The sequence below is a fragment of the Tiliqua scincoides genome, chromosome 2 (genome assembly GCF_035046505.1).
Source record: "Tiliqua scincoides isolate rTilSci1 chromosome 2, rTilSci1.hap2, whole genome shotgun sequence".
Lineage (NCBI taxonomy): Eukaryota > Metazoa > Chordata > Lepidosauria > Squamata > Scincidae > Tiliqua > Tiliqua scincoides.
This window is the reverse complement of record NC_089822.1, coordinates 116,128,480-116,245,882: the sequence shown is the minus strand read 5'-3', so window position 1 is coordinate 116,245,882 and position 117,403 is coordinate 116,128,480. Positions and strand designations below refer to the sequence as shown.

The 117,403-nt window shown below is 46.6% G+C and overlaps 2 protein-coding genes and 1 pseudogene across 3 annotated transcripts; all 3 read right to left on the bottom strand.

The window, feature by feature from the left end:
- Window positions 1–3,694: 3,694 nt before the first annotated feature.
- Window positions 3,695–79,537, bottom strand: PLXNB3 (plexin B3). Of its 2 annotated transcripts, XM_066617886.1 has the most exons (35): window positions 79,461–79,537; window positions 72,995–73,064; window positions 69,168–70,265; window positions 68,869–69,048; window positions 56,055–56,180; window positions 53,870–53,970; window positions 53,641–53,773; window positions 52,549–52,705; window positions 48,664–48,772; window positions 48,064–48,175; window positions 47,805–47,933; window positions 46,675–46,885; window positions 45,919–46,091; window positions 41,212–41,363; window positions 40,018–40,123; window positions 39,599–39,729; window positions 39,306–39,482; window positions 37,597–37,798; window positions 37,249–37,488; window positions 36,092–36,253; window positions 35,015–35,163; window positions 34,797–34,897; window positions 33,880–34,097; window positions 32,284–32,462; window positions 30,886–30,952; window positions 28,188–28,509; window positions 27,404–27,507; window positions 26,908–26,995; window positions 25,707–25,876; window positions 22,628–22,788; window positions 22,334–22,481; window positions 15,850–15,914; window positions 11,982–12,057; window positions 5,095–5,169; window positions 3,695–3,963 (listed from the first exon to the last, which is right to left on the bottom strand). In XM_066617886.1, the coding sequence occupies exons 2-35, from the start codon at window positions 73,028–73,030 to the stop codon at window positions 3,859–3,861; spliced, it is 5,763 nt and encodes a 1,920-aa protein (XP_066473983.1). In that variant the 5' UTR covers window positions 73,031–73,064; window positions 79,461–79,537; the 3' UTR covers window positions 3,695–3,858. The 2 variants fall into 2 exon arrangements, with proteins under 2 accessions (XP_066473983.1, XP_066473984.1); XM_066617887.1 differs by lacking the exon at window positions 5,095–5,169.
- A 1,476-nt stretch (window positions 79,538–81,013) lies between these two features.
- On the bottom strand, window positions 81,014–81,130 carry LOC136643039 (5S ribosomal RNA; annotated as a pseudogene).
- Window positions 81,131–90,931: 9,801 nt separating this feature from the next.
- Window positions 90,932–112,444, bottom strand: ABCD1 (ATP binding cassette subfamily D member 1). Its single transcript, XM_066614499.1, has 10 exons — window positions 111,386–112,444; window positions 108,696–108,876; window positions 107,289–107,431; window positions 105,095–105,263; window positions 102,829–102,923; window positions 101,734–101,879; window positions 99,544–99,689; window positions 99,196–99,280; window positions 98,492–98,617; window positions 90,932–95,699 (listed from the first exon to the last, which is right to left on the bottom strand). Exons 1-10 carry the CDS (start codon window positions 112,328–112,330, stop codon window positions 95,495–95,497), a joined length of 2,241 nt encoding a protein of 746 aa, XP_066470596.1. The 5' UTR covers window positions 112,331–112,444; the 3' UTR covers window positions 90,932–95,494.
- Window positions 112,445–117,403: the final 4,959 nt, after the last annotated feature.

Genomic DNA, 117,403 nt, shown 5'->3' with positions numbered 1-117,403 from the left:
CTCCTGGAAGCCCCCAAACCAGTTGAGACTTAAGCAGACACCACTTGACCCTCACAACACAGAGATGGGCCTTGTTTGCTTTCAACCCTGGATTATACACCAACTGAACTGCACCTGCCTGCACATAGCACCTGAGAAGGACTGACATATGCCCCCTCTTGCTTTGTTTTCTCCTCCTTTCACAAACCGTTACTCTGTATGTCACCTTGCAGTCTGGGTTTGTGCTTCATAGCTGCACAAACTGCACAAATTACTGCACAAATTACTCCCAGCCAGAAGCAAGACTTCTAGTAACAACCACAGAGAACATCCACAGAGGACGCCCCTGGACCCAGAAGAGACCCTCTCCTGCTGTCAATGATCCATGCCCAGAGGCTGCCATCAGTGGAAGAAGGCTGGCCTGGCCCACCTGGCCATGTGCAAGGCTGGGCATGTTTTGCTCTCTAGGCTTGGACTTTGCTACCTGTGGACTCAAAATTCACCACTGTCTCACCCCTTGAAACAGACTTACATACCATGCCTGCATGCTCTGTATTTGTGATGACCAATATCTTCCCAACACATGTAACCATATTTTAGGATCTTATATTTGCTAATATGCTGTTTCCTTATCTATAAACTTGAAACACTCTCCAATTAAAAGTTAATGTGTACATTTGGGGAGCATATAAGCTGTCAATCATGGATGAATTCATGTTTGACATGAATTCAGCAAGGCTTTTCTTAGATACTTTGGATGGAGCCAGTGAGAGGAGCCACCACTGAGGCTCCTGATATAATTAATCATAAAGAAGCTGACTGAATGTATCTGAAAAAAATGGTTCAAGAGACTCTTGTTATTTCACTGGTATTGTATGTCAAAGTTAGGTGCTTATACCTACCAGTGGAAAGCTCTTACTTCTTAACTGAAGTTCCAAAAGAGCATGAAGAGATACCATACCATGCTGTTTTAAGTTTCTAGCACTCCTTTTGAGCCAAAAGGATGGGCTGTAACAAGCAGCTTAACCACAAAGACCACATAGCCTTTCATGACTTCTCAGCAATTCACAGCTGAACAGAATATATCTGCAGAAAGCTGACTGCCAAAATTTAAAGAGCAAGATAGTAGTGCTCTTTAGAGCTATGACCATAATATAAAGGTTGACAACTTGGAAGACCAAATCCTCCCCTCCCCATCAGCAGCTGTCTACAGTGGCCAAATGAGAGCTAGACAAGGTGTAGACAAAATGGTATCTGTGTTAACAGAATTGGCTATTTTGAAGGGAAAGGGACTGAGGTCATAAGTAAACCACCATTTTTCATTCTACTTTTCACAAACCATTGTGAAAATTGACCTAAATGAGAAAGCAAGCTGTAGGTCTAAGCATCTGTCTCTTTAAATCCTAACCCTCGTTCATGCAGCAGTTGAAGCCTTCTGCACCTCTTCCTCCCAAGAGAGGGAAGAACAGCAACTTGCTTCAAGTTCTTGACAACAAGAATAATTTGCTTTGAAAAAAAGGCAACTGCCATCTAGTTCTCACTGTGATAATAAAGCCCAGTCCCACCTCTACATAAGACTGGATAATGGCATGATCCTCCAAACAAACATACATTCCCTGCCCAAAGAAAATTAGGATGCTAGGAAGGTTAGACTAAGGGCCAAATCTTATCCAAGCTTCCAGCACATCGATGAGGCAGTCACAGAGGCCTCCTCAAGTTAAAGGAACATTTGTTCCTGCACCTTAGGGCTGCATGGGTGCTGGACAGTTGAATAGAATTGGGCCCTAAATCACTGACATGTTTTTATGTGTAGGCAGGTGTTCTGCCAAATCCCAATCCAGAGCCAATAAGTTACAGTCCACGGTCAGGTTCCAGGTAGGTCAGTCAAATCCTTCAGGGTATCCAAATCAAAGTCCAAAGCCAAAGTCTAGTCACAGTCCAATTCCAAGTTCCATAAGCCAAGTCAGTCTCCTCTCCTACCTCCACTCCTTCTATCACCCACCAAACCCTTTCTGCCTCAGGTGCTCCCTATATACCTGAGGATCTCCTTATGCTCTAGTCAGTGGCTGCAGCTGTGCAGCACACCTCCAGCTACCACCTGGGCTTTAATCCTGCATTTACTCAGAGCAAGGGGCACTGTGGACACCACACCCTATCTCCTCAATTCCAATACAGCAGGCGCCCAGACAAGATGTGACTGCTAACTGGCCCTGAAGGTCAAATGAAGTTCTTAAAGCCCAACTGAAGCAAACAAACAAACAAAACAAAAAACCCTACAACAGTGGTTCTCAGATTTTTGGGAAGATTTACTCCCTAAGTAAGTTTTTGTGGGGGAGCAGCCAGGGCAGCGGGGTGATCCCCAGGATGCAATGAGGAAGTGCTTTGCGCGGACTTAACATTCCAAGCTTCAGGGAGCCCTGCAGAGGGTTGTGCAGTGCTCCTTGCACCTCCTGGAGGCTGCAGAAGCTCTAAGTTAGTGAAAGTAAGTAAAAAGTACCCGCACTGCCCCCTTTAGCAATGTGATCCTGGGGATCGACTCACTGCCCTCTCCCCTTTCCCTGCCCCTTAACAGGACAGGGGAACCTTTAAACGAACTGGTGGGTCACGACCCACTAGTTTGAGAACCACTGCCCTAAAACTATCACTAGATAATGGTGTCTGTCACATCATATTTCAAAACAACAGGAAGGAAAAACAAGAATGTGAACTTTCTCCATTTGGGGAAAGATTATATATCTATATCTAGCTATCAATCAAATTCCTACTTAAGATTAATGTATCATTAATGGCTGCTACAAAACCACAGAAGCGGTACTGTTGGACTGAAGGATGACAACTGCAGTTGTCACATCACAGTGCCATGAGGCAATCCTCATGAACATGTGGCTGAAGCGAACAAAGAGGAAAATCCCTCATATGTAGGTCAAGCACAAATAATGAAGAGCCCAGAAATTTTTTTTGGAACCCTGAATACAAAGAAATAATTGGTAGCCAGTCTCTTTAACAGAAAAAAGGCACACTAGTCCTCTCACTGAAAAGGAGCAAAACAAAGTTTTGCTTTGCCTCTCACCTAAATGGAGCAAGACAAGAGGTGGGGGACGTGACAGATGTTTAAAATTATGAACAGTGTGATGCTTATTATTTCATTTTGTTTTCTTCACATTTTTATACCATCCTTACTCCAAAGAGCTCAAGGTGGTATACATAGTTCCTCCCCTCGAGGTACCATTTTTCTTGCTTTCCCTCCCTCTAGCTTCAATCCACCCTTTCCATTCCTCCCTACCATTTCTTTTAGCTTCTGTGAGTAAATCAAACAATTATTTTTTTTCTTAAAAGTTTTTTTTTAATTATCCAAAATCTCATTAAAATAAATACAATCCTGGAACAGAACACTCCCATATATACATACAATTGGAGATTTGAGAGTTAAAAAGACTAGTTAGAATCTGTTTGTGCAGAGAGTACTGGAAGGTGGGGTTACCACCCCAATATTAGTGCATTACCAGCCAGTAAATTGGGGGGGGGGAGGGAGAAGTCCACACATCCCAGATAGTCATAAGAGAGCTGCCATAACCCTCTCCCTCAAAGATGGGAGTTTATATCCCCCTCAGACAGTGAAAAAATAAATACAGTACATCCTTTTATTTACAAAGCCAGTGTATAGGACTGGGAGAATTCCCTTTGCAGCTATTTTAAAAAATGAGAGAGAGAGAGAGAGAGCACTGAGTGCATGAGAGCCCAGCAGCATCTATGTAGTTAAGGCACTGGGAGTGGTGATGTGTGTGCACCCACACAAATGTACAGCAGGCAACTTCCAGGTTGGCTCAACCTGGCCCCCTTGGTCACATGCTATCCGGGAAGACAGAGGATCCAGGCATGTCACAAGTCAGTCACTTTGTTCTCTATGAGAGCTGCAATCTGCTGCAGTCGATATGCCAGCTGCATCTTTTGGCCCAAGGGATCCTCTTCTAGTGCACTGATTATCTGCAAAAAGGCACACAAGATCAATGTGCTGTCTGTCCATCCCACTGGCATGAATAAGTACATGTTAGGCCTAGGTTAGCATGTGAAGCCTGAACCAAACTAAGACAGTGTAACAGAGAAGTTGCTAGCAGTTCCCAGCTGCAGGAATGTGAGTAAATAAACAAAAGGATTGTTGTCTCTGCTTTGCTGGCCAGGAAGGACAGATAACAAGAATTACAACCAATTGGAATGTTTAGCACCTTAGCAGACAGAGAGGGGCCTGATCAAGGGTGACTGAGTGCAGCTGTGGATCTCCAGTTGGGAGGGGTAAGAACTATCAGGGGTTAGTAACCAGGCCAACTTCGAGAAGGTTCTGTTCCTCAAGGGTTCTCATTGGACAGTCTAAATAAGTATGAAGTCACCTCAGTACTATTAGCCTAAGAAGTATAATAATGAGTACCCAGGGGGTGTGAGGGTCCTTCTTGAACAGAGTTTTGGGTGCAACATCCTGCACGCTTGTGAGCTCCATTGTCCATCATGGGCACCTAGCCTCATAGGTAGCCCTGGAGCTAAGAGATCTATAAGAGTAACTGACCCAGGTGAGAGATAGGGATTAATAGAGATAGCCAGCTAGCTTTATTATTTTATTGCTGATATGTTTCCTAGATGTTTATGCCTCTAGCATTTGCTGCCTTAGAGTGTGTAACCTTATGAACCTAATAAACTAGAATACCTTTTACTAAGTTGTTTCATTGCCTGTTGGGAACAAAGATTCAGAATCCTGCCTAGCTGTTCAGCAAGCTACCAAGTGCTCATTGAGGTCTAGTAACTTGAGGACTGAAGCTTTAATTGGAGAAAGAGCTCAGTGCCTGCAAGGGATAGGATTAAGCCTAGAGGGTCTCAGTGTCCCTGGACTGAGGCACTGGCACATACAGGGTGGTGGCAGTACTACTGAGCAGAGGGGCCTTGAGGGCTTTAGGGTTTGAAAACCAAGAACCCTGAGCACCCCAAACCCCCCTATGTTTACGACACCCACATACAAACCTTTCTCTAGCTCCCTCTATGGGCCTTTCCTCTCCATTTGGCCCATCTCTCTTCAGGGACTGGAAAAAATGGACATTTCTGTCCCATGCACCCCATCCTTCTCCATACCTGGTCATAGTACTTGTTAATGTAGTTGTAAAGTTCTTGCAGGGCAACCAGGCAATTTAGATCAGAGGAATATTTCTGCCAATGTGATAGAAAAAGAAATATTACATGTACAGCAAAAGTAAATCTGCTGCCCATTTTGCAGGTCGGGAAAGTGAGAGTAAGCACACAATACAATATACTCCTGCTAACTAGGCAAAACAGCACCTTTTAAGTGATGGCTCCCATATTTAGAAGGGGGAGAGCAACAGTCTCTATTTACTCCAAGGAAGTGCCCTCCTAGTGACTGTTTGCTGATGTCTTCCCTTGTGTTTCTTTGTAAACTGGGACAGGGATCCCATCTTTAAATTCCTTTGCTATGTAAATGGCTTTATAAAGTTTTTTTTCTTTCTCTGAAAAGCATTATACAGGTATAAACTAATTATCCACAGATTTTTCACCTGCAGTTTTATCACTAGGCGATGAGAAGGGCCCTTTAAATTAAGGGGGGAAAGTCATTTAACAATAGCCTCGCTAATGTGAGAGAGGCAGCCAGCTGACAATCCATCAATCATTCTCTCTCCAGGCACTTAGAACAGCTTCAAGGCAAGTGACCCCTCCCTTCCCCCTCAGCACTTGTAAGAAACATTGCACTGGTGAAGGGAGGGGGTCTCTGGCCTTTCTAAGCACCTGACTGATTGATGAATTGTTTGCCTAATGACTATCTTACATCACAAAGGTCAGTAAGGCTGTTTTTAAATCAATGAGCAAAAGGACATTGTTTTTTCAAAAGAATTTGTTTTAATGTGCTTTTTGCCATCAGTGTAAGTTCTGGGAATGGAACCTTGACTTAACCTGTATAAATATTCTGAATAATAGAGATCTGAGTGCAATAGTATCTAAAGTAAAAGCTAGGAAAGGAGCAGTAAAGCACCATCTGCAGAGATAAAACTGTGCCATTTACTCTAAAAGCATGGAAAAATAGAAACATGTCCACCTGGTGCCTGATTTCAGAGGGTATGTACCCCGTGAAGCTGAGGCATCACTAGGGTTTACATCACCTGATGCAAGAGCGTCACCCCCATAATGGACCTCCTCTTGTACCAGACCATACATAATATCATATGCAAAACATAAATGCAGTGGCATCACAAGGGTTGGTGTCATCCCCCATTAACTTTAATATATAACAATACAGGTCACCCAACAAATCGGTAACCAACAAAAAAACCAGTGGCCAACTTAATGACACTCACACAACTGAATAAGAGTTCTCTGATCCAGGAAAATGAGAGCTGACTCATACCAACACCTTATTGGTTCCCTGCTGTGTCATAACATCATCTCATTGGCTCTCAGGATAATCAGTCACACTGATCAGTTTTGAGTTGCAAAAATCCAGTTTTTGTTACATAAGGCAGTTGCGTTTTCCTTTTTTATTATTTGGCTATAACTTTTGATAGACTACAGATATTATAAAGCCGTTTGTTCCATTGTGTTCTACCTTACATTATTGAACAAATGATATACAACATGATATTATTGAAAATATCAAGATTTCACAATTTTGGGCAGTAGTGGTATCACCCACCTGAGTTTGTTACCAGGTGCGATCTGCACCCCCTTAAGCGATGTCACTGCTGTGAAGACCCCTGGAAGGGAATTCCTAAGCTAGTGTACCATTCCTGTGAAGGTCCAATTCTGGGTCATCACCTAAACTCCTCAGATGGGAGTCAGCTGAAGAACAGCCTCTCCAAACTATCTCAGTAAACTGATGGATTCATATGGGATCAAGCAATCTTCAGAAAACCTGGAAAATCTTATATGGCTTAGGACGAATGTAAAATTAGCACTTTCATGGTATCTAGAAATCAGTGCAGTTGTATTATAGCTAGTGAAATGTGTTCCAGGAGACCAGTGCAGCTTAACAGCGTATGCAGAACCAATTGAAGTTTCCAAATAATTTTCAAAGGTGTATATAGTATGGCTCACCAAAGTCTGAACCCAGATACAGAAAAAGAAGCTTGGTTCTCACAGAGGTGATAAACTATAACACTTCAAAGTATAGGCAGGGGTTCCTATGACTGACTGCTCATCCATCCCAATTAAAAAAACAAACAAAATCTCAGTGATACCTATGTACAAGTAGAACAGGCTAGGTCCTCCATTGCTGAAATTACTAGTTTAACCCTGCCTCAGAACAGTGTTCCTCAATTTCACTTTCTCTCACATAAGTGAATGGCACTTCATTCCTATGGGGAAAGTAAAAAAAGGTGCAAAAAAGAGCAACTTACAGCCCAATCCTATGCATGTCTACTCAGAAGTAAGTCCCATTAAAGTCAATGGGGTTTATTCCCAGGCAAGTGTGAATAGGATTCGGCTGTAAAATTATTACTGGGTTGGGGCACCTCCCTTATGAGGAAAAGCTATAGCGTTGGGGACTCTTCGGTCTAGAAAAAAGGCACCTGATGGGGGGCCTAATTGAGACATACAAAATTATGCAGGAGATGGATAGAGAAATGCTCTTTTCCCTCTCACATAACACCAGAACTGGGGGACATCCACTAAAATTGAGCATTGGGAGAGTTAGGACAGATGAAAGAAAATATTTCTTTACTCAGTGTGTAGTTAGTCTGTGGAACCCCTTGCCACAGGATGTGGTGATCGCATCTGGCCTGGATGCCTTTAAAAGGGGTTTGGACAAATTTCTGGAGGAAAAGTCCATCATGGGTTACAAGCCATGATATGTATGTGCAACCTCCTGATTTTAGAAGTGGGTTACCTCAGAATGCCAGGTGCAAGGGATGGCACAAGGATGCAGGTCTCTTGTTGTCTTGTTTGCTCCCTGGGGTATTTGATGGGCCCACTGTGAGATACAGGAAACTAGACTAGATGGGCCTATGACCTGACCCAGTAGGGCTGTTCTTATGTAAAGCACTGCCGTTGGAGATATTGTTGAGTGACCTACAGTCTACTGATGGGATCCCACAAATGGGAGCAATGTGTGTCTGTGCAGAGAAAGAAGCATTTGATAACTGAGATATTCTTGCAGTAGACAAGCCAATCCTCCAATCACACCTCATCTGTCTGCGATCACCATTTTGCTAGCTTGTCAATTCTGACATATGCTGTTGGTATGAAATGACAGATAATGGAATCAAAGCACTTCAAATGCTCTAAAATAGTGGTTCCCAAACTCCTACAGGGGAGCAACAATGGCAGCAATGGTGCCACAGAGATTGCATTGCTGCCGATGTCAAGGGACTTATTTCTTACCTTGGGGGCAGAGCTGGCCTCCTGCAGGGTCCTAGAGGCTTACAGCCCCCTCCAATGACCTCTGAAGCTTCTGTAAATAATCTTTATCTCTAATCAGCAGCTACTTCCATTTTTTCCACTCGAAAAACGTTGACAAAACGTTGACAACTCATTGAACGTTGACACTTCCTAACACTGCCCTACTTCCAGTTTGCCTGGTGGACTGTGACCCACCAGTTTTGGAACCACTGCTGTAAAACCTCTGCGGAAATGCTATGTGTAATTATTAATTTAGGTCAAGAGTCTCTAAATCTTTTGGCCAAAGGGCCGCACAAAATACCTGGCACAGTGTCGAGGGTCATAAAAAAATATATATATAAAATTCAAATAAATACATTAGAGATGGAACTTAGTTGAATGAATAAATGAATGGGCTCAAATGTCCAGGACTTCTCCAAGCATGAACACAGCCCAAGAAATAAAGCACACACTTAAATGGACCCCATTCCCCCACCCCACAAGCACAACTCTAGTTGTGTTTGGACAACTGGGCCAGAGGCTCTCAGGGGATCAGAGGCTGGCCGCGGGCCGGATAGAGGCTCGCCGTGGGCTGCATCTGGCCCCTGGGCCAGGGTTTGGAGACCCCTGATTTATGGGACCAATTTTCTGCAGGCTGAAGCACAACTGTGCTGACTCTGGGCTTTCATATGACCACTTGGGTGCATGCTTGCTGCAAGGAAAAACTGACTGGGGGCATTGGCCAGTGTTATGGTCTAGTAACTTTCAGACTAGACTTTTATATAGTATTGTACATGGAGCTATAGATTATCTGGAAATGTCAGTTGGCCCAAAATGCCATAACTAAGAACCCAATCCTGCCTAACTCCCCATGCAATGATGCCAGTGTGGTGTCCGCTGCATTCTGCGAGGGAGTTTTGGCCTCCACTCTTTGGGGCAAGCAAATATTTGTTTCCTTGCCCTGGGGAAGGCACCTATTGGCCCAGTGGGTCTACTCAGACCCATGCCAGCAATATTGCTTGCACAAGTCTGCAGGGACTCATGAAGGAGGATTGAGCTCAGGAAGAGGGTGAGGATTCAGCAAATGCTGCCACCAAACCTGTCCCCTCCCTGGTCCCAATCTGCCCTTCTCCCCACTCTTGTCAACCTCTTCCGCCTACCCCTGTCCCATTCCACCCCCTCCTCACCTCCCTCTCGCTCCCTGCATGGTCCTACCTGAGGTAGTGGACATCAAGTGTCTGTTGCCTCATGGTTTGGCTGCTTGCCACTTCCAGCAGTGGTCAGTCCACACACTCTGGTGTGCCGCTTTTCATGGCATCTGGAAAGTGCATTATGCCACCACAATGCTAATAACGCACCTTCAGGATTGGGCTGCAAGGTTGCAATCCCAAACACAATGCCCTGGAAGTAAATTCCATTGAATTCAAAAGACTTGAACTAACAGGTCCCTAATAACAGGGTCCAGCTATTGGGAACTTCTCAGCTGCAATGCCATGTCTGTGGAACACAGTGGCGTAGCTAGCAGGGGGTGGGTGGGGTGGACCACCCTAGGTGTCACTCTCGGGGTGGTGATACCACTTGTGACCAAAATAGCTAAAATCACTGTTGTTAGGAATAATACCATCATGTTATATACCATTCAATGCATAATTTACAGCAGAATGCAATGGAACTAACTGGAGTGAAATATCTCAATTCTATCAAAAGCTATGGCCAAAAAACTAGAAAATAAAAATACAACTATATAACAAAATGTAGATTTCCTAAATGAAAATGAACCAATGAGACTGATTGTTCGAAGAGCCAATGAGATGTTGTTATAACGCAGCATGGAACTAATAAGCTGTTAGTAGGGTGACAACCACTAGTGACCAAAATGGTGGTTTTTAAGAATAACCATCATGTTATATATTATTCGATGTGTAATTTAATGCAGAATGTAATGAAACAAATTGCATTGAAATATCTGTACTCTAACGAAAGATATAGCTAAATAACCAGAAAAAGATAAGGCAGCTGCCTTATGTAACAAAAGTACATTTTCTTAACTCAAAACTGACCAGTGAGTCTGAGTGTTCTGAGAGCTAAAAAGGTGTTATTATGACACAGTATAATATATTGTTAAGATGTTATTATGAGTCAGCTCCCATTTCCACGTATCAAAGCTAATACTTGAACTCCTATTCATTGTGTGAGTGTCATCAAGTTGGCCACTGTTTTTTATTAGTTGCTGATTGGTTGGATGAGCTCGGGACACTTCTGATGCAAAACAGTGAAAAGGCATAGTCTTCAGTTCTTCAAACAGATGAAAAGAGAAAATACTGTGATGAATCCATGGATGGATTTTGAAGTATGGGTTTTCATATAGAGGAGATGAGGGCTTATATTATTCATATTAATTACATACATTTAGCTAATATGAGGGGTACAATTTATGGAAATGTACTGCCAAGTGGTATGCAAGTGAAAAAAAGGTTGGGAACCACTGCAGGAAAACCATTAATCAAATCCTTCTTTAAGGTACTTGGTGTGTTAAGCCAGAGGTTCTACATACAACTTATAACAACACATAACTGGAAGTGTGCAATTCAATTCACAGCAGAGGGACAAGCAACAAGGAATGACTGTGAGCACATGCAGATACACATAATTGCAACCCTATTTACTCAGAAGTAGACCCATTGTAGACCTATTGCTAAAGTAATACTGGTGCACTGAACTGTAGCCTGGGACTTTGTTTCAAATGGAAATGAAGATTACATCCTAGACCTCTGTCAAGCAAAATGGAATGAGACTGCAGCAGCATTTCCAAAATGGAACAAGGCTTGCTTGATTTCAGTAGAAGCCTTTAACCCTTTTCTCAGAGGAGAATAAAAGGTTAACTTTGGCTGGAGCTTGCCAGGGTTGTTACTATGGAGATTAATAGCCCTCTAATTATCTCTGTATTGCTTCTCCAGTGCTGCCAGTTACTTGAAAAGTCCTGATCCCTGATTGACCTCCAAGATAAAGTGAGGTGATGATCTAAGCTTGATTAGCAGAGATTTCTCCTCCTATAGGCATATGTATGGCAAGTTGGTTCCTATTCTGCAGTGAACTAGTCATGTACACTCCCTTTAGGATTTGGCTTTCTGGACTTGCTTCCACTGCTTGCCAACATATGCTGAAAACTGAATCTTGGGTAGAGCAGGAGGCATGTAGTCTTCCAAAGCCCTTTCCACAAGCCCCCCTTCTCCAGGTTGTGTGAATAGGCCCATTTTGACTGGATTGGCACATGAGGAACTCATCTTGTAAATGAATCTAGTCTTGTCACAATCTGCCTTTGTTCAACCCCCTTTTGAATATTTTCCAAGCTGTGTTTCATCATGCACTTGACATGCTTGGCCTATGTAATTACACTGAAAAGGTCAATTCATTTGGGGATGTGTGTGTGTGTGTGTGAGAGAGAGAGAGAGAGAGAGAGAACAGTTTATAGTCCCTAGAAAATTGCAGCACTTTTATTATTAGTGCTGCCACTTTCCATGGTTTAAAATGATTGGTGTGAACTAGTCTTAAGTTGGGAAGTCAAGAGTAAAGTCCACTTGGGGGGGGTACAGTTCTGGAAATCATGACTGAGGAGACATTGGTAAAAGGTGCCTTACCCCTGAGAGTTCTGTCAAGGCAGAGTTCATCTCTTGGTAGCTGGCAGGAACTGTCTGTCGAATATCTGCATAATACCTACAGGGGGGAGGGAGAGGAATATTAGTGAGAAGCTGAGAAGGGGAAAAGGGGGCTATACAAGATAGCACGCAAGAGTACATGCTCAAGGTCACTTACCAGTGGCAATTCTGGCCTGTGTGCCACCTGGAACCAGAACTGCAGAATGCCACCCCCACCAATTTGAATGCCCCCCACTGGGGGCCTTTTGAGGCCTCTGGAAGGCCTTAAACGTCACTTCCGGTTTCTGCCCAAAACGGCCAGCCTCCACAAAAAGGTCAGCCTCAGTCCACAAAAGGCCTTCTAAAGGCTTTAAAACATCACTTCTGGTTTTCACCAAAAACCAAAGTGCATTTAAAAGCCCTCCAGAGACTTCGGAACAGCCATGGAGGCCGCACATGGCCTTCTCCAGTCCTCTGACGGCCTGGGGGGGGCAAGGAAGGTGGTACTACTCCTGCAAGTGTGGTGCCCTGGAACATTTGCCCACATTTAATCCCCTTTAGGCAAACCAGTGCTTTATAACCCTTCAGCCTCCCAACCACAGGGACAAACTGCAAATTACATCAATAGAGAAGACACACTTTTTCTTTACTAAATAGGAACCACTGGGATGTGTGGGTGTGCTTTAACTCTTGTTTCACTTACTGCCCAGAACTTCTCCCAGGGAGCTTAGGACTGGCTTGCAAAGAACTACGTGTTGCATGGAGCCTCACCGCAGGCATGCGAGAGCCCCCCCCTTTCAGAGCTGGGGCGGCAGGTGAGGCAAAACTGCCCATTGTTGTCTGTGGAAAAGCACTGTAGCTGCCCCGCCTGCTTACACCCAAGGAGGCTGTTCTTGCACCTGCTTTCTCAGGTGTAAGGAGAGCCTCCTTGGGTGTAAGCAGGTGGGGCAGCTGCAGTGCTTTTCCACGGACAATGACAGGCAGTTCTGCCTCACCTGCCGCCACTGCACTGCTTCAAAGCCATTCTGGTTGTCTAGTGATGAGGCACAATGCAACCCCTAGTGCTTTGCAAGCCAAGATGAGGCTCCCTGCAAAACCTAGTGCTTTGCACCCCCTCACAGAACCCGTAGGAGGCAGCCATGTGGTTGGAAAGCATGATCACTACTAACTGCCTCCTCCACCTCCCTGGGCTTCTCCAGCCAATCCAAGGGAAGAACCCCCCTGGACTCCTGCCCTACCTCATCCAAAGCAAAAAACCAGACCACCCATTCTTTGTCCACTGACCATCAGTTCCTTTAGAGATGGGTAAGAGTGCCTGCTCCTGCCTCTCGCCTTATGAGAAAGCAAAACATTAACCCTTCCTGCCTCCTGGCTGAAACTTCCCTGCTGCTTGCCAGGTCTGAATGATAGCTCCAGAAGGTGTTTCACGCCACAGAAAACTAAGCAAGGACACCCAGACACAGACAGACTCCAGTGCACGTACATGGAGAATGAGTGCCAAGTCAGGTGGCCTCAGGCCCAAGTCATCCGCGAAGGTAACTCAAGTCTCCACGAGTCAGCAAAAAATGCTGATTTTCACAACTCAGACTCACCTTACTCGAGTTCCCATCCCTACACATTCCTCTTTTGAAAAGTGCAGACCAGCTTAAAGTACTAATTAAAGAATCGTAAAAGGATTAAAAAAATACCCAGCTCTTTTATTTTTTGTTTCTTTCATGGAGCAATGTTTTTTCACTACTACTTCATTACCACAGGTGCAAACACTTTTGCATAGTTGTCTTTCAATCATGTGGTGAAAAGTGCCAAGGGCTCACACCAGAAATGTTAGTCTCTGTCTCAGGGAATCTTTTCTCCAGGTAGTTGTCGCTGGCTGTGATTATACAAAGATGAGGAAAAACATTCTTTTGGTGAGACTAATCTAATATGAACAAAGGGAGTAAGAGGAAGGAGGGCCCATCTCTTATTAACAGCAGCATACATGGCAGTAGGGGGAGGAAGAACTTCCTAGACTTTTCAAGTTCAGGTCGTTCCTTGTTGTACACTGGGGTTCCATTCTGGAAAGTGGATAAAAAAAACCAGTGGATACCAAATCAATGGAAAAATAGCTTTAAATATCCACTTCCAGGTTTCTTGCTCCATTATTGTCACCCCATAATGCATTGGTATAGACCAGGGGTGCCCAAACCCCGACCCTGGGGCCACTTGCGGCCCTCGAGGCCTCTCAATGCGGCCCTCAGGGAGCCCACAGTCTCCAATGAGACTCTGGCCCTCCGGAGATTTGTTGGAGCCCACACTGGCCCAACACAACTGCTCTCAGTGTGAGTGTGACTGTTTGACCTCTCGCGTGAGCTGTGGGATGAGGGCTCCTTCCACTGCTTCTTGTTTCACGTCTGTGATGCAGTAGCAGCAGCAAAGGAAAGGACAGCCTTGTCTTGTGCAAGGCCTTTTATAGGTCTTGAGCTATTGCAAGACCTTCATTCATTCATATAAGTTCATCTTTAATATATTCATTTATGTAAACTTATGAAAATTTATTCAATTTTTAAATGTAAATTAATTCTTTTTCCCCCCCGGCCCCCGACACAGTGTCAGAGAGATGATGTGGCCCTCCTGCCAAAAACTTTGGACACCCCTGATCAGGGGTGTCCAAACATTTTGGCAGGATGGCTACATCATCTCTCTGTGTGGGAGGCCGGGGGGGGGGAAGAATTAATTTACATTTAAAATTTGAATAAATTTACATAAATGAATTTATTAGAGATGGAACTTATATGAATGAATGAAGGTCTTGCAGTAGGCCTATAAAAGGCCTTGCACAAAGCAAGGCCAGCCTTTCCTTCACTGCCACTGCTGCATCACAGACATGAAACAGCAAGTAGTGGAGGGAGCTCTCGTCCCACAGCTCAGGTGAGAGGTCAAACAGTCGTCCTCATGCTGAGATCAGTTGCATCAGTTGTTGAGGCCAGCATGGGCTCCAGCAAGTCTCTGGAGGTCCAGAGATTCATTGGTGACTAGGGGCTCCCGGAGGGCCTGATTGGGAGCCCCCGAGGGCCACAAGTGGCCCCCTGGGCCAGAGCTTGGGCACCCCTGCCCCAATACATAACTTTATAGTATTATGTGAAAATAGCAAGATTTAAACTGTTTCGGCCAGAAGTAGTGTCACCCCCCCAGTGCATCACCCAGTGCAGCCCGCACCCCCTAGTGATGCCACTATGCCTAATAAATCTCAAATGCACATATCAGAACAAGCAAGCGACATAACATTTTCAACTATCTTGGGACCAAAGTAGATATACACCAGATTAATGACTGTTAAACACACATAGATGTGGTTGGGGCTTGTAAATGCCATAATTCCACAGGAATGCAAAAATGCTGCAGATCTTAATAAGCCAAAAAAGTTTCCTAAGTTTAAGTAACAAGAAGGAATTTTCTAGACCTTAAGGTCCCCCAAAATAAGCTAGCCTGATGAAGAGTTCTAGAGAACTTGATACACAATTGTACTGTAAAGTGTGTGGACATTACCTGAGACATCTGAGAAGTCTGGAGACAATTTGAATAAGATCTTCACGGGGATGGGGAGAAGAGGTTCTATGCTCTTCCCCGTGTGTGGCATAATTATGCAATATAAATCATACAAATTCCCCTAATTTGCATAATTAATGCAGTATACCAAATTAATTTTTATTTGTCATGGAAACATTTTTTTAGAAGTGTAGCATAGAGACAGTTTAGGTACAGTCTTGTGCTTGTACGGTCTTACGCTCACAACTTCCAGGTATCCTGGTTTTTGCCTCCCTACCTCTCTGCTTTCAGCAAAAACAGATTCTTCCCCTACCTACCACCTTTTGGGCTTTCTGCTCACACTTACTTCTCCACCATCTGCTTGTAGTGTGGAATTTCCCTGGCATAGAGCAGTTTGTTGACTGGTGAATCCTGAGGATGGAAAGAGAAAAAAAAAGAAGACACAAATTATGTCTACAGTATTTTCACACTTGGGTAGTTCTGGGGGACATTTACTTATTTTCACGCTGGCTGAAAATGGTTTGCAGAGATCACTGTGGCTCTTTCCAGTATAAGGAACTGGATTGAGTGTTGGACTTGGATGATACAGACGAGCCACAAAGCTCACTTGGTGATTTTGAACCAGTCTAATCTGCCTCACAGAATTGATTTAACAAAAAAGGAAAAAATGAGTATAACCACCATGTACACTGTCCAGAGATCTTTGGAGGAAGGGCAGGATACAAAGGTGAGAAGTAACTATTAAATGTATGAGTCCTCCTATCATAAAGATAACCACACATGCACTCTCAGGTTATAATTCATTTTTATCATCACAATAACTCTGAGGTAAGTTACACGAGTGAGTGGCCTGCTTCAGTACCATCTGTTCGTCATGTGAGAGGTAATTAGGTTTATGCAAAACAGAGTGTTGCGTTTTCTCCTATAGCAGTCCTAGAACTACATAACTCTTGTCCTGATAGTTCAGGCCCTGAGACTGCACTGCCACACCTTCCTGTTTAGGAAGGTTTCTGACATAATCCCAACTGCCATCAGCTGCAATCCTAACCACACTTTCCTGAGAGTAAGCCCCATTGAACAAAATAGGACTTAATTCTGAGTAGACCTGGTTAGAATTGTGCCTATCATTGTACAATGTTAAGTAGTTAAGTTTAAGCTTAAGAAGTTAAGCTGGATCTTGACTCTGTCCTTGAGCAGTCCTGGATTGCTCGGATTTGCACCTCATCAGGTGGCACAGATCTGAGTAGACCCATTGGAGTTACTGCAGCTTTCTCCGGGGTAAAGGGAAAGTTTGCCTTGGGCTAAGCCGCATACAGCCCCAAACTTGCACTGGATACAGCGCAGTCCCTTTGGCCTGCCTGTTCCAGTGCAAGTTTGGATTGTGCTGTAAAGCACTTATAAAAGCTGCTTTTATAATTTGAAAAATGGTAATGGATGCCTTAGTTTCCTTTAGGATATATATATATCCCAAGGGCAAGGTGGGGGAAAATGTAACATTTACTAGAGCAACAGCACTGAATGTGAGCCAAATTGGCCTGCTCTGAATGAAGAGCTCTCAATAGTTGATAGGATGTAATAAGAAAAAGTTGATAGGAAGCAGGGATGGGTAAGTCCAGCATGGCTTGACTCAAGTCGAGTCAGGAGTCTTCACCCCCCTGGGACTCAACTTGAAAATGAGTCCTAATGGGCAGACTTTCCTAGTCATCCAGAGCATTTTCACAACTCAAAAAGCAAGCAAGAATACCCAGACACAGATAGACTCAAGTCTGCATGCATGGGGACTGAGTGCTGAGTCAGTGTCCTCAGATTCGAGTCAATGCCCAAGTCACTGATGCAGGTGACTCGAGTCTGCTCGAGTCAGCAAAAAACCCATTTCTGCGACGGGCTCAAGTCACCTGACTTGAGTTCTCATCCCTGCGACGTAATGAGAAAACGTTTTCCTCTGAGCATATAACAAATGTGTTTGTAGAGTCATAGCCTATTCCCACATCTGGGATCAAGGCACATTCCCTATAATTCAGAGTACAAGACTTGCAGGGGGCCTTCAGCCCTGGCGCCTCTGGTTTTTGCAAGAGGGAGCTATTTGACTGACTTGTCATTAGACATCTAACAGACTTTTAAGCTTCTCCCCCACCCTTGCCAAACACATTCTTTAGCAGGCATTAAAGTGCTCCCAACAATTGTATTGTATGCCTAAGGCAGTTGGCTTGTTGCCAGAACAAATCTGTTGTAAGAACAAAAAGGAGAGAGGAGTAGACTTAACTAAGGCAGTAAACTTGTGTCTGGGTTATACCACTTCAGACTGGAAATGGGGGAATCACATGATGGAATGTTTCTCCATACAAAACATTCCCTGCATCCAGAAATGTAGCATGTCTGAGAGAAGAGCTCACCAAAGCCTTTTATCTGACATGATCATTTTCCATGTTCAAAAATTTTTTCATTCAGTTGTATGTGCTCCAGCCTGCAATCTAAAATTGTAAACCCCAGAAACAGGTTTACTACTTGCATGAAAACCTGGCAAGAATCAAGGTAAGGTAGGCTTTGCTCAGGGAAATGTGACTGACATTTCGTTAAAGTAAATTCATTAACTACAGAAGGCAGCAGGAGGACAACTCAAAGTTCTAATAAGTATAGAGTGGCTCTCCAACCTTGCAAGTACTCTCCCACTTGAATAGCTAAAGGCATTTTCACTTGGGACAGAAAAGAGAACACCCATTTGTCTGAAATGCAAGATTTGTCTAAACAAAGCAAAATTGTCCAGTAGCTGATTGGTCAAAGTTTCAGGATTCACAAATGGTACAAATGACAACTTCACACAACAAATGTAAACAATTTTCTGCCACAAGATGCGGCAACAGCCATTTGCTTTAAAAAGCTTTTTGAAAAGAAATACCAGATGCATTCAAAGAGGATAGACCTATCAACGACTACTGTATTAGCCATAATAGGTAAATGAAATGGACTGAGGCAGTGTACCTCTGAAGTATCAGATACTGTGCTCGAACAATAGGGAATGACTCATTTTCATGCTTTGTTTGTGAGATTCCCAGAGGCACATAACTGGCTGCTAGTCATGGAAATGGAATGCTGTTTTAGCTCAGACTAGGGTCTTTTCCAGCAAAGCAGATTCTTTAACATAATTAACAGAACAGAAAGCAGAAAAGAGCCTGTTTTAAATCCAGTGCACTTTCTAGTCATTTGTGTTTGCAGTCAAATTACAGGGACAGGATACATAAATGTAAATACCATTTGTGAATACTGTTTAAGGGTTAACACATCAGTTGGTCTCTAGATTGTGCAGATTTAGTGACTCCCTCTCTGGAAGAGGGGAGGGATGAGGAAAAGTATGTGTGTGGGGGGTGGTCTTTAGCGCTCATCACCCTAACAAAGTTACAGTTTCAAGAGTATCTCAGCTAGACACTGAGATTGGGATTGCCATTAGAATACAAAATGAGCTGCTGAGTAAGAGAGGTTGATCTAAACCCTAATTAAACATGAAAAACGGTATGTGAAAGATAGTATAAGCAAATGATCTCTTGGTCACGGGAACAAAAATGTGGGAGAACTACCAGACTTTGGGGATGATGCATAAGAAGAGGAAATAGCTGGCAGTCTGGTCTGACTAGTTCAACAGGTTGTCACACGAGACAGTGAGTGAGAAAGCTTTGCAGTACTGTACAGAACAGTGTTTATCAATGTTTGTTCCCCCACTATACTACTTCACATGGTCTACCACCAGAAGTAACTGGCATTGATGTCATTACCAGTTACTTCCAGATTGAGAGGCCAGACACAACGCAACAAACACTGGTAAGAGATTCAGGGCAGACAGAAGGGGTTTTTCAAACATGCGAAAAATGCACACTAGAGCTCTGCCTGCCAAGCTCAGCTTCCTACTGCTGCTTGCCAGTTGTTGCTGCTTGCCAGTGTACCACTGGACACCACCTCTAGTACCACCAGTGGTATGAGTGCCACTGGTTGAGAAACACTGGTATAGGGAACAGTAAAAGGTATTTTGTCCCCAACACTGCAGGGTATTTTTTAATTCTTTCCCATACTACTCTTAGACCTTTTGGGTTTTGCATGCAAGACAAAAGCAATTCCTTCAAAAGGGACTCTGCATATGCTGTGACTCAGATGGACCTATCTACCATTTGCATTAGACAAAAGCAACAGTCAAGTAGAAGAAAGGGCAACAAGCAGGATATCAACAAAAAGGTTGCACTTTTATTCCTTAAAAAGGACAACATTCTGAAGATGCCTGGAAGGATTCTTAATGCAAAGTATTGGTTAATGTCCAAAATATTTCAGGACCTGAGCCAGGCCTAAACCACGTATATCAATTTTTTTAAAGTGTCACTGACAAGTGTCACTCATGGTGCCTGTCCCCCACCCCCAAATCACCACAGCAATCTTCCACCTGTCCAGAGAAGGGTGAAGATGAGACTTTGAGATCAGACAGCTTGGGCCAAGGCTTTCTGTATTTCATGTAAGCATCCTTGGAATCTGTATTTCATGTAAGAATCAGATTTCATTAAAATAAGCTCCTTAGGGTTGCAAGCACAGATTTGAAAATGTGGGTAAGGCCCAGTAAAGTCCCAGAAGCCAGAGAGAAAGAAGGAGTGAGTAGAGGTGGATTTCCACTTTAAAGAAGTGGAATGCTCTCCATAGCTTCTTGCATATGCTCTTAAGGAGAGTGGCTCATGCTGGTAGAAGAAAATGGGGAGCCAGATTTAATTCTTGGGATGTCAGCTGCTGATGCTTTGAGGGCAAGTTATTTTCTGCATACTTTCCTGAACGTGAAACCATTTCTAAGCCACCATTTTTGAAAAACCTTCTACATCACAGCAGACAGAAAATTATATTTTAAATGTATGTACCTGAAAGAAGAAAATACATATATGTGGGAAATGAAATGTTTTGTAATACAGAATGTTAAGCAAAGTGTTGCAATGTAATTTAAAATGTCTGAGTGCTAATGATCTTGCAAACTTAATGGAAATAAAACTATTCCCACACAATTTTGTAAGTGCCTCAAAAATCAATCCTTTTGCACAAGTACTGAAACAGCAAGAGATGTCTTGGAAACAAGTTGATGATTTGAGGGATTAAAGATACACTGAACTTGGAAAGAGAGTGCTAAGCCTTAAGCAATGCTAAAACCATTATCCCCAGCAGGATGAGGAAGCATACTGGCTGTACTTGTGGAGCACAGCCCTTATATGTAAATCAAGTGTGAAGCAGAGGCAGGAAGTTCTCCCTTAGACTTGTGCCCCATGTCCCACCTCCTGCAAATCTGATTGGTGAAAGAGACATTATGCAGCAAAAACCTGCAGGTGCCTGGCCCCAGATCTTTTACCATCTGACCAAATATGCCAGTCTTGGCTTCCTCCTTGTGCTACCCCAAACAAGCACAACACTGTAAGTTAGGGGACCTGTTAATTATTCCCAATAGAATGAGACATGGTCACATTTGTGTTTGGCATCTAGGCTGGTCCCAGCCTTGATGAGGTAAGTTTCTTGACCTTTTGCCCAAGCTCCACCCCCTAAAACCATTTCCTCTGTACACCATAAATTGTCCCATCCTCTTTATTAGTTTCTCCACAACAAGTTGGTGGATGTATTTATTTTGATACCTGGGATACAACTGGTGCTTAAATCCTATCATCCCATCAATGGTCACAAAGTGTTTAGGTGTTGTATTTTTTGTGTGTGTGTGTGGCTTCATTCCTTCAGCAGTATGGATTGTTTCATTAATCTGCAACTCAAAACGATTTGCTTCACCTGACTCTGGTATGGGACACATTTCACTCCTGTTCTTTGTATGTGGCAATCTAATAACAGTGAGGGTTAAATGATGACAATGATCAAAGCTGGATTAAACCATTTTGGTGCCTCCAGCAAGAAATTTAAATGGAGCCCCCCTCTTTACCCTCAGGTAAAGGTTGTGCCCCCTTAATTAAAATGGGGCACAGTTCTCTAGAAACAATTTCCTGCACAAGCTTCATTGAAATGAATGGGAGCTGCACAAGATGACATTCCCAGAGGATGATGCAGGTCAAATCTGTTCATTTGTTCATCTCCTACCCTGCTTCCCTTAATTGTGCCCCAAACCAGTCAGGTCACCCTTGCCTCATAGGAGGGTTGCCTTTAGTGGCAGTGGTGAAGTTAATTAGCTAGTTAAATGCCTGGGGAATCCTGTTTTAGGGCAGAGGACAGTCGCCTGCCAACCATATGACTTTATCCTTAGCTGTAAACTTTTTGGCAAGTGTTTAAGGCAGCGGTTCTCAAACAGGGGTGTCATGATGCTCCAGTCTGAGAAGCTCTGTCTGGGGCTGGGGAAGGGAAAGGCAGCAGCACAATCCCCAGGTATTTTCACTTATCCAGTTTTCCAATTTTCACTTATCTGAGCAAGCTCCTGCCTCCTGGCCTTGTGGGGAGCCCTGCAGAAGCCTCTGCAGAGCCCCCCAAGCCTCTAAAAAAGTAAAAATAAAACCAATTGGAACCCACTTCCTATTTTCCGATCGCAAACAGGAAGTGGGTTCTAACTTTTATTTTATTTTTTAAACTTTTTTAGAGGCTTCAGGAACCTCTGCAGGGCTCCCTACACCCCCAGGAGGCAGGAGATGGTTCAGGTAAGTGAAAATCATCCCTGATCAGCCCCAGTAGCACGATTCTGAGGATCTTGCTGCTGCCTTTGCCCCGTCCCCACACACACTTACCTTGGTTCAGAAACAAGGAGTTTGAGAGACAAGGGTTTTTTCCTGTTTTGATCTAGGCCAAGTCCTTCAGAGACAGAGAAGGCATGAACATACATTCAGACCTACCCTGCCAACTTTGTGTTCAGCAGTTGTGCAGGCATCAATGAATGTCTGAGCAATGACACTCAGGTTGGCATCCACATTGTCTGAGACACGCACATCGAAAATGAATTGTGGGTTCTTGAGCGTGTTCACCCAGAAGCGTAGCAACAAACTGGAAAAAAAAGGACAGAAAAATTGAGTGAGGAAGGGCACTCATCCCAGCCTCCATCTGACAACTTTCAGTCTCCACCACTGACCAGTCCCAAACCTCAACTTCCCATGGGTGAGAGTGCCTCAGCCAACCTGTGCCCACCCCACCTGTTGGTTTTCCAGATGTGCAGTGTCTCTGGCTCATTGACCCCATGCCGTGCTGCTAGCTCATCCAACAGGTCAAAGAGATATTTGACAGCGATGGGTACTGGACGGTTCACACTCAGCACAGCTTGGAATGCATCATCCACAAACTTCTGCAGTGTCCCCTTTGGAAGATGAAAGGGAGAAAAAGGGGGGGAGTTTAGAGATCCACAAGCTCATAGGAACTGGAATCATCTGAGAAGCACCAGTTGACATAACAGGCTGGTCCTACTATAAATGTTATCACAGAAGCCCAAAGATGGCAACTGAATAATCCAAAGTTCTGCACTGTGAAGGACCATCCTGCCAAGGCCCCAGCTTAGACTGGAGAAGGTAAGGCAGTGGAAAGCGGAAAACAGGGAAGACAATGATAACAATGATTGTTAAGACAATGATAAGGCAAGATGGAGAAGTCATCTTTTTTTTTTTTCTCTTAGAAAAGGATACAAAGTTTGTTATATATCCCCCTTAAGTGAACACTGGCTAGAATCACTTAGAAACAGCTGGCATCTAGGAGTCTCGCCTTCTTCCAAATAATTTTAAGCCAACAGTTAGGCATGACAAACTGGGCTCTTATCTCCAGTGAAAACATTCCTTGCTCCATTCTCAGAGGATCTGCTAGTAGTCAGTTCTCTTTATATATGAATTCACTATCCGCGAGGGGCAGAATTGCCACCTATCTCTCGTTATCTGTGACTCTGCAAATACTGCAAATTATCTGCAAATACTTATCTGCAAATACTGTGCCAGTGCACTTGGGGTGAGGGGGGACGGGCTTGGCTACCTGAAGGCTGCTCAGGGGCTGGGGCAAACTCAGGGAAGGAGCCAAGAGACAGGTGAAGGAGGAGAGCAGGTGAAGTAACGCCCTCTCCTCTGCTGAAATCTGAGGCTTAGTTGTTGAGGGATAGCCAGTACAGAGAAACTGCCATCGCCACAACCTTCAACACATCAAGGTATATCCAGCACAGAGAAGGAAGCATCAGATGCTGGAGAAGTTGATGAGCCCTCACTATCACCCAGCCCCATAGAATTAAAGATTCAGATTCATAAAGTTCATATAATATATGGTAAAGAGGGTCTGGGTCCTGGTACCTAACCCCATTTTCTTCCACAGGCTCAATGATTCAGTATCCACTAATTCAGCATCCACTAGGTTTTCCAGGAACCTAACCCTAGTGGGTAAAGAGATCGACCCCATAAGAGTAGGAGGGGGCTTACCTGGCCTTCCCTGCTGCCAGTAGGGGGTCACTCCTGCACCACGGGTAGCTAGGCCCCAGGAGCTGGGAGCTGGCCCACCTCAGGAGCAGGAGCTGCAGGGAGTGGCATGGAGCCGGGAACCTGGCCCATCACAAGGCTCCCAGGCAGGAGAGCCTCGCCTTACTGCTCAAGTGGGCAGCTGGAGTAGCTTGGAAGAACGGCTACCTGCTGCAGTGTCTGGCCAGACTGCTGGCTGGGCTGGGATCTCGTGAGATCTCGGGCCAGAACTGAAACCGGAATGGGTGGGGCTGGCCACCTGGGCCACCGGCCTCGTAAGGGGCCTGGCAGCCATCAGGAGAGGTCGCTCCTCTCCTGGCAGCTGTAGCGTTGGGGAGGTGGCTGTGTGGAGCAACCGCTCTATCCTTCCCTCTCCTGTGCCCGACTTAAAAGGGGTCCCAGGGACCCCAGCCCTGGGGCTGGGGAACTGACCCTGGGGCACCCAGGGATCAGGACCCACCACGGTTTATTGTGGCACCAGGCCACCCCAGCAAGGCAGGGGCTTCCCCTTCCAGGAGTCATACCTCAGCAGTCTGCAGGTGATGCAGGAAGAGCAAGAATTGGGTGGGCCATCCCACTACCAGGACCCCCCAGGGACATAGCAGATCCCTCTACCAGGGGCAGGACTCTCTTGTCACAACCAGGGGCCACTCCTGACCAGTACTTCTGGACACCCGCTGAGGCCACTTGGGGCAAGGTCCTGGGGGAACGAACCAGCCTGTAATTCTGCCCAAAGACTGGGGGCGGCATTGTTCTATCTAAGGGGTACCTGTGACTTAATAGGGCTCCCATGAATGTGAAGAGCCTCACAAGATTAAACCAGTTGCATAAAACAAGCTTCTGGGCTCCTCATACTTCCGTTCACCAAACGCACCCCCCAGCGACCAGAACCTGCCCCGCCTCCCCTGTAGACCCCCAGTGGCAGAACCTGCGCCTGCCATGGATATCACAGGCATACACTGAGGAATACCCAGTATTGCTCTCAGAAACTTCTGCCTTCCACCGAGTCATTCTGTTAGTCCATCTAGGGCAGTGCAGAACACTGGCCAAGTATCTTGTGTGATTACTTCATGCAAAGTGAATTAATACCCAGAACACACCCAACACAGCCCTGGGATTGTCCACTGCAGAAGAATGTTGGTTGTGATGGGTTGTGTTGTGATGGTTGTGTTGGTTCCCTGGCTTTCAGAGAAGCTTGGTCATCACTACTGGTGTTTCCACTGAGAAACCTCTGATAAGCTTCCACAAAATCCCAGTTTGAAAGCCTAGAGCAGGGGTGCCCAAACCTGGCCCTGGGGCCACTTGCAGCCCTTGAGGATTCTCAATGCGGCCCTCAGAGAACCCCCAGTCTCCAATGAGCCTCTGGCCCTCTGGAGGTTTGTTGGAGCCTGCACTAGCCCGACGCAACTGCTCTCAGCATGAGGGCGACTGTTTGACCTCTCACGTGAGCTGTGGGATGAGAGCTCCCTCCACTGCTTGCTGTTTCATGTCTGTGATGCAGCAGTGGCAGCAAAGGAAAGGCCAGTTTTGCTTTGTGCAAGGCCTTCTATAGGCCTTGAGCCATTGCAAGATCTTCATGTAGTCTTTAAATTCATCTTTAATATATTCATTTATGTAAACTTATGTAAATTTATTCAGATTTTAAATGTAAATTAATTATTTTTCCCCCAGCCCCTGACACAGTGCCAGAGAGATGATGTGGCCCTCCTGCCAAAAACTTTGGACACCCCTGTTCTAGAGAATGAGCAAATCTGGGGACTCAATGGACTCAAATGTTCCTGTTCCTTACCTTCATGGAAAGCAAGCGGGTGAGGTAGATCTCAGGAATAGCCTTTGCACGCTCCCGCAAGCTGCTGCGCCGGTCTTGTTGCTGCTTTGTGGGCTCAGGTTCCTCAGAGGGCTTCACTAGGTGCCAGAGGCGCAGTCCCCCCTCCTCACCATCCTCTAACATTGGTGTATCTGCAAAGAACATGGTAACATCCATTAAAATGGAAGGTGGGCCAGTCTGCCCCTTAACTAGCAGTTAAGGGCAGTCATCTGTGCACACCTGATGCTTGCAATGACTGTGATTGGGGCATCAGTAGATAGCAGCAGCAGCAGCAGCAAACCAAGGTGTGAGGATAATGATGGTGCCTGAAGGAAAGAAGAAGCAGAGGCTCACAGGGCCAGTTGGTGGCTGGTGGAGCTGCTGTGCTTTGTAGTCTACCTACTGAGAAACGAAAGGTATTGGGCAATAGGGGAAGCCTATCTAAAGCTTCACAGGGCAAGAGCCTGGGAACTTGCATCAAAGGCCACAGGTATACTACAAAGCACAGAAATGGATTTACAGTGTTCCTACAGAAGTTATGCCTTCCTTTTGGAAAAGGAAACAAAAGAACCATTTCTATCTAGTCTCATAGCAGGAAAGAAAAAACCCCAACTGTGCAGATAGTTTCTGCAGAAGATTTGAAAAAAAAATTAGATTTTTCCTAACTAGCCACTTCATTTTGCAAAAGTAATTTCAGACACTGTCTCACTGTGGGGTCCACTTTCTGGCCCGGCCTACCGGTTGCTGACATTCCTAACTCCCACTGACAACCTCTGATAGGAACTATTCAACCAGCTCTTGTAACAGAATAAGAAGACAATCCTGCTGATTTTGAAGAAGACTCCAGGATGCAGGGAAAATGGGAGATTATCTAGTTCTTTGCTGGCCACAATATGTAGAACTGTTCAGCTGAATTCAGCTTTTTGGGAAGCCACGGGTCATGATGGAGTTGAATCCATCATATGATGAGTTTGATTCATTATTTGCTTTGCGTTATTCTGAAAGTTTATAAAACTATATTTTAAACAAACAACAAGCTTGGCAGCCCTGAGCTAGAGCATTGCCTCCATCACCAGCACTGCTTTGCCTCAAACAGGACAGGACACAAATGATGGAAGAAAGTGGGGGGGGGGGATGCTTCATTGCAGGAGACAGCAGTGGTTCAAGAACAAGACAGACTCACTTTCTCCAGTGAAGAAGTTCTGGCCTGTGCCTTGTGAGATGTCATTGTGAAGGCGGGGAATGAGACCAACTGTGGCACCATCTGGAACCTGAGGATCAGAGAAAGGAAAGGGAAGAAAGCAAACAAAACAAAGTTAAAAAAAAACAACAAGGAACTGAGGAATAATTTATGTGAGAGAATGAAAAACAGAAAAAAGATTCCTCCTACTGTGACATAACCAGGGAGGAGAAAGGGAACGATTCCCAGCTCCTCGTGCTATAATCTGGTAGTATCTCGGCAATGCCCAGCATGGAATTCCAGAATCACAGCCAAAATCTTCCTCAACCAGCTACCAGATAGCAAAACACAATCTTGCACCATCCTCTTTCTCTAACACCCACAAGTCTAGGCCACCTGAACCCACATCTTTCCCATTTCCTCTGAACCACAATTAGAACCCATGAGTCTAGGATCCTGATTTTCCCCTCATCTTAAATCCTCCCCCAATACCCCATACCTTGTAATGTTGCAGAGTGTTCAGCCTCTTCCATTGGTTCTGTGTGACGGATGTCAAATCCTCATCAGAAAGAGTCAGGTGGCCAGCAACACCTGAGCGCCACTCTGAGAATCATAGGAAGAATGGTACACAAGAGTCTCTTCTTTCCCCCTCTCCCTACTCCCCCAGAAGTCTTCACAGCAAACCTCAGCTGTACTTTGACAGAGACCTCTTTATGCTCCCTCTCCTCTCAGAAGGGCAACCCAATCCTGAGCTGCCCGGCGTGCGAGGCTCCCATGGCGCAAAATGGCACTGCGGCATCCAGTATGCACCAGGCAGTCTGCGGCAGCTCCTCAGGAAAGGGTAAGGAAATGACTCAATTCTGAGGCAGCTGTTGAGCTGGTGCAGAATCAAGGAGTCCCATGTCTGCCCGCATGGCCCAACATGGGGCTCAAGATCCAGTGGAGCTGAGCTCCGCCAGTCCCACCTTCTGTCAGCTTCTGCTTCCTCCCCCACCAGGCCTTCTCCCCACCCTTCCCCACTCCCTCCTCTCCAGAACCCATCCCCCCACCCCAGTCATCTCTCTGCCACCCAGTGGTCCAGGTGTGTGCAACGGGTCCAGCAAAGGAGCTGGGCTAGCTCCAGCACTGGGCCTGCAGTAAGGTTTGCAAACATGTCTCATGGCACATTTGCAACAGTAAGCTGGCACACCAGGCTCTGGATCGGGCCCTGAGTTAACTATCCTCAACATAATTTTTACCCCTCATCCAATGCAAGACCCATAGGTGTAGGGAAGACTCCTTACCTAAGTCGAGAGAGTGCACAGAGGGACGTTGAGAGAAAGGTACACCTTTGTAGACCTGGTCCAAGATCTTCTCCTTCACCTGGGTGATGGTGTCTGTGTCAAGGACACGGGCTGGGATGCGCTGGGTCTCTCCACCAGCACCTGGACCACCCCCACGCACCAGGACAGTCAGACTGAGAGGCCGATACTCCACATCTTCTCGCAGTAGCCGTCCATCATTCAAAGTCCGCTTGGCCTTGCCTGTCACAGAATCTACTGGGCCTTTGTCAACCTGGTATTTGATGGCTCGGAAGAGCATGTATAGGGGCTCACCAGCCACTTCCTTCAACCAAAAGGGGGGAGGGAAGAGAGAGAGAATGAATGAATGAATGAATGAATGAATGAAGGAAGGAAGGAAGGAAGGAAGGAAGGAAGGAAGGAAGGAAGCTTGGCTCTCTGAGTTGCAACAGTCTTCTCTCTGCTGCGCACCTAGCCTCACACCTGCACAAGGAGTGCAGTGGGATGGAGTCACTGACCAGGCATGGCAGGGATGAGCATGCAGCTCCAACAAGCTGGCTGGCTGGCAGGCATCAGGGATGGCCTGACCATGAAGTCACATAGGCAATGGAATGTGGACACCATGAATGAAGACAGAGTAGGAAGCAAATGCAATGCAGAGGAAACAATCCACTGGAAAATTGTCCTACATAAGCACTGAGTTCATTCTAGAAATGCCACGGAATGCATACAGTCATTGCATGCCTGCCTAGTGAACAACAGCACGCACTGTTTCAAGCAACAGCATGCACCGTTTCTAGCCTGCCTCTCTTGACTGAGCTGCCTGCCTGATGGGGTCTGTGGAGCTCCTCCTGGTGCTACCAGCCAGACCAGCCGCTATCTGGTGCCAGTAGCAGTGCTACCAGGAGTGCAGTGTGGTACCACCTCTGGGGGTCTGGCTTTGCTGGTGGCAGGCAAGGAAGCAAGTGCCCTCCCTTGTGCTGCTGCTGATTGTGGGTGTGGAGAAGAGGTTGTGGTGGGTGTAGCAACCCTCTGACACCTCTGGTCCACAGTATAGGTCAGGTGTCTTTCTGAGTGAGCGGCGCAACACATGCTGGCCAGAGTACATGCCAGCTCAAAGTACTTTGAGTTGCAAGGCCTCTGAACTGAGCTGTGTCATTCCTCACTGCACTGCCTGCATACTGCTTGCTTGACATTAGGAGGGTTCTCCCACGTCCAAGCAATTTTGCTGCTGTTATTGTGGGACGCTGGGTCGGACAGTGGGTACTTTGGCCCCCCAAAACACCCCTCTGTTCTTCTAGAAACATACCTGGAAAATAACTGTCAGTCGCTGTGTCTGAGAAGCATGTCTCATGAATTCATGCCCCCCATGATTCAGCCTGCCTGTGCTATAGCTAAGCTCACAGAGGCTTACCTATGGGCTTCCACCGGCCCATCCTGTGCCCTCCTGCCTCACCTGCAGAAATATCCAGGCTGTAAAATGTTTTTACTGTAAAAATCGGCATCTTGCTTCTGCTCAGTGAAATAGTCTGTCAGCTTGTCAAAAATGCTGGTTACTATAAATTTGTAAATCGGGCCGTACAGATTAAACAGTTCAGTCTCTTCTACAGTTTTTCTCTTGTCTAAGGAGAAAAAAACTCTCCTTGGACTTTCATTCTCTTTTTCAAAGGGTTTCCTAAAGCCTGTGTATTCAGACTAGGTTTTCCAAACAGACTTTTCCAATCCATACGCTCTTGTAAATACAAACGCAGTGCATTTGTGCAAATAGATTGTTGAGCTGGGATGCATCCTCACTCCTTCCCTGCCTTGCCTGTGAGGTGAAGGGGGGGTGGGTTTCATTACGGCTGGGCTGGGGTTGTGGCATGAGGGAAGGGAAGGGGTCGGTACATTCTGCACTGCTGCCTGACAGGTAGGATGGGCGGGGACAGTGGGCGAGTTTAAAGTGAACACCAAGACATGCATTAAGCCCAGTGCAGCCCTGTTTTCCTCTGCTGAGCTGCGGTGGGCTTTCTCTTGCTCGCTCGGTTCACACTGCCCCACACCCTCCTGTCTGGCCAAGCTGGGATGCATCCTCTCTCCATGCCATGCTGAAGTGAATGGGGGATTTCTTTCACTGCAGTTGGGGTGGGAAGGGAAGGGGTTGGCGCATTCCCCATTGCTACCTGACATTGGGATGGGTGGGAACAGCAGGAAAGTGCTCAAAGGGAACCCCAAAGCACCCACAGAGCCTGGCAGCAGCCCCATTTTCCTCTGCGGAGTCACAACAGGCTTTTTAAAGGGGGTGACTTGTGACTCGAGTCCTTTTGAATCATGAAAAGGCAACTCAGCAACTCGGAAAGTGCCCCCATTGTGACTTGTTTTCAAGTCAAGTTGCCTTGGGGGGGAGAGACTTGCGACTCAACTCAAGCCATTTGGATTTGCCCATCCCTGGTTATGGCCCCTTGTAATGAGAAAGGAGTGTGTATGGGTGTGTGTGTGCATGAGAGTCACTATTTAGATTTTCTGCCTTTAAGCACCAATACATCTTAGGCCAGCTCTGGTTGTCACAGCTGTGGGAACAGAATGCCCCACAGAGCCCCAACAAGTCACAGGACTACCAAAATCATGCTCTTTCCCATTCTCATCCTCTTCTCATCAACCACAGCCTCCAGCTCCTCTCTTAAGCTTGGAGTGCACAATCCAGACATGCCACATTGCTTACCCTGAGATAGGAATAAAGACAGATGGACATCCAATTGGTCAGTAGTTTTTCCACCATGGTTTCTGTCCTACAAAATAGAAGTGCAGCTAAGTAGAGTGGTTTCAGTGATATTCCACCCTTCCTCACATCAAGGCTTCTTACCAGAACATGCTTCTTCTCAAAATCCAATTTGGGGTCAGCTGCCCTCATCCAAATTGCACAGTATAAACAGCCCACAGAGCCCGATATGCCCTAAGCAGATTGCCTCTATACCTATGCAGAAGTCCCTTTTATAAAACAAATAATGGTTTTTTAAAAAGGCCTGAAAGATGTGCTTCTGATCATAAGAAGAGTGATTAAACTTTGTAAAGGGTACTAGCTTGTTTAAAAGCAATATCTCTCAGTAAGATTCCAAAATGTATTTTAGTAGAAAGTAAACAAATAAACTGAGCAGCAGCAACCAGCAACACTTTGAAAATTTATTACAGTATAATATTTTGCTATTTACCATATTCAAGTTTACGCTTTAATAACTTCTTGGGAAGGTAACAACTAAAACATTTTTAGCACTGCATCTTCTTGTTCTGACAACTAGCCACATGGATCAACTTTAGCCAGGCAAATAAATTCCTGCCAGTTAGCCCCTCTAACATAGATGCCTTCACCAACTATGCAGGCAACCATACTCTAGGACAGTGATTTTCAACCAGAGTGCCGCAACACATTGGTGTGCAGTGGTCTGCAGGTATGCTGCGGGAGTTTGGGTCCTTTATTAGCAGGGCCATTGGGGGATGTAAACGGTGGCATTGCTATGGGGGTGCAGGGGGTGCCGCCTGCCCCAGGTGATGCATATGAGGGGGGTGACACCACTAGTGACCAAAATAGCTAAAATCGTGGTTTGTAGGAATAATACCATCGTGTCATATACCATTTGATGCATAATTTACAGCAGAATGCAATGAAACAAATTGTGTTGAAATATCTGTTCCATCAACAGGTACAGCCAAAAAACCAGCGGGGGCGAGACAATGGCACATCACCATGCCCACCACCCAGGTTGTTGCCCCGCCCACTGCATGGGAGGAGGTCCATCATGGTGGTGATGCGCTAGTCTCCCACACCGGGTGACACAAATCCTAGTAATGCCACAGGATGCCACCTTCCACTGGCAGAGTGATGTCTTGTCAAACGTAAAAAAAATGGATGATGTGCCTCGACAATTTTAGTGCCATGTCAGAGTGCCATGAGATGAAAAGAATTGAAAATCACTGCTCCAGGAGAAGGCATAAATACCTACTGGATATTTTTTTTTAACCAGGAACCAGCTACTTTTTCCTCAGCTATTTATCAGGTACTCCTCAACACCATCACGTCGCTCCATTCATAAATGTCATGGCTCCCTTCAACCCCAAGACCTACCTGCGAAGCATGAGCTTGGGATTGCGGGCAACACACTGGGCAGCAAGGTCACTCAGCAGTGTCTGCATGATGTCTGTCAGGTACTCCAGACGTCCATGAAGTGCCAAGGAGAGAAGCGATGCCACGTGACATCGATCTCGCTGCGAGAAGGTCGACTGGGCCTCTAGTGTTCGGATTAACTGAGAGGGGCAGGAAAAAATGTAATCACCCCTCCAGTCAGAATTCCTGCCCTCCACCACAGTACATGTGATTCCACACCTTTACCAGAACTGGAAACAGAGCCCAGAGCAAGAGCAGACATGTTCAGTCATTCTTACTGCACATCAAAGCACACATATATCTAGGGGTGCCAGGTTGCAGACCAGAGGTGAACACTGCATCTTTACATTTCCTAATGCAACAGATTTTTACCTGCAGCTTCTCCTGCTTGTTTCCCCTCCCCAACCACTGGTTCCTTCGTACCTCCCCCTACCTCACCTAATACATGGCATGCCTGGAGTTGTGCTGTTACAGTAAACAGCAGGAGGAACTGGTGGGAGGAAAAATGAGCATCTTCTCCTACTGCATCTGGACAGGCAAAGCTACTGTGCTGGTCTCCAGGCTACAGCGTGACAACCAAACATGAATTTCTCCCAGTTTGCAGCTCCAAAACATTCCACCTACACAGGATACACTCCCATCCAGTGACATGACCACTGTGTCACTATGTTCTGGCAAATGCATCCTGGTATTTGACATTCGCATCCCTTCTTTTTGCTTTCCTGACATTTATGTCTCCAATGTATGTATATTTATTGGGACATTAATATATATATTAGATGTACAGGAAGCCCTCACTTGATGTTCAGGATAGGTTCTTGGAAACTGTGACTTTAACTGAAATGACATATAATGAAACAAGTTCTACCTTAGGGAGACTGATATATGTAAACAAAAATGTTTGGGACTGTCAGTCCCGCCATGACTCCGGAACCTTCCACTGTGGCTGTGGCCATGGCCATTCAGGGACATTGGCCAACGAGTGGAGCTTTGGCCACCACACTGCAGGGGCTTGTGACGCAACATCTCAGCAAACTGGCAGAGACGAACAGCGGCACGCTGCACCTCCCTAATGAGGCACTGAGCCCACCAAATGTGAGCAGCTCAGTCCAGGAGATGGGTAGTTGTGGTGTGTTGATGTTGAAGGAGGAAGGCATTGCAGAGGTAAGGCCTCCTTTTGGCCTGGCAGGACAACTGGAAGAATGCGTTCCAGTGGGCAGGGATCAAAATTTCTCATCAGCGTTAAAGCCAAACAACGTTAAGTGAGGACTTCCTCACTTTTTAAAATGCAAGGGTAGGGTTAGGGCTGGGATAAGAGACCGGATATACAACATAGGGTTTGTTGCCCAGTTATAGTAAAATGCAAATAACCAGGACAAAAAAAAAACCAGACATGAATGTCTCAGGACACCAATGACTGGGCTGCATTTGATCAGGACACAATTGTCCAGGATGCAAATACCCTAGTACCCTCCTGTCCCCCCCACCCCTCGCCCACACACAGAGGCATGGGATAGCCCAGCTACTTCTATGGCTTTTCTTCCCCAGAGTGCCTACCGTCAGCAGGAAGACTTTGCTGTTTAGGAGATTGGAGAGCTGCCCCAGCCCTTGCTCCACTGTGGCCCGGCGCCCCTCAGGCAGGTCAAGCCCACGCCTCAATGGTGCTCCCCCCTGACCAGGGAAGAAGACACGCTGGGCATAGGTATTGTAGTCCAGGAACGGGATCCCAGAGCCTTCCAGCTCTCCACTCAGGTCGGTCATTTCTGTCATTAAGTCTGAAGCAAGTGGGGGGGGGGCAGGAAGAGAAAGCATGGCAGAAAGGCATGAACACAATCCAGCCATCCCCTTTCATAGAAAAAATTCCTTCACTTTGATGGGAAATGGTGACATTTGGGTGATAGATTCTACACAAACATTCTTCCACAATTTTCCTCAAAAACATTTTTCCTGATATTCTGGAAGTTGCTCTCTTCATCAAGTACTCCTTTGACTGAGGGGAACTACTTTATTTCCTGGCTGTGTTCGTGTGGTATTAAACAGAAGCCTGATAGACAGGTATTCAACAGGTTAGGCTTTTCCCACCATGTACCTGCATGCCAGACAAATCCTCAACTGTTTGTCTGTGTCAGGCTGCTTTTTACAGGCAGAACAATGCCAGTTAGGGTACAATCCTAACGAGGTCTACTCAGAAGTAAGTCCTATTTTGTTCAATGGGCCCTACTCTCAGGAAAATGTGGTTAGGATTGCAGCCTTAGAGAGGTAACTGTGCTATTCTCACCTCTACCAGAACAATCTAATTCCACACACCCAGTCCCTTATGTTGTTAAGTTTTGAGTATTGAAAGATTCCAGTCTGACCATATCCACAATATAAGATCTTTCTGCCAATCTCTCAGACATGCTCCTTAACTCTCCTTCATCCCTCATGATGCCTCTCTGCCTCCCTTTCCTTCTTCCCGCTTTCCCAACTCATACCAGTAAATTCCTTGCGGCACTGATCCCCAACACTGATCTCCAGGTTCTCAAGTTGCACCAGCACTTTCTTGTAATCCCGAAGTGCTTGCTTGCTCTTCCGTCTGCCAGAATAGGAAAGAGATGAGCCGTTTTGCAGAAGCAATTTACAAGATGGAGGAAACAAAGTTGTTTCCCCCACTGTACACCATTCCCTCCCCTTGAAGTGGCATTTTGTTCACCTGTACATTAGGATGAGGAGCAGCACAACAAAAGCCAACACTGCTGCTCCCACCCCCAGCCCAATTTGGGCTTCAGGGGGAAAACGAGATGGTGGCTCTGTGTCATAGCGAACTCGACCAAGATCCAAGCGTAGGTTTCCCATTTGCACCTGCAAAGTGAGAATGACAGCACAAAAAACTGTTTCCAAACAGGTTGCTGCATTAGTGTGCTGCAGCAAGTCAAAAGAAGACATCTTAAAATGCTAACAAAGACTATAAGGGCATAAGCTTTTTATGGGCCAGAGCCCACTTCAATTACTGCAGGAAACAGTCCTTGAATTGGCCAGCTAAGATTACTTCAGAGGCTGAAAAACTGGAGGTTCCCAGCTATCATCCCAAACAACAAAAGCAATTGGCTGCCTGCCTGGAGTCCCAGCAGTAGAAAGTCAATGGAAGGGATGGGCTGTGGGTGGGGGATGGGAGGATTGAGGGGTGTAACTAGGTGGGGAGGAGGTAGGAGGGGTGGATCTGGTGGCAATGGCATATGCTGGATCCTATCACCACTGTTTCAAAGCTGCCCACCGCTGTCGAAGCTGCCTACCCTGAAGCTGCTCTGCCACTGAAATAGGTAGTATATGTCCAAGAAGAACCATAGGTGGCCCCAGGGCTTATGCAGAAGTAATATAAAAATAATTTTTACTTACCTCCCATTTGCCCTTGGGTCACCCCTCCAACTATCGGATGCAGCGCACACCTTTTTGGCTTGGCTACATTGTTACTGGTGGTGAGGATAGGATTGGGGCCTGAGAAACTTCAGGCACAGAGACAAGAACACAGCTTTGTACCTTGCTTCATTACAGATGTTTCTGTGACACCACAGGTCAGGCTGCAATGCAGTGCAGCCTGATAATAGGATTGGGCTCTTAGGTCCAAGAGTGTTAAAAGTGTTTTGCTCTGCTAAATCAGGGATGACATAAAGAGTCTTCAAAAACTTATCAGGGGTGGAGGGCAGTCTTTCAAGTGCATAAGAAGAAGGACAGATTGGTTCCTGCATATTGTATACATTTCCCTTCTCACCAATGCAAATCCTGAACTCACAATGAACTCTGGCAGTACAGAGGAAGCATTAAGTGGCTTGGGGGGCTGCGGAGGGGGCTCACAGTACAAGTGGGTAAGCGTAAGGGTCTGGACGGTGCAAGCGCCATTGCCAATGATGACCCTCACTTCACCTTTGCTGATGCCAAGGTTCAAGCCTTCACCCTACAAGAGTTCAGAAAGAGAAATGGAGTGAGCAGTGGTGCCTCCTGTATGTTCATACAAGCCTGTGCTAGGGAATAACACAGCCCCTTTATCCCTTTGCCTCTAGGTTGGACGCTGGTCCTCTGGTAGTTATCTCTGATATCAAGACCAGGCTACCTATAAAATCATAGCTAGGCAACTGTCCCTGCACCCACCCCAACCATGACACCCTCATACAAATTTTCATCCACCAGGAGGTTCTTCAAAAGCAGAATAAAATAATGTAATAATTGTATACGCAGATAGTTAAAGCTCGGCGTTACCCACACTTCTGATACACGGACACAAGTTTTTTCCCCAGATTAGTATTAGAGGCATATTTCACTCTTACACATATATTTTCTCAATCAGCTACCAAAATAAAAGGCAGTCATTCTTGCAACAGCAGGGAAGCTCAGTTAAAGTGTCTTCTGGCATCTCAACCTCTCTTTTGCCCTGTTAGTGACTGTTCAAGGATAGGACTGCATTAATACAGATGCTTCCGGGATTCCCCCTCACCTGTGAACTATTGCACAGGTTGTGTCAGGGAATTTCACTGCATCATTATTCCCCCACCATGGACTGATGTTAGCAACAAGGAGAAATTAATGTTACAGGGGGCTTCCCCACACTGAGGATGATAGAACAATGGATGCATCCAAAAGTTGGAGGTGAAAGACTCCTCTCATAGCAGACAAGTGTGTCCCAGCACAAAATACCAGTATTACAATGCATTTCAGTGCTTGCCAGTTCGAAATAATGTACTTTGAATAAATCCACAGAGAAAGTGTAGCAGAAATCTCCGATAAACTTCAAGGATACTAAAAGTTGAGCATGATATAGTGCAAATGTGAGTGGAACAAGTTCCATTCAGTACAATGGTGCTTCGAAGCAGGAAAAGATTATTGTATCCTAGGAAATCTCCTCTCTGTTCAATAGTTTTAACAAAATCCTGTATTTGCCTCCCCCATCCTCACCTCTATGTCCAAGATATTGCCAGGTTTAAGGCTGAAAGGTTGCCCAGTGGAATCCCGACCAGGCCAACGCAGATGAGGATTTGGTTTGTAGGAGAAATCTTGGCCCCCACTTGCATTGCTGAAGGAGACACGGAGCCCATCCAGCTCAAAAACAAGGTGACGGAAGCGGGCATTGGGTGGCACAGCAGGTGATGGGCAGAAAAGGAGAGTGGATGAGTTGGCACAGCAAGGTTCCCAACACTGTAAAGATATAAAAATGGGTGAGAGTTTGTAGGCAGGAAATGTGAAGAGAAGAGCTTCCTAAGTGCAGCCTGTAAGCCAAAATGTTCCCTCCCTTCCTGCGCTCACCTCCAACAAGTCTCCAACCTCGACACAAGGGCGTGGGGGAGCCAGGGTCAGGGGAGCATGGGGGCCCTGGAAGGAGTCACAGGCTCTTTTCTTCCGGCTTCCTCCACTGACCGCCTCCTCCTCCTGCTCCAGGATAGCTTTGATGAGCGGTTCTTGTACCACATCCAAATTTGTCCCCTCCACACGAATGATCCGTCCACCCCTGAGAAAACCCAGCAGTCACGTCACAATCTGTAACACTACCCTGACACAGACACTGTGCCATGAAACTCACAGCCGCATAACCTACAGATGCAGGACCCTCTTATCCTCCCCTGTGAAGTCCTCCACGGCCTCAGCACTCCTCATCTCTTTTCCCTCTTATCTCAGTCACACAAAGATCCCCCTTTCCTGTAAATGACTGCCTTTTCCCCTTTGTTACTCCCTATGCATGGAAAGGCCCTCCAAGAATACGTACATGGTGCCACTGATTTTTGTCCCTGCAAACTCCAGCTCAGAACTTATCAAAACCCACCTCTTTTGTGAAACCTTTAGCTGAACTTCTTAGTTCTCGTCCCCAAGTGACATTAGGTCTGCAATCCTATGCACACTGACCTGAGAGTAACACAATGAGACTTACTTATGAGTAGACATGCATTGGATTGGGCTGCCTTTGAAGTTAATGGGGCTGCTTCTGAGCAGACATAATAGGATTATGCTGTTAGTTGAATTTATAATTGTGTTTGTGCACATTCGTTCTCTTACTACTGCCTCACAGCCCAATCCTGAGCTGCCCGGAACACGGGGCTGCTGTGGCACTGACAATGGCTGCCGCAGCATACAATACACAACTAGGCAGCTGTCAGCAGCTCCTCAGGGGAAGAGAATTTTTGTCCCCTTTCCCCAGGTAAGGGAAACAGCCCTGCTATGGGGCTACTTGATTCTGTTGCAGTCCTTGGACTGGCGCAGAATCCTCTGGGTTGGGCTTGCGGCCGGACAATGAGGTTCTGAATGTGGAAGAGCAAAGCTCCACTGGTCCCGCCCTCTGCCTGCCCTCTGCCTTCCCTGCCACGCCTCCTCCCCACTCTTAGCCTGTCCTCCACCCACCTCCCCCTGCTCTGGAATGCCTCCTCACCCCACACCCCTACCTAACTCTCTGCTGCCAGGCGGTTCAGACGACTGCCAAGCAGCGGAGCACCAGCTATCCCCCGGCACTAGCCCAGCGGTGAGCCAGTATGCACTGCATAGGATTGGGCACTCAGTCTCTTTTCGTCCCGTTTAAATTCGTCTAAATTTTGACAAGACTGTAAGCTACTTAGGGCAGAATCTTCTTTTTTATATTGTACACTGATAACATTATGCTTAATGATAGCAATACTAAAAGCTGAAACACTGAGTTGATTAATTGGTGGCATTAGATCAGCCAAATGTGTTTTCTGATTGACTAAAAAGATCTTCCCAGTTAATCAGCCATCCAATTTTTAATTTAAAAAAAATTTATAAGAACTTTGGGTGGGGGAGCCTTACAAGAAGCTTTCCTTTTACACAGAAGGGAACGACTCTTTGCTGCAACACATACACACATACATAACGTGAAAACGTATGCTTTTTTTCCCCTTCAGAACAATTATTTTAACTCAAATGCACATTCACGTAAATTTGATTAATAAACTAATATATTGAATTGCATTACTTCCCTATTAATAATTCCCTCCCCTGTAGCCTTTTACCCATGGAAGCTGGTGGCTGGGGAAGCCCCAGTGAGCTGAGGATTAGGTGTATAATGGAAGCTCTTGTCCTGAAGTTGGCGCTGTGCCCCACTGTATTGGACCCAGACAAGTGCCTCCTGTGGCTTGGGGCTGGCAGTGGTGCGGCAAACAATGGCCTCTGGCTCTGCAGGCGCTTCACTGTGGTGTGGGAGAGGGAAAAATGTTAAAATAAGACTTGGGGTAGGACTGTTGAAAAAAGGAGGCATTGGGAAAATCAGAGCAAGGGAATATGAAAAAGGAATCGTGCCACTCACAGAATGCAGGGCAAGTCCCCCACATAGACAGCAATCTCAGTGCCTGTCAGAAGTTCCTTTCCAGTGATGGTGATTCGAGTGCCCCCAGCCATGGGGCCGAGGTGGGGATGCAGACTAAGAAGTATGGGGTCCTGAGGAAAGAAGCAACTATCAGGACTGTGGACAACACTTCTCCACAACACTCAATTTTGTTCATAACACCCAACTTGTACCTATCCCATCCACATTCTCTTCTCAGATAGCACTACTGTCAAGGAGAAAGTTTTGCAGCATTACACCACCACTGTAAGCAAACATGTCCCAGCTCTTCCAACTCTCAAGCCCAGTCTCTCATTAGACATACCCTCTATCCATTTTGACCTTGCAAAAAGGATGGTTGTACACATTCACTTGCACACCTCATGCAGTTAGACACTGACCTGGTAGGTAAAGTGGCTGGCAGAAACCCCTGGAGGATGGTCCCCTACAGTGACTTTAACAGGCCCAGATAAGCCTTGACGCCCAGGAGATGCATCACAGACAATCCTGTAAAGAACAGCAGAAAGTCTCTGGAATGGGGAAGCCTGCAGACATTCACAGCAAATATCCTTTTGGAGGGGGCAGGGAAGAAGAGGGCAACACAGCGCCTGCAAGCTCTTGTTGGAATTCCCAGAATGTCTATTTTTAAAAAATTTCCAGACCTGATGAGGGCCAACATAATTTGGAATTTGGGGTGAGCTCAAATGTGAAAAATGTGCTTCTAGAAAAGTATTAGACACACGAGAAAAATGCATCAAAATGTTCTTCAGCTGTTACAGATATTGTGTTTAACTTGAGCCCAAGGGATAAGAGTGTAGTTTCAACTCAGTCAGAGATTCACAGCCCAATCCTAACCAACTTTCTGGTGCGGATGCATAACACAGTGCCGAGATAAGGGAACAAACATACCCTTACCTTGAGGAGGCCTCTGTGACTGTCCCCCCCACTGCAAGATGCAGCCGTGTGCCTCACTGGCATGGCTGCAATGGTGCTGGAAGGTTAGTTAGGATTGGGCTGTCAATGCCCTAGGCCAGATTCTGTGTTGATCTCTATCTAAAAAATGAAGATTGCTAATGGCCTACCTCACAACTTCGATGTGAGGGGAAATGCTTTAAGAAAAGTAAGTGTTTAGAAGCCGCAGTTAATGATAACAATAATAGATTATAAGAAGAGCCCTGCTGGACCGGACCAAAGGACAATTCAGTGCAGCGTTCTGCTTCCCACAGAGGCTCACCAGCTGCCTCTGGAAAACCCACAATCAGAAGATGAAGGCATATAGCACATTTTCACATTGCTCTACTGATATTCAGAGGCACATTGCTCAAATATCAAGTAGTTTTTGGGAGATTGCTTTCACATTTAATGAACTCTGAATAAGATTGTGGTGCAATCAAAAAAGTCAATCATGTGTTCAGTTGCTTCAGTCTGGCAGCTGCCATGTAAATAAAATTGCTATGCTAATCAATATAATCAATATAAGTAAAAGAGCTGCAACCCTCTCATTTTTCACATAGCCCTGAATAACAATAGCTACTTCAGTTTCAGAGAGTTTGCCTTGTGTGGGGAGATCCATACTTATCCATCAAGCTACTTACTGAGTAGAGACCAAATACAGGGCCGGATTGGGGATGCATGGCAACCCAGCCACTGTCACAGTATCAGCCACATCCTCAAAGCGATGGCCCAGGTTGGACCCAATCACTGTGAGAGACACACCCCCTTCCACAGGCCCAGTGAGGGGATGGATCTGGAAAATAGAAAGATGGTATTATAGCTCCAAACTGGCACCAGATATTATTTAAAACAGCCATTTTCAACCACTGTGCCATGGCACACTGGTGTGCTGCGAGTGATCCACAGTTGTGCCACAGGAATTTGGGAGAAGGACATTTATTAGTAGGGCCAATGGGGGATTGTGAGCCCCCAGCCAGCAGTACAGTGTACTTTGTCAATTGTCAAAAACCTGATGTGTTGGGAGAGTTAGGACAGACAAAAGAAAATATTTCTTTACTCAGCGTGTGGTTGGTCTGTGGAACTTGTTGCCACAGGATGTGGTTATGGCGTCTGGCCTGGACACCTTTAAAAGGGGATTGAACAAGTTCCTGGAGGAAAAATCCATTACGGGTTACAAGCCATAATGTGTATGTGCAACCTCCTGATTTGAGAAATGGGCTATGTCAGATGCAAGGGAAGGCACCAGGATGCAGGTCTCTTGTTATCAGGTGTGCTCCCTGGGGCATTTGGTGGGGCTGCTGTGAGATAAAGGAAGCTGGTCTAGATGGGCCTATGGCCTGATCCAGTGGGGCTGTTTTTATGTTCTTGACAATTTTAGTGCCTTTTCAGTGTGCCATGAGATGAAAAAGGTTGAAAATCACTGATTTAAAACATTGTGGCACTCTAGAAACTACTACAGACACTCAAGCATAAGCTGATCTCACAGATAAGTCAAGAGCAGGTTCAGCGCCAAAATCATGGAATTTTCTGACCCTCAGATAAGTTCGGGGGGCGGGGGCGGGCGGGGGTTTAAAATTAGGGAGGTGTCTGAATATAAATTTGTCTGATTTTACCTGAGGCCAGATCCTGAAAATAATTCACCAGTAAGTGTTATCTACGAACGGTAGTCTCTCTAAGGGCGCAATTCTATCTTGCGCTGGAAGAGACAAGCCAAGAGGCCTGTGCTGTATCCAGCGTAGGATAGGTGCCCAAAGTGGCTCAGCCAGAGGTAAGGGAAACTCTTTCCCTTACCTCCAGGTAAGCCACTGCAGCCCCTATGGGTCTCCTTGAACTTGCACCAGCTCCTGAGGTGGCACAAGTCAGAGGAAAGCGGAGCATCTTGAAGCTGCTCTGCGCTTGCTAGGGCCTCCCGCTCCCCCGTCTGCCCCTGGGACTACCCTCCAACCGCCCTCCCCCACCCTAGAACACCTCCTTCCCACCTCCTCCCCACTCTCCCCTGCCTGCTGCATCGGCGGAGCTCGGCCAACACAACTTACCTGGAGGAAGCTGCCACGGAGACTGGATGCAGCCTCCATCCTCCAGCGCACCTCCATGCGCTGTTGCAGCTTCCTCCTGAAGAGACGCAAATGTGCTTAAGAACATAAGAACAGCCCCACTGGATCAGGCCATAGGCCCATCTAGTCCAGCTTCCTGTATCTCACAGCGGCCTACCAAATGCCCCAGGGAGCACACCAGATAACAAGAGACCTCATCCTGGTGCTCTCCCCTACATCTGGCATTCTGACTTAACCCATTCCTAAAATCAGGAGGTTGCGCATACACATCATGGCTTGTACCCCATAATGGATTTTTCCTCCAGAAACTCGTCCAATCCCCTTTTAAAGGCGTCTAGGCTAGACGCCAGCACCACATCCTGTGGCAAGGAATTCCACAGACCGACCACGCGCTGAGTAAAGAAATATTTTCTTTTGTCTGTCCTAACCCGCCCAACACTCAATTTTAGTGGATGTCCCCTGGTTCTGGTATTATGTGAGAGTGTAAAGAGCATCTCCCTATCCACTCTGTCCATCCCCTGCATAATTTTGTATGTCTCAATCATGTCCCCCCTCAAGCGTCTCTTTTCTAGGCTGAAGAGGCCCAAACGCCGTAGCCTTTCCTCATAAGGAAGGTGCCCCAGCCCCGTAATCATCTTAGTCGCTCTCTTTTGCACCTTTTCCATTTCCACTATGTCTTTTTTGAGATGCGGCGACCAGAACTGGACACAATACTCCAGGTGTGGCCTTACCATAGATTTGTACAACGGCATTATAATACTAACCGTTTTGTTCTCAATACCCTTCCTAATGATCCCAAGCATAGAATTGGCCTTCTTCACTGCCGCCGCACATTGGGTCGACACTTTCATCGACCTGTCCACCACCACCCCAAGATCTCTCTCCTGATCTGTCACAGACAGCTCAGAACCCATCAGCCTATATCTAAAGTTTTGATTTTTTGCCCCAATGTGCATGACTTTACACTTACTGACATTGAAGCGCATCTGCCATTTTGCTGCCCATTCTGCCAGTCTGGAGAGATCCTTCTGGAGCTCCTCACAATCACTTCTGGTCTTTACCACTCGGAAAAGTTTGGTGTCATCTGCAAACTTAGCCACTTCACTGCTCAACCCTGTCTCCAGGTCATTTATGAAGAGGTTGAAAAGCACCGGTCCCAGGACAGATCCTTGGAGCACACCGCTTTTCACCTCTCTCCATTGTGAAAATTGCCCATTGACACCCACTCTCTGCTTCCTGGCCTCCAACCAGTTCTCAATCCAGGAGAGGACCTGTCCTCTAATTCCCTGACTGTGGAGTTTTTTCAGTAGCCTTTGGTGAGGGACCGTGTCAAACGCCTTCTGAAAGTCCAGATATATAATGTCCATGGGTTCTCCCGCATCCACATGCCTGTTGACCTTTTCAAAGAATTCTATAAGGTTTGTGAGGCAAGACTTACCCTTACAGAAGCCATGCTGACTCTCCCTCAGCAAGGCCTGTTCGTCTATGTGTTTTGAGATCCTATCTTTGATGAGGCATTCCACCATCTTACCCGGTATAGATGTTAGGCTGACCGGCCTATAGTTTCCCGGGTCCCCCCTCTTTCCCTTTTTAAAAATAGGCGTGACATTTGCTATCCTCCAATCTTCTGGTACCGTGGCCGTTTTGAGGGACAAGTTGCATACCTTAGTCAAGAGATCTGCAACTTCATTCTTCAATTCCTTAATAACCCTTGGGTGTATGCCATCAGGGCCCGGTGACTTATTGATCTTTAATTTATCAATGAGGTCTGAAACATCTTCTCTTTTAACCTCTATCTGACTTAACTCCTCGGTTAGGAGGGGCCGTTCGGGCAGCGGTATCTGCCCGAGGTCTTCTGCCGTGAAGACAGATGCAAAGAACTCATTTAATTTCTCTGCCATCTCTAAGTCTCCTTTTATCTTTATGGCACGTTTGTGACCCTCCTAGTTAGGATTGCACTGTAATTTATTAAATATAGCGAAAGATTAAAAGATACATTTATATTCATTAACCTTTTAAATTCTGGACTTCACAGCCTTTCTGTAAACACTAACAGAGTATGTGCACTGTAAACAACATACCAGTAGAACTATTAATCAAATCCTTCCTTAAGGTGTCTGTTGTGTTGAGCATATATAACCAGTATATATAACTGGGAGTGTGCAATTCAATTCACGGTGGTGAGACAAGCATCAAGGACTGAGTGTGAGTAAGCACAGCTACACATAGTTGCAACTCGATTTACTCAGAAGTAGACCCATTGCTTTCCATGGGCGTTATTCTTAAGTAATAGTGTGCTGAATTGTAGCCTCAGACTTTGTTTCAGATAAAAATGAGAATTACATCCTGGTGTTTTAAAAACCAGACCTCTACCAAACATTTGCAAAATGGAACAATTCTGCAAATTCTGCAAAACAAAAAGGGTGCAATTAGGGTTGGGTGTGATTTTGCCAAAGGGAACAAGGCTTGCTTGATTTAAATGGAAGCTTTAAATGGAAGTGTTGAGCCCTGACTTACTTTTTTCTCAGGAGGACTGAAAAGCTAAATTTTGACTGCAGCTTGCAGCCTTGTTGCCCTGGAGACTAATTGCCCTTTAATTATTTTTGCATTGTCACTCTCCTCTGAGCTTCTCCTGGCTGCCTCAATGTGCCTCAACAGCCCTAACCCTCAAATGACCCACAGATAAGGTGAGGAGATGATTTACACTTGATTTATTGGCAGAAATTTCTTATCTTATAGATATCTAAGGTACCTAGATTACTGTGACAGCCTATTCCATCAGAAACATGGAAAACTGGGGAAAGGGTTGGTCTATTACATACACACATACGCGGAGCATGCGCACACACAGAGGCTGAAGGACACTGAAAGACAAGGACAACCATGCTTTTGTTGGAGGAGATAAAACTGAAATAGTCTTTGTTGTACCAGTTCAGAAGGCAGGTGGGGTTCATGTACCTGAACACTACTCCACATCAAAATATATAAAATCATCCCTGCACAGAAATCTAGATACCAGAGGAAAGGGCTTTAATATGACCTTCTCCCTGGCATGTCAGTTTTCTACAATGAGGGAACTTCTTTTTACGGCAGAGCATTTAGTCAAGTTAACTGTGACCTGGTGTCTGAAGGTGAGCAGTCCAGATAAGTTTGCCACCTCAGTGAGAAAGAGAGTCAAGCTAGTACAGGAAGGTCCCTACTCTGCTTCTTGGCTCGATACAAAAACCTGGAGAGCCCACAGGAGGCCCACCTTCCTGTTGTTGCACCAGCAGATCCAATCATGTGGATGCTCACCGAGTGGATGACTGGCGACGGACAAGAGAGGATGCCAGCTTTGGAGGGACACAGTTCTTCATAGAAGCAGCCAGGCACCTCTGCCAGCTGGCACCAGGCACAGCGCAAGTGCTGGGGGGCAGCTTTGCAGCGGCTGCAGTCAGAGCGGCCAGCAGAACAACTGTACAGAGTCACTAAAATGGAGGCAAGAAGATACAAAGTGAATGCTGGATTGCAGCTGCACGATGAATACTACCGTTTCTCTTCCAGACATAGCTCAGTCCTTCCCAGCGAAGGTAGGAACAAGAGAGCTGTGCCTCCAGCTAGAAAGGTCAGTGGTCCTGGCACTGTTGCAGCAATACCTTCCAGAAAGTGTGGGGAGCATATCAGATGGAGCATATCAAGGCACAGGCCTTGCTTGTGTATCCTGTGCTTCAAGAAAACACCAAAAAGAAGCTGAATTCTACACTATATAAATTACACAAATTAAAATACAGTAAGATATCTGCTCTTCATTGTATTGTTTTGCAGTGTTTATTATTTGATACAATTTATTTTAGTTTTGTCGGTCTCAGGATGAGGCCAGGAACTAATCTTATGCATGTCTATTCAGAAATATGCCCCACTCGATTCAGTAGGTCTTTCACCCAGGTATGTGTGTATAGGATTGCAGTCTAAGTACTGAAGTCTCACCCCCCCAGCACAGGGAATCTTGAATAGTACCCTCCCCCTACCACTTCCCCAGGCTTTGAATGCTTTTTGCCAGTCACCCCTTACCATGCAGGTCTCCACGGCTGTCAAGGTGCCGGTCATTCCCTATCATGATGTAGAGAGGAACACGAAGTTCTGGAGCAGGCTGTGTGTAGCTGTATGCTTGGGGCAGGCACTGCAAATGGTGGGAGGTTCCCCTCTCCCCTTCTTTCAGGGACACTGGCACAACAATCGGAATCCCTTCCACCTCCAGGACACAGGAGAGTACCACTGGGCCCTGGGGATGAGGAGAGGGTAAGACAGATCCCTGCTCATCTCACTTGCCAGCCGTGTCATTACATCTGCCTGCCTCCCACACCACAGTCTTCTCCCCACTCCAATCTGTTGGCCTCAACTCAAACAGATAGTGAGTTCCTGATTTTGGGGGGGGGGGTGGAAGGAGGGAAAAGCCATTACAAACGCTACTACCATTCACCACCTGCGTCCTGGACAGAGATTGCATCCCTTGTGTGTTATTTACACACTATTGGAGCTACACAATATACTAGTAGGAGTCACTCCTCCAGCATAAATGCATTATTTCTTCAAATCAGAGCATACAGTAAGTCCTCACTTAAAGTTGTTGATAGGCTCTTGGAAACTGCAACTTTAAGCAAAATGACTTAACCAATTTTACTGTAGGCTGATTGATATATGTAAACAAGAGTTATGTTCCTACAGCATATTTCGAGTCACAAAAACATCACCAAACTTCCAAAAAAGGACCCCAAACACTTCTAATATTGAACACTGAAATAAATGCGAGCTTTTCAGGCTGGCGAAAACCCACACAGACATGGGGAGAACGTGCAAACTCCATACAGACAGTGGCTCTGGTCAGGAAATTTTTTTTTCTCATCGACTTTATAACAAAACGACTTTAAACAGAATAACTTTAAGTGAGGGCTTGCTGTATTTAGAATGATCAGCTTAAACTAGTTTGGAGTCTGTTCAAGTTTTTCAGCTCCCAAAGAACTCTTGGAACTGATCTTCTATCTAGGACTATCCCTAATGTTTATAAGCACCCTTAAAACCCAGGGTTCTTACGGGGGAAGAAATGGTCATTTAACACATCCAGTGTTGTAAAGAAGACAAGCACCTGGCGCCTCAAGTGCAATATCTTCTCAAGCCCTAATTTCTCTCACACCCTCACTTACTGCCAACAAGTGCAGATTCCAGGCTACCAGGTCCAGAGGCTTTTTCACACCCACAGGAATCAAGTGGGTCTCTCTAATGTTCCCCACACTAGGACAAGCAGCTGGACCCCGGGGATCTTCCGTGGTTACCTAAAAGACAGGGAAGGGTTAAGTGCCACAGAATCTCTCTCTCTCTCTCTCTCTCTCTCTCTCTCTCTCTCCTTTCCCTGCTTTCATCTATTCTGGAAAGCCAGGTGGACACTACCACTGAGTACCTCACCTTCTGATTGTAGACAAGTCCTTCTCCATCTGGGCAGGGTCTTCCAGGGACACAACGGTGACTGGATGGGCACCAGTGACACATCCAGGGGCTGCTCACACATGTACCACATCTATGAGAGAAGGGGTGAAAGAAAAAAAGACCTTTAAAACAGGGCTGTGTGAATTCAGCGAAAATAGAAAAGAGGTGGAACATGATATAAACCTCACTATCTTGAAAATAATAGCTCTTATATATATATATATATATATATATATATATATATATATATATATTTAAAGCAAGTGTTTCTAGCTCTTAAGATAGCAAAACATTAGGCAAATTCTCTGAAGTCAGAGGGAACTCAGAAAGATTTTTAGTAGTGAATAAAATTAGCTATGTACAACAAGCAAATGTAGGTAGATGTGCTTCATTAGTATTTTACTGCAAACTGCAGAATTCAGGTTCTCATGATGCAGAATATCAGTCTCTATAGTGCAAAGTGAACACAGTTCTAGAAAAATTCCTTGCTAATCAAAACAATGCACTCCCCCCCATATTTTGCAGGTCTCTCAATTTCAATCCATTCCCATGACCCAACCCCACTCATCATCTGCTCACGGGGTAGTATCAGTGAGTTGGCTCACTGCGTTGCAGTCATAGAAGGAAAATCCCACGGAGGCCACCACCACATCCCGGAACATCAGGGCTAATGTCACAGTCACATGATCTGCAGAGGGGAAAGCACAGAGTAGTAGAAAAGAGAAAGTAGGGGACCCTTCCCAACATCCAAGGTGAATGAATCCTTCACACCCTTCTACCACCCAGCACATAGATACGGCCTCCATTTCTCCTATCACCTAGATCAGGGGTGCCTAAACCCCGGCCCATGGGAGACATGCAGCCCATGGCGAGCCTCCTCCATCTGGCCCCCAGGCAAGCCCTGTAACCCTCTGGAAGCAAAGAGAGCTCTACTCCCCTCACCTCCAGTAGGTGTTCTGAGGGCCAGGGAGGCTGCACACTGCCTCCCCATCCCTTGGAAAGTCTTCTAAGGGAGGCCTTAGAAGGTCACTTCCGATTTTGCATCAAAACCGAAAGAGACAGGTCTTCCACAGCCCTCTGGAGGCCTTATAAGGTGCAAAACTGGAAGTGGCCTTAGAAGATGTTCTGAGGGCTGGGAAGGCTGTGCACAGCCTCCCCGGCCCTCAGAACATCCTCTGGAGGCAAAGGGAGGAGAGTTCTCCTTGTCTCCAGAGGGTTAGAGGGCCCTGACAGTAAGGCCAGAGACTAGCCTGGGGTCAGAGGCTGCAGCAAGTGGAGCACAGCTCCTTTTGCCTCCAAAGGGTCAACGTGGAGAGACTGCAGGAGCTGGCTGCAGGAGGAGAGGTTGCACGAGAGCCTTTGGAGCCTTTCCAAGTAAGGAGATCTCCCCCTGCCCCAATTATTTTCAAGGTGCTTTTGGCTGGTTTTGCAAGAGATCTTTCTTTCCTCTCCCCCTCCCAAAAAAATTATTTTCAAAGTGCTTTGGGTTAGCTGGAAAATATTGGAAATTCTATTTCATCCCTCAGAAATATTTGCTTTTTTTTTTCTTCTCCATGTTTTTCCTTGCCTCTGATACAGTTATGTCTCAATCTCTGCTTTAAGTCGGGGGGGGGGGCGGCAGGAAGATTATGGCCATCAGATCCATGGGCTAGGTTTGCTGTCTCTGGTGAAATCAAATTACTAAGTATTCCATGTGTTTCCTTGCCTCTGATAGTTAAATCTCAATCTGTGCTTTCTGTTGGAGGTGTGCGCTCAGGAGTTTTTAATAACCCCCCTTCACTTTTCTGGTTTGGTCTGCATGTCTGTCAAAAGCACATCCATGATTGTCCCAAGTGCATTACTTCATGTCTCCATGTGTTTTCCGCTTTTCCCTGGATGTAATTTTAAAACCTCTGTCCCATTGCCTCTGAACAACTTATGTTTCCAAGTGTTTCTGGCTTGCTCTCTGTATGTTTTCACTGTGCAAGAGGTGTGTGGCAAACAGTTCATAGTTCTCATGTGGTTCTATCTACATGCCTGTGTTATAGTTCTCATGTGTATTATAAATAAGCTCAGTGAAATTCATTCATTCCCATATTCAAGTCCCATATTCGTTTATGTAAATTTATGCAAATTCATTCAAATTTGAAATGTAAATTAATTTTTCCCCAGTCACAGTGTCAGGGAGATGATGTGGCCCTCCTCCCAAAATGTTTGCCCACCCCTGAGCTAGATCACTATACAGATGGAGCAGTCACCTCTCCCCAGAGTGGTAAAAGCATTACAATCTATGGTTCCCACTAATGTAGGAAGGTGATGTCTAGGTTTGTACCACTTCAGATTGCAAGTGAGGACTGTCATGAATAAGTACGTGTTAGGCCTAGGTTAGCATGTGAAGCATGAACCAAACTAAGATAGTGTAACTGAGAAGTTGCTAGCAGTTCCCAGCTGCAGGAATGTGAGTAAATAAACAAAAGGATTGTTGTCTCTCCTTTGCTGGCCAGAAAGGACAGATAACAAGAATTACAACCTATTGGAATGTTTAGCACCTTAGCAGACAGAGAGGCGCCTTATCAAGGGTGATGGAGTGTAGCTGTGGATCTCCAGTTGGGAGGGGTAAGAACTAGGAGGAGTTAGCAACCAAGCCAAATTCGAGAAGGTTCTGTTCCTCAAGGGTTCTGATTGGACAGGTTAATAAGTATGAAGTCACCTCAGTACTATTAGCATAAGAAGTATAATAATGAGCCCAGGGGGTGTGAGGTTCCTTCTTGAACAGAGTTTTAGGTGCAACATCCTGCATGCTTGTGAGCTCCATTGTCCATCATGGGCACCTGGCCCCATAGGTAGCCCTGGAGCTAAGAGATCTACAAGAGTAACTGACCCAGGTTAGAGATACGGATTAATAGAGATAGCCAGCTAGCTTTATTTTATTTCTGATATGTTTCCTAGATGTTTATGCCTCTAGCATTTGCTGCCTTATTGTGGAGTGTGTAACCTTATGTACTTAATAAACTAAAATATCTTTTACTAAGTTGTTTCACTGTCTGTTGGGAACAAAGATTCAGAATCCTGCCTAGCTGTTCAGCAAGCTACCAAGTGCTCATTGAGGTCTAGGAACTTGAGGACTGAGGCTTTAATTGGAGAAAGAGCTCAGTGCCTGCAAGGGATAGAATTAAGCCTAGAGGGTCTGTGTCCCTGGACTGAGGCACTGGCACGTACAGGGTGGTGGTGGCAGTACTACTGGGCAAGGGGCCTTGAGGGCTTTAGGGTTCGAAAACCAAGAACCCTAAGCACCCAAAACCCCCTTTGTTTATGACAAGGACCCACATGGCTGAACAATCCTAACTCATCACCTGAACATTAAAACAACCATGATAGGGAAAAGACCAGGCTAGAAACTTTCAAATTGTGAGGATTCCTTTTTCTAAATGGAGGAATACTCCATCATGGGCGCTTCCTTATTGCTGGCATTGTTAGGATTGTTCTGAATATTTTATAAATGACAATATAAAGCTTGTATTGGTTTGTAAGCCCCTACAAGAGCCTACACTGTGTACTAGAAAGTGGGGCAGAAATTGTAAACTAAACAAACATGTCCAGGAGAAAGGAGAGAAGTGCTTCTTCATCATATCCTGCTGGCAAAATAGCAGGTCTGGTGGTTTCTGAGTGTAGTACTTACAGCAAGACCCCTATGGTGGGCTATGCTAGGTGTAAACTCCCAAGATTTATTAAAATCCTGCTTGGGAAAAATAGCTGGGCTTGCTATGCTGTAGAAATGCAGCTGCCACACTGCTCTGTCCTGTTCTGTTTCCCAGCAGACAATCAATCATTCTTCACTGTACTCCTTCAGTGTACAGCTCACACAAAACAATTATTTAAGATATTTTGAAAGGGTACTTAAAAGAAAGGAATACAAGGCATTTTCTTGCCCAGTTTTTACAAGCATGTATATGTAAACTGGAGATTCATTCTAATCTTCATTTGCAATTGTGAACATATGGTCAAACCAGCAAGTGGTAACTAGGGTTGCCAACTTTTCTGCTGGCTCTTGTTCCTGTGTCTTGATCTGTATGCCTTAAGCAGATTTTGTATGTGTACACACACACACACACACACACACACACACACAAGCCATCATTAAAACACATAGCAGCAGGGGTCAGTTGAATCACTGACAAATGCACTGAAAACGATTTTGGATGAACTCATCTTGCAAGAGAAGAAATTCTAATTGGATATCAGGAAAAAATTCCTGATGGTTTTGCAGTGAGAGCAGTTTGGCAGTGGAACAGATTGCTGAGCGAGGTGGTGGAGTCTCTCTCACTGGAAATCTTCAAGAAAAGGCTCGACAAACACCTGCTCTACAAGGATTTCCCGCCACAGGCAGGAGGATTGACTAGATGACGTCTATATCCCTTCCAACTGTATTTTTCTATGAAACACAATGTTCTGTTTACGGCCCCCACCATTTCTTCCCACACTCACCTTTGCCCTCTTGAGTGGGTGGCACCTGTTGAGGAACAGGCGAGAAGCAGCGAACCCAGGGATCTTGTAGCTGGGCTGGACTGTCTTGGGTCCCAAAGGCACAGTGGTAGTGCTCTCCTTCAGCCAATGCAGGGAGACGGGGGACCAGCATGGAGACCTGGGTTGGGCCAGAGGCACATATTTTCATTGGAATGTAGCCTAATTGGTTTTACTGCATTTTTGATGCAGCTGGAAATGTTATGGTTTTATAATGTAGTTTCAATGTTTTGCAATGCTGCTTTACTATTGGAGCAGATATAGAAGGAAAAGCAGTTTTTGAACATTGGTCCAAATCTGACTAAGGCCAAAGTCAAATATTACCCTGTGGGCTCAGACATCAGACTCATCTGTCATTCCAGTCACACAGAGCTCTAGTGGCCAAGAGCTTCCTGCCTGTCGGCTGGGCACTGTTGTCATCACCTGAAGCCAATTCTAGGAAGGACGCCACCAGCACTACAGCCGATGGCAACCAAAGCAGGGTGGGAATGAAAGAGGAGTGGGAAGATTTGTGTGGGGAGAAAGAAAGAGCTAGGGAGAGAGACTAAAAGAGGAAGAAAGAAGAGAAAGATGGAAGCAAAAGGAGAACAGCAGAGAAGCATAAGATGGGAAAAGACACAGGAAGAGATGACTTGGGCAAAGGAGGCAGAAAGCATCCCAGGAGGGGGAAACAGGAGGGGAAAGAAGACAGTCAAGAAGGAATGGGAAATAGATGAGACTGGAAGGGAAGGAATTGGACCTTTGCAGGGAAGAGGGGTATGGGGTAGATGCATGGCAGTAGAAGCAGCTGTGGATCTCTCCTTGTTAGGAGCAAGCAATATTGGGGGGGGGGGTATGTGATGGCTGGAAGAGCTCTCCAGCCACCAAAGCCAATGCTGGTTATCAGTGGGAAGGAACCTCCTCACAAAGGCAGCTAAGGGGGTGGTGAACAAATTTGAGGTTAAAATGCAGAGAATGGAGGGTGGCTTCATTTCACGTACTCCCTTATTAAGAGGATAATGAATGGATCAGTCCCTAAACCACAGCAAACTCAAAGTTTCTATTCTCCTCACTCACCTCTGCTCGCTCCTCTCGACTTTGATTGGCTGGTGATATCTGTTCCACTCTCAGGCACTGGCTGTCAGCTCCATAACTCCAGAGCCAATGGTTGGCCATCTCATGGCGCTCACATTCCAATTTTCGGGTGCACCTGCCAATCAGCAAATAGTTTAAGAGGTGGAGAAAAAGTGTGTACCCTTTCTTTTAAAGCAAGCCTTCAGATCTGGTTCGCTCTCAGCAGACTTACCTACTCTGCAAGACACACCAACCACAGAAGGGGTCTTGGGCCTGTAGGCATGAGATACAGTCCTGGAAGTGGGGGCATTCTGAGACAGGGACCTTGGACACCTGTGTTAAAAAGGAAGTCCACAACTAGCATACAGACTCTACTTCTCACTACATAAAAATACAGTTTTGTGTGCAGAATATGAACTAACACCACAGACCAGAATCAATGTTACTTTCCATTACTTTGTACTGATTTGCCTACTGTACAGGCTTATTCTGCAGGCTTAGTTAGGGGTTGGCAGAATTTGAAATGTTATGGAGGCCTTGCTGAGGGAGAGTCAGCATGGCTTCTGTAAGGGTAAGTCTTGCCTCACGAACCTTATAGAATTCTTTGAAAAGGTCAACAGGCATGTGGATGCGGGAGAACTCGTGGACATTATATATCTGGACTTTCAGAAGGCGTTTGACACGGTCCCTCACCAAAGGCTACTGAAAAAACTCCACAGTCAGGGAAATAGAGGACAGGTCCTCTCCTGGATTGAGAACTGGTTGGAGGCCAGGAAGCAGAGAGTGGGTGTCAATGGGCAATTTTCACAATGGAGAGAGGTGAAAAGCGGTGTGCCCCAAGGATCTGTCCTGGGACCGGTGCTTTTCAACCTCTTCATAAATGACCTGGAGACAGGGTTGAGCAGTGAAATGGCTAAGTTTGCAGATGACACCAAACTTTTCCGAGTGGTAAAGACCAGAAGTGATTGTGAGGAGCTCCAGAAGGATCTCTCCAGACTGGCAGAATGGGCAGCAAAATGGCAGATGCGCTTCAATGTTAGTAAGTGTAAAGTCATGCACATTGGGGCAAAAAATCAAAACTTTAGATATAGGATGATGGGTTCTGAGCTGTCTGTGAAAGATCAGGAGAGAGATCTTGGGGTGGTGGTGGACAGGTCGATGAAAGTGTCGACCCAATGTGCGGCGGCAGTGAAGAAGGCCAATTCTATGCTTGGGATCATTAGGAAGGGTATTGAGAACAAAATGGCTAGTATTATAATGCCGTTGTACAAATCGATGGTAAGGCCACACCTGGAGTATTGTGTCCAGTTCTGGTCGCCGCATCTCAAAAAAGACATAGTGGAAATGGAAAAGGTGCAAAAGAGAGCGACTAAGATGATTACGGGGCTGGGGCACCTTCCTTATGAGGAAAGGCTACGGCGTTTGGGCCTCTTCAGCCTAGAAAAGAGACGCTTGAGGGGGGACATGATTGAGACAAACAAAATTATGCAGGGGATGGACAGAGTGGATAGGGAGATGCTCTTTACACTCTCACATAATACCAGAACCAGGGGACATCCACTAAAATTGAGTGTTGGGCGGGTTAGGACAGACAAAAGAAAATATTTCTTTACTCAGCGCGTGGTCGGTCTGTGGAACTCCTTGCCACAGGATGTGGTGCTGGCGTCTAGCCTAGACGCCTTTAAAAGGGGATTGGACGAGTTTCTGGAGGAAAAATCCATTATGGGGTACAAGCCATGATGAGTATGCGCAACCTCCTGATTTTAGGAATGGGTTAAGTCAGAATGCCAGATGTAGGGGAGGGCACCAGGATGAGGTCTCTTGTTATCTGGTGTGCTCCCTGGGGCATTTGGTGGGCCGCTGTGAGATACAGGAAGCTGGACTAGATGGGCCTATGGCCTGATCCAGTGGGGCTGTTCTTATGTTCTTATGGAGATGTGGAGGAGGACAGAAATAAATAAGGGATTAGTTGCACAAGGAAAACAGGGCTGCAATTTAAAACTTCAGGGCTGGGTACAAAGAAGAGTATCTGCCACAGCAAGCCCTATGCTTGCTGTCTTATTAACCTATTGCTCCAGGAAACACAGGTGAGTCAAACCACAAGTTATGGAGGAATGTAAAATGAAAAACAAAGACCCTAAAACTCTAATTTGTTTTCAATGACAGGACTCAGCCCTGTAACATCTAGTAATATCTATGAACTATATTATTTCATTGCATGCGCGAAGAGCTTTGCAGACCCCCCCAACTCAGTTTTCTACACTGAAATGTTTCCACAAAGGAAAGAAATCTAGATAACTGCGCAACAGTTTTCCACAAAACCAGATTTTGTAAAGCATTTCCTCCCTGCCCAAGCAAAATGGACAAAAATGCAATTTGTGCAGGAAGCAGAAGAGGGACCAAGCCCCGTGACTCACCTGTGACGCTGTCATCACATATAGATGAGTCCCACTGCCATCTAGTAATAGGTCTGGATTAACAGGAGAGTGCTGGCCAGTGAAGACCGTGCTGTAGACTTGTGCCATGGAGCCATTCAGGTAAACCTAGGCAATTTAAAATGGTACTATCATTGCTCAGTAAGTAGGTCATATTTTGGGTTGTGTGCATGCTTTTCTTTTCTTACACTGGCCCAAGTTCCATTTAAAAGTAAGTTTAAGGTATCTAGGCAAAATATTCAAACACAAGCAGTATTTTGAAGGTGTAGCAATGAAGAAGAGACTTCCACAAAACTGTGATACTCCGGGAAAATGGGACAATAATCCTTTCAGATAAAAGCCAACTGGTAACCCTGGAGCACAGGCAAACTGCAGGCTAAAATCAAAGTTACCGTAGATACTCAGGTATAGCAGGTGAAATTGTTGCCAAGTAATCAAGCTCCAATTCTCACTTCGCCTGATCTCCGCGTCAATCAGAGGGCAGAGCCTTTCAACACTGAACAGTTTCATTTCTCAAGTGGCAGACAGGCAGGCGTCAAGTTTCTCAAGCAGCAGGCAGGCACCAGGTAGGTAGGCAGGGCAGAGATAGTTTCTACTGCAACTGGGAAATTCCAGCAAAAGTTAATCTTTAAATCTCCTTCCTTCTGCTGCAGCCTGGTTCTGGTTCTGCTTGGCAAATGCTTGCAAAGCAGGTCTGTTTTTTGAAACACCAGGATGGGACCCGCTTTCCCAGGCTACAATTCAGTGCACCAGAATAACACCCATGGAAAGCAGTGGTTCTACTTCTGAGTAAAAAGGGTTGCAAATATATGCAGCTGCATCTCTCTGGTGTGAATTGAATTGCACACTCCCAGTTATGTGTTATATGCTGTACGCAGAGCTTCTGGTTCAACACCAGACACCTTAAAGGTGGATTTGATTCATGGTTCAACCTTTTTCACTGGCATATCCCTTAGCAGCCCATTTCCATAAATTGTACCCTTCCTATTAGCAAAATGTTTGTAATTAATAATACAAGCCTTCATCTCCCCCATATGAAAACCCAGACTTCATGTATTCATCACAGTGTTTTCTCTTTTTATGTGCTTGAAGAACAGAAGACTTTGCCTTTGCACTGTTTTGCACCAGAAGTGTGCTGAGAAATTCTGGGTGACTGATCACTTTCCATATTATGTTTCAGCTTTTTTACTGTGCTGGTTTTCAATCACTGGTTCATACATGAATTGATGACCAAAAACTAGCTATTAGTGGGGCTTACACAGCCAACTAGCTACCTCCCTTCCTGCCTTGCTGGCCCTTGCAAGGCATTCCTGTCTTGCAAGGCATTCTGGAGCATGACCTGCCTTTTTCTGCCATTATTCCATTCTTTTTCAAGTACCCCTAAAGGTCCTGTTGAGTGTCCCTGGGACTACATGAATGCCAGGTTGGGAAACACTGTTCTACTGGTATGTAGTTTACAGTGCACTTACTCTGATAGTGTTTACAAAAAGGTGGTGAAGACCAGAATTTAAAAAGAATAAAAATGTATCTTATGATCTTTTACTACGTTTTTAATAAATTAGAGACTACAGTTCTTAGGTAACAATTAGTGGTAGGTTATTTTTCAGGATCTGGCCTTGCGTAAAATCAGACAAAACTATAGTCAGACACCCCCCTAAGTTTAACCCCCGACTTACCCAAGGGTCATAGAAAATTCCATGATTGCTGGCTCAAGACCTGCCCTTGACTTATCTGTAGGGTCGACTTATAGGCGAGTGTCTGCGGTACTTATGCAGGTCGATTTATGCACATGTGCTTATTTTGCATGAATTTACTTAGTTTTCAGGATTTGTTTTGCACCTGGCACCTATGAGCAGAATTTTGATACTTGGGGTAAAAACAGAATGGCAGCTGGGAATGGAGCACCAACAAGCAGAGCTGGCCTATCCATGAGGCAAACTGAAGCTGTCATATCAGGTAGCATATGGGAGGCTCTCCTCTTTGTCCACTCTTTGTCTCCACTGCTGCCCTTCCCCCTTCCACTCCCTGGCTTGGAAAAGAAAGAGGGCAGAGCAGAGGAGATTCTGAAGGGTAGGGGCTGGCACATCATTGGACAAGGGGGAAGCAACTGGCATAGAACCTCAAGCATTACAACAATGGTTTCAAAACATTTCGACTGGCGGCTCATTAACATTAACCCACTGGGCCACTGACTGCGGCTCTCCATTAGGGTTACAATTGTATGCACTGTATAAGGAGGTGGGCTTTTTATGAGAATTCCTCGGCTCCCCTGGCTGGTTTCAATGGCTCTCCGGGAGCCATGGCTCACAGTTTGGGAACCATTGCATTAGGAGGTCTTGGCTGACCCTGCCAACAAGTGACCAGTAGCCTGAGACGTCCTGAGATATTTAGGTACCTGCGGCAGACAAATGGTGCCCTTACCAATCTTATGAGAGTGGTAAACAAGTATAATAACAAACTGAATGATTGACAGCTTGTTGCCCTTTAATGGTACCCCAACATCTGATGCCTGAGGCAGCTGCCTCACTCCCATAATTAGTAGGGCCAGCCCTGCTGGTAGCAAAGGAAAGAAAACATGAATTGAGGTCATGAGGGAGGGTCACATACTCTACCTGCAAACACTCACAGTTTCTGCCAGCATGTTTATAAAGAAAAGGAGAGGCAAGGGAGTGACATTCAGCAACTTCAGTAGCGCAGCTAGAAGGGGGCAAAACTGCAGGTGCTGCAACAGATCACCTTACCATCAGAGCCATTCCAGGCAGCAACAGCAATGGGCAGGCACTTGTTGACCCAAACTGAGTGCCCTGCATATTGCCATCACTGCCTGGAATGGATTCAATAGTGAGTAGGAGAGCCACTTACATGACGCATTGCAGCACCTGCAGTACTTACCATTTGGCCCCCCCAGCTACGCTACTGAGCAACTTCACAGAAATAAAGGGAATGCTAGCTGGATAACATAATCACAAAAAGAACTTTAAAATGTGATGCATAATACAGACCACTGCACAAATAATTGGTGGCATACTCTATAGAATCAAAGATAGAAATACCTTGTAGAATTAAATCATGCAGTTATGGCCCAATCCTATCTGGGCCAGCTGATGTTCTAGCACCTCTTACAATGGCGTTGACTGCCATAAAGTGCGCTCAGTAGCATGCTCTGGGAACACTGGTGAGAAGGCCAGAGCCTTCCCGCCTACCCACATAATCGACTATCCCACTGCCTGCCGGAGCAGGTAAGACAGAGGGAGAGGTGGGAGGGTTGGGGAGGGGAGGGGAAAAACTGGGTGGGCATAGCAGGGGCAGGGAGTATAGATCTGGTAGTGATGGCACATGCTGGATCCTATTCCCCTTTCCTGTCCCACTCCCTTTCTTTCCTTGAACTTGCACTAGTGAAATAACTGGTGCAGGTCTAAGGAGACCCATTGCAGAGTGGTAGGCGTACAGAGGTGTAAGGTGATTTAACCCCTTTTGCCTCTGAAGTCTCCCAATTTGCCCCTCCCCTGCTGGTCACAACATGCCTGTACGGGGGGGGGGGATGCAATTAGGCTCTAAAACTGGTAAAAAACATATGAAGACATTAACCATCTACCTAAACAGTGGACACACTACAATAGCCGCAGTCTTAAACAACAAATCCAGAACAAGAACACAGCTTGTTGGAGATTTAAAACTTATGAGGATGTGAAGGTACAAGGCTCCAGCATGCAAGTGACAGGCAGCATTTTCCCAAGCACCTTGTCTACATTCTCAGGCCACAGCAATGAAAATATATCAAATGAAACAGAACCAGATGGTGCTCTGCACACATCCATTGGCTGAGCCATGACAATACAACCATCTAGGTCAAGGAGAATGCAAGTCATTTCATCCTCGATATGCTTAGCAAACATGGCACTATGTGGCTCCAAGGAATCTTTTAGATCAGTGTTCTTCAACCTTGGGGGTTGGGACCCCAATGGAATTGCAAAGCCTCAGTTGTGGGGTCATGGCAACTTACAGGAATGAAAAAGGTTGAAGACCACTGAACTAGAGCACCACCAGGTAAAGGGGGGCACCTGTGGAACCCCTTTAGGCACCAGGAGATTCTATCCCAGTTCTACTCAGGTTCTTGGTAACTGTGTGAAAATAACTTTCACTAGTGCCAGGCTTCATGGTAACTTTTTCTGTTCTGTCTAATCAGAATATTTGTTACAGTGATCAGTGCTTGGAGGGCATTATGGGGTTAGGGAATGGGTAGCAACAAGGATGGCGTGGGTGGATTGAGTCCAAGGAGGGGGCGAAATTGACAATGGAGTGCTTAATTTCATACTTTATTTATATATTGGGGTCATGGTACAGAAAAGGTTGAAGACGACTGCTTTAGATCACCAGAAAGGCAAAGCTGCAAAAGATACAAACCACTCAGAAAAGTCCTGCTGAATGGCAGATGCAATGGTGTCAGAGAAGTATCTTTCCTTCACTGTCACACAATGATCTGTGTTCCCCAGCAGTCACACCATGTTTCCTGCCACCTAGTCCTTCCTCTATCTGTTTTGCAGCCTCCAGTGCTAAACCAATGAGGGGATGGAGCTCTGCCTGGCAGAAGAGATGGCTTAGGAGCAATGGCATCTACCATCAGAAGCATCACACAGAGGCACCAACTGAAAATACTCTATGGCCCCTTAGGAATCCTTTGCTAGTCTCCTAAAAGGTCCACAACATTTCTGGTCCTGCAGAGGGGAATGGCTGCTGCAAATTCAAACCCCAACAGGTTGTGATCCCGCCATGAGAACTGAGTCAACAACATTCCCCAATACCACCCTCCCCTAGAACAACAGAGTTGGCACTGCCACATGCATTGAGCTGACAACATGTTGCCATAGCCCCATGGTTGTCATGGCAGCCATGAAATCCTGATCTATCCCAGTCAAGGCAACCTTGGCATGAATGCTGAAAGCCTCAACACCAAGACAACTTCTATTAGCTCAGATATGGAGACCATTAGGCAGTAGCAGGCAAGTCAGTACACTAACAGAATCCCCAGTCAGACCTGGCACCTGAACACTAGGTGCAAGCACCAAAAACACATCTAGACTGAAGCTTAGAGTAGCAGATGGAATTCCTACAGACCACAGCAACCTGTCTTCCTGGGTCCTTGGGTTTGTGTTGATGCTGCACAGAGAGAACCTAGGTAGACACAGCTAAAAGAGATTGCATACCAGATCCCAGTGCAAGCCAAGCCAGCTTCTTAATCCACAATGAAACAGGAGATTTTATTAGGGATCAATCTAGCATTAAATAGCAACTCCATCAGGCCCATTGTGGGTGTGAATACTGGCTATGGTGTTACTTCGTCACCTAGATGCTCCTTTTATCTGCTGTAGATTTTTAGGTTTAAGCATGCCACCAACTCTGATCTATGAATATTAAAGCCTACTAGTGACATGCCTACCTAATGGCAGAGATGTGTATGGAAGTATGACTGTAAAGGTAGACCACAGCAAAATCAGGAGACAAGTGCTATGTGTGGAACTACAGAGGTGAGCTACAACCATTTTCGACCCTTGCCTTCCAGGCTTGCAAATATGGCAGTTTTTATCCCTGACATGGTAAGCAAGATCTGAGATGTGAGGCAGTGACTAGAGTAATGACTGCTGTCACATGAGCTCTGATGGGCCCGTAAAGTGGAAAAGTTCTCAAATATGGTTTTGAGAAGGACAGATCACTGGGGAGAGGGGCTCTGTCACAGGTGAAAAACTGCAGTTTCTCCAAATGTAAACTACTGACTTCCCCTTTGACTCAGCTTTCCAGCAACTACTCTCCAACCCCTGTCAGCAAAGTGGTTTACAAGAAGGCAAATAGTCCTGCAGAGACATGGAACACTATGATGAAAGAATGACCATTGTGTGGGAATTCAGACTGGAAAGCCTGTACAGAAGCACTCAAAGCATGAATAGCACCCCTAGCCCAGCTCAGTTCATGTATGTTATTCAAGATTAGCAGGAGTGAAGTGTATTCAATAGACTTTTATCCCTCTCCTCAGATAGTAACCTCCCAAAGCAACTAACAATACATCAATATAAAACCACAGCAGTGCAAAGTTTCAAGGTCAGATTAAAACCTTGTATATCACTCAGTACCTAAGGGTGGCTAGGCAACATTAAAAAATTTCTTCAGCTAGTGGCAGAACAACACTGGGCTCACCTACCAGACAAGGGAGCATCCCAATTACATAATTCCACTGTTGGGGGGGGGCGCTACTGAGAAGGTTCTATTGCGGAGGCAGGGATAGGGGTGGAGAATGACCCAGGGAAGAGTTTCAGAAGAGAGTCTTTGACGCCAGGCGCTGACAAGTCCAGGTGGAAGAAGAGAGTCCTAAAGAAATCCCAGTTCACTGAAGGGTTGTTATCAGTTATCATGAGAGACATGAATGTAAATAGGTTAACTAACTTTAGGAAAATATAGTCGCACGTAGCACAACTCAGGTTAGGCTCCACAGGTTAGGCTCATGCTTTTGGGCTAAAAAATAATTAACTGAGGTTATAATCCTATGCACACTTTTGTGTAAGCCCAATTTAACACAATGTGGCTTACTTCTGAGTAGATATGCATAGGATTATGGTGTAAATAATTCTAGACTCTGCACCAAGGAAGAAAACTGAGTCTGGCATGCTGACAACCATTGGGAATAGTAATTTTTCCCCCAAAATAATAATTTAAGACACTTTAGCCACCAGGCACTGCAGAATTATTCCATTTCACAGAACAAATCCTGCCTTCAAGCATATAAGCTAAAACAAAAACAAGACTATTAGGAAATGAAAGGGACAGCAAAAGGTGACAACAAGAGATCAGAGGCAAAGGGCTCAGGGGAGGAGACGTATCTTTCAGATGTTACAGTATTTAAATACTTGCAACAAAAGGGAGTTGTGCATGTTGGAGGTTGGGAGTAGGGATTTCCAGAGAAAAGGGACAGGAAGGACAGAGGTATGAAACAGAAGGAGTAACCCAAGATGATAAAAAGGCAAAGAAAGAGAGAAGGGAAGATAGATAGGAAGGAGTCAAAGAACGATGATACTGAAAAACAAAGAGAACTCACACTGCATTCAGTAAGGAAATGGGAGCCAAGGAAGGGAGTGTACAAAAAGAGAAACATGAGCAAAGTGAGATACAGGGAAGGAGGGAACAACCAAGAAGCGGAATTGAAAATAGAAGGACAGGATGAAGTGAGAAAGAGGCAAAAAAAAAGATGATTACAGCCATCAAGTCAGCAATGAACAAAAGAAAAGACTGATGACTTAGAAGCGGCAGGTGATGAAAATGAACAAGTGTTAGCAATAATGAAAAGCAGGGTCTACAAATTTTGAGTAGCCTTCCTGGGAGACAAAAGGGACAACAAGACATGCATGGCATCCTGCAGTGGAAAGCCACTGCCAGCCAGTGTAGACAATACTGAGCTCAAAAGGCACAATGATGTGACTCAGTAGGTGGTATTCTAGATGTTTACAGAGGGGTACAGTTGCCTTGCTGCTTAATGGATCACAATGTCTCTCTCTCTCTCTCTCTCTCTCTCTCTCTCTCTCTCTCTCTCTCTCTCTCTCTCTCTGTGTCTGTCTGTCTTGGGGTCATGTGGGATAGGCTCTCCAAGGTCAATTCTTTTCCTTCAGCCTTTCTGAAGGATGCAACTTGTAGATACAGAAAAACGATGTTCAGAAACTGCTCCATGAAATTGGACCATTGAAGTGCTGCTCAGCTCCAGACTGACCTCTGAGACTCCACCAGACGCAGCCCAAATAGCTTCTTATTGCTGTAGTTGGAGCACATGGCGTTGCCCCATACCAAGTCAATGGGTCATCTAGTTCAGCAATGGCTGATCTGGCTGGCAGCAGCTCTCCAAAATCTCAAGCCAAAGCTGCATCTGCCACCCAAGTTCCTGGAAACCGGACCTGGGATCTCCTGCATCCAAAGCATGGGGCTGTACCACTGAAGCACAGCCCTTTCCATCTCTGGAAACCAGCTTTAGGGCCCAATCCTATTCATTTTTCCAGTGCTGGTGCAGCCATGCCAATGGGATCCTGTGCTGCATTCTCCATGGGGGTGGCGGTGGGAGAGAGAGTCTTGGAGGCCTCCTCAAAGCAAGGGAACATTTGTTCCCTTACCTTGGGGCTGTATTGTGGCTGCATCAGCACTGGAAAGTTGGATAGTGAATGAAAATAGGGTTTGTCAGGATGCAGAATATGACACTTGTGCAATGCATTAGTGGGTTATGGAATACACACTTGGTAGCCTATGGATTTAGCTAGGCTGGATTAAGCTTATCTTGAGCAAACTGCTGTGCAAAGTCCCACTGGAGAGACTGTTGCCAGTATAGCAAGCACCAAAAAAATACACCACTATTTCTGAGTGGACACCACTGGAAAAGAATAACCAAGACATGATAGGAACAGGAGATATGGAAAAGAAAAATGAGAAGACAAGAGCTCAAACTGAAATGGTCAGATCATCCTCTGTCAAATAAAACTGTAGTTGCATGTCTACTCAGTTGCATGTCTAAAACCAATCCTATGCATGTCTACTCAGAAGTAAGTCCTGTTATAGTCAATGGGGCTTACTCCTAGGTAAGTGTGGATAGGATTGTGCCTTGAAGTAGAACAGGTTTAAATTGGCACAGGCGCATTGTAAATATTGGACGAGAGCATATGGAGCAAATACCTCTGAAAACTATTTTGGTACTGATGTGTTACCAGTGTAGCACTGGTATCCCGACATGTTACACAGTATTTAAGGGGATCCACTAGTATCCAGGACAGACTGCTCCCACCACCCTGCTCTTTGCTGCTTGAAGCCAGGGACAGACCTGGCCTCCACTGGGGGGAGGGGCGGCCAGGTCTCCCCAGCATTTCAATGCCATGGAGACCAGGTCTCTGTTGAGCGTTACCATAGGGAAGGCCAGATCTACATTTAAAGGGACAGGTCCCCCAGTAACCCCTTAGGGCAGGAGGTCTGGTCTAGAGGGTAGAGCCTCCGTTAGCCCAAAGATAACAACAGAAGGTAGCCAGTTCGAGGACACCGGCAGCTCCCTGAGTGATTCCACCTGCTCTTGGTGTCAGCAAGAAGCATCTTGGCTGCCCTCCATGTGAGAGATGGAGCTGCTTGTCAGCCTGCTTGGGAGAACTGGAGGCCAGAAGTGAGACCAAACCAAGAAGATCCATTCTGAAATGTGGTTGGTTCTTGAAAGAGAGAACCTTTATGATTGTAAAAATCCCCTTGAGGGATTTAGAAATGCCTGCCTGTGTAAACCGCCTTGAATAAAGTCAGAAGAGCAATCCAATGACCAGAAAGGCAGTATATAAATACCTAGTTATTCTTATTCTTATTCTTAATATTATACATAAGAGGCCATTTCACGTCCACTCCGTTTCTTGACCGACTTTGTCTTCAATCACATAGAGATGGTCAAATGACACCTGGCCAACCATGGGCCAACACGCATGAATGGAAAGAACCAGTGTTCTCCAACGTGCAAGTGGCAAGGGACGGTTCGGGCATCGCTGGATTTGCCCATGCCCGAAAAAGGCTGCTTGAGCGTGTGCATCCGTTCAGCTGCAGAGCCCTGTACTGCAGGCTACAGGGGCTGGGGTGTTGCCACCCGCACCCACCAGTCACTGCCCTGGTGTTGCAGCCATCAACTGACGGACACGCGTGCCCAGAGTCCTGCACCCGCCGGCCAGTGCGAGCGTTCACGTGCGCCCCTGGCACTGAGAACTGGAGGCCAGAAGTGAGACCAAACCAGGAAGATCCATTCTGAAATGTGGTTGGTTCTTGAAAGAGAGAACCTCTATGACAGTAAAAATCCCCTTGAGGGATTTAGAAATGCCTGCCTATGTAAACCGCCTTGAATAAAGTCAGAGGAGTAATCCGATGACCAGAAAGGCAGTAGATAAATACCTAGTTATTATTATTATTATTATTATTGCAGTGTGCATCCAGAGTGGACCACCACCACCCTACTTGTCCCTTGGTATGCTACTATGTGACACTGTAAGAGCAAGTTAAACAAATTTTTTAATGTCATTTCCCTGGAACAATAAATGGAAGCTTTCATTTATTGGTTTATAAAGATCTCTCACACACTTACATCTATATCCCAGAAAGTACCTACATCAAGGTTTGTATAACTCAGGGCCCAATCCTAAAGACTGATTTTGCAAACATGCTGTAAACATGTTTCTGGCTCCAGAGCCAGTGAAGTGCTGGTGCTAGCCCAGCACTGGCCAGCACTCGGCTAGTATTGGTGGAGCAGTGGACCTCCACTGCTCAGAGGTCGCACAGACTGCTGGGCAGTGGAGAGGTAGGTGGGGGCATGGGGGAGGCAGAGACAAGGCATTTTGGGGCAGGGGGAGGCAGAGAGGGTGGGGAGAGGGTGGGTAGGGGGCATGCTGGGGGAGGGAGCAAGACAGAAGGGAGGTGGGACTGGTGGAACGAGGTTTCACCAAATCCTGAGCCTCCTTGTCAGGTTGGTCGCCTGACACAGAGTCTCTTCATTCTACAGCGACCTTTGGGCCGTCGTTGAATCGAGCAGCCCCTTTGTGGGGCTACTCACTTTACCTGGGAGAAGGGGATGAAAGTCTCCTTCTCCCGAGGAGGCAGCGGTGGCTGCCTGGGACACCCTGGATGCAGCAGCAGCCATTTTCAGCACCGCTGCAGCCCCACACACCGGGCAGCTCAGGACTGGGCTGCCCCAAACTTACATAATGGACTATTCATCTGTTTTAAAAGCAGTTATCAATCAACTAAAAATTATATAACGGAGTTAAAGAGAAGGGACATGGGGAAATGTGGCAAAGATCCAAACCCTCCAGGAGGGCTGGCAGGTTTCTGAAAGCTTCCAAGATTCCTCCAGACACAACTTGCAGTGTCAGAGCTACAAGAGGCATAGTGGGTACTCTGCACCAGTGAAGGGTCTCCTCTCCTCCTGCTTCTCTTCTTTGGGGAAATCAGAATTTCTTTGAGGCTGATTCCCATTCCCTGATATCCATGCCTGGAAAGCATGCTCACTGTGCTCCTTACCCCCCCCCTCAAGTTCCCCCCATTAGTTCTTCCCTCAATACATGGTACAAGAGCAGTGGGCTATCATCCAGATGCAAATACATTTAAAAAACCAGCATCCAGCCTGGCATGACAGCAGAATGGCCTTATTCTCCACGCTATGGCAGACTTCAGGCACAGATGGAAGGGAGGTGCAGATACAAATAGGTGCTGACAGAGCACATACGAAACTGTCCATTTTCAATGGACTGAAACATACAATTTTGTTTCTGTTTAGCAGCAACTTTTACCATGCACATGCCCGATCTCGTCTGAAGCTATACCGGGTGCTGTAGGCTTATGCCATAGTCTTTCAAGACTGAAGGTTGCCAACCAACCATTTTCAGTGAACACCAACCCAGCCCCTCAAAGCAGGACCAAGTCGGAGTAGCCTGACCTGTGGAAGACTTCACTGGTTCTTAACCAGTAGGAAAGCAGAATCACAGAAACAAAGGCAGGAGGCAATACTCAGGGCTGAGTGAACTTCACACTGTTAAAAGAAGTTAAAATTCTGTGCAAGGGCAACACAAATTCTGCACTGAGTTCAGCCAAATTCTGCAAGCTGTAAAGACCATATAGACATAAAGTGAAACAAGGTGTGTATCCTCAGTTTGCAAAAATTTGATACTGCTTCTGCTAGTAATGAGAAGGAGCAGTGAGTCATGCAGGGCACCAAATCCTCATCCTCCAATTAGTACAGGAGATTCACAATGGCCACTGTACCTTCTGTTTGGTTTCAGCAATGTCACCAGGCACTGACCACGTATTTAGAAAACTATTTTCACAGTTATGAGTAGAGGTGGGTTTTGTTTTTTTCAAAGATAACAAAATAAAAACACATCACCGCCACTTTCTGCACTTCTCATTAAAACAAAAACAAAAAAATCCCCAATATCTGTGAAATCTGCAAAAAAAAAAAAATTATATAACATCTCTACATATTCTCTAACACGTCTACATGCATGTAGCTGCGTCTGCTGACACTATATCGCCTACCTAGTATACTTTAAAAGTAATTATAGTTTACAAAAATGTGCACTTGGAAAAAAACATAACATCACTTTCTGTGCTTTGAACTTTGGAAAACACAAAAATATATGAAAAAATAAAACCATTTTCACCCATCTCTAGCTAGAAAGCGAAAAACTTGCTGAGTGAGAGAAGATTTCCAAGATACTGAATCTGGCCAGTACCATATCCAGTAGCATATTCTTACCAGGGATGTGCAAGGCAGGGTGAGATAGAAGCACCCTGTCGTAGCCCATGGAAAAGTGCCACAGCTGCCCCACCCGTTTACACCTGAGGTGGCTGTCCTTACACCCACTTTCTTGGGAGTAAGGAGAGCCTCCTCGGGTGTAGCTAGCTTCTTAGAAAGTAGCAACTTCCGAAATAATAGCCCCACACATGCACTCTGCAGAGGCAACAGAGCCATTCACACATGACACTTGTTCTACAAGATTACCTCCAGAGGGGATTTTTTTTTTATTTTTGCTGTGAAGGGATTCAGACAAAAAAGTATGTGCACTTTTAGATCAAAAAGCGGGAGAGCACATTTAAATGCATGGATATTTGAAAATAGCATACGTGCCCATTTTAGCATACAGCACATACACATGTGTGGAAGTGATCGATGGCATGGCTAACAACTAGAAATATTCAGGGGAAGGAAAATTATAGGTACACGACACAAATCAAATTAAGGTGACTATCTCCACTGCATTACCTTATGCAGTTGCCCGACACCGTCCCCAAGGAAGGTGATGGTATGACCCGCTTCTACCATGGCTGCCACAGCCGTCAGTTTTGGCACGGTACTGAGAAGCGTCTCAGTCACCACTGGCTTCCGACTGGCAATTGGACTAGGAGTGTGTTCATCCCCACAGGGGTAAGCCTCCGGGGACTCCTGAAAAGTAATAAAGTGAAGTGGAAAAGTTAGAACACAGCCACTTCTGTGTGGGGCAGCCATTTTAACAAAGAGATCCTCTCTACCTATCAAAAGAAAGCATTTGCTTCCATCCTCACCTTGGGCAAGGTGTTGCAGCGAGATGTCACACCATACTCAATGGCAGCCTCCTCCTCCTTGGTCTCACCTATCCCAGCTGAGGTGTAACACAGCCGCCGTGTTCGCTCCATGGCTGCATTCACCTCACTCAAGCCGTAGGAACACAGAGCTGTCTGCGCTGTTGGAGATGCTGTGAAGCCTTGCCCAGCTGCTAAGACCACGAAGAGTGTTGCATCTCCACCGGGGAAACCAGATGCCAGGTGTGCAGCTTGAGCCAGGTTATAAACACGCCCTTCAGCATCCCGGCACTCCAGAGGAAGCTCAACATAGGAGTAGAGGTTCGTGTCATCCATGCAGTTCCGGGAGAGGTAGACCCTATACTCCATCTGTGCTTTTCCTCCACGCCGAGAGAACAAGAAGTAGGCATAGCCCCCAGAAGCAAAGGCAGCTACATAGCGATTGTTGTAGTCTGAAAAGTCACCCACGACCAGCTTGCCCATCCCTTCATTGGAGAAGGCCTGGGGTCCTTCCAGTTGCCGGATGGTGAATGGCGGGATTCCTCCAGAAAGCTTTCCAGTCAGCCCGCGACCCACAAAGAGCAGGTCTCGTCCAGTGTGTTGTCCCACCAAGCCCACAGTTGAAACCTGTGGCACATTGGCTGCCACAAATTGGTTGTCACCAGGATCCTCAGGACGGTACAGCACTTTGGTGATGTCTGCCAGAGCTCGCTTCTCACACACTCCCTGAAAAAGCTGCCCACAGACAATCAGTTCCCCAGCACGCTCATTGGGTAATAGCAGCTTGTTAGAGTTATCTGTGAGACGGGCCTGTGGACAATCATGAGTGTCCCGAAATGGAAGGCACTCTGGGCTGTCCTGAGCTGGTCCTGTCTCAGCAAGTCCCACCAGCCTTAACTCTGGGCTCAGTTGATACAAGGCATTGACGGCACCCACATACAGGGTTCCTGTGTCTCGGGCTCGAGCCAGATGATTGAAGGTGGCATTGGGGACCAAGAAGGAGGAGTAGGAAGGGGGCCGAGCAGCTGGGCACAACAGCAGTAGGGGCATCAGTGCAGCCACCAGGGACAGCAATATATGACCTAGGGACATGGTCATGTCCTAGACAGAAGAAGAATGAGGATGATTACCATTCTTCACTGAAATCCCAACCACTAGCTTTCAGACCCTGAAATTCCAACAATACCTATGCCTTGCGCTCTTGACCTTCACTGAAGCTGGTGGTGTACACAAATTCATCCCACATGCATACACATAAAAACAACTCAACCACCACATGACACATTATATCCCAACAGAGGCATCACTAGGGTTTGCATCACCCAGTATGAAAGCTCACTGCGTCACCTCCATGATGGACTTCGTCCTGCACCAAACCATACAGAATAAATTACAATATCATACCCACAACCTAAATGTAACGGCATCACGAGAGTTGGTGTCACCCCCATTAACTTTATTTTAACAGCACAAGTCGCCCAACAAATTAGTGACTAAATAAAAAAAACAGTGCCTAACTTGATTACACTCACACATCTGAATAAGAGTTCTTGTATTCACTCTGATACATGGAAATAAGAGCTGACTCATACTAACATTTTATTGGTTCCCTACTGTGTCATAATATCACCTCAATGGCTTTCAGAACCAGTGGCATAGCTAAGGAGGTGCAAGAGGTAGCAATTTCACTGGGCAACAAGCTTTGGGGGGGGGGCAACAACCTGAGCCCAACATTAGTGGCCAAAATTGTGAAAACCTGCTGGCACACAGCTGTGGCTGCTCACCTCTTGCAGTGGCCTGGCTGCACAAAATGATGTGTTGCCATTTGTGACAGCCATAAAGCATGCTGCACCACCAAAATGTAAGTTCTGGTGGTGCAGCATGCCTATAAGATTGGATCATAAAGTAAATGACTAGCTGATTATCTATTAGCATATTCTGATCATTCTTCTTCATCAGGGTAGTTAACAAGTAGTGAAAGTAAGATTTGTTTCCACTCTACCAATTATGAATGTGGAATTCTGATCATCATTAATAGTTTGGAGCAGAGAATCATACACTGATAGACATTCAAGATTAACCTGCAGTAAAGCAGTGTGTTTTTGCAGTATGTGTCCTAAGGAGTAAAACATCATTTATGAAAATCTCTTTACAGCAGCATACAAAATTCCTCCCTGGCACAGCTCCTGTACCTCTTTCCTCTCTCTGGCCTATGATGCCTCCCCTCTGCAAACTCCCCTCTTTCCCCCCAGGAAGCCCCAGGTTCACCCTGCCCTAAAAATCTACAATTAGCCCCAATAAGGGGGTTAGGAAAATGTGGAAGATATTCTGGGAGATATTCTCAGACAGGTTTTTGCACTGGAGATGAGCACCCTACTCCCCATTTCCAATACTCATCAGGGTTTAGCAGCACAGGGAAGGTGATTAAACCATGTCCCATTGGACTTAATCCCTCTCTCTCTCCCCTCCCCACTCCCATCACAGATCAGATGCCAGTCCCAGCAGAAGAAAGTGGGCAGTGGGAGCATGAATGGCATATGGCTGCCCTCAGCTCCAGTGCTCATTTTTCATTCAGGCTCATTTCTATTTGTGACAATTAAAAGTGTGATCCTATAGAAACCTGAGAGGAAGCCTCATTATATACAATGGAGTTTACTACCAAAGAAGCATGTACAGGTTTGTGCTATAAATGCAGTTATTTAAATGACCTGCAAATGACACTTCAGCTACAATGGGGTGTGAGAGAATTGGAGTGTGTTACATATTTTATCTCACTTTTTAATATCAATGATGCATCAATGAAATGGATTTGCCATCCAATCTGAGAAGTTTAGCAACCTCACTGGGACCAGGACAAGCAAAGAATGTATCCCTGAGAAGTATGAACTGGCAAGTTCATTTGCATGGTGGCTTGGGAACCTGGGGTACTACAAAGAAGTAGTTCTGACAAGTGGGCAGCAAGTTTGCAAGGTTCCCTCTCTGCCTCACCACCCACTGCCCTCTGTAAGTCACAGCGTTGCTTCATGAAAGAGATGCTGTCAGGAGTACCCAGGAAAAGGCTTCCCCAGCCCAACCCCCCACCTCACTCCAATTCCCCTGACCCAGCTATTGTCTAAACACACAACTGTGAATGTGTTTTTCTCCCTTCACTCTCCTCTCCAGTGGAATTCCTCACACAGCACTACAGACACCCACTCCACCCTTCCAGATCTCATCATCACCCAGCAAATCACCCATCTGCCTGCCGAGAGCAGGGGAGGGAGAAGAACTCAGAAATGCAACATCCTGGCTGGGAATCAAACCTTCTGTCTCATCCCTCCCCTCCCCTCCAATCTTAGGTGGGGGGTGGACAGGAAGCTAGGGACTGGAGCTTACAGTAACCCCTCCCCCAGCCTCTCCCTCCTGGCAACAGCTGGAAGGGGAGCAGAGGCAGCACAAGTAGCAACACAGCCACACACACAACCCCAAATCCCTGAGGAAGGTGAGAGAGAGAGACACACACAGGCAGACAATGGCACAGGGGTGGGGCTGGTGAAGGAGACAAAAGAAGTCGTTGTGTCCCCCCCCCCCCCCCCCGCCAGGAAAAGAATTCAGGAACCCCGATTTCCAATTTCAAATGCAGATTTCTCCACCATGCCAAGAAAGTCAATCTGTTGTCCTCTCATATAAAAATATCTGCCAGGGAACTGATGTAGTACACCAGAGTGGGCTCCCAGCTTACCACCACTCACCCACCCACAAACTCTGCCACCACAGCAGAATCTGGACCATCTTGCTCCTTAGCGGGCTCCTTTCCCTTAGGTGCGCCTCACAACACCTCCAAAGCTTACCAGTTGGTTGTGCACGGGGCATTTCAGTTCCCACATGGTAACGCCAGATGGGGAGACACTGCAGACATCCCTACGGGTGGAGATAAGACAGTATGTGTGAGTCGACATGGAGTGCATGAAGGGGGTAATGGTGATTCAAGCCCATATCAATGGCTGCTGTGATAACCTCTCCCCCATCAAAGCCCCCACTGTTCCCATCTGGGCTGTGCCATCACAGAGCGACACAGGGCTAAAGGGGCCCATTATCCCAAAGAAAAAGAGCGCTTACAACCCTCGCACATGTGGCACCAGCACCCCAGAGAGAATGAAATGGGGCAGAGGGAAAGGAGCCTATGGGTGCAGAATGAAGGGCTTTGCTGGATTTAAGAGAAAGGACTGCAGACTGGGGGCATCAGCTGATCTGAGGAGTTCAGGGAAGGGACTGTGACAGCAAGAAGGAGACAGGTCAGAACTTGTCTCTAGCCTTGGGTGTGGAACAGAGGAATCCTTTGTAATGTGTTTGTACTAAGTTATTGATTAATTGTTGGGGAGGAGAAAGGGTGTGTCTATGCCTGGAATGTGATGGTCATTTTTAAATCTTGTTTTGGGAGGGAGTCCATAAAACAATAGAAGAATGCCCCAAGACACTTTAGTAAAAGGATAAGAAAGACAAAACCAATAGACACACGAAAGCTTGATCAACAAAGTCAGATTCCAAGTTCAGCATTTGATTTGCAGTCTTCTTTTTTTTTTTTTGCTATGTAACACAGGACATCTTCACATTTCACCAAGACATTTTAGTGCCCAGTTGGAACTCCCCCTGCCCCTAACTGACACAGTGACCAATCTACCTGGATGTTTTCCTGCACAAGCCTCCCTGAGCTCCCCCTGCACATTTCAACAGTTGGTGCAGAACTTGGTGGTGGTGGTGGTCTGGGATCCTGGGATTCAGAGGTCAGGTCTTCATCTGTTTCCCTCTCTACTGCCCAGAATCTCATGACAGCTGGCTCACAACAAGGCCACCTCTGAAGCGACTAGACCTGAGCAAAGCTTTGACTGGAGCTTGCTTAAGCACAACCATACATTGAGGTATCAATCAGGTTAGCAGATGCTGTCCTTCAGTGCCAATCTAAAGCTGTCCTAATCTCGCTACTGCAAGTGCTCCCTTCCAACCTCAATCCTTGCAGGCAGCCCTCTCCCCTGGCTTGCTCAGGCAATGATTTTGTTTCCTCCCACCCCACTATAGCACACAAGCAATCCCATTAAAGCCCCATTGATCTTCCTGTGCTGGTTCCAGAAATCTGCAGAATCTGGGACATTTGCTCTGAGCAGGGAGGGCCAGGGAATTATGGTTGCAAAGAAAGAGGTGGCTGCAAAGACTACAGTTGCAAAGAGAGGCGGGAGAGGGTCAGTGAGCTAAACAGAAAAGTGCAGGTGCGAAAAATGCAAGACTAAGAAGTCAGAAAGAGGAGTTCAAGGTATTACCCAGGTACTTTGGTCTGGCTGAGCCTGGACCCTCTTATTTCTCTCTCTCCCTTCCCAGGAACTGGGGCTATTTATTTCCTTTGCATAAGGACCAGAGCAAATCTTCCACCTCTTCTCTGACTTTCATCCACTACCACACACGGGCTTCCACCACTCCCTGCAGAGCCCTCTGTTGGGCCCAGAGTCAACAGAGGCCTCCTTCAGTTGGAAAAGGCCAAAGCTGGGAAGGTGTCAGGGTCAGCAAGAAGCTTTCGTTCCTTGGCGGGCACCCAGCACAGCCGCCCCCACAGCGGGAAGCAGGCCTGGGGAGAGCCATGCCAGTCCAAAGGCTGCTGAATGCCCCCTTTGTCTGGAGCAGGGGGACAGGGGCAGGAACAGAGGCACCCCTGATAAGAGCCCATCGGATAATGAGAGATTCTGGCTCAGGAAGCTAGCCACTGGCACATTTAACTCTCTAAAGACTAAAGCCCAAGCAGAGGGAAGAAAGGAATTATATGCAGGTGAGGGAATTGACATGCATGTCAACACCTTCCCAAAGGGGCAGAGAAAACACCCTCAGTCAAAGATGCAGAGAAAAAGGGTGGAGGAGCTATGTAAGGAGAGGATATGGCCAGCGGGGTTAGAAAAAATCAGTGGTGCTTTGAGTGCCTTCCTGGGTAACAAGCTCTGGAGTAGGAAAATGCAGAGAGATTGAAAAAGGGCATCAAAGCAAGTCAGAGCGTGAAGGGAAAAGACAGGATAGAAAATGTGGGGCAGACGTGAAGGGACCACAGCCAACAAGGGAGGCTGACACCCTGGCACAACTGACTTGTATTTCTTTCTTCCCTGCACTTTAGATGTAAGGAGCTCTCCTTGGCAGGACCCCACTAAATGCCCCATCCTGGAACTATCCCAGCACATTTTATGCATTTTAGCTCTGCCCAGCTGCAGGTGCAAATGCATATCACATATCAGGAGGTACTCTTTCAATCCACAGCCACTGTTTCTCTTGCTTTACACCAGTTGCAGGCTGCCTGCACACATCTGCTTCAGTGGGAAAGCAGGTTTCTGTTTTGCCCGGAAGGCACCTGGCACTGCTACCTTTCATGGAAGACTGTGCTGGGCACAGGGTGACACAGCAGCACTGCTAGTGACAGCAAGAGCAAAAAACGTGGGTGGCCTCTGATAATCCTTCGCACACACAGCACAAAGAGTGCTGGGAGCCACTGCAGGCCACATGGAAAGGGAGTTAAACACTGCAAATGCCTATGCAACAAGTTGGGTGTGGGGAGTTATGGGGGAGGAGCAGGGCCAGCCCATCCATGAGGCCAACTGAAGCAGCTGCCCCAGGCAGCAGATTAGCAGGTCTCCTCTCCCCCCCCCCCACTTGCCTCCACTGGATGGAGCAGAGGCTAGGGCACTGCCTGCTAAGGGTGAGTGCTGCATTTGGCACATTGCCTCAAGTGCCAGGAGGTCTTCAGCCGGCTCTGGCATGGAGCATTTCCACATTGGGGGGGAGTGGGAGAAGGGTGACTTAGTTTGGAGCAGCACCCAAAAATTCAGGCCTTCGAAGGAATCACAGGAAAGTCTGACTCCAGCAACTCCAACTCATGGCAATTATGACCCTATTACCACGCTCCACAAGAGGACGAGATAATCACTGTGTTTGTTATATAATCCTGGCAGACATTGAGCACTATTTGCTAGTCTGTGAAAACAGTCCCATTAAGGGGATACAAGCACTAATCCCCCTCATGCTGCTGCATAGGGGGGAGGAGCAGAAGAGAACAACACTGCTCTAGGATTAATACCATGTGATGCTGAGTTCTTGGCAAATCCAGTCCTGTCATCCCCCGCCCCCTTTCTGCTGCTTAACCATACAGTAGCCAGAGTTCCTAGGGAGAAAGGCAATGTAGAAAGACACCTCTTTTACCCACCCACCCCCTAAATATACACTGCTTTAGAAAGATGAAGCAACTAACAACACCCATTGTTAACTTAATAGCTGTGTGACTGGAAGCAGCCATGCCTGCAGGAACTTGCCCCAGAGTCAGCAAGAAAGAAGGACCACAGTCTCCCACCTCACCCACACACATATATTTGAAAGCTTGCCCTACGAACCCCCACATGAAGCATTCACAATCCATTTGAATGTTTACATGCTCACATGAAGCACCATAACTGGTGCAATTTCTGGCTTTGATTACCATCTCTCTCTAACCCCCCCCCCAATAAACCCTCAATTCAGTCGCACCCCTCCTACTCATCCATAATCCCAACACCCCAAACATCAAAAGGAGTGATTTAAGTGCCTCAACTTGGATATCTCTACCTTAAAGTACGAAGGAAGGAGTCCTTTTATAAATATGATTCCAACTGCTGTCCAGAGAAAATAAAAATCAATGTGGGCTACTGGGCTTGGGCAGGACTGCTCCATAAACTCAGCAAACAGTGGGTGGCACATTTTTAATGAATTGCTCATGCATCTGCATTGTACTTACCCTATTACTTTCTTGGGTATATATCAAGTTTCCCTTTTCTGACCAGCAGTCCAATCCTAACCAACTTTCCAGTGCCAACGTAGCTGCAATGCAGCTCCAAGGTAAGGCAGCAAAGTTGCTTCGAATCGGACTGCTAGGCTGCAATCCTATACAGACACTTCTCTGGGAATAAGTTCCAGTAAGTTGGGACTTACTTCTGAGTACACATGCATAGGATTGTGCTGCTAGCTCCTGTTTTCCCAATCAGTGGTTCTCGCACATTTAGCACCGGGACTCACTTTTTAGAATGAGAATCTGTCAGGATCCACTGGAAGTGACATCAGCAAGCAGGAAAATTTTTAACCATCCTAGGCTGCAATCCTACCCACACTTACCCATGAGTATGTCCCATTTACTATCATTGTTAAAAGAATATACATTGTAGCCTGTTAAAAAGTACAGGTCTGTAACATTTCCCCAAATACAGTCACATACCATAACACAGGGGCCTCTAAACTTTTCGGCTGAAGGACCATATCAAATATCTGGTGTTGAGGGCCAGGAAAAAAATTAAATATAAAATTTAAATAAATACATTAGAGATGGAACTTAAGACGAATGACTGAAATGAATGAATGAATGGGCTCAAATGTCCAGGATTTCTCCAAGCACCAACACAGCCCAAGAAATAAAGCACACACACTTAAATGGACCCCCATTCCCCCACCCACAAGCACAACTCTGGTTGTGTTTGGTCAACTGGGCCAGAGGCTCTCAGGGGATCAAAGGCTGGCCGTGGGCTGGATAGAGGCACTCTGCGGGCCGCATCTGGCCCCCGGGCCAGGGTTTGGAGACCCCTGCCATAGTACATCAAGTCTAATATATTAAGAACAAAATATTGAAATGAATGGGAACCCAACTGAAATTGGCTCACGACCCACCTAGTGGGTCCGGAGCCACAGTTTGAAAAACACTGTTCTAGATGGTTATGAAAAGGGCATGATTTAGCTAACACTGTGGATATTCAGGGGATAGAGATTATGGATTTCAAAAGGATCCCTTACCTTTCCTCCCCATAATTGAAGCACTGATTATATATAATATATAGGTTTAAGAGGCTGTCTGGAAATGGATGCAAAATTTAAAAGCACTTTCCTAAAAACAGTGGGTGTGAGAAGAAGGGTGTACAGTCAGGTTTCACCACAGACTCCAGCACAGGCAGTGCCAAGCTAAGATGCAAGCAGGGTGGGGCACTCCATTTCATTTGGGGCAATGGGACTATCCTAACTAGTTTAACTCTCTCTCTCTTTCTTATGGATCAGTGTTGTTTGCTCAGTGCAAAAAGGCACCAGTGTCTCTCACACACACAGGTACACAGGAACTCATCCTAGCCTGGGTTACTCTGGTACAAGAACTAATACACAAGGGGCAAAAAGGAAAGTCATCTCATCCGCTCCCTTGTTTGACAAAGGAAGAGCAGTGCTTAATTTCTAGAAAAAGGGGTCCTGAAGCTGAAGTCTGCTTAGAAACACTGTACCCTCTCATCTGGCAGTCCTTGATGCGGGGGAACTCTCTGTAGTTCACTACAGAGCCCAGCACTTCCTCCGGTGCACTTTCATGAACTTTTCTGGCATTGACAGCAGATGCAAGGGGGTCTTTCTCCAGCTGAACGTGTGTCCCCAAAGCATGAGAACCAGCCTCCGCTAAGCTGAGCAATGGGAAGCTTGCGAAAGACACCTCTTCTAGGGAGAGGAAAATGAGACCTTCCCTCCAGTGAAAACATATTCGGATTCCAGTCCTCTGCAGTGACAAGGGAAGGCATGGTGGGACCAGAAAGAAATCGGGAATTCCCAGCCTCCCCAAGCAATCCAGCTTTAGGATCCCCGTTCCCCAGAAGCTGAACCCAAGCTCGGGGAGCCAAAGAGCCGCCTCATAAACGCCCCCTGGACGGTCCTCGCACAGCTGTGGGGTTTGCCCTCCCGGCCCCCACTCACGTTCCCCCCACGCTGCGCTTTCCACACAAAAGTCACAACCGCCCTCGAGGCCACGCTGCCCAGGGAGGCACCTGTTTCCCACTCCTGTTGGGAAGCACCCGCCCTGGGCACGGCACAGCCCCAGGCACAGGCGGCGGCTCCAAGGCTGGGACTCGGCAGGCAGGCAGGCGGCCGCTGCAAGCCGCCCTCCTGCACTTCCCACCGTCCTTTTCTTCACCTCCCGACACGGAGCGCCGAAGCCCCGGGCACCGGCCTGCGCGAAAGAGGAGGGTCGACTACAAAGGGGCGTGGAGGCGGCGGGGGAAGGGGGCGCGGGGCCCGACTCCCCGCAGAGCGCGCGACGGCGCTTTCAGGAAAGGCGAGCGCGCGCGGGACCGGGCGGAGGTGGGAAGGGGCAGCCGGAGGACCCGGGAGCGAGGGCGCGGCGGCTCTGCCAGGGAGGAAGAGGGGCGCTCGCCAGCGGCGCTGGAGAGAATGAGGGTCGGCGCAGCCCGCCTCCTCCCAGCGAAAGGACCGGAGAGCGCGAGGCGCATCCCGCGCGCGCCTCACCTGGCAAGCCAAGTTCAGGGGAACTCGCGGCGGACCCGACCGCCGCTCCCTGCCTGCAGCCGCTCCCCACAATGCACCTCTGCCAACTCCTTCTCCGCTCCCGGCTGGCTGCTCGCTGCCACTTCCAAGCCAGCCAGCCCGCCCCCTCCCAAAGCCCCAGGGCCGGCCCCGGCCGCGGGCCCAAAGGCGCCCCCTGCCGCCCGAGGAAGGCGCGCTCCAGCGCCGCGCTCCTTCGCTGCACGCGGGCGCTTCGCGCAGCTTCTCCCGGCCGAGCGGCAGCAGAGCAGCCTCCGCCCTGCGGGGGACGCGGCGCTTTCCTCCCCCCCGCTCTGCACTTCTTCGGCGCTGATGCTGCTTCTGCCGCATCCTGGCCCCGGGTTGCCTCTCGGGAGGCTGTGAGTCGGGGGAGCGTCGTTCTTCCCTTCCCCGAGTCTCCAGGGGCTGAGTCGAGAGTGGAAAGCATCTGTGTGAACGCGCAGTGTGTAGCTGGCGGAGGCCGGGGAGCAGCAGGTGCGATTGGCCGGGGCAGTTACAGGCAGCGGGCAGGGAGGGGGGCTCGTGCCCCCTCTTGCCACCCACTGACTCAGAACGGAAACTTGAAGCAGCGCTGCATCAACGCCAGCAGGACTTCAGAGTAGATCTGTTCAGGATGGGAGTCTCAATGTCACGCGTACTGTTACTTCTCCTTCTGAAATATAACGTGGGGGTCAGAGCTCCCCCACCCACATATGGCTTTTGCTCTGTCTGTGCCTCCCACCCGGTATCACTTTTCTGGTGACACCGCTGTGTATGAAAAGTGGGTTGTTGCAGTGAGGTCTCCTAGTGCTGTCATCAGGTGGCCAGGAGCCCATCTCTGCCCATCCCCTGATGGTGCACTGGGTGTTACCATTGCCACCAGTATTGAGGGCTCTGGGGTCAGCTCAATCAGGTGGTGAGCCCGATGCCACCCCCACACATCCCTGTTTTCATCGGAAATATTGCAGGGGTATGTATGGACTGGTCATGGTTCAAGAACTTCGCACTCCAAGAGCACAATAAGCAGAGAGCATAATTATAATGTAGAACAATTGTTGATTTCTCTGATATTATTGTAGTTTCCAAAGAATGTGTTTCTATATTTTCAGAACAAATAAAATTGTGCACCCAAATTTCAATTATCTTTGCCTTCAGCTTCAACCATATGTTTGTGGGTTTTTGCCAGTAAGCAAAGATCAACAGCGTCAGCATCAGTTTTCTTTTTTAAAGAAGAAAGTGTTTGTTTTTTTAAAGGCACTTAGGACCATGGCAGCCCAATCCTATCCACACTTTCCTGGGAGTAAGCCCCATTGACTCTAATGGGACTTACTTCTGAGTAGACATGCATAGGATTGGGCTCTCAGCTGTGCTGTAGAAATATCGTGCATAATTTTATTTTGTCATCTCCATTTTGAAAATTGAAATTGTTGTGTAGGATAAAAAGGGGTTGTAATTACCATGAGACTTTGTGAGCCATTTGCTAATGCCACTTTTGGTTGGTTGGTTGGCAACCTTCAGTCTTGAAAGACTATGGTATAAGCCTACAGCACCTGGTATTCCCAGGCGGTCTCCCATCCAAGTACTAACCAGGCCTGACCCTGCTTAGCTTCCAAGATCAGACGAGATTGGGCATGTGCAGGGTAACAGTTGCTGCCATTTTTAATAAATAAAATAAAAACTTGTTGCTCAATAACCATGTTCATACTCATTTTTCAAAAGCTCCTTGATGTCATCATTGATTTGCCCCACTGACACAGTAAATGGCTGGGTTTCCATAATTTGCCAGGTTAAAAGGTGGTGTTTTAGTTAAGTGTACTGTGTGCAGTGCCAGTCTGCTCAGAAGTGCCATTGTGTTCAAAGGGGTGTATATCCAGGAAAGTATTACAGGACTGCAGCGTTAGTTAATGACTTGTCCTCCACAATGTCTCAATTAGATATCTGGGGGGAGGGGTATCTAATTAATTAGATCCTATGTACATTTCTATCAATTTCGATCCCAGCCTACTCCTTTTGGAGGATCATGGCAGCCTACTACTGTGGAAGAAACTGAGCAAACTTAGGAAAAACCTGTGTAAAGAGTCATGTATTTAACCTCCATGAAAAACAAACAAGGTGGGGAAATTACTTCACAGCACAAGGCAGGGAATTCCTTTTGGGAGAGGGTCATCATAGAGATGGCCCTCATATATCACTTGTGACCAAAGGGTGACAAGATGAGCTCCACCAGCCCAGGTAAGATGACAGAGGGGGTGGTTTGTGGGTAGTTTGGGGAAGGTTTGGGTCGGGAGAGGGCAGGGGGTGGGGAGTGGGCTGAAGGAGGTGGAGCTTAGTGGCAAAACCACATTCAGGATCTTTGTCTTGAGTTTTCAAACTACCCTGCACCTTACCTCTCCTTGGACTTAGGCAAGCAAAATTGCTGATGTGGATCCAAGAAGACCCATATTGAATCAGCAGGTGGCTTACAAGGAGGTAAGTAGCTGGCCATCTGATCACACATCCCCATAGTATGTAGTGCGGCTGCATGCTGTGGAGTGGTGGGGGATAGGATTAGGCTGCAATCCTACTTACCTTGCTAATTGGGTAAGAGGCACTTTTTCAAGTGGGTGCTCCTCTTTTATTTAGCAGGGGGAGAGTAGCTGGCCCTTCTCACCCCAGCAGTGCCTTTTCTAGTGGCTGTCTGCTGGTGTTTTGCATCTTTTAGATTGTGAGCCCTTTTGGAACAGGGAGCCATTAGTTATTTGATTTTTCTCTGTAAACCGCTTTGTGAACTTTTGTTGAAAAGCGGTATATAAATACTGTGAATAATAATAATAATAATAATACCTGGGAGTAAACCTCATTGAACTAAAAGGGTTTTATTTCTGAGAGGATGTGCAAAGGATTGTTTTGCTGGTCAGACTTCCTTCTGAGTAAATGTGTGTTTGAAATATTAATCACCTTCTCAATGTAGTCCACTTCATACATCTTTTTCTTATAGAGAGATGACATCAGGACAAACACATTAAGGCCAAAATACATCCCCACTGGGTGTATGGTATATGTGGGAACAAGGTATGAATATGCATTGCACATACAGGGATGTGCATCCACACACAGGATTCAACTTCTGACTCCACCACAGTTTGAATAAGGCTGGATTCAGCCTCCGTGGACTGGTGTGCGCCCCTGCGCTGGCCCAGCTGACTCTCAAGGAGGCGCAAACGTACCGCACAGCACATTTGCAACCCTCCTGGGCCAGCCTTGTACCGTCACAAGGCGCAATCAGGATTGTGCCCTTAAGTTTCTAACTTGCTACAGGCAATGTTTGCCAGCCATTTACACTGACCCAGTTAGAGTGAAAGTGTCATATCCATTCAAAACATGAAAATACACTGCATTCAGGTTCTATATTATGGAAATTCCCTTGAGGTATTACAGAAAATATAATTCCTTTATTATTACAAGAACTCACATGATACAGGAGATCTATGACCATACCACTTAACTTTCTTCTTAAAAAAAACAAAACTTTTTAAATTCTCAAGTGCCCCTGAGGTCATATGGGATGACCACCTTGGAACACCCCATGTCAGTGAACCATGCTGGGTTTCATGATGGAAAAAGGATATCAGTGTAAAAGGATAAAGAAATACATATATGTACCCCGGGGCCTATTTTGGCATACATTCAAATGTTTGCTTCATGAGATCCCAGTAACCCCTCTTTGCAATGAACAATGTTGTTGCTGGGGGGGAGAGGGTAAGTAGGATGAGCTTAGTTGTCAACAGGACACTAGTGGGCAGGAAGAACACAAAGAGATTGCATACCATGAGTTAATAATTCCCTGATCAGCAACAGCACATGCAAACAAGGCCTTGGTGCAGGGCGTTTCAAACTGGCATGTCGCAATGCCCCAGCCAGAGACCCCTAGCCATTAAGGGGCGGGGGCGGGGGCGAGGCAGCAATGCGACCCCCAGGATCGCATCGCTAAGGGGGCTGCAGGGACTGGGATGCACTCACCAGTCCCTGCAGCAGCCTGTCAGGAGTGCGGGGAGCCCTGCGTGAACTTCTGCACGGTTGCCACTAGAAAGTGGAGCAATTGCGCTCCATTTCTGCAAAATGGGAAGTGGAGCAGGATCTCTGTAGTTTCACTTTTTAAGACCTGGGCACAAGGACAGCCTGGTGAGATTTGCACTACATGGGGCTGCTGTCCTGAAAGAGAGTTTGGAAAAACAAGCAGTGACTGCAGCAGCCCAGTCAAGGAGGAAGGCAGGGAGAATGATGGTGGCTGCAGCTGCCGCCAGCTTGTCCACCACAGCAGAGTTCAGTGGAGAAGAGACCTGGGATGCTTCCCCCCACAAGTCACCCACTACCACAATGCAACAAACAGGAAGCAGTCAGACATGGGTGACACTACTGCCAGAGCAGAACAGTTTCATTTGTTCAAGAACACAACCACTGATTTGTCCTCAGGCAAACTTCTCTGCAATACACTTCAGGAAAATAATCTTCTCCAAGAGACCAGCCCCCAGCCCGCTACGGTGAGACCTCAGCAGCAGGCCACCTTCTCTGAAGACTTGCTTGATGGGGGCAGAGCTGGCAGGAACCAGGAACACGCCCAGAGCAACAGCACTGAGGAGGCAGAGCTCCTGGCAGTGACTTTTCCAAAACTCTTAACACTTGGATGGGACAGCACTTGGTGCTTTGCTTGATCAGGTCGCTGTAGAGACGGATCTCATGCTCAAAACTGACTGTGCTGGAGGGGGTGATGGGATTCTCAGTGCCATTGACCTCTGGGTAGTCACAGACAGAGGAAGAAGAGGAGTTGTAGGTTCTCTTTCGGGAAGCTTGAACCTTGGTAGTGGTTGTGGACTGCGGAGACCTCTTCAGAGTTTTTTGAAGAATGAGGCTGCAGAACTGCTGGAGTTCAGAGATCACCTTCTCCCTCACCAGGAAGGTGTCTTCCTCTCAGTTGCTAATTTGGCACAATCACCAAAAGTGGAAGTTGGGGTTTAACACGGCAACCATGAAGTAGAGGTACTAATTGAACTTGAGTGGTTTATCTCCTGGATCCTGTGGCATGGGCATCAAACCAGCAATCACCAAAATGCTGCCAAAGAGGACTTCCAGGCTCCACTTCAAAGCCGCCGCCATCTGTACCAGGTGGACAGGTTGCAGATTGTGCAGGTGGCAACAAAGTCCAACCACCAACGGCACTACCAGGGAAATGGTCACTTCCCTCCCAGATTGCATGGCCTGGGTGGTCTCTAAAAAGAGATGAAGAACCATGCTCAGTTCTTTCAGCTGTAAGCACCCCCTGAATTCAACTGACATGCTTCGTCCAGCACTGTCCTCAGCTGCTCTTCCTCCAGAGCCAGGAACAAATTGATTTGGTGCAGGGAGACTTGGGGAGTGCTCATATTGGCCCCGAAGCTCCTCTCAAATGTGTCTTTGAAGACAGTGCTAGTGTGAAACAGACTACACACCTTCGACACCTTGCAAGGGCAATCTGGATCTTGGCCTCCTTCAGGCCATTGCTGACACAGAGCTGGAGGCTGTGCACAAAGCATGAGAGCCTCTTCAAAGGGCTGCTTGGGTCTGCCAAACCTGCCTGCCATACGGGGGAAGAAACCACAAGCTCCACCACATCATGCCAGAGGTCTGTGTTCTCCATGCTGATGCTCATCCTCCTAAACCTCAGAGTTGGCTGAGTCCTCCTGTGAAGGGAAGTCTGCTGTGAACACTTTCACCACATTTCCCACGTTATCCATCACCACGTACTGCACCTTTGATTTGGAAAGAGGTGCACACCCCTTCAAAGACCTCGTAGATGTTTGCTCAGGTATACCTCATCCGAAATAGTTGGCAAGCAAGCAATCTGGTCTTCAGCTCAAAGTCCATGATCATGTGTGCAACACCCCGAGGAAGTTGCACATTCTCCAGTCCAACCAGTTGTTGAGGGTCAGAGCCACATCACCTGCCTGAGCCAGAAGGCTGCAGACTTCAGCTTTAGCCATGAAGTACTGTCTGTCTATTTCAACACAAATCAGCTTTCGGTTCATCTCTCGACAACAAGTGTTGAGCACCTCGCAGAAGCATCAAAATTGTGACCTCTCCACCAACGACAGAGAGAGGGAACACCCAACAATTAATTCACAGACAACAGACCTCAGGATTATTTTCTGTTTTGGATTGGCAGCCATGATCCACACTCTGTGCAGGAAAGGACACAAAATTGGAAAGTGTGGTCTGGGTGAAGGGCATGGTGATAAGCTATAAGACAGCTATAAGACTCTAAATGTAGGGAACATTCAAACTCATCCAGCTTTGCTGGATGACAGGCCATGAGGTGCCTGAGGAAGTTGGAGGTAGTGGACAACTTGTCAGTGATGATCTGGCAGAAAACACACTGAGCAGAGGTGCAATCATTGGCAAGTTTCAGCAAGTTGGTGAACCCAAAAGACACCAGTTTCCTCCCCCTGCAAGAACTCATGGCAAAGCAAGGAGTGGGCAGTGCACAGTAGTCTACTTTGTCTAGCTTTGAAAGTGGGGGGGGGGGGGCAGGGTTGGGGATGCAGCCAAAGATGGGCTCTGCTCACCCAGGCTGGAAGGCAGGTGAGAACAGCAGGCCTGGAAGGGTGGTTGAAAAGCTGGACAATTGGTGACCTGCTGCTTCTGCTAGGAAAAATCAGGTACTGCCACTCAGATGTAAACACTGACTGTTCTATTATTATGTATCTCAAACAAGTTGGGCAGGAAGGGGAAGGAAAAAATACACTGTTTCTCTAGAAGAGTTTCTAATTTGTTACCATAACAGCCTGCCTGGTGCCTGCCTGTGTGTCAGGTGGGGCAAGTGGATAGGCCAAAATATATTAGACTCTTGATAGAAAGCTCAGCTGAAGCTACAGAAAGAAAGAAAGAAAGAAAGAAAGAAAGAAAGAAAGAAAGAAAGAAAGAAAGAAAGAAAGAAAGAAAGAAAGAAAGAAAGAAAGAAAGAAAGAAAGAAAGAAAGAAAGAATTGGTTTCTCTTCTTCAATCTGAACTTAAAAGCTGCCTGCCATTCTTGTGAGAAGCACCTCCCTCCCTTGTGTTCTGGACACCTGCAGCACCTTTTGCAAAGTGGTTACTTTTCTAACAGACTTTTGCAACCCCACCCAAACCTCAAACAAATAAATTAACCATTTCTCTTCACCCGCAGCCTCCTGACTGAACATAACTTACCCTGCTGCTGGTGGCGCAGAGGAATGACCAGCCTCTGGGTGACCATATGAGTTCTTTCGGCAAGCACAGAAGTGGCGCAATTGCATCAGAGGCACTGGCAGCCCCCCAAGATATTTCTGGGCAACTCGAGTTGCTCAAATCCATGGCGACTCCTGAGTCTGCAGCCCCAGACTCAAGGGTTTTCCCAAGTCTATGACACACATGACTTGAGTTCGCACAAGTCAGCGAAAAACACTTATTTCTGCAACTCAGACTCAAGTCACTCACTTGAGTTCCCATCCCTGGCTCACAGTCTAAAAAGATGCAGAAGAAACACCAGCAAATGGCCACTAGAAAAGTCACTGTGCTGGTGTGATGAAAGACAGTTAAGTTCCCCTTGCTAAGTTCAAGAGGAGTACCACTTGAAAAAGCGCCTCTTTGCCCAGTTAGCAAGACAAATTTCCTTCTATTGTTCTATTTTTTGTCTCTGTTTATTTTTAAATTGCACGCTGCCCTGAGAGTCCTCTTACTGAGCAATGGCTTATACATGTATTAAAATAAGCATAACCTAATGAGTAATTAATACATTACTTTTGCTTTTCCCTGCCCCTTGTCTTTCCTGCCATCAAAATGTGGGCTGTGAGCTCCTTAGAGGCAGGGATGAAAGTTATAATACTATAACACTTACCTCGGAGTAAGCCCCAATGAATTCAGTAGGCCTTACTTCTGAATAGATACACATAGGATGGGAGTTATAGTGATACAAGGTGTTATCAGTAGAAGTTTAGCAGGAATGCTTACCTGAAACGTAAACAGCATGGTCCATCTTTGAATGTTCAACTTGCTCACAAGCATTTGGCTGGGACTGGGTAGCCTGCCACAAGATGTTCTCTTAGAACAATGTTGATACTTTTGAATGCAAGCACAGTGTTCTCATTACAACAGATAAGAATGTATTTGAATGAAGAAGTTCCTTTGTCTTCAGACCATAGGAAAAAAAAATCATTCCTATATGCTTTTTAAAAATCAGTTTTTCTTGCTTTGTAACACACAGGCTCTATCATTGCTTTAAGCTCAGAGACTGCATATATAGGCATATGTAGTTAGCTATACAATATTATTAGAGCAACAGGCTGTACACACACACGCTGGAACAGTATTATACACCAGAACCAGTTTTGGTGCATTAACACATGTGACTAGCAAGTAGTAATATTTTAAGTTAGTAGTAGGTTCACAGGTCAGATTCCCACAGAAAACCATTTCGCAGCAGTTTTTAGATGAACACACACACCATGACATCAATGGCAAAGTAAGTTGCATTTCAAAGGCCAGAAAATCATACAATGATGAGATGAGGTCAGCTTTTGAACTAAGGGGTTGCCACCTTAGTTCAAAAGTAAGTACCACCTACAGCCTGCTCAAATCTGTATAATGTATATGATGAATGTATGAGATGGCCTATTATAGAACAACAGATGTTTTGAACCAACCAATGAATTGTCTCCATGTACGTGTCTCAAGGAGGGAACCCCAGATTGTAATAAAAGTCAGCTAAAGGAGGCGTTACACGCTTCTCTTCTCCCCACTTCTGGTGCAAGCAGTCTCCTTTGAGGCTTTTTCCTTCCCACTGCAGTCTCCTTTGGAGACTTGGATGGATTTACCACCTTTTGCTGATGGATTTACAATAAAGGCCTGGATTTGATCACCACTGTCTACTGAGTTTGCTTTGGTACCTGGGATTACAGTGCAACATCTGAGATCTCTTGTAACATCTAGGATCCCTTGTAACATCTTGGTTTTTGCACCTTGCAACGATAGTCAAAATCTATCAGGGCCTTGCATTGACGAAACCTGCCTTCTCTCAGCACAAGGTCCAGGCTGCTTGCGATGGCATGTGGCCTGGGGCTGCCAGTGTAGTTGGCTAGCAGCCACGGTTACATGCCAATTATCTCAGGAACTCAGCTGGAGCAGGTAAGTTGATGGAGGGGGCATTTAGGAGTGGGGTGGGATCAGGACAGACCAGGGATGTGTAGAGAGCAGATATCAGCTGCAACTGCAGTGCTGAAATCCTATACCTCCAGCCTGAGCTTGACATGTTCTCTTGGGCCCACTCAGATTTACACCAGCCAAAAAACTGGCACAGATCCAAGTAGGCCCACTGGAAACAAGACAACAGTGGAGTAGGTAAGTAAAAAAGTTACTGGTCCCTGGTTGACCCATAACATGCAGTGGATGCTGCACCAGCGCTGCTTGCTCTGGGCTGACCCAAAATAGGATTGGGCTATTAGTTTGTGAAACGCTATGCCCCTCATGGAGATGTAACAGATTACAATCCTAACTATTGTGGCATTCACATCAAAAGTCGCTTGACTTAAACCCAAGTTCAAGTGGGAGCATGGTTCCTCTGTGATATTGATTTGACTGATCACTTTATATTCTGCGTTTTCCTCTAGGTTCAGAGCAGCTGATAGTGCCGTTTTTATTTTAACCTCCAAAAGTTAACATTACCAAAGGGCTCAACTTAAAAAAAAAAAAGATGATTTGGCAGAATTAGATAGGAGGACAATTAAATCAAAGTGACATTGTAAATGTTACATCTGTTTAAAAAGGAAAAAAAGAGCTTTGTTAGAAGTGTGTATGTGATAGTCCCTTTAGAGATCTGCCCAGGAAGTAAACAGAGGTGAACTCCTCGGTCCTGGGTGCTCTGCTTCTTCCTGCAACAGCACTACCAGCTGCGAGAGGCAATTGGAAAAGGTGCTGCAAAGTAGGCTGGACTGGGTGGGGACCTGGGCTCAGTTGCTAATCTTTTCCTTGAATTTTCAGCTGGTGCTAACACACCCACACCACCACACCAAATAAGTCTTTCTTCCTTTTATGAATGGAGATATATTCTTAAAACATGCAGGGTGTATTCCACCTACTTGCTCATCAAGTAGTCAATCTGTTTCTGTCTGTCATTATCCAGGCTAATGAATGCAAAAGCACCAGGATGGGCTAATAAGCAGTCAGGCGCCGGTTTAATTTCATGCCATTTATGGAATAAATTAAATGACTTAAAATGCTAAATTAAAAAGCCCGTTGGTTCTCAAACTCTCTGGGAGAGTTTGAGAACCAGTAAGTCTTTGCAGGGGCGGGGGGAGGAGGCAGCGGGGGCGGGGGGAAGGCAGTGGCGCAATCCCCAGGATTGTGCCACTCAGGGGGCTGCAGGGGCTTGGGTGCACTTACCCAAGCCTCCTGCAGCCTCCCTGGGGTGCAGGGAGCCTGGCGCGACTGCTGGTAGGGCTCCCCACAGCAGGGAAAGTGGATGCAGAGCAATCGCGCCCTGCCCCCGCTAAAGTGGAAGTGGAACCTCTAGGCTGCCCCCCCCCTTAAGGGGGCAGAGACCAGGACCCTCCGGCTGGGGCATTGCGATGCCCCAGTTTGAATAGCACTGCCTGAGGCCCTGGAGAGTCACTGACAGAAAGAGTGGACAATACTGGATTGAATGGACCAAAGGCCTGTCTTGTAGAAGGCAGCATCAAAACAACCACCACTTCCCTTCAAAAGCAATATGGGCTTCTATGGCCTCCCCATGCCAAGGCCTTTGACAGGTTCATGCCAATTGAGGAGGTGAAGCATCATCAGTCTTCATGGCTTCAGGCTTTTCACCAAGTGCCATCAACAGCCAGTGTCCTCTACAGAGTCCTGTTCACTTTGTACTCCCCCCCCCCCAAGAAGGTCAGAAAGAACCTCTTCTGCCCTGCTGAGAGCACAGTGCAGAGATGGAGACAATCTCTCCTGCCCTAGCTCCTGCATACTCTCACACTGTATGTGAGACGGTGTGTGAGTATACTCAGCCCTCCCCTAGTTTCCCTGCAGTATGCAGAAGTAGGGAGAAGAGGATGGGATTTCAAAGAGAACAGTGTTCTGTTCATGGGCGTATGTGATCCATGATAGCCCAAGGTTTATTTTAGGGTCCAGAGGTAGGAAAAGATTTATCCTACCACTTATTCAGGCTGTTAATGTAGATCTGTGTCAAATGAGGAACCCGTTTCAGCCTCATGTAAATATGGGGGTGGGAGAAAAAAAGGGCTGGATGAATTATGGGGCAAAATGGAGACATGTCATTGCACTCTACTATGTTATGTTCTTCCTCCACCTCTCAACACTTAAAGGGCCCACTGACAGGTCCTACCTGACAGCTCCCCAAATGTTGACCTCCCTGCGCCCATGGCTTGGTGGCTACTGTGTGCAATGCAGCCATAACTGAATTCAGAATCATATCACCAGCAGTCTGAGATCTATAATCTTCTTTTATTATCATCATGTGAATCAACCTGGCTTTTGCCAGTGTAAAAGGCACTCTGAGAACAGGGAAAAGGATGGAGTGGGGCGGCAGTTTTTCACATATAAAACAGCAGAGAAAGACAGTTCCTGTTGCATAGTTTGTAAAATTCTGACATCAGAGCCAGCAGATGGGAGCAGTCTCATTCCACTCCGAGAATCTTAATTTTGACACACACTAAATTTCTATGGCAAACTTTCTAGCTGATCTCCCACCCCCTCGCGCCCTACCCCACCCCACCAAAAGCAACTGGAGTGTTTGCCTGTTTGGTTTTCACCCTAGGACGGGCATACAATGGATGGCAGGCCTAAAAAATTTCCAAAAAAGGAGGGGAGGTTCAGAAGTGGGTTTGCAAAATATCTTACAAAACACAGACACAAACTGCAATTAAATAAGTTAGCAACGTTTACAATAAAAATTAAAGAGAGGAGTAAAACCCTCCCTCCAAATAGATCGGCACCCTAGACCCCCTGCAAAAGTTCCATCTGCTCTCATATCTTTGTAGCATTCTGGAGCTGTTCCAGATAGGGTAGCAGCACAAAGCTTTGACGTGAGCAGAACTGTGGCACAGTTGAGCACGTACTTGCAAACGGCTCAACTCACCTTGTTTGGCTAGAGCAGCTAAACCTGGCAGATGTGATCAGGAATGAAATAAATTGGGCTGAAGCAGCCCAAGTCACCTTGGCTCCTCTGGGCAAGGGCAGCTGATACAAGCTGTTATTCATGCTGAGAGGTGGGAAGTAGAGTTAAAAGCAGTCCTAAGTAATCAGATGCCCTTTTCTAAGGCCTGGAAGAAACATCAGCAAAGAGTATATTATGTTCCCTTTTCTAAACACAGGGATGAGAGAAACATATGGTGGTCTACATATGTAGCAGAATGGGGTATAGTGGAGATGTACCACTCCAAGCAGGGTTGCTAGTCCTCCAGGATGGGCTTGGAGTCTCCAGGAATCGGCAAAGGTGACTACCAAAACCCATTGCAGAGATCTTAATGGGGCCTCCTCAGCATCATAACATTGCAGCATCTTTAAAAAGGAAATCTCCGACTAGGCTTACTTTGTGTTGTGCTTTTTTCTTTCATTGTTTGCAAGGATTTTCTTTTCTTTTGCAAGGGTGGTATTACAAAATGTGCCACCTCTCCCTCCTTGTAATCTGAAACATTACAGCAGAATTTTTCATCTCCTGAGGACTCCTTCTGAATGTGTAGGTTCAACCTAAGTGTGGCAGAGACGCTAGGGTGTGATGGGTGCAACTAGGAACCCATAGAATTTAACCCCCAGAATTAAAATTGGCTGGAAATATGCCCCTGTCTTTCTTAAAACATCCATGGGTTTAACTTGGTGATTGCTCACATGAAGTAAGTGTAGGCCAGTATTTAAATTTTATGGGACCAGAAGGGCTGGGCCCACCCCCTACGTTTTGTGACAGCCACCTCAGCTACTGTTTTCAGCAGAGTAGGACAGCTATTTTCAACCACTGTGCCATAGCACATTGGTGTGCCGAAGGAGTTTAGAGCATAGCAGTTGAAAAATCATTGAAAAACTTTCTAAGGTTCTGTGGCTCTTAAGGAGCTGGTGGAGGAAGAGGGTCAGACAATTCATTACTACAGATAGTTGCCCTAGAAATAGAGCCAAAGAATCCAGAAGAGTTTCCTAAAAGATGGAAGTGACATCACAAGAGATGAAGATCATAGAAATGGTCAGTGTCCCTTGAGATGAAAATCATTAAAAAAACTGCTGCTCTAGGGGCTGGAGGTGATTTGGCTAAAATTGGAGTTAAGGGGTGAGGCACCAAGAGCCTCCCTTCCCTTTCTCCCTATAATTCTAGTACTGGTGTGACAGCAATATGATGAACTGAACTGGCTGTGGCACCCAGCCCCGATTGCCACACTTCACATGACACTCCACATATATGTGTGTGCATATACAGAGTATCACAATAGCTGGGACCAGGACCCCGGTCATCAGCAGAAGTAGCTGAGAAAGGCATGGTTGCCACAGCATGAGAAGAGAGGAAACTTGGATAGGATCAGCAGGCTCACTAAGGTCCATGGCTAAGACTAAGGAGCAGGCCCGCTAAGATGCTTTACACCCTCCAATATGCATCCGCTACTTTAGTTAGTCCTGGTGCAAAACTGCACCTTGTCAAAGACTAGCTGACTGAAATACTCTAAAGTCTCTCTGGCTCCACAAACATTCTAACCTGCTGCAGCCAACGCCACCTCTATAGGAACTGAAGGTGACATGGCCAGTCATCAAAACCTGCATGTGTTTCTTTGCCCTATAATGCGGATTGCCTGCATCTGCTTCTCTTGCGGACCCTTCCAATTCACTGATAGCCAAATACCATTTCAGGACAATGTACCTACCCTTACCTGCCGTACTGGGATTGCAGAAACAGAGGGATTGTCAAGCATTTGACAACAAAGTCAGACCATCAAGCGCCAGGGATGGCAGACTGCAGTAGTGCAGGCCAATGCTAGACATCTCGCTTGAGCTGAAAACAAGGAAATCACACTTTCCTTTTCTCAGAAAAATTGGTGAAGTAGAAGTGGCAGGAATAGGCAGTAGGGAAGGTAAGGAGGAGTAATGCCATGCAAAATCACACATGAGAGAAAAGGGACAGTTGTTTGCAGAACCAGAACCTTTCCCAGGGCATAAGGTAAACACAGTCTTAAAAGCTTGCCACAGGATTTCAAACCCTTTGTGATGGTTGTGTGTTAAATGTGTATGGGCACATATTGCCGATCACTTGCCCAACTCTTATTTCACACCCGAACACAAATTGACAGTGAGCCCCTCTCTTTTCTCTCAAGCCATTTTTAAGTGTAAGGGGGAGAGAGCTCCATTTTTGAGAAGTGTCTGCATGCAGACCAGCACAGGCAAAATAGCTGCAACGGAGAACAACTGTGAATTGCAGAACTTGAAAAGCTAACATGGCTGTCCCTGCTCTGATCACATCACGCAGTGGCAAGAGGCAAAGAGATACATGGTGTCACTGAGTTGCTTCACACCTTCTTATGTGAAGTCAAGCTGTTGAGTTAACCCAATGCAACTAGCTGAGGCTTCCATTTTCTGCATATAAAAATACATCTGTCTACCCTGCTTTCACCAACAGAACTGGGGAAACAACCTAGGGAGTATTCTCCCACTCCCATTTCCAGGAAAATGTGTCCAGCAGGGGAAGGGCCAAACGAAGTCAAGTTTCAGTAAAAAGTGTGGTAAAAAAATATTGCAGAGCGTTCTGCTTTGGCATCTTTTGGTCACCCTCAGTACTAAGGCTTTGGCAAAGGATGCTGACTTCACTGGGAATGCCACCTCAGAGAGATGAAGATAATTCCTCCCAGAGCTGAAGACTTTATCTGGTAACAGAAGCCTAGGGGACAAGGCCTTGGGAAGGACTTTGTATTCTGTGGTCACACAAGGGGCCCTCAAATTAGCCGAGAACAGTGATTGTCAACTCATCTTAACCTTAGGTAACCTCCACATTGGTTTATCCACAGGGGAGCCACTGTGCATTGGCTGCAGGGTGCTTGGGCATTGCAGAGGATTGTGGGATGCATTTTCAGGCACACACTCAGTTTGTGTAGGGTGCCAGGCAGGCCTGTTGGGCTGTGCAATTGCCCCAGTACAGAACACTTCGAATGTGGACTCCAATGCAGCTGTGCATCATAAGGGAAAAGTGGTCAATGTGGACATGGCATCTTTACGACAACGGGACGCTCCATTAATCATCTTCACACTGAGGAACTCATCACTTCATACTACCAGCCTAGAACAATGTGTATTTCTTAAGCTACCACCTCTGCTGTCATTTCATCAAAATGCTTCCCAAAGGACGGGCACACCAGAGTCACCTGGGTTCCAAATGGCCGAGATTTTGGTGTTGTGTGGCACAACCAACTGTTATGGTACAGATATGGCAAAAAGAGACAACAGAGAGCGGCAAGAGCTACATCCTGGCTTTGATTCCTATCAAACATTGTGCAGCTATTTTGTGATGAAAGGCTGCAACTAATCCTTCTGAACCACCCCACCCTGGCTTCTGAGCTGGAGGTGCGGTAGTGGCAGTGACTTCCTGGGAGCTCACTCTCTCCAAAAATATCAGTGGCTATAGAGCCTGGCAGTGGAACAACAACATTCACACACATACCCCAGTGAAGAGCTTTAGCATCCTGGGACAGTCAGGCACTATGTGTACAGCAGATGATCTTCCACTTGGAAGGCCAGACTCCAGAGCTGCTTAGCAGTCAGAGGAAACTCTATCCCTCCCTCCAAACCTAAGCAGAAGCAGGTCAGTGAGTGAGGGCTCCTAAGTGCACATAAATGGGTGCCAGAAATAAGTGATGCCCCAGCAAGGAAAATGCATCTCTTCCTTCATTAGCTGGGGTAGCTAGCCCTCTTGTGCAGCTCCTGAGGCAAGGACATAGCAGCCTAGATTCTTCTTCTGAAGCGCTCCGCTGAGCTGGGACAGGAGGAGGAGGAGGAGGAGGCTGGCCAGGGACATCTGAATCTCAGACCTGTCCCACTGCAGAAGTTGGGTCTTCGGCCAGAATTTGGCAAAGTTCGCTGAGACGTTGCTGCATTTCAGGGACCCCAGCCAGCTGCTGCTCCAGGCGCTGCTTCTCCTCCCGCAGGGAGAGACGGGCTGCGGGGTCGAGTTTCTCAAAACGCCAGCCACCCTCTCCATCAAACTGGAGAAGATGGGTGTGATACTTCCTGAAAACAAAAGGGGAGACCACTGAGAAGCTGTTTGAGGCTATGCTTCACTTTTGGTCTGCAGCCTCCGCCCTCTCTCAAGCTTGGCCTTTCCTGCCACTAGCTCTGCCGCTGCCCTACATTCTGCTGGGCACAGCGGGTGCCCTGTGCGTGGGTGGGGTTGGAATTCCTGTCTGTTCCTCAGGAGGTAACTTTCCACTGAGCTGTCTCTGGGGGAGTCAGGAACAAAGCAACTCTCAGTCTCCAGGGATGAGACCATGATGCCCCCACCCACCCACACGTCTTCCTGCTGGGAATGTGACTCTGTGCTTGGGAGAGCAGCCAGGGATCAGAGGGGGTGACAGAAATGGGGAGAGGTGGTGGAAGGAAGGGAAGGGAAGGTCCTGGAGGCAGTGGTGGGGGGAGGAAGATGGGTGGGCCTGTGGAATGCCTCAGCCAAATAAAGGTTGAGAATGGCTGATCTATACTACAGCAGCCTCTATTGGTCACATAAGAAATTGCAGCTTCTGTCTCCACAGTCACAAAAACAGTGCTGGTGGGGCTACTGCTGTATCCCGTGGGGGATTTTGGCTGTTGGAAGTCTCAGGTAAGTCCCAGCAACTGCTATGGGTCAACTTGGACCTGCGCCAGTTTGACTGCTGGTGCAAGTCAATGCTGACCCGGGAAGACAGATCAGGGCTGGGAAGGGGGTTGGGATTTGGCATGTGCTGCCACAGCAGTCAATCCTGCCCCGCTCCTGGGCCTGATTTGCCCTCCATTCCATCCCCATCATTGCCGCATTCTCCCCTCCTGCCCACCCCTCACCCCATTCAACCCCCCTCCCTGCTTCCCTCCAACCCCCTGCATGGGCTTACCTGCTCTGGTGGGTCTTTGTGGGTCCACCAGCATGTGGGAGACCGCTCTGCCCTCCCTGTCACCAGGCCTGTGGCACACACTGATGGAGGCTGCTTTGTGACTGCCATAAAGCAGCCTCCACCAGCACAACTCCAGGGGGGAGAGGGATAGGATTGGGCTGAAAGAGTCTTGTAGGGCACTTGGCTAGGACACTGGAATTAGGAATGGCAACTTAAATAGAGAGACTATCAGGTGGTGGTGGTTGTGAGAAAATGAGAATTCCTACAGATGGGCCAATGAGTAAAGCAGAGTCACTGGATGAATGAGATACTTGCCCCAGAACTAATGTGGACGGTCTGCCCAGCATATCACAAGGACAAGAACTAGCTACGAAGACTAGTTAAAGCCTGTATTGAATATCCCGCAACTAACTCTCTGCAGATAAATTATGAAAAGTCCAAAATAGTGGTTTTTGGGAACTCATGGAAACCACAGTCTTGGCTTTTCAATGGAAAACGAATACAGCAGGTCAAGGAATTCAAGTACCTTGGCCTTCGGTTTCATTATAAGCATTCCTGGTCCTCCCATCGTTCAATTGCAATTAATTCATCCAAACCAGCTGTCCAAGGCATAACTCATTTTTTTCTTTTCTTGGGGCAACTCATTTGTACCAGCTGCTTTGCAAGCTTTTAATGCCAAAGTCATACCTCAAATTTTATATGGCATCCCTGTATGGATGCCGGCATTAAATAATTGAAAGGGTCCAGTCTACATTCCTTTACAAAATTTTTGGCTTGCCGCATTATGTTCCATATGCAGCACTCTGCCTGGAGTCAGGTCAATATAGATTGGAGCTATACGCATGGTCCAGTTTTTTTAAATACTGGGCCAAAGTCTTTTTCAGGGTGATCGTGATTTGCTGCTAAAGGGGCTGTTGGCCGATCCAATGATAACTCCTTGCCTAGCCCTATTCTATAAAAAAATCCAACAGATGGGACTTGAGGTTGATCTACAAGGGGCTCCCTCTCCTGAGGTTATTATCAGGCTTATGACAACCAGACTACACGACACTGAGAGGCAAGAGATTTTAGGTGCAGCACAAAAAAAATGTTCCCCGCTGAATTTCCAACTTAAAATTACATTTGGTCAACAACCAAAATATCTGTCCCTCCTAATATGCCCCCCAGAGAGGAGGGCTTTCACCCTGGCACGTTGGTGGACTCTCCCTCACTGGAAATATTCAAGCAGAGGCTCAACAAGCACCAGTTGGAGATGCTCTAAAAGGATTTCCTGCTTAAGGCAGGGGGTTGGACTAGATGACCTATTAGGTCCCTTCCAACTCTATGATTCTATGATGCTATGACATGGAGAAGCAGAGAAGTGGCAGCAATTATGTGAACAGGCAGCCCCAGAGGGGTTATGGGTGCCTCTCTCGCTCATCTAGTGCTCAGCCAGCACCTTATTCCTCCTCCAATTCCCAAGGCTCTGCAGGGAAGGGAAAAGGAGTGGCAGCCCACTGGAGCTCCCAACTGGTTTCATCAGGCATACAGAAACCACTTCTTAGTGATGGAGTTATAGCTGGGTATCCAATGAGGCCAGGAATTCAGTCAGCCTTCAATTCTTGCAGAACAGGGAACTGGAGAGGGAAAAATTGCAGAGCAAGACTGCATCCAAAGTTGCAACCTCATTGCTACTAGTTCTGGTCTTGTGTCATTGTAGATGACATGGACCCTGAGAACAGCTGATGCTGCAGAATTGCTGAAGCTAAACAAGTCAGGGTCTGATCAGTAATCTGGATGACAGGCCATTCGGGGTCCAATGGAAACATAACACATGAAAAAGAGATAATTGAGTGAAGAACTGCAGACAGGGAAAGAAGGGTCCAAAGCGTTAACACATGTGACTGGTGAGAAGTATAACATATCACATCAAAGTCTGTAAGGGGACAGAGGACATACCATAGTGAAGGCCGATGGGTGATGGAGAGCAACGCTATCCCAGCATCCTTTGCTGCCTGGAAGATTTTGCCTTCAACATCAATGCTAACAGCACTGGTACATTCATCCAGGAGACCATACTTTGGCCTAGGGAGATGAGCAAAGGTCCAAGTGAAAAAGCTAGCTGGGTGTTAGTCATCATATGCTATATGCTCAGTGTGGAATGTCCAGTGTGCTGCGGAGCAACAGTGGGAAAGGGCTATTTGCTTTCATCTCCTGCTCACAGGCTTCTCAGAGACATCTGGTTGGCAATGGCCATGGTAGGAATAAGGATGCTGGACATGATAGACCTCTGGTCTGGTCCAGCAGAGCCTTCTTATGTTCTATATGACCAAGCCAGTCTGCCCATCTCCCAATCCTGTGTATCACCCTGTCTGTTTCCCTCCCCCACTCTTGACCCACGCTGCGCCTATTCCACCAATCAGTTGTGATCCTGACACTTTCTCTCCACCCACATCTTCTGGGGTTCCCCCTGCTGAAACATCCTCCTGACTTCTTCCTGGATCCAATGATGGTTTCAATGTCTTTCTTCCAGGAGACAGATGTGAGACACCACCCCCAGAAAACCCCTGTAGAGACAATGTAATTTAAGGCAGTAGGTGGGAGATACAAGAGGAAACAAGATGAAGTGATGTGTGACCATTATTGCACTTCCAGGTACTAACTTGTGATAGAACATCCGGGCCATTCCCATTCGCTGCTTCTCACCACCAGAGAGCACATCCTTCCAGTCACTGACAGCTTCCCAGCCTGGCAGCATCCATGGCAGGAAACATAAGAGCCTTCATTGGTTATTCAGTTTGGATGATATGTCTGGCCCTCCCCATGTTTCCCGTTTGCCTGTTCACTTCCTGTCTCATATAACCAGAGCCAAGGCAAGCAAAATTATTATTTCCCTCTCCTCCTTTACGTCACGAATTTAAGGCTTCTAAAGGCATGCAAAAAGAGCTTGCTTCCCCTCCTCCCCTTTACTGATGCTGCCTTCATTTCCCATCTCTACCAGTTGTGCCCACCTCCTTCACGCTGTACAATGTAATTGAGGTTAACAATGTCCAGGATCCGCTCCAAGTCAGCATCTGTCTGTCCTTTCGATGCCATATCCTCTGCTGTGTCTGGGTAGATCACCTGGTCTCGCAGAGTTCCCACAGACATGTATGGCCTGCAGTGAGACATCAGGCAAGCAGGCAATTAATGTGACAGGAATTTCTACAGTAATTTAGAGCACTGGTTTCCAAACTGTGGGTCGGGACCCACCAGTGGATCGTGACCTGTTTTTTGGTGGGTCGCGAAACTGTCAGACTGGTAGCCGACAAAGGAAATGTATTAAACTCTATGGAAACCAAAATGGTGTAACATGTTGGAGATGTTCTAAGAGGATTTCCTGCCTAAGGCAGGGGGTTGGACTAGATGACCTATTACACCCTTTCCATGATTCTATGTTGTTCTTTCATTTTTCTTTTTTTTTTCTTGTGTCTTTTTTTCCCTTTTTCTTTATTATTATTATAAATAAATGAAATTTTTTTTGGGGGGGGGGGAAGAAACCAAAACAGAGTAGCATATGTGTGTTTAGTCATGCCTCAGTGCACTTTGAAGGGCAGGCTGAGGGGAGCACAATACTGCCAGAATGGTCCAGATTCAATGAATGCAGGCCCCAAAAAGCTCTTGAGAAGGAAGTCTCCCTCTCCAAGCTGACAAGGAAAATGTTTTGAGCCCTATGGAAACTGAGCCACGTGTGCATGTTTACTCACAAGCAGGCAGATGTGAAGGAGAACACAAGGCCACCAGAATGGTCCTGATCCAATAACTGTGGAGTTCAACAAATGCTCCAGAAAGTCGTCCCCCCCCCATAGTAAGAAGGATAAAAATAGAGGCTTGAGAGGCTACTAAAGTGAAAATTTTTTTTAGTCTTGTAAACCTAGGTGGGTCCCAATACAGTGTCATTTTAAAAAGTGGGCCCAAGTGCTAAAGTTTGGGAACCACTAATTTAGAGGATCCAACAATTTTGGATGACCAATGATGACATTCCAATGAACAATGATGACTTTCACAGTCATCTCAGGAATGCTTTCAACTGACCTCTAGAGTAGGTCAGTATTGTTATTGTGTCATTTTAGTACAGTATATTTCATTTTAAAAGGGAGAATACATATATACACAGACTACACAAAGACTTAACATCTTTTCTGTGACTCTGAACACAAAGAGTCACATCCAAGACAATTATAACAGCCATTATCCCCAAACAATCTGTAATAGTGCTTCCCAAACTCCTAGAAGGGAGTTCAGAGCACTGTAAGTGTGTGTAGGGGAGGGGGGAAGGCAGTGACACGACCCCCAGAATTGCACTGCAGCCAGGGATGGGAAGGGTCTTTTTTACTTACCTGCAGCCAGCGCTGCAGTCCTGGGGGCCCTGGGCCTTCGGCAAGGCTCCCCGTGCTTGCATAAGTCTAAAAAAGAAAACAGAAAAGGGGCAGTTCCAGTTTCTTTGAGAAAACCAGAAGTGCCTTTTTCTTTTTCCTTTTTTTTTAGACTTTTGCAGGCATGGGGAGCCTTGCTGAAGGCCCAGGCCCCCCAGGACTGCAGCGCTGGCTACAGGTAAGTAAAAAACTCACCTCCCATCCCTGGCAGCAGCATGATCCTGGGGATTATGTTGCTGCCTTCCCTCCCCCTTAAAGGAACAGATGCCTTCCCATCCCTTAAAGGAACAGAGACAAGTGCTTCCCTGACTGACGGGTCATAACCCACCAGTTTGGGAACCACTGATCTATAACAATACAAAAAAAGACTACGACTGGATATTATTTGGATATTCGCTACTCTCATAATCAGTAACCAGGCTAGTATTAGTACTGTAGATGCATGGGGTGGAAGCTGAGAGGATAGGAGTTTGTCGATGGTCAGCTAGAAGTGAATTTATGGCAGAGGTGCCAGTCACTTCAGGGGCTTTTGGCTTCCTAGCTCGGTCTCTTAGCTATTATGCTGTGCCAGCTCTCTTGCTCTCACAGAAACAGATGAAAACCTGGATGAGAGGAAGAATGCAAGCATCTGAATACCCACAGGCTTCCTGATGCTGACCCACTGCCCACACAGCACAGGGGACAGATTCCAAGTGTCCCGGCCACGAGACTTCTCCTTGTGCTCTGTTGGACCAGATGCCTTTCCCTTCCCTAAAAATATTGTTGGCCTTCCTTGGCCCACTGTACCTCTGGGGAATGTAGAACATACGATGGGGTGGTGGCTTGTAGAGGACACCTTCGTACGTTGGCCAGAGCCCTCCCAGGATCCGGAACAGCGAGCTTTTCCCACAGCCATTAGGGCCGGTGATAAGAAGGTGCATGCCCTCATCCACCTGCAAGAGGGCAGCAGAGAGCAACACAAATAATCCCCTTGATATTATCATGACAGTCCCAGCCCCCCCTCCACACACAAATGCCAGAGAACATGTGATAGCAGTTTGTATCCATGACCTGCCAGGCTCTCAGGCAATTCGCCAGCTGACTTTACCCCTTCAACACCTCTGAGCCACGTCAGCTCAAAGTAACTCTTTGTACCCATCTGTGTATTGCTGTTGGATGTCCAACTTTTTGTGCACTTTTGCAAAAAGATATTGGCCAGGAGGCAGCAATCAAAGTCAGCCTCCTGCCCCTCCTACCTGACCTGACCTTGCAATGTGCCAAGTCAGCACTGTTAGGGACTATTGATTCCATTCCCCACCCTCAATCCAGATTGGCTGCTCTATCTTTCCTGTTATCTGAATGCCAGCCTACAAAATGCTTACAACCCCAGTTCTGCACTTTCCCTGCCTCTACCTCCCCAGTGAAGGTGAAAAAGGACCCACCAGAGCTTGGCATTGGGAGCGCTTTTTCACTAGGATGTAGTGAAGTCATAACAGAAAACAAAGCATGCATAAAGTGCACAGAACCCTTGACCAGCTGACCAGAAAAAAAACAAAAACACAAACAAGACCTAGCCTGCTCCTATGTCTTGAATAGCACAGAACTGCAGAAAGATACAAGGAAAACTTTCTGTGGCATGGAAATGAGCAGCAATACCTGCTAACTCATGAATCATATCACTGTTAAAAGCAGAGCTACAGAAGCCTGCTCAAAGGCTGGCAACTGTCCTTGCTAACTTGTCCCCCTTATTTCTGCAGTTATGCCAAAGTACTTCCAGGTTAGAGGGCATGAATTCCAGGTACTTTGGGACCTTACATGTTTTGTCTTGACAATTTAAGCACTTCTGCTATCCCAGCAAAGGGCTCCCTGCTGTCCATCTCTCCCCCTGTCTTGACTGCTTACCCGGATATTAAGGCAGGTGACCACTACGTCCCCAGTGGGTGTGATGATAGGAATGTTTTCACAGATAATTCCATTATCAACATCAATCACACGACCTGTGAACAGAAGGGGATGGGGTTAGGGGCCTAGAGGAAGAGACTGGACATTACATTTATGATGAATGACAGTGCTCCAATCCTTGGAAGGGGGCATCCACACTCAGCTAGAAGGTGACAGCTTCCCCTCTAATAAAACTTCTTTCTCTCAAAGGCTCACTTCACGCATCATGCCAAACCATGGTTGAAGAAGCATACCTATCTATCCCTCTTTACCCCAGCATGGCATCCTTTCCAGTGGCTGTTGCTGGTGTCTCTTCTGTGAGTCCTTTGAAGACAGGGAACCATTTACTGATTTATTTTGCTATGTAACTGCTTTGTGAACTATTCTTGTTGAAAAGCATTATATAAATATTCTCAACAACAACTATGGCTTGGCAAGATGAGCTAAATTGACAACAATGGTTTGCAACGGACCAGCAAAGCCAAATCAGAAATGATGCTTTGGAGCAGCATCTGAACTGACAAACCATAGTTAGGTACACTCATGAGTGCACTGATGAAAAACAAAAGCAGACCAGCATAAAAAGTATTGCAAATATACAGGAAGGCCAGAGCCACAAAGTATACGGCAGGGAGCTGGGAAAGAATGTATCGCATCACTCTGGAGCTGAGATTTGTATCTCTCTCAAACATCACTTACCTTGGTCTTTAGAATGACAAACAGGAAGATGCAGGTTTGTTCCAGGTCCCATATCAAGGACACTAAATGTATGGGGACTGGCCGCAGTGTCTCAATAGGACTAGCAGAAGAAATGCAATCTGTATATAATTTTTGGCATGCTTTCCTTTCAAAAATTAGTTCACATGAGCCAAGGCTGAGACATAACATGACACATAAAACAGGTTCTGGGACTGTGCTCTGGCCAACAGACAGAAGTCTGCTCCAGCTGAGGTTGGCTGGGCCAGGCTGGATGAGGGGACAGAAATGAGGGCTTCCACACCATAAGGCAGAGTAGGAGGTGCAATTTTAGGAAGCCAAGTTTGTCATGCAGGGGCAAGAAAGATGGCACCTGCAATGTTCCTCTTTCTACATAACCATTACAGGTACAGGACACCCAACCCCAGGTCTCTGTGGTTACCCTATCTGATCCCTAGGGCGAATTCTGCCAAGGACGGTCCCAAGCCCGGTTGCAAGAGGAGGAGGGTTGCCGTGGTGACTAGAACTGGGGAAACCAGGCAAGAAACCACATGGAATCTGGGGCAGCTGATGCACCAGCACAGGGGATCCAGGGTGCTGGTGAGAAATGGACTACTTGCCAAAAAATAAAACTCATGACACTGAAACTGGAAATTCACATCACAGCATGGAATGTGCAACCTGGACACCATGTCAGACAAAAGGAAATCATTGCCATGGAACTGCTGAAATGCAAAATCTCAATCATGACAGTATCTGTCATTGGATCTGGGACACTGACCATCTACCCACCAATGATCAATGAAACAATGGTAATATATTCCTGTGGCGATAAACAAGCAACTGGCATCGGCTTTATTGTGGACAAATGGGCTGCTAGAATTGTAATTGCTTTCCAACCGATATCAGACCATCTGGCAGTCCTCACCATTAATAGTACAGTCAAGACCCATATCCTGTCCATCTATGTCCCAACTGAGACCAGCCCAGATACAGCCAAGGACGACTTCAATAGCCAGCTTCAAGACACACTGCATAGGCTCCTGCAGACTGAATTGATCATTTTGGCGAGAGATTTTAATGCCCACACTGATGCAGACATATCTGGATGGGAAGAAACACTGGACAGATATGGTCATGGTGAGATCAATGCGCCTGCTGTCCTTTGCGCCTGCTATCCTTTGCTGCATCAAACAACCTGATAGTAGGTAACAGCACTTCCAGCACCCTTGCAAACTGTATGTGGCACAATCCATGTATTACACTGTCACAGGATTCCTACAATATAACTCTATGCATGTTTACTCAGAAGAAAATTTCAGTGGGTTTAATGGTACTTACTCCCACATAAGCAGGCACACATGAATGCAGCCTTGGCTTGAACCTTGCAGGTGCTAGCATCTGACACACTCACAGGAAAATGATCCAGAAGGGTACAGCAGTCAGCAAGGAAGCAGCAGAGGACAACTATGCCTGCATCAACTGTGTAGGTTTTCTAGAGTGGTCCTTTAATCCAAACAAAATGCCTTACCCTGTATCTTTAGTGGTCCCTCTATACGCACACCACGCCTCATCACTGTCCCAGCTCGAGTCTGCCCCTCCTCAAGCTCCCCAGAACGCCGGAAGTTGCAGTGCTTCACATCTTCAAATACCTGGAACATCTCATACACACGAGCAGTATATCCTGCCAGCTCAGTCACCTGAATTAGGAAGAAGCAATCAAAATATCAGTGTTGAAAGAGAAACCCAGAGGTAATTAGTGTAGCCCTGGACTGTGGATACTTTGTGTTACTTTCACACAGGTGGATCTTTGCATGAAGTCTGCACAGAATTGGTCACTCAGCACAGATTCTGGAGACAGTCCAGTTACATTTTCTTTAGATGCAGAAGACAAGATTCTAGCCCACATGCTACTGAAGATGGAACTGGAAGCACACAGGTCAGTATTTGCAAAAAAGCTCCAATGTTAATGGGATGATGCCTTTGTGAGGGCCACCTCTCATAGCCTCTAGTCAAGATTCATACTATCAGCTAACACTATCCCATACCTTATCTACCATATTGTTTGTCCCCAAAACAACAAAATTCCAAAAGCTGCAAAGATGCTAGGAGTCCTGGAATGGAAATGGGATGACTGGTAGCTTTCTGATTCTATAGATCTGTGTGAAGGGAGCAGGAGAAGTTTCCCTGATATAGCTATTAGGGAATCTTATACTACTGTATTGGGACAGGTCTGTTCTTTCCTTAGGACAGTGGTATTCAAACTGGGGCGTCGCAACACCCCAGCCTGAGGGTCTTGGTCTCTTTCCCCTTAAGGGGCGGGGGCAGCCAGGAGGCAGGGAGGAGGTAGCAGTGCGATTCCCAGGATTGCACCACTCGGGGGGCTGCAGGGGCTTGGGTACACTTGCCCAAGCCTCCTGCAGCCTCCCAGGGGTGTGGGGAGCCCTGCGTAACCTTCTGCAGGGCTCCCCAGGTCGGGGAAAGTGAGAGTGGGGCAATCGCGCCTCGCCTCCACTAAACTGAAAGCGAGCGCGATCACTCCACTTTCCTTTCTGACGGGGCTGCAGGGACTGGGGTGCACCCTGCAGTCTCTGCAGCAGCCGTCCCTGGGTGCGGGGAGCCGTGTGCAAGTGCCTGCAGGGCTCCCCAGGTCAGGGAAAGAGAGAGTGGAGAGACTGCCTCCAGTTTTGCGGAGGCGGAGCGCAATCTCTCCACTCTCACTTTCCCTGACCTGGGGAGCCCTGCAGGCGCTTGTGCACGGCTCCCTGCACCTAGGGATGGCTGCTGCAGGTTGCACCCCAGTCCCTGCAGCCCCGAGTGACGCAATCCTGGGGATCGCATCGCTGCCTTCACCCTGCCCCTGCTGCCTCCCCTCCCGCCCCCGCAAAGACTTACTGCAGGTTTCAAACTCCCTGAGAGTTTGAAAACTGCTGCCTTAGGATGTCACTATATTTAACATGTTTAGTCCGCTTCAGCCCAATAGCAATAAAACTGGAAAACTCTAGACAGGTAATGTTATAAAGAGGCTAGGGCTCCCTAACCAGGAATTCTTGTCCATGAAACTACAATCCCTAAAGTTCTGTGATGAAACCTTAACAAGGCAATTTCAAACCAGGTTAGAATTAGTAACCCTGTATGCCATAGGGTACAGAACAGTATGTGTATATGTCATTATAGGCAAGAAAATAAGCCAGAGCCTGGGTGTGTTTGCTCAGAATTTTCCCATGGAACAAGGAAACGTGTGTAGGATGGCAGTCTCAGGTATGTTTGCTTCAAGTGTTTTAGCTATTACAGATTTGAAAAAGTCAAATAAACCCTGTTTCTCCTGCTTGTGGGCTTCCCAGAGGCAACTGTGGGCTTCCCAGAGGCAACTGGTAAGCCACTGTGAAAAACTTGATGCTGAGCTAGATGGGTCTTTGGCCTGATTCATCAGGGCTCTTCTCATGTCCTTATGTAATTTCTAGACATGAGAGAGTAGTATCAGGCCAAAGTTCATTTATGTGGGTGGTAGAAATTAGGATTGCATAAGGAGGCAGAATATAGGGCATTGCAATCCAAATGGCAGCTGATGCCAGAAGGTTTTCTTCCCAGAACTTTGGAGGACATGACTTGCTTGGGTGTGTGACTATGACAATGTGCCACAGTTTTGTGTTAGATCAGTGATGACATGGCTTACAGCTCCATTTTCCATCCAAGCCACCCAAAGCATCCTGCGGCATCCACACCTCTTTGTAGGAGGAGAAGACTCTCTCGGTAGCATCAGCTGCAGCTGTCAACAAATTGCGGGCGGTGGTGAAAGCTTCTGTCCTCATGCTCACCAGCTCATCTTCTCCCATTTCCAGTACTGCTTGCTTTACCTCTTCTGTATCTAGTGTAGAACAATATGGGAGGAAGTGAGGTGAAGGGTGCAGTTAGCAGGAACTCCAAGCACAAACTCCCCATGTGCAGTTTCCTTGCTGACGAATGGAAGCCTGTCTGGTTGATTTGGGGACCTTTTAAAATGCTACTATAAGAATGCTCTTGTGATGGTGTGGCACAATTCACTCTGTGCCCCTTTTGACAATCTTGACCCCTCCTCCACTCCAATCACTTTCTGAAAACTCTGGTACTTGCTGCCATAGTCATTTCCATGCCCAGGACAGTCTTCCAGTTCTGCCTGCACACCCGTATGAGAGCAAATGCATGTGCAGGAGTTGGCATTAGGGTGAGTTAGAAAAGAGTGTGGATATTTAAAGGAAGAACTAGCCATTTGGTGGGAATCTGGGAAACAATTTTAAAATAGGGGGAGCATGTTAGACAAAGTGGAGAAACAGCAGGCAGATGGGGGACTCTTCCCTTCCCCCACTGTTTTCACCCTCCAATCCTCATCCCATCTGCTTTCCTCTCAACTGAAGTAAGACATGCATTTGTTGTATTCTGGAGGAAAGCCACAGTGGTAAGCGGGTTACAATGAAAAAGAGCGGGCAGAGAAAGGGTTAAGTACCCTTCAACAAACCCATTCTTTCAATTGTCACCTTCCTCCCATGCTTTTCAGCTGTTTGACAAAGACCTGGGTTTGAACTCAGCAAGCACCAAGTTTGATCCTAAGCATATTGTTGCTGAAATCCCAAGTACCTACTGTTTAGCCAGACTGCTCCTGCTCAAAGGTTTTGTGCAAGAAACCTGCTGGTTGCTATTAAGTTAGGTCATGCTGGTCATTTTTCTTACCCCTACTAGTAGTGTCCAATGGCTGAATGTGCTGAACTGTGTGGGCACAGGCCCAACAAAAAGCTATAACTGTGCCACTTTGCCAGGCCTGCTGCACTGGGTAAAGATCAACACAGATATGGACCTACCCTACTTGTGTTTTTAAGAGAAGTGCTGAAACTGAAGAGGAGCTTGCAGGTTTAAGCAGGCCTTTTCAAAACACAGGAAAGTGCACCGCTAGGTTGACCTTAAGCCTCTGAGCAACCTGATATCTGGCTTTTCTTCAGTCATCATGCAAATATGCATAATCATTCTATACAAGAAAACACTACATAATTTTAATGTTCTTTTAATAACTGCCAATATCCTTTTGCAACCCTGACAAGTTGTGCTCAGGGCAGGTGTTCCTACTGCTCCACCATACTAACAGTATTGTCTTTACTCACCTGTCTTTGAGTAGCCAGTGGCAGTGATGATTGGCACAGCCACCATGACCAGCCCGGCAGCACTCCACACATACTTCATGAGGAACTGCTCCAGCATGACATACCAGAGTCTTTCAAGGAGCAGCACATTGATCTGAGAAGCCAGCTCATGATAACAGTGCCTTAGAAGGGACAGCTCCACCTAAAGGAGGCACCAAAAGGAGACATTATGGCCACTTTGAATGCCCACTAAGGGAGGGGGGGAGATAGATAGAGAGATAGATAAAGTGGAAAAGTGGAATCAGGGCTACAGCTGCTAGGTTGACAGTTTAGCTCCAATTCCCAAGAAGCAGGTGCACTGTTTCTTCCTTATTCGTCCTCATAATTAAAATGCATTTGACATGCCAGTCCATCAACGCCTGGGTCAGCCAGAAAGGATTTTATCATGCTGGACAAAAAATTGATAATCACTGGCAATAGGGAAGGAAAGATGCCTTGGAACCCAGAAATATCATCACTTTGGGGGGCCACCAGCTGTGTACATGTGATAGGAGATTCCACAGTTCTAGAAGAGCCACTTTTGTTTTTCTCTTACAGAGGCTGCCTTTAACAGTACACTCTCATGAGAGTTTTCTCATCACCAGGGCTAGAAAAGCTTCACCTGCTTAATTTCTAAACACTAGTTTGCACAGGAACAAGACCTAACAAAAAAAATGGGGACAACCTTAATCAAACCATGTTGTCCACAGCTACAGAAGGAACTAAGAGGTGATGTGTCACACATATACATCCATCACTTGAGGGCTAGAGAATCATGTGAATAAATCCTCTTGGGTTTCTAACATCACAGACAGAACGCTCAGATCACCTCAAATACAAAGCCCATTTTGCAACATTTCAACCAGACCCAACCCAGTGTCTTGAAACAGCAGCTTGGGTTGGCAGATATTAGCAGGTGGCACCGCTGTTCTTCTTGCTGTGCAAAGCTACACCTGCTTACTTTTGTCCCAACAAGCTACTATTCAAAGCACAGGAGTAGAGTCTAACCCCTAAATAGTGTCAGCAAGTTCACACATTCTGCTGCAAGTTATGACTATGATGTTAACTGAATATGTGAGCTGGCTCTGAGCTTGTTGTTCTCACAATTGAAAAGGGAAAAATTCAAGTGTAAAAAATGTCCAGATAAAAATTAAGGGGCAGAAGAGGAATCTCTAGAGTTCCGCTGTTCTAAGAGATTCTACTCCTTTCCCAAAAATTGAGAATAGATGCCAGGCATATCAGCACCATCTTCCCTCGGTATATTGGCACCATCACCAAGGACACATCTAAAAGGAAATGTCTTCCACTTCCTGTTGTGGCCAAAGAAAAAGATTACAGAGACACACAGTCCTGAAATGTCAGTAACAAATAGAAACGACTATATTTGAAGGGTTGCAGTCTGCAAAGCAGTCCTCGAGGGATGCTCTGTCTGATCCTGCCTCTCAAAATGGTGGCTTTCGCATGGGGATATGAGCTAGGGCAGTACTCTTTTCTCTTTTTTTCTTTTCCCTTCTATCTACTGAGCAAAACTGATGGGAGACTACCTTAAGTGGAAGATCCACAGGTGGGTGGACTTGGGAGCTGATGCAAGTCACAAATGTACTTGATACCATTAAGAAAACCCTAACATTCAGATGTACCTTAAGTATCACAACAAGGTGACAAATTCAGGCTGCAATCCTATCCACACATTCCTGTGAGTAAGCCCCACGGAACAAAATAGGACTTACTTCTGAGTAGACCTGGTTAGGATTGTGCCTTCAGACTCCAGGTACACAGGAAACATCATGACTGATACTGATCATGCAATTCTGTTTAGCTCTTTTTAAAAAAGCAGTTGTTGCACTGTAGACTTGTTCTTTGAGTTGTATGTTCTCTAAGAAAAGGCTGAGAACAAAGGCTGAAACCATTAGCCTGTGTTTGTGTGTGTCGTAAAATTACCCTTAATTCTGGCAAGATGTCAGAAGACAGTTTCTGGCCTTGGAATGTTTCTGACAATGGGTGGGGGACCAACAAAAGTGTGGGGGACCAAAGTGTCTAAGTGACACAAATGGTTGTCAATATCAGACACCCTCCCCCAATACTCATACTTCCATTATAACAATCTTCCTCCCCAATCCCTTAGAAATAGGAAGAGAAAGAATTCCAACATCCTGATTTCATGCTCACATCTGTTTTTGGAACCCGCTGCCTTTCCCAAGCTGGGGAATCAGAGTGCAGAGGAATCTCAAGTACCAGGCCAGTGCCAAATTTGGAAGGTCCTGGGGCTGTTTTGATGGTTCAGGAAAGAGTCAGGCATGAGCAACAGAAACCAAGATGGAAGCGGTGGCGGTTTATGGACAGGGACAGATCCTGAGGTGGATAATGCTCCAGGGAGAAGACTATAAAGAAAGGGAAGTAAACAAGGGTGCTGGTTTCAGCAGCCCTGGCATTTTGCCCTTTCAAAAGCAGACTTCACTTTCATCTGAGGCACTGCTTAACAGTCAGCTGCTTGCATTTCCTATTTACAGTGGAGGAGACAGTGGCAAAACAAAAACCCCTTATTCCCCCATTTTACTCCACTAGATTCCCTACCCAGATGTCCAGGAGTCCTGATTCCCATCAGTCCTCCTTCTGTTAGCTACACTAACTTTTTTCTTGGAGAACCTTGGCATCCTACCCATCCACTTTACCTTGTGCCCAGCATAGAAGGCAATCTCTTCAGAGTTGGCCACCACTCGGGAATGCATGTAGCGCAGCTCTCCTTTCCGACGTGCCTCTTCAGCCACCAGCTGGCCAAACTTTGGCGAACAGGCCCGCAGCACTTTGGCAGTGACGCAGACCACCAGACCAGCAATAATTGAAGGCCAGGCTGTGCCAGCTCCCTTCGATCTGGCCGAACTGAGCAGAGTGTAAGAGGTCACAATGAGATCAAGCACTGGCTTGGTCAGGTTTGAGTAGAGGTGGGCCACAGAGTTAGCAAAGGCCACCAGGTCTTCTGTGAGAGATTGATCTGGATTGCGCAGGCGTCCATCCATGTTGCTGACCCGATAGTAAGTCTGGCCTTCAAAGTAGAGATGATAGCTATGCTCCACTAAGCGTCCACGGAAGGCTAGGCTCAGCTGTCCCTCCAGGTACCGAATGGCACTGTTGACAAAGGTGGCTGGGAGGGCAATGAGAAGCCACTGAAGAAGCTGCCATGTAAAATCATTGGGGTTCTTGCGAACAATGCAGCGGGCCAAACGTCCATCCAGCTGGGCCACATAGACTGAGAGGAAAGTACGGCTGGCTAGGGCAGCTGAGTGCAAGGCCAGGAGTCCTGTTTCCCGGCACAGCAGCCCAGGGAAGAGCAGCCGCAAGAGACGCAGCAGGCGAAGGAAGAAGACCCTGTTCACTCCTGGTGGTGGTGCTGATGCTGTCACTTCATCCAGTGATCCCAATTTGCCCAGTGCTTCATCAGGACTGGGAGTTCCTGTGGGATGAGGGTTCACACGGAGGTCAGAGGTCACCCACTGCCGCCGCAAGATGGGGTACAATTTCTTGGCTCCATATGCCGCCAACAGCAGAGCCACTGCCGCTCTTTTTGCGGTGACTCCTTGGGCCAGCCGGGCCGCCACTTTTGCTGTGGCAACTGGCATGATGACTCCAGGACAGGGGCCTTGCCCTTTCTCCTAGCTTCCCGCTTTGCCCTCCCTTCTCCAGCTCGAAAGCAGTGCTCTCTGCTCAGCGCTGGCCGGTCGGATTTGTCAGCCTGAGTCCTCTCTCCTCCCTCAAGGGCCCGCCCTCAAAGTGATTAGACGGGAGGGAACAGAAGGAAGGCCTTCCCTCGGATCATAGAGAAAGCCCAGGGCGGCATAGAGAGGACGGAGCGGAAGCTAGGCCAAGGCTCCCTGAGTCGGCCACTAGGTGGCACGGAGAGCCTCGAGAAGAGAAAAGGTTGGGGCAGAGCCCACCATGTGAGATCTGTGTTTGCAGTGCAGTCGGCAAGCCTGTTCAGCCCAACCTGACATTTGCGACTCGCTCACTAAGATGGCTTTTGTCGCACATTATACATTTTGCTTTTGAACTGATACATCCATAACTAAAAGTGCAGGACGAGGCTTCCCAAAATAACCGGCTTACTCGCCTTTTAATAACCAGTTGCTGACTAAAAGAATTACATGCGATGACAGTATTTTCAAGAGCTTGTCAACAATGATTAACTCAGTAGCTCTCAAACCTTTGCGCACCAGGACCCACTTTTCAGAATGGCAATCTGCTGGGACCCACTAGAAGTGATGTCATGGCCAGAAGTGGTGCCACCAAGCAGGAACATTTCCTAACACCCCCCCATACAACAAAATCAGATTAAATTAGGTAAATAAATTAAAAGTTTACAATAAGTATTAAGTTTAAAATCTTTATTTAAAATAGATAATAACCCTCCCAAGCAGTTGCTGATCTGTTTAAGCCAGTGTTTCTCAAACTGTGCATCAGGCCTCACTAGGTGGGTCGCAAGCCCATTTCAGGTGGGTCCTCATTCATTTCAATATTTTATTTTTAATATATCAGACTTGATGCTGCCATGGTATGTGACTGCATTTGGGGAAAAGTACAAACCTATGTTTTTAACAAGCTACTACGCATATTATTTTAACAATGTTAGTAAATGGAACATACTCGTGGGTAAGTGCGGGTAGGATTGCAGCCTAGGATTGTTAAAAATTTTCCTGCTTGATGATGGCACTTTTGGTCATGACGTCACTTCCAGTAAGTCCTGGCAGATTCTCATTATAAAAAGTAGGTCCTGGTGCTAAATGTGTGAGAACCACTGGTTTAAACTTGTTGTTGGCATCCTTCAGTCTCGGAAGACTATGGTGTCACGCTCTGAATGGTGGTTCTGGAACAGAGTGTCCTCTCCAGTGTGCAAAGCCTGGGTAAAGTAGATATGGAGGATAGGCTGTTACCCATGCAGCAAATCCCCCCTCTCCACGTCGCTGAAATGGTCCAATGGAAAGGCAGAGGCCAATACGCTTGGTTCCAGCGGCGTCGCAGGAGTTGCCAGAACGTAACTGTGTTCAGCCATGAACTGCCTCAGGGTTTAAACTTGTTGTTGGCATCCTTCAGTCTCGGAAGACTATGGTGTCACGCTCTGAATGGTGGTTCTGGAACAGAGTGTCCTCTCCAGTGTGCAAAGCCTGGGTAAAGTAGGTATGGAGGATAGGCTGTTACCCATGCAGCAAATCCCCCCTCTCCACGTCGCTGAAATGGTCCAATGGAAAGGCAGAGGCCAATACGCTTGGTTCCAGCGGCGTCGCAGGAGTTGCCAGAACGTAACTGTGTTCAGCCATGAACTGCCTCAGGGTTTAAACTTGTTGTTGGCATCCTTCAGTCTCGGAAGACTATGGTGTCATGCTCTGAATGGTGGTTCTGGAACAGAGTGTCCTCTCCAGTGTGCAAAGCCTGGGTAAAGTAGGTATGGAGGATAGGCTGTTACCCATGCAGCAAATCCCCCCTCTCCACGTCGCTGAAATGGTCCAATGGAAAGGCAGAGGCCAATACGCTTGGTTCCAGCGGCGTTGCAGGAGTTGCCAGAACGTGACTGTGTTCAGCCATGAACTGCCTCAGGGACTCCGGCTCCGGATTTTGCCTCGAGGTTGACTCCTGAAGCCTTTTCCATAACTGGATGTAGCCACAAGGCAGTGGAGGTTTGGGATCAGAGTTTTCCTTCTCTCAGATGAGCTGCCTTCCCAGGCTGACGAGTCCCATCTACCCGGTGGCTGTTTAGTCGCCTCTTACGACAAGTACAGCCAAACTGAGGGCCTATTCTTATCCCCAGCCCCCAGGGGAAAGAAATGGTTTAAACTATTTCTATCCAATGCTGCATACAGGGATCAAATGTTTGCACCTGCAGGCTGGGCAGAAATGGGACATCCCAAAGGTTGCGATCGGAGCCACACTTACTCAGGAGTAAGCCGTATTATCTTATCATTGTTTAAAGCATATACATAGTAGTCAGTATACTGTATATACACAGTAACATTATATACATAGTAGTAATTTAAAGCATATCTATCTGTACTTTCAAAAGTACAGATCTCTGACATTTTTCCAAATGCAGTCACATACTATAGTAGCATCAAGTCTAATATAACAATAAAATACACTTTGAAATGAATGGGAACCCATGATCCATTTTCAGTGCTACAGCAGCCCCATGCACCAGGCAGCTCAGGATTGGGCTGCTTGTGTACTAGTATTAGCTCTGATACATGGAAATGAGAACTGACTCATACTAACACCTTATTGTTTCCCTGCTGTGTCATAATAACACCACTTTGGCTTTTGGAAAATCAGTCTCATTGATCAGTTTTGAGTTAAGGAAATCCACTTTTAGCTGCATATGGCAGTTGCATTTTCTTTTTCTGGTTAATTGGTTATAACATTTAATGGAATAAAGATAATTCAACACAGTTTGTTTCATTACACTCTGCATGAAATTATCTTTATAATTATATATAACATGATGGTATTATTACAAATCTTCCAAAACATTTCCAAAATTTGGCCAGTAGTGGTGTCACCTCCCCCCAGGGTGTCACTCAGTGGGGTCCACATCCCCTGCACCACCCTAGTGATGACCACCACCAGTGACTAGAGATAGCTTTTCTGTAGGGTAGTGGTTCTCACACATTTAGTATCAGGACCCACTTTTTTGAATGAGAATCTGTCAGAACCCACCAGAAGTGATGTCGTGACCGGAAGTGACATCGTCAAGCAGGAATATTTTTAACAATCCTAGGCTGCAATCCTACCCACACTTACTCAGGAGTAAGTCCCATTTACTACCATTGTTAAAAGCATATATGGAGTAGCCAGTTAAAAAGTACAGGTCTGTAATATTTCTCCAAATGCAGTCACATACCATGGGAGAATCAAGTCTAATATATTAAAAATAAAATATTGAAATGAATGGGGACCCACCTGAAATTGGCTCACAACCCACCTAGTGGGTCCCGACCCACAGTTTGAGAAACACTACAGTGTAGGGGAAACACATTTGGTGCAGCATTCCCTGGAAATGATTTCACTTCCTGTTACACAGCTAGGGACCCTCTCCTAATCCCAGGCAATGCCTGCAGTGGCTGCACTGCCCGGGCAACTCCATTATAAAAGTGTCATAAGGCATTCCTGTGCTGGCAGTGCGGACACAGCGGTGGCACTTGGCGCTGAGACCTGTGCCAGTTGGTGCTGAGAAGATAGTCAGTGGCAGAGAGGCTTTTTGGAGCAGGGGGAGGGCAGGAGGAGGTAGGGAGGGTGCAGAACTGGGAGGGGGAGGGCAAGCTGGAGGGAGGATTGGGCCTGGGAGGGAGTCAGAGATGGTGACAGACTCTGCCGCCGAATCCTATGCCCCTCCCAGCCTGCAGAGTCCTATGTGGGACTCCTCGGTTCTGCACCAGCAAAAGAGCTGGTGCAACTCTGAGGAGACCCTTTGGGGCTGCTGCAGCTTTACCCATAGTAAGGGAACAAATGTTCCCTTACCCCAAGGAGACTCTGGTGGCTGCCCGGCCCCATAGTGGCGGCCATTTTGGCACCACTACTCCTTGTGGCAGCCCCTTGGCATAGGATTGGGCTGTAGAACTAGTGGCAGACGTATAATGGGGAAGGCATATAACAGACACTGTAGTGGAGACTTAGGGCCCAATTCTATCCAACTTTCCAGCACCAATGCAGCTGTGCCAATGTGCACTCTGTGGTGGGGTGCAGTCAGAGGCCTCCTCAAGGTGAAGGAATGTTTGTTTTGTTACCTTGGGGCTGCATTACAGTTGCATTGGCGCTGGAAAGTTGATTGGATTGAGCTCCACAGAGATAGTTTTGGCAGTATTCAGAGTTGCAACTTCATAAGATCTCAGGTCAGGAACATGGTAAGCATGTGTGAGAAGCAGTTGATTAGATTATTTTGCTAAGTCCAAGGCCCATATCTACTAAACCCTGACTATACCAATATTTAACTATTAAAACCTCTTATACTCTGCTCAGTACGCTCGTTTATTTGTATAAAGTACAGAACTGTCATCATTATAATTAAAATTAGACTCTGTCCTGATTGCTATCACTGTGGATTCTTGGATTTACCCCAAACCTGCTTTTCAGTCTAAAGAAGCAAAAGGTCATAGTCCTTTCAGAGAGAGAAGCTGCCACTATGTCAATATAGTGTAGTCTTGAAGCATGTTATTCTACTGCCTTAATCAAGATGCCTGTGAATTAAAGCAATTTCAACTTTTCTGGTGAAACACCTGTTGCTTGGTGATCTTTCAGTTTGCTTTCCTTACACTGCAGCAGCTGTCTGGTGATCTCTCACAAAGGATTCAAGAGAGCAAAGAATTCCAAGTCCACATGGGCATATTTCTTATCATCATTGTTCATTGATGTCAGTCTGTGCAGTTTTATATGACATTACAGCAGTGGCATACAAAAAGGTTGGGGGAGGGGGCTGGTCCCAGGTGCCAGGCTGCAGTGGGGGGCCTGAGAGGCTGCCCCCAAATGTTTAAACTTCCTTTCTAAGAAGAAAAGAATTCTTTTAAACTTATTTTTCAATTGTTTATCATTTGTTCAATTGTTTTAATTATATATAACAAAGTAATAATATATATTGTACAGAAATATAAATATACATACGAGTGGTGCCTTGGTATCTGCGGGGATCTGTTCCTGGAAACCCCCCCCCCCCA

What these genes read in the sequence shown, in the direction of transcription:
- ABCD1 (XM_066614499.1), bottom strand. Translation starts at nt 112,330, where the DNA reads ATGCCAGTTGCCACAGCAAAAGTGGCGGCCCGGCTGGCCCAAGGAGTC. An exon ending in CACTGGCTACTCAAAGACAG is followed by an intron (nt 107,432 to 108,695) that starts GTGAGTAAAGAC and finishes GTTCTACACTAG; the next exon opens with ATACAGAAGAGGTAAAGCAA. An exon ending in ATGTTCTACATTCCCCAGAG is followed by an intron (nt 99,690 to 101,733) that starts GTACAGTGGGCC and finishes GTCTCACTGCAG; the next exon opens with GCCATACATGTCTGTGGGAA.
- PLXNB3 (XM_066617886.1), bottom strand. Translation starts at nt 73,030, where the DNA reads ATGTGGGAACTGAAATGCCCCGTGCACAACCAACTG. An exon ending in GCAATATCTTGGACATAGAG is followed by an intron (nt 36,254 to 37,248) that starts GTGAGGATGGGG and finishes GAACTCTTGTAG; the next exon opens with GGTGAAGGCTTGAACCTTGG. An exon ending in GAACTTCTTCACTGGAGAAA is followed by an intron (nt 25,877 to 26,907) that starts GTGAGTCTGTCT and finishes TGTTCTTTGCAG; the next exon opens with ATACACCAATGTTAGAGGAT.